Source organism: Myodes glareolus, chromosome 27 (assembly GCF_982192425.1).
Source record: "Myodes glareolus chromosome 27, mMyoGla1.1, whole genome shotgun sequence".
Classification (NCBI taxonomy): Eukaryota; Metazoa; Chordata; class Mammalia; order Rodentia; family Cricetidae; genus Myodes; species Myodes glareolus.
The window spans coordinates 34,984,218-35,125,581 of NC_142052.1; the positions used below are offsets into that span (position 1 = coordinate 34,984,218).

Genomic DNA, 141,364 nt, shown 5'->3' on the forward strand with positions numbered 1-141,364 from the left:
GTGATAGTTTATTTATATATGTTTGTATGCGGTTATGTCTTTGTGTTTGTGTGTTTTTGTATGTTCTGTGTATTAGTTACTGTGTTGGTTTTTCTGTATTGTGTCTTTGTGTTTGAGTATTCCTGTGTGTCTGTGTGTATTGGTGTTTGTGTGTGTGCATGGTTGCGTTTTTGTGTATCCATATGTGCGTCTGTCTTTATGTGTGTATGTAAATGGAGACTGCTCATTTGTTTCCCAGCCGCCCAGAACTGAAATAATCACATAAAAACTATATTAGTTACAACACTGCTTGGCCAATGGCTCAAGCGTATTTCTAACTAGCTCTTATATCTTAAATTAACCCATTTCTATTCATCTGTGTATTGCCACAGTGCTGTGACTTACTGGATAAAGTTCTGGGCATCTGTCCCCTCTGGCAACATGGCATCTCCTTGACTCTGCTCTCTCTCTCTCTCTCTCTCTCTCTCTCTCTCTCTCTCTCTCTCTCTCTTCTGATTTTCTACCTGGCTTTACTCTGCTAAGCCATTGACTAAAACAGCTTTATTAACCAATGGTAATAAAACATATTCGCAGCATATACAGGGGAATCCCACATCATGTGTGTTTGTGCTGGTCTATGTATTTGTGTGTTTGCATTCATGAGTATGTTTTTGCATGTATGTTTGCATTTGTATGTTTCTGTGTTTCTAATTTTGTGTTTCTGAATTGGTGTGAGTTTGTATGTATATGTTGTTTGCGTTTGGAACTGAATTCATGCTTATGTGTTTTGTGTGTCTGCTTGTATGACTTTACATGTTTTTGTCTCTATATTGGTATGTTAATGTGTGTGCTTATGTGTTGATGTGTGATTGTGTGTGTTTCTTTATGTGTTTTGTGTGTAGTGTGTTTTTATATGTGACTGTGTTTGTGTGCTTCTGTTTGTGTGAATTTTGGTGTGTTTTGTGTGTGGACTTATACATATTTTTATTTATATGTTTATGTATGTACTTTTCTATATGTTTGTATGTGTTTCTGTATGAGTGTCATGCATTTTTCTGTGTCTATACATTTATGTTACATGTTGTATCTTTCTATGTTGTGTTTATGTATGTTGTCTGTGTTGTAGTTTGTATGTGTCTGTATATGTTTCATGGTTGTGTTTGTAGTGTCTATGTGTTTGTGTGTATGCTTGTTTGTTTGTTTTGTGAAAGGTTTTACCTGGGATTTTGTGTGTGTGTTTGTATTCATGTATGTGTGGATTTGCCTGTGTGACTGTGTGATTGTATTTCTGTATTTTCTGTGTTTGTATTTTATTTATATTTCCATGTAGCTATTGCCAATGTGTGTGTTTGTGGTTTCTCAGGTGCGTTTGCATTTGTGTTTCTGCATGTCTCCTTGTATACTGTATTGGCATTCACGTGTGTTTCATTGTGTTTGTGGGTTTGTGTGTATGAGCATTTGTGTGTGTTTATTTCTTTACATGATTGTATATATTTTGATATATTTGGTAAATGTGTGTTCTTGTATGTATGTGGTCATTTTGTGTGTGCTTATGTCTTTGTGTTTATGTTTTGTATTTCTGTGTGCCTGTATGTCTGTATTATATGCTAGTGCATTTGTATACATGTTTGTCTGTCTGTGTTGGATATTTGTTGTTTTGTGTGTGTGTTTATGTGTCTGTATCTATGCATGTGTGATTGTGTATTTTGGTGTGTTTTATATATTGGTGTAATGATGTGTGTTTTTCTGTGTTGGGATGTATGTGTTAGTTTTTATGTGTATATACATTTGGCTTTGTGTGTTTTATGTTTATATAGACTAGCTTTATGTGTTAATAGAAATGTTTGTGTGTACTTGTCTTTTTATATGTGTTTCTGTGTATTGTGCATTTGTTCTTTATATATTTGTGTTTGTGTGTGTGTGTTTCTGTGATCCTTTGATTATATTACTATGTGTGTGCATGTTCGGTTGTATTTATGTTATTCATGTCTTTCTGCTCACAGAGAGCAATCCACACTGACTAAAGGAAATTCTACCTACTTTAGCTCATATGCAAAGACCGAAACAGTGCTTTCTAAAGATTTTTGTTTTGAGTTACAAAATAGACTCTTTTGCAATAGGCTATTAGAAACACAAGTTTGAGCTTGGTGGACTTGGTCTATTTGTTTTTGTTTGGTTGGTTAGTTTTTTGAGAACTAAAGGGCTGTGGGAGTTGAAAGGAAAGACCTTAGGGAAGCAAGCATCGAGTCTATGTCCTAAGGACAACAGGAAAGAGGACTGGGCTGACACTGCCCATTGCCAGGAAGAGAGAAGGCAAGGCAAGTGGAGCCTAGACTGGTGCACTCAGCAGGATGAGAAGATGGCATAGCCGATAGCGCGGGGACAGAGAGCCGAGGACCTTGCTCCCCTTGGCTAGAAGCAACCCCTAGCGCCCAGCCTGTCTTGCAGGCATGGACAATGAGCACACACTCTGTGCCAGGAACCACAGTGAGTTGGATGTTGTTGCATCGCTACCTTGGGGCCCTTCCATCAACGTAGCACTTTGGTGTCCCAGACTCAGGAGTCTGTGCCCTTATAGACCATCAGCACTTCCAAGAGGGCAAGACGCTGCCAATGCTGACCCCAAAACACAGCTCTCGCAACGAAGGAAAATAATGACAGTCTATTCCAGAGCCAAATATGAGTGACCCTGGGTTCAGGACACAAATTCTGACCTGCCCAAATGCTATGTTTCAGTGATATGCTATTTCATGAGGGGTTTAAAGTATCAACAAAGAAAGTCGTAAATCAACACACTTTTCAAGAACATTGGTGAAACTGGAATTCAAAGCCAAATAAGTCCTTTCTCCACGACGTTTCTTGTTACTACAGTACCTATTGTAACAGCAGGATTGAAACTGAAACACCTGGTTAGAAGTCCGCCGCAATCCAAACAAATGGGGCCAGTGCATGGAGAGGCTGACCTAATTTAGGGGCTGGGAAAATTAAAAGAAGCTGTTTCACGCCATGACGGCAAACTAATAAACCAGTTCACATGGAACCTTACACACACTTTAAAGATTTGTTTTTTTTTTAATTAGTTGTGTATATGTGTGTCTGTGTGTGGGTTGCCGGAAAGGCTAGAGGTGTCATATACCACTGGAACTAGAGGTACGGGAGGTTGTAAGCCACCCAACACGGGTGCTGGAAACTAAAATTCAGGTCCTGTTGAAGAGCAATCTGCAAGCCCCAGTCCTTCACATGGTTTTTAATTCACAGGAGCAAATCATTATATATCTTAGCTTTCCGACCTACAGAATCGAATCCCTTGCTAACTGTTTTTATCATCTTTGGCACCATGCTTCTGGTGCCCCAGTTTCTTTATCTGAATTCTAAAGACACTTCTAGAAGTAGCTGTGGTGGTTCTCATCACTCTGAAGATTCCATGGTTCTCTTTGTGTCACCGTATCTGTACACAGTGGAGGAGCTAAAAATACAGCACTCTGGCATATTGACGATTTTGAATTAAAAAACACTTAAGAAGCAGCAGGTGTGAAAAGATCGCTCTGACCTATTTTCTGTTTCTTAAATGCAGGAGAAATTCCCGTATGAAAAGCACCCTCCTGCAGCTGGAGGAAAGCCAACAGTCCCCTCAAGCAGAGAGGATAGTATGCAGACCTTGAAGATGCCTTGTGGAATTGGTTGTCTCTTCGAAACATATTCCTTGTGAAATTGTGCCTATAGACTTTAGGTCGCTGACTTTAATGGATCCTTTTGTTCTTTGTTTCTTTGTGCCACAAGAGGCAGCCGTTAGACGAGTCTGTATGCTTTTCTCCGGTTGGTCTGTCTTTTATCAGTTCGGTTCTCAGGCTCAGATGCAAAGAAACTTTCCAACAGTTGGCGTTCAAAAGATTCAAAATCTCCCAAGGTAACCGGCACTAGCTACTCCTTCAAACACCATCTCACCACCGCACAGGGCCTCGCCACCCCAGACTCCCTCACCATCCCTCCACACGTTCTGACCTGAGAGGTAAATGCTTCAACCGTTTAGGGTTAACATTTCTGTCCATTTGGGGAAGCAGACATTTTGTAGGATAAGTGGGCTGAGGGAGAAGAAAAATGGGAAGGGCAGATTGAAGTTTCTGCTCCAGGTTTGGGCTACAATAAGTCTTGAGTACGGGGAGAACTGGCTCAGGGATCCGTATGCCTGGGAACACGGCCAGAATACCCCAAAGACTGGCACCTGAGATAAACCCCTGAGGTCTCACAAGCTGGTGGACACAGTGAGCCTTCTCCCAGCCAGCGGCCTCGTGAGTAGCAGGTGAATGGGATGGAGCTGTGTAAAGGAATCAAAAGAAAGACTGGCATACAGCCGAGAAGTTCTGGTGTACTTTGGGGGGGGACTTTTAGACCTGACTTGCCCAAGATGTCAAGGTTCTACTGTCATTCAAATGAGAGCTAAAGGTCATTAAATTCTTAAGTACCAAAGACTTTTCAGATCCCGTGGGCTGAATTATGTCCTTCCTCAAAATTCATTTAAAAAAAATCCATTCTTCCAGTACCTCAGAATGTGACTCACGGAAGTTCTCCATTATCTACAGTTTTTATTCATCATCCCTGTCCCTAACATAAATTCTGTCATTGGTATACATCCCTGGGGCGGGGATTAGTATATACATGGAAGATTTGTAATTTCCCTGATTTCAGGCATCCACTAGGGCTCTTGAACTATATTCCCCATGACAACTTCGATTTTCAGAAAGGTTTGTTTGGGCTGATGGCTTCAGAGGGTATACAGCCCATCATGGTGGAGCCCCCAACCCCACGTGATGATGTCACTCATGTTCTTCAGGGTGGGTCTTGTCTCTTCAGTGAATCCTCTTTTATTTCATAGCCACACCCAGATGTTTCTCTTCTGCCTTAATGAGCTGAATTCTCTATAACTAGTATCCAATATCCACACTCTTCCTAGCTGAATTCTCTATAACTAGTATCCAATATCCACACTCTTCCTAGCAAATCACAACTGTTACTCAATGAATCTTTAGTCCCTGGTCCTGGGAAATCACAAAGTAAAGAAGTCCAGAAAGCTCCTTTGGAAAGCAGCATTTTAGTAGATCAACATGCTACGGCACCTGCAACGAGCCACCATGGATTGTGTGGTTTAAACGACAGACATTTGCTTGCTCATGGTTCAAGAGGCTAATGATGGGAGATTAGCGTGCCTGCTGTCAGCAGTCTCTCTGAGGACTGTGAGGAGGGCCTTACTCCTCAGTTTGTAGACCAGCACCTTCTCCCTCATCCTTCCCTCCAGCTTCTCTGTATACATATACAAGTCACCCCTTGGGTAAGGCACTTAGTCATTCCGGATTAAGGTCCCAGTCTTCAGACATGGCAGGTCTTCCTGATGCATTGACCGTGAACTTGACTGGTTTTGGAATCACCTGGGAGGCACCCCTTTTTACTATCTGTTCATGCTTGTGTTTCTTGTTCATAAATCCTCTTATCGTTTTTGATTGACACATTAAAAACAGGTCAAATAAGGCGAGAGGATTTCAGATGAACTCAGTCCAAAGAAATCATAAAAGGTTAAGGTGATGGAGCTGCTAATGTATGTGTGAAAGTGAACAAAACCCTGACGAAGAGGCAAAAGAACACACACAGAAGCAAGTTCTACACAAAAGGAAGATATTTGTCCAATTTTCCCACTCGACTTTGGGATCCCTTTTGAAGACAAGAAAATTTACATGTTTAAATTGGCAAACAGTGATGGTATGTTTATAGGAAGATACATCGCTTTTGCTAATAAAGTAAAGTTTGTCCCCACTAACTGTATATGGAACAACAGTAAATGACCATTGGTTGAAAGGATCACATATCTTCATTGAGTTCTGCCTAAGACTGTTTCCCCTATCTTGTTCGATGAATTTCATAATTAGAGAATGGTTCATTCTTTCTCTTTCATGGCTTAGATTATCTGGTCCCAACAGCTTTATCTTATCAACTTCCATAAATGAGATGTTCCCACCAAAATATACTCAGAGAAAATTTGAAAGGGGGAAATGTTTGAAAAGTCAATGTCTACTCCAGCTTTAGCTACTTTTCTCATTTTTATATCCAGATATCTGACAAATAATGAAAGGGAGAAATGGCTCTACCTGGCTTAGAGTCTGAGGGGGGATGGCTCCATCTCAGTGGGGAAGGCATAACAGTGGGATGGGAGGCATCTGGCAGGAGCAATGCAGAGAGAGAGAGAGAAGGAGAGAGAGAGAGAGAGAGAGAGAGAGAGAGAGAGAGAGAGAGAGAGAGAGAAGGAAGATGAGGCTATAAAACCCCCAAACTAGAAGTGACTTCCATGAATGTTGGAGGAGGCCGCTTGTTCATTTTCGGCTGCTTGGCAGCTCAGAGTCGAAATAACCACACAGAAACTGTATTATTTAAATCACTGCTTGGCCCATTGGCTCTAGCTTCTTATTTGCTAACTCTTACATCTTAGTTTAACCCATGTCCATTAATCTGTGCATCACCACGAAGTCGTGACCTACCAGCAAAGTTTTAGCATGTCTGTCTCCAGTAGCTGCTCCATGGCTTCTCCTTCTCTCCTCCTTCTTTCTCCCAGCATTCAGTTTAGTTTTTCCCACCTCCCTCTATCCCCTGCACAGGCCCAAGACAGTTTCTTTATTAACCAATGGTATTTACAGCATACAGAGGGGACTCCCCCATCACATGAAGCTCCACCTCCTATAAGTTCCACAACGTTCATACACAGCCAGGGACCAAGTGTTCAAACCTACAAGCCTATGAGGAACATTTCACGTTCCCCAACTCTCAACTCACGACAACATTTTTTTTCTTCAGCTAGACTTGAAACACGTTATCTTTAAAACCTGAGTCTCTGTACTATTCATATTTAGTTAGACACCAGTGTCTCCAGATATTTTCATTTTTCTCCATCCTTCTCCTACCCTCTCTAACACACACACACACACACACACACGCACACACACACACACACACGTGTGCACGCACACACACACACCACACTTCTTCTAGTCCTATAGCCACCTTTTAGAACAGTCCCTCCTAGCACATGAAATCTTGACCTCTCTCTGCCTTACAACATGTAAGGTTTATTGTTTCAGTAAGGCCTTCCTTGACACAACTTTTCTCTGAAAGAGTGAGAAAAATGCGGCATAACAACTGATTCCCATGAGTCTTTATTGTTAACAGAATATAATCTCCAAACAAGCATTTTTTTTTCAGGCTGAGTCATCACCGTGAGAAGAGCTTTCTCTGTCCTGAGAGCAGAGCTGGTTTCACCCAGCAGATCCAAACGTGTGCTTTGACTCAGAAGCCTGCACCCTGCCTAGCCTCTTCAGATCAATGGTTGGGCACCTGCGTGGCTCAGGACTGAGCTTCTAAGACCTGTTTTGGATTCAACTTCTCATTGTACAGTCAGGGATATTGTCTGACAGTCCTGACTCGCCCCGATGGAGAAAGATGAAGATGGCCCTTACAAGCTGCCCTTTAAAGGTGTCTTTAATATAACTGTTTAATAAACCTCTCCTTATGTAAATTGTTTACTTCAGCACAGAGTCTACCTACAGTATGCCAAGTCTACTTTCCTAGGCTCACCTCCGTCTCTGGAAGTCATAGATAGGCAGAGGGCAATTTGTCTTATCACAACCCCTTCACTCAGCAACAGAGAACAATAGAGTCACTCTTATTTGATTCTCGGGTTGGTTTTTGCTAATATGTGGACACAGCCAGGCAATCCAGTGTGACTGTCTTTAGCTCCATTATGTTCTCTGCTTCAGTGAATACCAAGTCCATCACGGACATTACTAGGTAATCCATTTGAGGCCCATGTCCCATCCTGCACTGTACCTGCCTGACTCCCCAGCCCATCAATCTCCACTTGACTGAACAGATATTGAAGCTATGAGAAGTATGTTTGCTTCCCACGCGAGAGTCGGAACTCAGGGTGTTGGCATCATGAAAGAGATACCAGTTGATTCAAATGTAGAAGAATGGGCCAGGGGTGTAGTCTGGCTCCTTTTCATCTCAGCATTAAACTCATGTAGCAACTGGGTCATTTCCCTCTCATAATTTATATATGGGAGATATGGGTGGATTGTATAATTCAGATTCAGACAAATAGAACTATCTAAGCCGTAAAGTACATAGCAAATGGAACGAAAATGTCAGCAATTCATCATGGTAAGCAAAATGAAGGAAGTAGTACCTCAGCGGGCTTTAAATGCCGGGAATGATTTTTTTTTTATTAAAAAGCATTACTTTTGATCAGAAAAGATGACTTGAAGCTATCATTATAAATTCTTGAATAATATTTTCATCTGAGATCGGTGGGAATGGGGTCCAGCGCCTAGAATGTTGGGGAAAATGGAATTGTCATGGGATCACTATGGGCAATCAATCAAGATTAGGGTTTCTAACTATATTCTGAATCAAGCAAAAATAAATGTATTTCAGCCCTTAAGAATTACCTTCATTTAATGGCTTTTGGTAGCGAAAAGCAGCTCTAGTGTAGGGACTGGATTGTGAGGCTGTGCTTACCAAATGCTTCAGAATAGGTTAGTGAGCATTTCTTGGGCACATAATGCTTCCGCAAGGTCATTTGCAGCTCGTGGAAACTCATTCCTGTCATCCCTCATGCCATGGGGATCCTTGTCTTCTTCATCAATGTATTAACCACTCTCAATTAGTCTTAGAAATCCATACGGTGTGTGGAAATTCCCCTTTGTGTTATATTATGTAAGCAGTTACTCTTGAAAGCACATAACATAACACAGGGCTTCTAGACTAATTGAGAAACCAATAAAGCAAATGTAGGGTGTGCTGATACCACTTTAATATTTAGCTTTATTATTCACGGTGGTTTCTCATCTATGTTTGAAGATCTATAAAATTGATTTTTTTTTCCACCCACTGGGGAATAAATGGGCTATTCAAAACTATCGGCACACAAACAAATCCCCCGAGGCGCCTGAGAACACAGCTCCCCAGATAACCGCCCACAATTAGAGCCGACTCTCTCAGAGACATAAATTAAAGCAAAAAAAAAAAAAAATGAGATAAGCTATACATAGCTCCGCTTGCCCGCACTGAAGGAACTGAGCTCTACACTACAAATCCTTCCCGAAATAACTGTGTTCTGGGGTTGCAGGCACCGATAAGAATACGTTATGGCGTCACCAGATGGGTGAAACCCCACTTCCTGCAAACCCATTCTTCTAGGCCAGATTAGGCTGAGTCTCCCAGAAAAAGGACCTGTCTTTGTCTGATCGCCGATGGCAGACAGATCAGACTGAAGAGAACGGAGGAGCCTGTGGGTATCCCTCAAAGATGGTACCTACTTGGTGCCTGAGCTCGCCACTCTCCGTCAGGGTCACACAACCCCTGAACAAAGCACTTCCTGGGGAAGCGCATGGTTTCAGAGGTTTTAGTCCAGGGCTCCATACTGGGTGTGTTGAGACAGAGGCCCTCGAGGCCGGACTCGAGAACTTTGTCTTGAAGAACCTTCTCAGACGCTAAATTCAAAATCCATATGGCTGTGCAGGCCCAGGGCAAACTGAGGGCCAAATGTGGTCACCATGAGGCCTGTCACCATCAGAAGCTCCGAAGGGCTTAGGAAGAAGGTCATTATGATGGGTTTTATCACCACCCACAAAGGTTAAGTATATATAGTTTTTCCTCAGAACAATTTGGGGGGGTATAGAGTTTATTTAATGGGTTATGGAGGGGGAGGGATAGGGGAGAAGTGGGGAGAAGAGAGAGAGAGAGGGAGAGAGAGGGAGAGAGGGAGGGAGAGAGAGGGAGGTGGAAGCTGCCTCTCCAGAAGAAGGATTGTCAGAGAAAGAGCCAAAGGCAGAGGAGGCAGAAGAATGGGAGTGGGTGAGGCTTGTCTCTTAAAGGGACAGGGTACCCAGGTGACAGACCAGGCCAGCAGATTACAACATTCCCATATTTTTCTTTTAATAAAAAGGCAGGAGTTAGGCATAGCAGGTTGAGCGAATTTGGACGGCGAGTTCTCAAGACTGCTTCCTGCTTATTTGTGGACATTTCTTTCTTTGGGGGCCTGAGAAAGCTGGGTGCTGGTTACATCCTGGGGTAGCTGGTCGCTTTACCCCTGTCCAGGATTTGTGGTGTGGAACTGTCTGGTGTCTTTTGAACATTTACACATAGGTTTTTTTTTTTTTTTTTTACAGGAATCTCCTGAAAGACAATTGGCAATTAGGAGACATGGTTTATGCAACACAGATTTCTTTTTGATTTTAACATTATAATCAAGAAGCAATATCAAATAAGGAAGATGGGGAAAATACTTAACAGAGATAGCTGTTCATTAATGGCTTTGGGAGGTTTGTGTTAGGCCAATTTTGTGTTGGGTTTATAATATCAATAATATGGTTAGAATTGTGTATGAGACTCGCCAAGTTGTGACTCATTGCCTTCACAAGCAATTGTGTTTAAAGTTTGATTAAGTGAGCTGTGTTGCCTGCTAATGCCCTATGGTAGACTGGTCATTTTACTTTAAATTTAACACTGTTGTTCCAAAAATCTGGAAAATACCAAAAAGTGAATCTGGAGAAATGCATGCTTAAGTCATTCACAATCCAGGTCTCTAGGTGCTAGTCAGTTGTCTTTGCTCCACGAATTTATACTTTTTTAAAAATTTTCAACCTGCAGTCTTATGCCTGCTAGCAAGCCCTCTCCCACCGCACTGCGTCCCTAGCTGTCTTTTCCCTTTTTATTTTGATTCGTGTTCTCACCAAGTTGCCAGAACTGGCTTTGAATCCACTCCACAGCCTCTGCTAGCTGCCAGCTGTGTCCTTCTGCCTTTCACCCTGAGCAGCTTATGCCCCTGGGCCCAGCTGAAGGAGCTAATTTTAGAGAAATCGTGCCTTAGAACTGTCAGGTCTTAAGGGTGAAAGCGAGCTCACAAATCGCCTGACATCCTCTCCTGCATCTTTAGAGCATCAGAGAAGAAACCGGGTGTGCACTGTGAGAAGCCACCCCACTGTGGAGACAATGCTGAGACAGACAATGCAGCAGGAATCGCTGATTGGTATAGATTGGAGTGAGGCAAAGGCAGGATCAGAATGAAGAAGGGTCTTCCTGATTTGACAAAGGCCGTCTTTACCACTCCAGTGAGTTAAGGGTTTGATGTTATGACTCTCGGCGGGCGGGGGGGGGGGGAGTAGGTTCTCACAACCCCATGTGTCAAGGCCATTTCCTTCAATGGAATGTTTTTGCTACGTAGGTCGCCACACACACCTTTGAGAAATGCAGCAATTTAATTCGGATAGGTGATGAAATGCAGCATTCAGTTATGTGCATTCAGTTCTGCACAATATACATTGTTGAAACAGCTTTCTGTCACAGACTGTTGTAGAAAATTCGAAGAATATTAAATCTTGATCTTGGAATCACCACTGCAGTGAGCTATATGTTCAGAAGGCTTGTATATTTCCAGAAAAGATAGTGGTGCTTTTATATGCACTTATTGCATGGTCTTACAAGGTACCGTGGGAGCAGCTGGACATGGGTTAAGGAAAGATTTAGCTAGCTCAAACTTGATGTAGAGTCCAATAAAAGCTGTAGAGACATAGTTGCTCTTTCAATGTGTATACTCCTCTTAAGAATAAAGCCTGTTGTCTTTTAAAAAAAATATTTTTGGTGGAGTCTTCAGAAGCCTCAAGAAGAAGTATGACAAGCGGATCTGGTCACTCCATTTTCCATATACTTTGGGAGGCTGGTCTCAGCATTAGCCAGAGAGAATTCTATATAACACATATAGAACATTTATAAATAAATAACTTAGACCTTTTTATTCTAACTTTTTTAAATTTCATCATGTTGACATCTCAAAATATGGATCATCGTTTTTCATAACACAATAGACACGTGGAATGTTCCTAAAAACATAGGACGTAGAGACCCGAACCACACTCTCATCAGCTAACAAACCAACCACTGCAAACTCATGTGGCTTTCACATTTCTCATCATGTGTTACATATGTGTGTGTCTATATGCATGTGTATGATTTTAGTTTATGTGCACAAGTATTTGCTTGTGTGTATGGATGTGCACCACATGCTTCCAGGATGCCCTGGGAGGTCAGAAGTCAGATGCCCTAGAACTGAACTTACAGGTGGCTCTGAGCTACTGTGTAGATGCTGGAAACTGAACTCCAATGCTCTACCAGAGCAGCAAGTGTTCTTAACCACTCTGCCATCTCTCCATTATGTATGTACAAGGCTAAAATGGAAAACAAATAAGAGGGACTAATAAAATCCAGTTACAGCTAACCCTTAATTTTTAAGAAATTTACCCTAGAGTTGCACAGCGGATGCTGGGGGCCATGGTGATAGAAGTGAAGCAGTGGATGCTGGGGATCACGGTGGTGGAGGTGAAGCCGCAGATACTGGGGACCACGGTGGTGGAGGTGAAGCCGCAGATACTGGGGACCACGGTGGTTGGCAGTGAAGGAAGTGAGGTTGCAGAGCAGATGCTGGTCATGGTGTTGTGGGAAGAGACCAAGAAGCTGAACTTCACCTACATAGATTATCTCTAGTCAGCAAGTCATTCCGGAAAGGGCAGATAACAAATAAAGAATCTGGGAAATTCTCCAACATTGTTTTCAACTGGTTGCCCGCCGGTCTCCATCCTGGACTAAACAAAAAGCTTTTTAAAGGGAAAACTGTTAGCAGTCAAGGCAAGGGCAGTTTCTTGTCCAAATGGCTAACTTTGCCACAATGAAAGCAAACTCCATATGGAGGTTCTTTGATACCTATCATTTTTTTATGAAGTACATTGGTACTGCCAGGAATAGACATGTCTCATTGTCATGAAAAGCCTCAGGTTATTAAATACCTTAAATGCCATATTCTGTAGGCCTTTGAAGTGTTTGAAGATCACCTATCTATCAAAAATATATCAGTTTAGCCTTAAAAACATATCTAATAGTCTACAAGTTTGATTATTATAGATGACTAAGTAACCTGCATTTTTATTATATATTACATTTTTAAATGGACTGCATAAGCACAATACCCCAAACAAAAGTAGAAACACACATTCAGTATAGCAAAAATAATTTGTATCAATATACCAAGGTCCATACCAATGTAAAATATTTTAAGTTAATAGCTGTCTTTTCATCCTATATTTCTGTGCTCCTCCCTAAACAATCACAAACATTCATAACCCACTGATTAACCAGAACCCACCCACCCCACCTCTTGGGAATGTGGGTATTGTGTTCTCTAGACTTCCTCCTGCTCTCTGTGGGAGACAGCATCTTTAGGGAAGCTGAGAAAATTGAGCTAATGGTCAAGTCCTGGGGATACGAACCATAACATTTGTTCTGTAGTCTCTATGCAATGGGAAACTGAAAGGCTTATCTGTAGTCCTAGCTGGAGTAGTCTGTGAAGCTAGACCATCTCAGCCAGCAGCCTTGAAGCTCTTCCGGATGCAGAACTCAGAGGAAACTGTGACAGAAGCACCCGGAGAGGCTGGATCACCTAGGCCACCCATTTTCATTGGTGTCTGGTCCCCTTGCTCTGAAAACACACAAACTTTCAAAGGTAAAATACATATCTGCATTAACAGAAGTATAGACTGGTCAAAGATGATTTTTATTTCGTGTTTGAGCAGGTGAGATATATATATATATATATATATATATATATATCACATGTCTTGTAGTCTTTTCAGATTTCTTTCTTTATGTCTGCAGACAGGATTGTCAGGAGGTTTGCTCCATCAGATCTGGTCTCTATTAACCTTGAAGGAATTCACTGCCTTTCATTTCCTGTGGAAACAAAAGCATAACCTTTTCTCCAACACAGTATATATATTACTTTCAAGGCATTTTAAAGGCATTCCTAAAGTATCTAAAGTATCTAGGCTGGTTTAATTCAGCAGTCCCTCTTACCATGTCTCTTAGCAATTGTCCTTTACTTATCAGCATTCAAAACACTCAAAGACAACACACCACCACACAGGATCCAGACTTCCTCCTCTGTATTTTCTTTACATGGCTTTTCCTTTTTATATTACCTTACCTTTTCTTTGAAGACTTTATTATTTCAAAACAATTTTTTTCTATACTGTCGTCTATACCCATTTTCTTTTCTTTAAGTCTATGCACATATTTTAACACACTATAACCTGTTTAGAGGCTTTTCCATCTGAACCTGCTCTAAGTGCACACAGCTGTGCACTTGCAACTTTCTCTGATGCGTGAAGCAAACTTTAAATCGCTCAGTGGCCGGCAGTTAGGTCTTCTGCTGGGGGCTCTGGGGTTGGCTCTGCCCCTAAGCCAGTGCCCCAGTCTGGAACTGCATTTGACCAGGAAGTGAATTCAACTGCTCCACCTCAAGAAGTTACATTTTTACTTAGCTTTTTGTTGGTACTTAGCAGGCCAGCTACTTAAGGGTTCACTGTATGGCAGAGCATCTTAAAGGAGCAGTAATTCTTTTCTTTTCTTTTCTTTTCTTTTCTTTTCTTTTCTTTTCTTTTTTCAGAACCTATGCGGAAACTGAGGCCCCACAAGGAACACCAGATGTAGTAGGCTTGCTTTTGGGCCACTAACTAGATCTCAAATTATGACACAAACTTTTTACTAGTTATGAATGCTCAGCCTTATCTTAGCTCTTATTTTAATCTGTTTTTTTCTTTACCTACATTCTGTCTCTGGGCTTTTTACCTGTCTTTATTTCTGTATATCTCACTTTTCTGCCATCTCTATGTCTGACTGGCAGCTGCTTGGCTTCTAGACCCAGACAAGTCCCTCTCTTTCTCCCTTATTCTCTTCATTCTTCTTCTCCCAAGCCTAGAATTCTTCTCCTATTTATTCTCTCTGCCTGCCAGCCCTGCCTAGCCCTCTCCTGCCTAGCTATTGACGGTTCAACTTTTTATTAGAGCAATCGGTTGCCTTGGGCAGGCAGGCAAGGTGAAACAAACGCAGCACCTCTTTACACTGTTAACAAGGGCAGCAGAAACAAACGCAGCACATCTTTACATAGTTAAAGTGATATTCCACAACATAAGCAAAGATAACACATCTTTGCCTAGTTAAAACAAAATTCCATAACAACTGTGAGATCTCAAGTTTCAACTCATCGTTGCAAAAACTTTCCATGAGAGCTATTCTACAAAAGTAGAAGGGCTTTATACTGCAGCGCACTAGGTCTAAGTCATCGACCTAGCCTTATTAACTGCTTCATCTGAAGAAATCTAAGTAAACTCTCTGAGTCACTATTCCTTTACCAATAAAATAAAGGTAATAGAATAATTTCCAGTACTTGGTAAGATCTTATTCTATTGCTGCAAAGAGACACCATGACCATGTCAACTCTTACAGAAGAAAACCTTTAACTGGGGCTGGCTCACTGTTTCAAAGGTTGAATCCATTCTCAATGTGACCGGAAGCATGGCGGTATGCAGGCAAACACAGGGCCAGAGAAGTCGCTGAGAGTTCTGCCTCTGTTATCTCTAGGCAGCAGGAAGAGAGAGCCACTGGGCCTGGATTGGGCTCTTGAAACCTCAACTCTCATCCCCAGTGACACACTTCCTCCAGCAAGGCCACACCTCCTAATCTTTTCAAATAGCCTCACTGTCTAGGGACCAAGCATTCGAGTCTCTAACCCTGTGGGGACCATTGTTATTCAGACCACAATGTTCACAGGTGCTTTTCTACTGTGGAATTTTTCACTGTAATATAAAGTTAAAAATGAAGACGTGTCGTAAAAATCAAATAATAAACGCATAGGGGACTGAGGGTAGAACTCAGTGGGAGATGTTTGCCTCGCATTCTTGTGACTCTGGGTCTAATCCGTAGTAGAACAAAAACAAATAAGTTGATAAACAAATTAATTACAACATAAATAAATAAATGCAAGGGCAGAAAGATGGCTCAGCAGCTAAAGGTGCTAACCACCAAGCACAACTGGGGTCCCATGCCCAGTATCCCACACAGCAGAAGAAAAGAACCCACTCCTAAAAGTGGTCCTCTGCCCTCCACACATGTCCTGTGGCATACATGAACTGGTACTCACATTCTCTCACACACCAACTGAATAATAAGTAAATATGTAAGTAAGTAAACAAATACAGGCATGGGCTGATTAACAACAGAAAAAAAATATGTCATTGGTGATTTTGTCACTCAAACCTAGATGGTAGTATAACCTGTATAGTATTATGTATTATTCCTTGGACCAGGTAGACAAAACAGTATGAGATGGGATGAGACTGCTTGCTTATTATTATTATTATTATTATTATTATTATTATTATTTTGCCTTTTCGAGACGGGGTTTCTCTGTAGTTTTTTTTGGAGCCTGTCCTGGAACTAGCTCTTGTAGACCAGGCTGGCCTCGAACTCACAGAGATCTGCCTGCCTCTGCCTCCTGACTGCTAGGATTAAAGGCATGCACATCGCCTGACAACATGATATTAAACCAAGCACAAGAGAAAATGATGCAAGCAATAGACATAGTAAGCAGATGTGCAGGACACATGAGATCGCTCCCAATCTAACACACCACAGTGTTTACAGTAATGTGTTTGTAAGTAGAACTATTTCATGAAATGATAGAAAGTAGACCAGGGCTTCCACAAGCCGGCAGCAGCTGTTTGTGGCTGTCGGGTATTAGGAATTCTATAGGACGGTACCTACTGCTATGGCTTAGTGTTCAACTATGTCCATAGCAGCATTGCTTGTCATAGCAAGAACATGGAAATAACCTAAATGCCCCTCGACCGAAGAATGGATAAGGAAAATATGGTACATTTACACAATGGAGTACTACACAGCAGAAAAAAAAATGACATCTTGAAATTTGCAGGCAAATGAATGGAGCTAGAAAACATCATTTTCACTGAGGTAACCCAGACTCAGAAAGACAAATATCATATGTAGTAATGATAAGTAGTTTTTAAACATAAAGCAAAGAAAACCAACCCACAAATCACAATCCCAGAGAACCTAGACAGCAATGAGGACCCTAAAAGAGACTTACATAGATCTAATCTACATGGGAAGCAGAAAAAGACAAGATCTCCTGAGTCAATTGGGAGCATGGGGACCATGGGAGAGGGTAGAAGGGGAGGGGAAGGAAGGGAGGGGAGCAGAGACAAATGTAGAGCTCAATAAAACCAACAACAAAAAAGCACTGTACATACTGGACTTTTGTGCCCACATGTGAGGGGCAGTGTGGGTGGCATATGTGCAGGCACGGGCACTTGTGTCTGTGTGCAGAGCCCAAGGACAGACAGCATCAGGGGTCCTGCTCTATCGCCCTCTCTTTTCCTTTGAGACAGGGCCACTCACTCAACCTTGATCTAGACTGGTGGCCAGCAATCCCCATAGACCCTCCTGTGTCTGCCCCCACAGTAAACGTACAGCGTGTACCCTTGCTCCCTGAGCCATCTCCCCAGGCCCCCGTACTGTACTTTTATGTGACTAGCAGAGGCTGGAGAGATGGCTCAGCTGGTAAAGCGAGGCTCACTACTGAAACCATATGGCTAGCAGGGTAGTAGCTTTGCTAGCATCAGCATCTTTACCAATATACAAGTGCCCTGTGATATTGCAACAGCTATGGCATCACTAGAGGGTAGGGATTTTCAACCCCATTAGAATCTTATGGGAACCTTCACCAAAACCTTGCTATGTATGATACAGCTGTGTTAAAGCAACAGGGACTACTGTCTCCTCGAGAGCTTCTTGAGAATTGGCTGAACTTGTTCTGCTTCTCCAACCTTTGTTTAGTTCTGCCTGGCTCTGTTCTGCCTAAGCAAATGGGGGCTGAGAAGGGACAGTTCTGGGATGTCTTCTCCATCCTTGGGTACCGCACAGTGATGAGATGTTTTCCTGTTCCCCACGGCCTGGTCACATGTCAAATCTGGCAGGTAAAAAAGAGAATCTGAAGAAAAGGCAAATCAGAGAGGGAGGGTGGAGGGCCGCCTATGTCTAATGGTTAGCATCTGGTCATAGATGAGACCTTACCATGGTCAAGAGGCGCAATGGAAGGCAGCCAGCTCTGAGGTTGTCTCAACAGAATGCCACCTAGAGATGTCACTGCAGGAAAGTGGACCCTCGTGGCAAACACCAGTCAACTGACAAGAGTTGAAGCAGATGGCGGCACCTGTAAAATAGGAGATCCCCAGTGGGACTTTAGAAACGTTCACATAGGCGCGAATAAGAAAGTCAGTGTTTGGATATCTGCCATAGGGAAGGCCCAACAGCCAGAGAGTAATAGCCAGAGAGGCCACTTTCCCTCCAGATGGTAAGAAAGGCCTCTGTCCCATCTCTTCCTCTCCCCTCCCTGTCTCTTGTCCTTCGTCCCAATCTCCAAGGAGAGTAGGGGTACAGGAAACAGAGGAACATGTTCCAGGAAGCAATCCACACTCTGGGGCTGGAGAGCGTGGCCATTTGCATTGGAGCAGGAAGTTTGAAAGTGAACTAGACAGGATAGGGCTTTTGATTCTGTGAGAGTAGTTAGAAACCTGGATGTCTATCAGAGCTGCTGTCAGGGGACACAGGAGTTCGGTTATACACACACGGCAGAACTGAAGACCACCAGTGTTTGTAGAAAGATGAACTCTTGTTCCTTTTGTACTTCCTCAGGGAAGAGTTGCTCAACGAGCCAGATGTGGTAGCTACTAAGTCATTAACAATAAGGCGACAACAGGCAAGTCTGAACACGGATCTCTGGGGAGCCACTGTGGTAATGAGTCACCGCAAGTCTAGTGGGTGGAGCTTCCCTGACAGCCATCCTCGGCAGAGGTCAGTACAGGGACAGGAAATCATGACTGGAGCGGGAGTCTTCTTGACCGAATTGCCCAGAAAGGGAGACTCTTAGGGACCCAGGGCACTTCCTACTGGAGAGAGCTGGACCCGGGGTCACCACTTGAAGATTTTCTGTCTTACTCTCTCCTTTCACACTTCCTCATCTTTCCGGAGATTTGATCAACACTTCAGATATTTTTATCCCCCCAGGGTCTTGACGAGAATGAAGAGGGAGAGGGTATCAGCTGTGGATACCATCTGCAAAGAGTCTTGCCTAGCAGTGATGGTCTCGATCTCATATCAGCTCACTACGCCAACAGGGACCAGTTCTTGAGAGCACATACGAGGCAACCCTAAGACAGTCCCAAGATTCTTAAGCCTAACAAAGGATACTGGGATTACAGGGGTGACCGAGTGGGAGACCGCAGTTTATGTCAATAGAAGCAGTGTGTGTCAAGCTATTGTTGCTTTAATTACAGTTTAATTAATCACCCGATAATGGAGCAAGCTCCTTGTCACAGTGGTTGTAAAAGGATAAACAATTTCCTTATAGGGATTATTTCAAGGGTATCCTTTTGTTGTTATCTTAACTGTATTATTTTGGGATTATAATACAATTGCATCATTTCTCTTCTTCCTTTCCTCCCTCAAAATCCTGCCATCTCCTTGCTGTCTTTCAAAAATTCATGATGTCACCTTCACATCCGTGATCTATGCTGTCTGTCACCAAAAACTTTGCTCTTTGTTGCTACAGGAAGCAACACTGACGGCTATGGTCCATGGCCAGAGGCCGTGTTGATTTCCATGATCCAAGCTGCAACTGGAGGTCATGGTGATGCCCACTATCTATGCTGCCTTGGAAAACCATGAGGATGTGATATGCATGATCCAGGCTGCCACTGGCTGCTGCCGGTAGGGAGGCTTCTTTTGCAAGGGTATCGATAGCTGTAGACTCATACCTGAGAATGAGAGACATCGAAGGGTTCTATGCCCACCCCCCCACACACACACACAAAGGAAACAGTCCAGACATGAAGCTATTGAAGAGAGTCCTTTAAAATCATGATAAAGATGCTGAAGTGTAGCTCTTCAGGGTTGATGATTCCAACTTGGTTAGCTGAATTGGTCCACCTTCTAGCCAGAACTTCAAATAAGAACCTCAGGAAAACCCGACCAACTACTCAGAGACTATCTGCAATTGCCCCAGACAGTAATCTTGAGACTTCACCATCATTTTTAGCTTTCACAGGATTCCGTAGAAATAATATTGCGCCCATGACAGCTGGAAGTCATGCCAAAAAACAATGTCTTCTCTCCCATCAAAGTTTGTTCTCAAAGTTAGGGACAATTGTCATCTGTTAGGGGTTGGTTATAAGTTGTATAAGTTTGGGGATGGAAATGAAGTAGGCTTAGGGATCTCTTTTGGGAAAGAAAATAGGGCGAATGGAAGAAATAATAGGTGGATTTGTGTATCTACAAAATTGTGAACTATTAGTTATAGGCAATTTACATTGGTATAGATTCTTGCATATTGATAGAGATGTAAAATTATCTTTGCATTCCTAGGATAATTTGTATATTGATACAAGTTCAAATTATATTGTTATATTGCATATGCTTCTATTTCTGTTTACAATATTTGTGCAACTATGCAAAGTTATTTTGTCATGCTGTTCGCATGCATGTTCTGCCTCTGCTTAAGTAAGGTACCTCTACCTTTGCATATTGATTCAATTTTAGGATGTATTTATCATATTGCACCATACATTTCTACCTCTGATCACGATGCTTATATATATTGTTTACATTTTGAGGTCATTGTCCTTGTTTGCTGCACATCTGTTAAAGGTTTTTTTAATCTTATCATGTGAAGCCTTAGTCTTTAAGCTCTATAAGTATTAAAAATTGTAAGTCAGTAGTCATCCATGTTTGTCATACTTATAGTTAGGCTAGGCAGGTTCCCTAGATGTATGGAGATTATACTCCGCATAGATAGGTAATCTTCTAACATTTTGAAGAACTGTAAAATACAGCATTTAAATGACTCAGGATTCTGTTGACTTGAGACCATTGCTCCTGGCAGCACTGATCTATTCCCGAGAGAATGTTGGACACCAAAGACACTCCACTTGGAGCTTCTTTCTTCTTGGCAAAACTTGTCTTTGGGCCAAGAATTGCCTTTGCTTCGACAACTGACAAAATGCATGCTGTCCAAACTGGACAAGCAGGATACAAACAAAACTGACTGCCAAACCTTGCCAATACAGGGTAGGACAGTGTTTTGAATTTTTCTGCCTCAGACCATGCCCTAATAGACCAAAACCCAAAAGTTTATAAGCTGAATGAATTCCCACAACAACCTAGTACCACATCTATTCAATCACAAATAAACACACAGAGGCTTATAGCAATTATAAACTATTTGACCTATTGTTCAGGCTTATTACTCACTACCTCTTATAACTTAAAATTAGCTCATAATTTTTACCTATGTCTAGTTATGTGGCTTGGTACCTTTTCTCAGTAAGGCATTCTCATCTTGTTTCCTCTGCTTCTGGGTGATGACTGTGTCTCTGCTTTTCCTTTTCCCAGAATTCTCCTAGTCTGGTTGTCCCACCTAAACTTCCTGCCTGGCTACTGGCCAATCAGCATTTTATTAAACCCAAACAAGTGACAAATCTTTATAGAGTAGAAGAGCATTCTCCCACAGCACACCAGCACCTCAAAAGAGGATGTTTTATACCTGCTGTCAGTCAAGGGCATTCTTGTAAGAGGAATTATTGCATATCAAACTTTGTGCAAAGTATTTTACATAAAACCTCAAGGAAAAATAGCTACCATTCACTGAGGAAACCCTACTTACAAGCTTAAGTTGCCCAAGGTATTACTTTTAGAAGTAGCAGAGACTCAGAAAGTGAGTACAAACAGTCCCCGACCTTTGGTGCTCAGACTTGTCATGTTCTCACTCAGTGATGGTGCTTCAGGGACCATATCTGTACCCCTGTTCTGCTTCTACTTCAGTACAGGAGTCAATGAGCTGCACAATGTACCCAGTACTCCACTATAAATTAGGCTTTGATAGGTCATTTTCCCCAGCTGCTTGCTAATGTTGAGTGTTCCGAGTATGTCTAGACCCAACTGCATGCTAACATTGAGTATTCCGAGCTTGTCTAAGATAGAGTAGACTAAGCTGCGATGCCCTGTAGGTTAGGAGTCTTCAATGCATGTTTGACTTGCATTATTCTTAGCTTGTGATGGAAGTCAAGTGAGGCAGCATGACACAGAAATGGTGCATTGGATGCAGGTGAGTATGACATGTGAGGGCCCCGTGACTTGCTGTCACGATGTCAGGAGAATGGAGGGAATAGTCAAGGAGAGTTTTCTAGAGGCTGTGCATGAAGACGAAGTTACAATGTGTAGAGGCAAAGGCACATTGTGCTGGTGGGGCTGGAGACACGGGAGCCAGAGCCAGGGGCAGCAACAGCAGCTGTGGGGCAGTAGGACTGGTTGCAGGATGTTTTACTGAAAACAGCTCTCAGGATCCAGATGTCTGGACTGTCGCACTGCAAGGCGTTGAGTAGATGCCTTGACGGTCAGGCTCTGACGTTAAGAACAGGTGATGAGGTCCTTTGGCATCAGCAGAGAATCCCAGTATTGATAGGCCAAGGGTCCTTCGACTTCAAGAATCTGTAATTCCACTGATCACCAGGCTTTCCTGGTGAAATGAATGCGTTGTAAAATGCTCTAATATCATTACCCAAAATCCGTTGTCTCACCAAAAGTTGTTATTTTACTTGGCTCTTTATAAACACATTTCCAGGGTGTTACTATCAAAGCCTGCGATTTTTGTAATAGTACAAATTAAGCATCTCATATTTGTTATGTTCGAACAGAATGTTTCTACCGCCCCGTAACCTGGTGCAATAAAAACATAAGAGGCCAGTTCCTGGCTCTGCTTGCAGTTAATCAAGCTCAGATGCACACAGCCCTAAGAAACAAGGCCCACTGAGGCTTAAGGACCCAGCTAAGCTGCTCAGCAAGGAGCTCTGGACTCACAATCAGCCACCCGAGATATCATCTCTGACATTTTTCGAAATCTTGAGACGATTCCACCAGTTTATCGCATGCTCTCTTTAGACACCTTCCTGGTGAATAAGGCGTAGATGATGCCAATTGAAAAAAAAAAAAAGATGTATCAGAACAAAGTGACATTAAACAGTACATACGTAAGCATATTAGTATTTTCCCCTGACCAGCTGCAGTGTGTAAGTCAAGACGTCTAACCCATGACCCTGATATCGTCCGCTATTCTTTTGTTCACAATGAAAAATAAAAGATTCTATCAATGACAATCTTACTTTTATTTAACTGCAAAACTTAAGCATTATAGTTTTGCCTTTGCCTTCTTCTCGTAATACTGAGTTGAACTGAAAAGACTGATTTTGATCATTAGCAAAGGCGTTCATCAGACATTGTGGATGCTCTTTGACAGCAAACGGTGTCTATTTTAAACAAACTACTTACTATTTCAGTGCCACTTCACGAGCACGGGGAAAGAAATTGTCCGGGGGTGCCAAGCCATTCCCAGTTCTGGATATAGGGGTCTCATTGCGTTCGATGTCTCGCAGCTGATCTGCTTTCTTTTCACTTGCTTGGAAAGGCTGGTTGATCTCAGCTCCATCATACGAGGAGTTGAAATGTTCAGTCTTTAAAAAGAAAATATACGCTTCAAGTTTCAACTTGTGATTTTTTTATGGTTGGATTGCACGGGGCTGAGAAGCATAGATGGTCTGTGGGAGGGCCAGGGCATGGTGCTGACCACCCCTGCCTCTCTCGTGCTGACAAGCATCCCCTCTCCCACAATTTCCCAATGCACCCATGAATCTGCTCTTCTGAGCTTCTCGGGGCACTGGCTTCGCTGGACACTAACATCCAGGTAAGATGCCCTTACCAGAGTTTTAAAAACTAGGTCTCTGCCGGGAAGTGGTGGTACACACCTTTAATCCCAGCACTCAGGAGGCAGAGACAGGTGGAGCTCTGTGAGTTCGAGGCCAGCCTGCTCTACAAGAGCTAGTTCCAGGACAGGCTCCAAAGCTACAGAGAAACCCTGTCTCAGAAACAAAACAAAACAAAACAAAAAAGATAAGAAAAAAACAGGTCTCCAAGCTGTGATTTCCATAACTGACCATCACGACCACTCGGGAGGAACATCACATCTGGCAGGACTCAGCTTTTCCCAAGGACAGTTGCTGAACAGTGATGAGAGAGATGATCCAGGCTGTCAACCCGAGGCCTCTGAGCATGTCCTGGTGTTCTCAAAGGTCCTCTGTCCTTAGACAACATTTCCTGGGAACTTGGAATGAAAAGCTTCCATTATTTGTTCTGTCGGGAAGTGATTAATGATCTCTCCAAAACCAACAGAACCTCTCAGCAGCAGAATATTTAAATTCCCAAGGCAGTCATTGCCGACCTCCGCAATCTTGTTCATTGCGTTTATGAGTTAGTGGTTCCTTTGCTAGGGATTCTGGAATTCCGGCCCCCACGAAAACAATGTGGAGGCTTTTAAACTCTCTCGTATTTTAATTAAAATATGTTTTCCATCTCCTTAAAGCATACCTGAGGCCCAGGGTCTATCTTCTGGGGGAAGGGACTTAGTGGTGCAGAGATGTGTAAGTGATGAAAAGGAAATAGAACAGATTCCCTAGCGCTCAGCCCACCCAGCCTCAGCCCGGCGGCAGCCGGAACCTGAGTCCTGCCTGGCAGAAAGCTGAAAGTTCATTTTATGTTTATTTTACATGTGGATGTTTTGCCGGCATGCATATCTGTGTGCTGTGTGTGTCCAGTGCCCATGGGAACCAGAAGAGGGCACTGGATACCCCAGAACTGGAAATATCGACCGTTGTGAGCTGCCGTGGGTGCTGGGAATCAAGCCGGAGTCCTCTGGAGGAGCAGCCCATGCTCTTAACTGCCGAGCCATCTCTCAAGCCCCGACCCAACACTTATTAAAGATCTATGAAAGGAGATGTCCAGCAAAATGACGCTGGAGAATCATTGTGCTTAACTGCTCAGAAACTAGCCACTTCTAGTCTCCTCCAAAAAGCAGGGCTGCTTCTCTGGCACCGAATGAAGCCGTCAATCCAAGGAAGAGTCTCCTTGGTGTCTGGTGAGCATGGTCAGGATTCAGGCAGCTGTCTGTGGTTAGTGAAATTTCTCATCTAATCTGGAAAAGAATCGTGGCTACTGTACTCCGGGTTCCTCAACACCAAGGTCCTTCAAAAATACTATGCCCTGTGTGCTTCGTGTTTGTATTTAGAGCCCATGGAACTTAATTTCTTCTACCAAGATTTCAGTCTCCAAAGGAATTGGCTTGCATTGGGAAAGAAGTAATGGTAAGAGGGCAATTCATACAGCTAATGACACTCTTCAATATACTCTCTGTGGGAGACCAGGCCATGATGACCACACGGTTAAAAAACTCAGTGGCCCAGCTTCTGGAAGGTCCTTGAGTTCCTTCTGTCACCCCTGGGGGTGGTCATAGAAGCTACTTCCTACAGGCCTGTGTTAAGGATAGGTAGGCCTAAACACCTGACCTCAAATTAGGACATCTTTGACGGCCACCCAACACCATCTAGGATTCCCTGGGGTCTTTGTTGTAACTGGTTCAGTGACATCCTTCTCCTTCTGCCCAGTTCTGTTCCTTCCTTCCATATCAGGGAATGTTCAGAGGAACACATTCAAGAGAAGACCGTTCAACAGCCCGAGACTGCTATCCCATGAAATGTTTGCTCAGGAGTCCAGCCCTTGGCTGATGTCTGGAACTTGGATTTTCGCGGAGTTTGTGCTATTCCCAGAAATGATAAGAGCAGTGTGCTAGGCTAGACTGTTTGCAAAGCAATGTGTTTGATGTCAAACACCCGCTGTCTCTCGGGGAGCCGGCGAATGGTACACGATAGGCCAGGGATTCTTATATGACCCACGTCCACCGAAAACCCTGCACACTGTGATGCTAATAACTTCCCTTTAAGATAGCATTTCCCATGTGTTGTTACATGCCCTGTGTGACCCATGAATAGAAAACTCTTGGATATCGATGCTAAAGTCCCTTGGATTTTATCATAGACCCCTTCCCTCTGGAGGTTTTGCTTGATAGCCCTCCAATTGTAATGTATAACCTGGGTACTCTTCGGTGCCAAGTACTCCTGAAACATCAAACTCAGTGAGTTTCCAACATGCAAATCTCTATGATCTCAGATCGCCTGGCCTGTGCCGTATGGTTCTCACCTCTCACCCAAGGCCTCTCTCTCTCTCTCTCTGAAGCTTGATTTCAATTATAGTATTATCTCTTGTCTAACAGCCTGCTAGCCCTAGACCCTCAGGTTCAAAGGCCTGCCTTCCTGACTCAGTTCTTCCAAGTCTGTGCTGGCCCCAAATGTCACCTCGGAATCCTCACCCTCGGGACCTCATGGAAGCCATCATACTTTCCATGCTGGTGACAGAATCGCTTTCCTCATTGTTCTCTCCTTAGTCACACTGACAAGACTGCCAAGTTCACCTCCCAACGTAAACTCTGGAAAAAGTGAGAAAAAGTGAGCTTCCTGCTGAAAACCAAAACAACTTCAATATTCTTCTCACAATCTCAGAAGAGTGTTAAACGTCTTTGAGCACCAAAGGTATGCGCTGGCTTCAGCCCCTCTGCCTGTCTTGTCCCGCCTGCCCGGGCGTTGTCTCTTCCGCCATTCGGATTCCCACGCTGGTTACCCAAGAAGCCTTGCGCTTCTCCTTTGCGTGCACAGTTTCTCCGTGTTCCAAAGATCGCTCCTTGTTAAGATTCTCTCGTGGCTTTCAATGCCGGTCTTCCTTCTTCTGACTCTCAGCCTGCCACCCCAAGGCAGAATTAAAGTTTTATACTCTATTCTTTCCACAGTAAAAATAGATCCGGTACCTCCCATGCCCTTTTTATGTATGTATGTGAACCTAATGTCAAGGCTCTTTTCAGGGCATTGGAGAGAGACCCAGCTAAACAGGAGTTAGAGGAAACTCTTGACAAGTGGTTTGATTCTTGTGAGAACTGTCATACATAGTCCATAAGCTGTATGTCCCAGGACAGAGGTTGCCAGTGTCCTGGATCTGGTTGCCCTAAATAAATGGCCAAATTCTTGTTTGACTGAGAAGATCCTAGAATCTGCCTGTGAGTGAAGCAGCTGAAGACCTAGGTAAGAACAGAGAGGAAATTGTAACAGCTTCATCCCATGCCCCAGTAAGTTGTCCTGCACGGATACATACACACTCCATCTGGAAATATCTCTACCCACTCCTGGCACTCAGGGTGCTTGGTCTTCCCCCTGAGAGCTCTTGGCCTCAAGCCAGAAACTTCTCTTAGTTTTCTAGAAGCCAAGGTAGGAAATAACGATTTCTCTGTTTATGTCCAGAGTGCAAAGGGCCATCTCTCTCAGAACGGTGAGTTTCAAAGCATGGTGAAGTCCCTGGCTCAGCTTCTTCTCTACAGACAGGTACTGTGTGTGTGTGTGTGTGTGTGTGTGTGTGTGTGTGTGTGTGTATGTGTGTGTGTGTGAGAGAGAGAGAGAGAGAGAGAGATGTATGTGCACATATATGTGTGGTATATATGCACATGTGTGTGTATGGTGTAGGTGTACTAACTTGTGTGTGTGTGTAAGGTATATAGGCACTTATGTGTGTACATGGTGTATGTGTACTTGTGTGTGTGTATGGTGTATGTGCATGTGTGTGTGTGATGTATGCGCACATATGTGTAAGGTATATATGCACATGTGTGTATGGTGTAGGTGTACTTGTGTGTGTGTGTGGTATATGTACGCTTATGTATGTATATGGTGTATGTGTACTTATGTGTGTATGGTGTATGTGCACTTGTATATTTGTATGGTGTATGTGCACTTGTATATGTGTGTGGTGTATATGTGCATGTGTATGTATGGTGTGTGTGCACATGTATGGTGTATATACACTTGTATATGTGTATGGTGTATGTGTACTTGTGTATGTGTATGGTGTATGGGCACTGTATGTGTGTATGGTGTATGTGAACTTGTGTGTGTATATGGGGTATGTGCACGTATGTGTGTATGGTGTATGTGCACGTGTGTGTATGGTATACGTGCACTTCTTGTATATGTGGATCGTGTATGTGTACTTGTGTGTGTGTATGGTGTATGTGCCTTGTGTGTGTATATGGTGTATGTGCACTTGCGTGTGTACATGGGGTATGTGCACTTGTGTGTGTACGGTGTATGTGCACTTGCGTGTGTGAATGGTGTATGTGCACATGTGTGTGTACAGGTTTATACACAGGGGCCAGAGGAAGACACCAAGTGTTTTACTCTAACAGTCTTTGCCTTTCTCCCCTCTAACTTGGCCTCGAGCTTTGGACCTGGAGCTAGGTCGGTAGCTATTTAAGCCCCAGCGACTGTCCTACATTTACACAGTCACATCCAACTCTCTTACATGGATGCTGAGGGCTCAAACTCATGCCATGACAGTATATGAAGCCTTCTCACCCACGGAACCATCTCTCCAGCCCTCTGGGGTTTTATTTTTATGAAAGAACGCAGCATAGCCCGGTAGACCCCAAGACTTTGGTGGATGGTTTTGTGTTTAAGGCATGTTCTCCAAAATGGCCCATCGTTGGGAAGACTGTTGTCAGTCAGCTTGGACTGTAAGGAGGTTGAAGCATCGCATTCTCCCCCTGCAGTGACGTCCAGCCCAGTAGTGCAGAGGCGGAGGCAGCAATGACCATATCAAATGTGAAGCTCTCGGTGTTCCTCCACCATCCGAACAGGCGTGGAGCAAACTGAGCAGAGAAACACACACACAGATATCTGTAAGAGGGACCCTGTGAGGAGAACCATAGAAAACTTTAGGGGAGTGTGATCAAATGTTTATTAGCATAAAGGCTAACCCTGGGATTCTGGGACAGCATACGGCAAATGAACATTGAAAGATTTTGGATGAGAGTTTTCTCTTTGACTTTTCGAGGAAAGGAAGGTCATGATAAAATTGCTGAATTGGTTAGCATCCTGGAGCCCTCTCCCCCATTAGCTGTGCTGTGGTTACATTAACTCTATGGAAATCTGGGTGTTTACAAACCTCTCTGTCTACCACGGCAACCCAGTTTATCAAGCAAGCGTTAGTGGAAACCACGACACCCAAAGCTGCTACGAAAGTATCGATTCCGAAATGGCTGGAAAAACAAGCTGAGTGTCCTTGTCACCATTTTACATCCTGCCACACGCCCACAAGGAAGATGCATGTGCAGCTCCGAGTTGCATGTTTCCAGCCAGTCACGGGCCCAATACTAGGAAAAGACTTTGGAGGGTTTAAAAACAAATGCACCTGATTTTAAGAGAAATTTCGTTTCAAAGAGGCTGTAAACAATTGGGGCAGAAAGGATAAGTCATTCCTTTAACCTCCCCTAGGGATGCTGCCGAAGTCTATGCCTGGTCGGATCTCTAGATACAAGCTCGTGCCTCGTCTACAGCGCCATCTTCACACGTCTCTAGGTGAGGTGAAAGCGGAGAAGTTGAGAAAGGCCTGTCATGCTCTGTAACAATCATTCTAGCCATGGTGAAGTATGTATAGTTCCGAGAAGACGGCATGGAATTTCTGTGGTGAGGACCGCACCGCAGAGCAGTACACAGAAACCAATGCCCACTATGGCTGCTAAGTATTCGGTAGAGATGTGCTTTTATTTTTTCCCCCACAACGAATTTAAATATGACATAGAGATGCAGGTTATTGGAGCCGGTCACTGACTTTTCTAGAAGTGCCATGGATATCTTGAAACATACATAAATAATGCAGAGTAGGAGAGAGGTGTTCATGACTCTCCAGAGATGTATGTGGAATAACTTCATATCAAATGTTCTGTTGATCTTCTATTAAATACGGGATGAAAAAAGTACTTTATGAACTCAATCGCCATTAAGTCAAGAGAAGAGACACACTTAGTTTTTGGTTTGGGTTTTTTTTTTTTTCATTCTAGTTATAGAGATCTCAGGACTGTAATTCAGTTAAGCATCTTGATAAATATATTAAACATGACGTTTGAGATCAACCACAAGACATATCCCTAGGAATCTTTCCTGAAAGGATTAACTGAAGGGAGGAGACACCCTCAGAGAGGGTCACTCCGATTTAAAGAAGACTGAGGGAAACACAGAATGAAGGTTGCTTTTGGTCTGCCCACCACTGTCTGCTGCTGGCGAGTTTATCTACCTTGTGGCTGCCTCTGCTGCCCTCCTCAATGATATCAGAACCAGTGTGGATCATAGGATTTCCAGGAATCCCCAGGCCTTCATCCCCAGAGCCCAACTGCTGAGTCTCCAGCCTCATAGACCAAGGAGCTACTGGGTTTTCAGCCTTTCTGGTGTGTTGTGTCCACAGACACAAATTATTGGGCTGTCTGGTGCGCAATATGTATAATATATGTAATATATGACATATATATATGTCAATCTAATAAATCCCTTTTGTAATAAATATTCATTCTTTTGGTTCTGTTCCTTTAGAGAACACCGACTAATAAAATCCTCTTCTGGATAATCAAGAGTTGCTAGTGGTTCTGAAGGGTCCCCTCAGTGGATCTATATAAGCTCCTTGCTACCACCACGTTTTTTTTCTCTCAGCCACTGCTCATGCGCAGGGTCCCCTCTCTCGGCTCCACTGAGCTTAGTAGGAAATGGGGGACACCTGTTGACATGCTCTCGTGGGTCATGGCTGCTTGAACTCAGCTTGCCCCCTCCCCCTTCTTTCCTAGGAAGTGCTAGTCTTTGAGGTAGAAAAAAAAATAACGCCTCTTCAACTAGCTGGTATAGTACCGGAAATTAGACAATCAAAGCAGAAAAGGCAGCAGGTCATTCTGACAGTCACTACGCGGTGCAGGGAGCTGTTTACAAAGGTGTTTGTTGGAAGACAGGCAGCAAAAGGAACAAGGCGTGGGAATAAAGAAGGCAAAGCTGGGGCTTCTAGGCTGCCATTCCTCAGTCTACTTCTGTCACTTGGGAAGCGATGGCCGGGGACGCCGGAATTGTCAAGTGTCCCTTCTAGGTTTGTCTCTAACCACCTAGTAGGTCCCGCCACCGCCTGGGCTGCTGGAGTCTCCAGGGCACCGTGTGTTGCCCTGGCTGCGGTTGAACTTGGAAGGAGGAAGTTCCTGACTCCTTTCAACCTTTTGGTCTTTCCCAATGCCTGTGATTGGCAGGCACCAACAGGAAGCCACTGGCCCAAAGCCTGGCGGATGTGATTATAGACTTCCAGCCCTGAGCAGATCATAGGCTTATGTGCTTAACTGGGAAACAGCAGAGATAACATGGCGAGACAGGTTGCCCTGGCAGAGCTCCCTAAACTTCTTCCTAGGCTTGGATTGAAGTTGGGCTAACTGAAGGGGGACTGGGGATCCCTATGTGGGAGCTAGTAGAAACACATATTATATTTCATTGAGAGTACAATTATGATGTACAAAATAAAGTGTAAGCAGGATGTGATTTACTGGATTCGTCTGACCTTTCCAAATACCATGCTTAAAACTGTAATGATAAACCCACAGGCTCTAATATGCTTGTCATGGCCACAGGTACGCACATCGTTCCCTGAGAGCTTTCTCAGCCCTAAAAATCCCAAGTGAGTAAAAATCTATTTACGAATGGGTGGTAGAAATTTTGAAAACTTAAAAAAAAATAATCAGAAAGTCACTGCTATTGAGATATGGTTAGGCACTAAAGGTTCTTCCTTTCTAATAGAAAAACAGAATGTAGACATTTCCTGTGCCAGTGGGATGGTTTATTATATACAAAATTGTCTATCAAAGTTCCTGGCATGCAGACATTGCTGGGTGTGCTGGTGCAAGCCTGGAATCCCAGATCCATGTTCTTTCTTATTCCAGGACTCAGATTTTGCCTGATTAGCAATGTTCCTAGCTTTAAAGGAAAAAAAAAAAAGAAAGAAGAAGGAGGAGGAGGAGGAGGGGGAGGAAGAAAAAGAAGGAGGAGGAGGAGGAGGAGGAGGAGGAGGAGAAGTCGATCTCCCCTCCTTGACTTCCCAGGTAGGCACAAAGGCTGTGATGCCACTCCAGTAAGCGTGTGTGGGGGAAGGAGCATCCTTTTGGGGTCCAGTCAGCAGGTGGCTGTCCTTCTCTTGCACCTTGCCGTTTGTTCTTGGCTGAAATGAATGCAGACATAAGGGATCAGGCACAGCAGCTGTCTCGAGCATGTGAGATGAGACTCTCACTAGAAGAACGGTGGGAAAACTAGACAGAAGGCTTATAAGCAGGTCTCAGACAATGTCTTAAGTCTTGAACCATCTTTTATGTGCTCGAATAATAAATAAACTCTTAGTTTGTTTAAGACTGTCTGGGTTTTTATTATTTGTGGCCAAGCATGATTTCTTTTTTTTTTATTTTTGACATTGTTTTTAAATTACATTTCCCCATCCACTTCCTTTCCTCCAAGCCCTCGCAGGTGTTCCTCTCCACTTTCCTTCAAAGTCATGATCTTTTCTTCAGCAATCGCTATTGCATGCATTATTACATTTGTGTAGACACATACTTTGTATTTATGTTTTCTAAATATACACTGCTGAATCCCTAGACTGTCACTTGTGTGTCTGTTTTCCGGGCTGGCACCGCAATGAACAACCAATCCTTGTGCTCTTCCCTGGAGAGGGCCCCCTCCCCTAATCCCAGCTCTGCCCAGTTGCCTGTGGTTCCTCCCATAGCATTGAGGTCTAGTTTCCCCTGCCCAGTCTGATGTGCCCACAGCACTCGTCTTGGCTCAGCTCACCTTTGAGCAGTCATGCGGGGGAGCTTTGCAGGTGTTACTTCTGGCGTTGCTAGGAGACACAACCTCACAGCAAACTTCCCGATCCTCGGCTCTTACAGTCTTTCTTCCCCTCTTCTGAAAGGCTCCCCGGGTGTGGGATTGTGGGAGTGTTTTGTAGATGTGTCCGTTGGGACTTGGCTCCACAACTTCACCTACAGATTGACTGTGGTTTTTATTTGCTTGCTTGCTTGCTTACTTGTATTTGTAGTGGTCTTTCTCTAAACACTAATTCTTGACTAAGTATCTAAGATAACGATGCGATTGTGTCTGCACAAGGCAGCTGTTTTGATGTGTTTCTCTCAAGTTCACACTGCTAGACACTATTGGTGTGTGTGTGTGTGTGTGTGTGTGTGTGCGTGCGTGCGTGTACTTGTGTGTTGCTCGGGATCAAATCCAAGGCCTTGCATTTACTTATTTGCCTTCTACTCTGGCCTTTTCACTATTCTTAGATGCGTGCATAAGCCCATGTTGTGTAACTTCTGTTTTGCCAGGTTTCCATGTGGAGCATAAGATGCAGGGGATCGGGTGCAGATGGTTCCACGGCAAAGCAGAGAGCTGCCTATCAAAGGGAATTAATGGGCAAACTGGAAAGACCAGAAGTCACCGGACACATTAATAGAAAATAAATGGATTTCTCCTTGCAGGGCCTATCAGAGTGAACTCTAACAGTGGAGAGCTGGCATAAAAATGAGTCACACAGATTTAGAAATGCTGAACCGTGTTGCCTTGTCCGACTTATTCTTATTTTTAATTGCATTCTTGTGTTCTACGTATTATTTGTGACATTTCCTATTTGCTGGGGATCGTTTCTAAAATTAATAGATAAGAGCAAATAGGGTTCAGCTATCTTTGAATTCTCTAAATATAGAGCACAATCTGGTTTCCATCACACTTTGGAAGGGGGCCATGGTTGTGTTTGTCTGAGAACCAGCTGAAGTGGCACACAGCCACCAAGGCAGGGGAATGTGTACTGAAGCACTACCCATGCCCAGGTTAGCTCATCTTTGCCCACACTGTCGCTGGGAACCAAACTCCCCTGACACACCCCACAATGCTAGCAAGCGTGAGGACCTAAAGGGGAGCCTCTGGTGATCAAATGCTTCACAATCCTGTCACCATACCCTCCTTAGGTTGTGACTCCAATAAACACTGTCTTCCTTAAGTTATTTGTCTCAAGCATCTTGGATCTACAATCTGTCCTGCCTGTAAGATAGGCTAGGGCAATGGTGGCACAAACCTTGTGGGAGTAACCAACCAATAACTGCTCTGACTTTACAACCACTCCATGAAATAGAGTCCGTACTCAATGCTGCTTGGCTGGCAAGAATCCGAAATGAGACAAGCCAGGGACCTAGTGGAGAACAAAGTTCTGCCGTTCTGCTACAGGAGTGCAGAACCCAAATGATTCTTCACAACATTCTGCCATAATCACAGATTCACACCTTGCTCGGTCGTCATCAGAGAAGCTTACAGCAGATGGGAACAGATGTAGAAGGAGCGGCGGGCTGCGTCCCGCTACCCGGCTCCCGGCTATCTTTATCCGAAATAATTACATGGAAACTGTATTCATTTAAAACACTGCTTGGCCCATTAGTTTCAGCCTCTTATTGGCTAACTCTCACATCTTGATTAACCCATTTCTAATAAGTTGTATAGCACCACGAGGTGGTGGCTTACTGGGAAGAATCTTAACCTACGTCCATCTTGGAGAGGAGAGCTATATCGTCTGCCTCATTGCCCTCTTCCTCCCAGCATTCTGTTTTGTCTTCCCCGCCCACCTAGTTCTGACTTATCAGGCCAAGCAGTCTCTTTATTAACCAATGAAAGTAACATATAGAAAGACACACCTACAAACAGATACAGAGACCCACAGGCACTGTGCAGTGTGAGAGACCTTGGGACACTCAACACTAAACAGGATGTCTCCATCAAATTTCTCCCCTCAGTGCTCAGGGAATTCTGAGGAAGAAGAGATGTAAGAGTCAGAGAGGGGATGGAGGACACTGAGGAATCAAGGCCTTGCAGACACTGCAGGGTTGGTGCACATAGACCCCGCTTTGGTTTTTCCGTGTGCACATTATAGCTACTAACCCTTAGAGATGCTATCATCGTGGCCTGAAGATGCTGTAAGTTCTGCCTCTCCCTGCATTTGACCCGAGGGATCTCTTAGGTTGTTTTCTCTGATTTCCTCAACAACCTACCTATCTTTAAAGAAAGCCATGCTCAGTTACCATAGATGTGTGCACTCTCTATCATTTTTCTTGCCTTGATGTCAGTTTTATTGCACCATCACCTGGCGAGACAGACAAAGTTGGTCGCGGCTTTTGTGCATTTGGTATGACTTGGTGGGTTTAGTCTGTTCCAGAGGATATTCCACGGACTGCTGAGAAGAAGGTGATTTCTGTATTTGTTGGATAAAATAGTCCCATTGTATCTATGAAGACATGCGCTCTATGTGTGGCTTTACCCTGAGGTTTCCTTGTTCAGCTTTACATTGTATAAATAAGAGAGTGTTGAAACCACCCGCTATTATTGTATTGGGTCCTGACTGTATTGTACTGGGTCTCTATCCACTAGCAGTTTGGTTTTCCCGTCAGTGGGAAATAAGGCATAGGAAGCTGTGTGAGAGTGCCTTCCACGGATCCATCAACTGTCCTCTGTGTTGTCCAGCCCCAGGGTTTTGTCCCTTCCTACAGATTAGAAAAACATATTCTGCCTCGGGGGCCATCTTTGGACCACAGCAGAAGTGGGAGGAATTCCTCCAGGAAGGACAACTGCGGATCTGTTCCCTCTGTGACCCTTCTAGCTTGGCTCTGTCTCTCAGGAGACTGCCGTGGAGAGAGAGGCCCTTTCTCTTCTTATCTTGTCCCACCTGGACTCGGCCTTGAGACCACCACAGAGCACACACAAGCAATGCAGCAGCTTGTATGGGGTCGGGTATGCTGAGGGGGTGGCACTGAGTGTGACGACTGAGAAAGATACCTGGAGGAGCCACTGCTGCGGAGCTATGAGCAGGTCGCGTCTTCCTGGAAGTCAGTCCTAGGCTTCCGGAAGCTCCATCACGGTCTCATGGGAGAAGCGTCTCACTGAGCTGGAGGATGACAGGGAGCAGGGGGAATCTAACGGGCAGGAAGGAAGTAGCTTGGAAAAGTAGTAAACACAGGGAAAGGCCCTTTTCTTTTGGGGGGGGGGGTTCGAGACAGGGTTTCTCTGTGACTTTGGAGCCTGTGCTGGCTGGTCTCGAACTCACAAAGATCTGCCTGTCTCTGCCTCCTGAGTGCTGATATTAAAGGAGTGCGCCACCAAGCTACCTCTGCACCGTCAGTGATCAGGATCCAGGCATCCCCATTAGTGTCTGCTTCTTTGTTTGCTTCATTTATTTTAATATATAAAATTGAAAGTCGCAGCTTTGATACATATACATTTGTAATTATATCTTCTTGATAAACTGTTGCCTTTCTGAATATATAGCAGCCTTGTCTTTTGTTACTAAGTTTTGCTCATTTCTTTTATCCAATGTCAGGACAGATACGGCATCCTGTTTGGGGCTGCTTTTGTTCCTTTGAGAGATTGTCTTCCACTCTCTGTCTTTCAGTGTGCAAATGTTCTCTAAGGGTGAGGTGTGTTTCCCGGGGACAGCAAGGAGCTGTGGCTAGCTCTTATTCAGCCACCTGCACTTCCTTAGCAGTACTTTGAAGCCACGGACACGGGGTTACAATTGAGACATGCTACTGGTTCCTGACCTCATCGCTTGCTTGGATTCTTTTCTTTCTCCACTGTTACCACTGGGTTTTCTACTTTCTATGCCAAGCACGATGGTTCCTTCCCAGCTCTCCTTTATTCACCTAGTCCTCTCATGAAATTTACCCCTTTTTGTGCCTTTGTGGTTAACACTGTCCTCCTACCCCGTGTGTAGTATTTCTTCAAGTATCTTCCAGTGCTGGCTTGGTGATCGAAACCTGCTGAAGTTTGTGCTTTTCTTGAAATGTCCTTATTTCTGGATCAATTTAAAAACCAAGTTTGCTGGATATAACAATCCAATAGGGCAAAAATCACATCCTTCTGTGGTTCCCTGGAACTGGAGACCGCCAGTGACAATTCTGAGGCTATTCTTGTGTTTCTGACTTTGTATATGTGCCTTCGGTTTTGTTTGTTGGCTTTGTCTGTTTGATATCTTAACGATAATATGCCACAGAGAGGTTTTTCTCTGCTTGGGGTCTGAAGCACCCCTTGTGTTGGATGATCTAGAGGCCTGGGGATTTTATTTCATTGTCACATTGTTGGCAAATTACAAAACAAGTTTCTTTAATGCCCATCAACCTCTCTGAAGTAACTGGTGCTGCCAGAAGTAGACATGTGTCACTGTCAAGAAAAGTCTAAGTTCTTAAAACATTTTAAATGCCATATTCTGTATATCTTTGAAAAATTTGAAGAATACCTGTCCATCTGAAATATATCTCTGTAATCTAGCAAGCCTAACTAACATGGCGGCAAGTTTGACTACTATAAATGGCTATCTATTACTACGTATTTCTTAACTATACATTACATTTTTAAATGAGTTACACAAACACAATATCTTAAACAAGAGAAAAAATACATATAACAAAGTTGACCTTAAATTTGTATCATATACCAAGATCCATACCAATGCAAAGTATTCATCTCTATATCATTCATCTGTCTGAATTTATCCTATTGTGTATCAGAAATCCTTTTTCTGACAAAGAGCATTTTTAAATGGTAAACAATATGGTTGCAGCAGCCCTGAATGTTGGCTCCACCCCTTTTAGCCTTTTAAGATGGCAGAGGTTTGTTTAACACCAGTTCTGGGACCAACTACTGGGTGGGAACCGCGCTTACCATCTTAACTCTGGTAAGCGATTGGCTCATTCTGCCACCAAGTAACTTGCTTGGTGCCACAAACCTCTGCCCACAAACCCCATTCAAGTGCTTGGCCTCCTGAAAGAGCCAGAGTTGTTCCTACAACTAGCATGAGCCAGGAAGCCTTCTCAAAGGAGCCATACAGTTGTTGTTGCTACCGCTAAGCCAGGAAGCCTTCTCTTAAAGGAATCATGCCTTTGCTTGCTTCAAGCAGAGCCCACCCAAGAAAGTGCTGCTACCATGAAGCCATGTTTAACTCTGTGTGTGTGTGTGTGTGTGTGTGTGTGTGTGTGTGTGTGTAATTCCTTTTCAAGCTCTCTCAGGTTTTATGTGGATGTAGCTGCCCCACATTGGGTGCCATTTTGATAATAAAACATAATCACAGTATATAGAGGAAAATTCCACATCGGGGGGGGGGGGCACAGGTAGACATGCAGGTAGATGTGATGCTGTCTACACCTTGGTTTGGGGGAACAGGAAGTTGACTGAGACACTGGGCGGTATCCTGAGCATAAGAAACCTCAAAGCTCACTCCAACGATGACACACTTCCTCCAACAAGGCCATACCTACTCCAACAAAGCCACCCCTCCTAATAGCGCCACTTCCTATGAGATTATGAGGGCCAATCACATTCAAACTACAACAGTTATCCTTATATGTCTTTTTAGATTTTCTTTGGAAAAGAGTCCATTTTTCTTTATCCTTTTACCCCTTGGGGTGTATATGCGTGTGTGTGTGTGTGTGTGTGTGTGTGTGTGTGTGTGTGTGTGTGTGTATGTGCGTGTATGGTGCGGTATGTGTGATGTGTATGTATATGTGATGTGTGTACGTGCAGTATAGTGTATATATGTAGTGTGTACATGTGTGATGTGGTGTGTATAGTATATGTGATGAGTGTGTTTATGTGTGTGGTATTATGTGTGGTATATGTGATGTGTGTATGTGTGTGATGTGTGTGTGGTATATGTGATGTGTGTGGTGTGACTTGTGATACATGTGTATACGTGTGTGGTATATGTGATGGGCATGTGATATATGTGATGTCTGTGTGTATAATGTGTGTGTGCATGCATACATATGTAGGATGTGCACATGTCTGCAGATGGACTTGCCTATTCATGGACGTGTAGAAACAAGAGGTCAGCATCAGGCATCTTTCTCAATTACCTCTCCTTCTTATTTTTAAAGACAGGGTCTCTAGCTGAGCTCAGAGCTCACTGTTCTGGCTGGCCTGGCTGGCCAGTGCGCCTCTATTTTTCCTTATTCTGACTCTTTCCTTCACCGGCTCTCCCAGAGGCAGGCTCTCACCGGCAATCTCCTCCATCTTCCCTTTATAACTTTTTTCATGACAATGGCCTGAGTTTGAACTTACTAAAAACTATTTTTTGATTATATTATCTTTTGTTGTTTGGGAGGACTGAGAAGTTTCAAAATCCTCTGCTTAGCTTTGCCCTCCACTGCTCTCCCGCCTTCCACATGAAAGAACCTGGTGGCATCCTGAAAACATTGTTTGGAATGCATTTTGGAAATGCTGCTGCTTTCATTAATCTTGAGAAGGAGAAGGAGCTCACCCTCCTCTGTCTGAAGACATCAAAGACACTTCAGCCTCATTGGCTAAGGCCCACAGAGCCCTATGCTTATTCTTCCAGGAGACCAGACATGGTCTTGCTAGCTCTGGGTCCAGGCATCTTATTCCTTGGAAAGAAAGAAGGATGGACATTAGGTGGTGACCTGCCGCCACTGCCACAGTACCTCTGTCTGTCCTGGTGTCCTGTCCTCCTTCCCTGCAGTTCACCCTTCCAGGTCCAGCTCAGATGAAGCACTTATGGTGTGCAGGAGGTTCGTAAGCACCTCTCTTTGCCCCTTTGTTACTGTGTGGCAACAACACTGTTTTGGGAATGGAAGGTTTAGAAATACACAAACATGAGTGTTGTGCCGCCTTATTCTGTAGCCTCTGCATTTCCAAGACTCCCAAGCTGAGAAAACATGACGACTGTCATGGATGATTTCAGGCATCCTGGGTCCTCATGAAATGCGAAACTTCTTCTACAAGATTAAGAATAATAACAGAGTAAGGGTCTCCTTCCGAGGCAACGCTGGACTTTCTCCTCCCTGTCCCCGGCACTTATGGGGCATTCATATACAACTGGAAAAGAAACTCATCGCACGATGTAAGTCCCATATGCCCGTGGATCAGCCAGCACGGCAAATGGACCTGGAGATGCCTGTGAAGAATGGGGCGTCAAGGCCCCTGTCAAGCTCAAAGAGGTTTGACCCAAGGCCCCCAAGTGTCAACTGTAGCTCAGGACTTGCTACCCCGTGCTGGGAAAGCTTCGTACCCATGCTGCCAAGGTGTTGGCACAAAGACAGATGCTCAATTGAAGGCCTGGATGCCAGCACAGTTCAGGCTCCCGAGGGCACTCTGGCTCCCTGAAGGCCCCATATAGTGAAGGCCTCTGTCTGCCGGGGTTCAGACAGAACCATGTGACCCTGGAAGGCTGTTGTGAGGAGCTAGTCTCACGTACTTTTCTACAAATAAACCTGAGGCAGAAAAAATAACCCTCCAAGGAACATCACACCCTCCCTGCTGTTTGTAATTTGTAAATCAGTCTCTTGAGAAGACCTCGGAGATGACGTCATCAAAGGAGCGACCTACATTTGCTGGAGAAGGCAGCCTCTTAGGTGACTAGCAGTTTGCACAGAATGCTGTGCCAGGCTGGTATCAGGGCCGGGAGGAGCACTCATCAGTCCTTAGACTGCACCGCAGGTCCTTTGCAAATCAAGCGGTGACAGAAATGTTTCCACTGTTTTTGTGAAACCCATCTTTCCAAAATGTATGTCATCGAAAGTCAAATTAGTGACAACAAGCTGTTTCAACAGTAGGGGCCCTGTGGGTGTCTGCACACAAGGTAGTGTTGAGGGCAGTTCCTAGTTCCAATATGTGAGAAAAGATGTAAATGATGTTAATATAGACATAATGAAAAATGGTAACAGTTATAAAATGTCAAGTTACATTTTCAAGATGACCGCTGACATTTCCCCCGTAAGGCCTATGTAACCCTTCTTAAAAATGTAGGGATCCTTCTGCTCTGTGCTAATTTGAGATTTATAATAGTACAAACACACACACACACACACACACACACACACACACACACACCACCGAAAACCACAGCTTTCACTGAAAACTGGTATAAAGAAAGAAAGGCATTCTGCACAGTTCTGAGCAGCCTGCGCTCTGACACACATCTTTGCTCTTTGGACCTCTGCTCCCACACACCAGCAGATGCTAAAACACACACCCCCGCATTCACACCTCCACACTCAGCCCTCACACAGAGCCCTGACACATCTGTTCTCTCAAGGGAGGTAGCGTGAAGGAGAAATGAAGGTTAAGAATGGAGGAGAAGGATGTGTGCCTGTGTGTGTGTGTGCCTGTGTGTGTAGGTACATGTGTGCATGTGTGTGCATGTACGTATGTGTGCATGTGCGCATGTGTATGTGCCTGTGTGTGTGTGCGTGTGTGTGCGTATGTGTATGCCTGTGTGTGTACGTGCATGTGTGTGCATGTACGTATGTGTGCATGTGCGCATGTGTATGTGCCTGTGTGTGTGTGCGTGTGTGTGCGTATGTGTATGCCTGTGTGTGTACGTGCATGTGTATGCATGTACGTATGTGTGCATTTGCGCATGTGTATGTACCTGTGTGTGTGTGCGTGTGTGCATTGTGCCTGTGTGTACGTGTGTGTGCATTGTGCCTGTGTGTGTACGTGTGTGTGCATATGTGTGCCTGTGTGTGTGCACGCATGCATGTGTGTGTGTTATCCAAAGTCTTCAGTAAAATAGAGAGAATTTGTTTCAGAAAAATAATGACTTTTACTAAAACTGACTTTTAAAAATACTCTAAGCAAATCCACGTGTTTAGAAGTGACTTTCAAAGCTCAGGGTTTAAATCAGTCCGGTTTTGATCACCATATATCTGTGTAAATACAATAAGCCAATATTTTCCTGAGAAAGAGGTAAGGCAATAGAATTAAATTAGCTCTAATAATGCAGAAAAGAAGAAAATATAGGTGATTTTTTCCCCCAATGATATAGGAATATTAAATCTACCGGTTAGGAGTTCTGCCCTGGAGCTCAAAATCTTTCTGACTGTGTCCTTTATTTAGATTTAGGAGTACACAACTAGATTTGGAATCAGACATTTGAAAGAACACAAGAAAAACCATCAATGCTACTGATAAAAACGCACAAGACAAGAGCTGGGTGGACCCCAATTACCAAGCGAGATGTGACAGTCTCTTTGAAAGCAGCAGGAGGGCTGTGCACTGACGGGGCTGGAAAACATCTTGTGTTTTCCATGATAATTTTTTTTTTTAACCAGGAATATTGGAGACTCTGTCGAGCAATAAAACTCTGAAAAACAGGGTAGAAAGATTCACTTCTCCTCTCATAAGTGAAAAAAAAAAACTTCACCAACTCATCGTTAATGCAGACTCCGACCCTAGGGAACGAATGCGATTTGGGTCACACGGGCCAGAAACCCCGACCAAATCTGTCACACAGGGAAATGAACTTCTTGGCTGGTGTGACTGAGACGCCTTGCTGTAGAGATGCTGACTTCAAGAACAGCAGGATTCTTACGAGCTTCATGGCAGAGGGGTCACAGCTCTTCTTCCGATTCTGTCTTCTGCACGGTTTTAGGCACCCTTGTCCTTCCACACTCGGGTTAAACCGAACAAGCCAGAATAAATGGCCTTCTGGGGTGGTCGTGAACCTTGGGTGCAACCCTGAGGTGGTAGCCGTGACTGGAGGCGTGTGTGTGAGCCGGTTGAGGCTTAAGGTATATTTGTCTTCCGGGAGAGGCCAGAAGCGTCGTCTTATTTAACCAAACGAGCGTGGGTAGCGCGGGAGCGGAAAAGGCTACAACTCAACGTGAGACGTGAGACGGTGAACGGTGCTGGAAAATGGGAAATACGTGCGTGGGTTTTGTTTTCGGTGGTCACAACAGAACGTGACGACTCAGTTTCTGTAGTTTGAAGTCCCCTAGGCTAGGATGCCTTGTTACAGGGCCACCGACCACGGCAAGGGTGAAAGCAGGACTGGTGGTGCTAATGACCCTCCCATTCCCTTTCTTTCAAAATTGGGAGTTCTTCCGAATAGGAAGCATGCCGAATTCAGGTTTTTATGTCAAGATAGAACCCAGAACAGTACATTAATAGTTATATAATAGGCCCTTAATGTGTAACGAATGGATGTTAGATTTATTGGGCTATAGGACACACTATTCTAATGGGCCCCAAAATATCGAGCAAGGAGGGTGTTTACTTTGTCTCTGGCAGCGATCTGGAACTACTGGACAGTTTTTGTTCCTGGAGACACAGGCTTCTTTCTGCCAGGCTAGTGTGTCGTGTCCCCGTGTCCCCCCCCCCCTCCCCTCTCCTCCCGCCATTTGCTGGCTGAGGTTTGCTGACCACCCCTGACTGCCGACTGCCGGCACTGCCTCCAGAGGGGAGAAGAAAGAGGAAGTGATTGACAGGCAGCTCCCATTTAGGGATGTGAGGCAAGTGCCCCAGGCCTCTTCTGCTCGCTTCCCCTTGGGCAAAACTTAGTCAGCCGTCTACACTGCGTGACAAGGACTGATGGGGACTCTACCCTCCAGGAAGCAGCTGCCTGACAGTCAAGACTCGGGAGCCCAGAGAAGACAGAAACACTATAAAAGCAGAGGTGGGGCAGGGGAGAGGCAGCATGGAAGGGAGGGAAAAACGCTGTCCTTAAACAAGATGCTCCAATGAGCAAGGAAGTCAGGACCATGAGGGGTGCGTCCACCCACTGAGATGGTGGGACTGATCTAATGGGAGCTCACCAAGACCTGCTGGACTGGGAGTGATGAAACATGTGATCAAATCGGACTCTCTGAACGTGGCTGGCAATGAGGGCTGACTGAGAAGCCAAGGACAATGGCTCTGGGTTTTGATTCCACTGCATAGACTGACTTTGTGAGAACCTGGTTTGTTTGGATGCTCACCTTCCTAGACCTGGATGGAGTGGGGAGGACCTTGGACTTCCCGCGGGACAGGGAACCCTGACTGCTCTTAGGACTAGCAAGGGAGGGGGAGGTGTGGAGGGGAGGGAAGACGGAGGCAGGGAGGTGGAAATTTTTAATAAATAAATAAATAAACAAACAAACAAAATGTTCCACACTGAAGCTGGGTACATAGACATTACCTGCTGGTTAGCAGACAGGGGTGGTCTATTCTCAGTCCATTTAGTGGAGATAGATTCTTCCTCCTATGCTTCCTCTCCCTCTGTTCCTCCCCTCCCATGTACTCCCTTTCTGACTCTCATTTAAAAAAAAAGGAGGGGGGGCTTCTGAGATAGTAATAAAATACAACAAAATAAAATATAGTAAGATTGTTGTGGAGTTCAAGGCCACCAGAAAAAAAACCACCAGATTCTATTTAGATGATCATTAGCCAAATCTATTAAAACAGATAGTAGGACATTAGTCTCTAACTCCATTCAGAGATGTGTCACCCAGGAGCGGGTGAAGAAAAGGCTTTTAAAGGTGGAAACCACAATTCCTTCATTTCTTTGGAATTTACAGCTACGTGAAAACCTCCTTACTCCCCCAGCACACAATGATAAGCATGTTTACTGAAGTCGGAGCAGGCAGTTAATCATTTCCCAGCAAATACCCAATTCTGGGGAGGGCAGGAGAATTCAGAGTTGCCTGGAACTTATCTTTTAGGAATTTTGAATGGGAGCCTTGCACAAAATGGAGCTGGAGAGATGGTTCAGGGTTCAGAGGTCCTGAGTTCAATTCCCAGCAGCCACATGGTGGCTCGCAAGCATCTATAATGAGATCTGGTGCCCTCTTGTGACCTGCAGGCAGGCATGCAGGCAGAACACTGTATACAATAAATAAATCTTTAGAAAGAAAAATCACATTGCAGTTGGACCAGACAAACCAACAGGGGGGAAAGAGCCCAAGAGAAGGCCCAATAATCAGAGACCCGCTTGTTCACACACTCAGGAGTCTTATAAAATGCTAAAACGGAAGCTATAATAAAAGCACAGAGAGCTTGTTGCAGCCCTGAGCAGGCCCTGTGCATGCTGTCTCAGTCTCTGTGAGTTCGTGTGAGCATTGCTCAGGTTGATTTAGAAGGCCTTGCTGTCTGGGTGACCTCCACTCACTCTAGATCTTACATTCTCTCTGCTTCATCTCCAAAGGATTCCCTGAGTTCTGAGGGGAGGATTTCATGGAGACATTTATTTCATTTAGGGCTGAATGGCCCCAGGTTCCTCACTCTTGGCTTGCCTGGCTGTGGGCCTCAGTATTTGTCCCCAAATACTGCAGGAAGAAGCTTCTCTGATGATGGCTGAACAAGGGACTGACGTGTGAGGATCCCAGAAAATCATTAGGGATCATTTAATCGCTCCCTTTTTCTGGGACCAGTAGTAGTATTCGGTTTGACTCTAGATCTCTGGACTACCTAATCTCTGTTTCTTGGTCACCTGAACAGTCCCAGGTTGGATTCCATCTCATGGAGCAGGCCTTAAGTCGAATCAGACATTGGTTGGTTATTCCCACAAGCTTTGGGCCACCATTCCCCTAGCGTATCTTGCAGGCAGGATAGCATTGTAGATCCAAAGTGATCGTCACTGGCTTGGTATTTACACTTCCCTTGTGATGGCATGCAGCGGACCTTCCTGTACCAAAGACCCTGTGACACAGGGGTGAAGGCTCTATGTGGGCACCAGCTCAATTTCTCCATGTTCAAGGGGTGTGTGGGTATTGTTTTCATCAACAGAGTTTTGCTGTCCTTTGTGGAGAGCAACGTATTGTCCTGACAACAGTCTGGGTTGTTCGGGGATTCCCATCAGACTCTTTTGGCCAACAACTTAGTTAGATGCAACCCAATATCAGTACTGGAAGTTCCATTTGATGACACCAGATGTCTACTTTGGGTTCTGTCTCCCCCCATGGTTTGGCGATTTCACTTAGATTGCCTTCATGCAAGCATATATTTTAGGAAGTTTCTACTGTATTAGGTTTCTTTATTACCCTTCAAATGCCTCTTAATTTTAGCTTTCTCTCCCCATATTTCTTCCCTCAACCCCCTCTACCTTCCACACTTGACCCTCCTGTTCCAGCCCTCCAGCCCACCTATAATTATCTATTCTATGTCCCTTTCCTGATGAGATCAATCTGTATCCATTAATCCCTTACTCTATACTTACCCACCAGCAGTGGAGGGGTGTTCCCCTTGCTCCACATCCTCGCCACCATGAGCTGCTCGGTGTTTTCCATTTTGTATTTCCCTGATGACTAAGGATGCTGATCATTTCCTTTAAGTTTTTCCTCAGCCATTTGAGTTTCTTCTATTGAGAATCCTCTGTTTAGATCGGTACCTCATGTTCTAATTTGAGTATTTTGTTTTTTGATGTCTGGTTTCTTGGGTTCTTTCTATATTTTGGATATTAGTCTTTTACTGGATGTAGGATTGGTGAAGAGCTCTCATTCTGTAACCTGCCATTTTGTCCGAATGATAGTGTTTTTTGCCTTGCAGAAGCGCCTCGGTTTCATGAGGTCTTATTTATTAATTATTGATCTTAGTGTCTGTGCTAATGGTGTTCTGTTCAGGAAGCCTTCTCCTGTGCCAAGGAGTTCAAGGCTGTTCCCCACTTCCTCATCTATCAGGTTCAGTGTGTCTTGTCTTATGTTTTGGTCTTTGTTTCACCTGGAGTTGAGTGTTGTGTAGGGTGTGCCACGTATGGATCTATCTATTTGGATTCTTCTACATGAAGTCGTCAGTTTGACCAGCACCTTTGTTGAAAATGTCACCATCTTTCCCCCTTCATTGCGTCTTTCTGACTTTTTTTTTTTTATCAAAAATCAGGTGTGCATAGGTGTGGTATGTAGATTTATGTCTAGGTCTTCAGTTCAGTTCCATTGATCAATGTTTTTATGCCAATACCGTTCAGATTTTATTACTATAGCTCTGTAATACAACTTGAAATCAGGACGTGAAGCAATCATGTTGTTCTCTTGTTAAGCAAAACTTGGGAGTCAGATATTGGGGAAAAAACCTGATAGATCTAAAGAGCAACAGAGGAATGATCAGCTGACCCCGCCTCTCTCTCCACCAGCCCGGAGAATCTTCTTAATCTCCTCCCTAGTCCTTCCTAACGTGGGTCCACCAAAAACTCTGCAGTTGATTCTGGCCAGCTGAACGTGGACTCTGCCCTCTGATTTAAGGTTTAACTTTACTGTCGGTCTCGGATTGACTGCTTCTGCCTGACCAGCTTGATTGTGTTTCTCCGAGAGAGCTCCTCACAACTGACCCGCTTGGGATCCCGATGGTTTCAAACTTGAGAAGCTCCATTTTCTTTTCTCTCTCTCTCTCTCTCTCTCTCTCTCTCTCTCTCTCTCCCTCCCTCCTTCTCCTCCCTCTTCTCTTGAAGCATGCACCTTTTGAAGGAAAGCAGTAAACAAAGACGGTTTGTTTGCCTCCTTGGCAGACCCTTTCAGCAACCTGACACATTAACCTGCCCATCACTCGGTGCCCTAAGCTTCCTGGCCAAAGTCTTCTTGCTTTTAAGATTTATTAGTTTATTGTTGTACAGCGTTCTGCCTGCATATATACCTGAATGCCAAAAGAGGGCACCAGATCTAATTATAGATGGTTGTGAGTCACCATGTGGTGGCTGGGACTTGAACTCAGGACCAGACAGTACCTTTTGTTCTTAGTTTTTTGTTGGTGCCTTTTAAGACAGAGTTTCTTGGTGTAACAGGTCTGGCTGTCCTGGAACTCGCTCTGTAGACCAGGCTGGCCTTGAACTCACAGAAACCACCTGCCTTTGCCTTCCAAGGGCATGCTCCGCCACCACCTGACACCAGCCAGTGCTCTTAACCTCTGAGCCCTCTCTGCGGCCCTCCCTGGCCGTGTTTTTATGAGTGACACTGGGAACAACATCTCTAAACATGGCCTTTGACCCTCAACACCATGTCATCACTGGGGTGGGGCTTTTCCCTTTCTATCTTTAATAGCTTAACTGAGGTAGAATTGTGTGTATTTGCCTCAATTTGGTGAGTTAGCGAGCATACTCCCAAGGGATTGTTTATGCCTGGCCCCCTTGTTCTTCCTTCTTTCTCTCCTGCCTCCTGTCACCAAGGAGCCAAAGCTCTGCTTCCTGTCACTGTAGGTTAATTTTTCAATTTCTGGAATTGTAAATAAATAAGATCATATGGTATGTACTGGTTTGTCTGAGTGCTTTCACTCAACATGTCTAATATTCAAATACAATATGGTATAACCCTAGAGTTCCTCTCATCTCAATGTTTACCTACATATGATGGCATTAGCATCCATAGACAATTTATTTATCTACTGACAGACATCTGAATCGGTACTACTTTAGGGTTATTAGAAGAAGAACATAGATAAACATTCATAAACAAGTCTTTGCATATGCATTCCCTTCTCTCAGGGAAATAATAGAATGGCTAGATGATATAGCAGGGACATTTTAAACTTTTGTTTTTGTGGTTTCTTTGTTTGCACAATACAAAGTCGCCCTATCTATCCCTGGAACTCTGTGGAACAGGTTCACCTCAAACTTTCAGTGATCCTCCTGCCTCTGCCTCTCAAGTATTAAGGAGGGCATCACAATGTCTAACTATATATTTAACTTTTAAAGAAACTAAAAATTATTCTCCACAGTAGTTATAGCATTTAACGTGATTCCCAACTTTATAAAAATATAAATGACCACTTATACATAATATATATTCAATATATCGTATATAATAGTACATATTCAACATATAATATATTCTATAACATTATATATGATACATGATTTATTACATAATATGCAATTATATATTGTATACTGAACGTATAATATATATTCGAAAATTATATGTATAGCATAAATAACATGTATCATATCTATTCAAAGAGTACAATGTGATGGTTTGAATACAATGTGAAACAATTGCTACAAACAGTTCAACACACCAACACCTTTCATGGTTATATTGTGTGTGTGTGTGTGTGTGTGTGTGTGTGTGTGTGTGTGTGTAGAACACTTCAGATCTACTCTCCAGTAACTTTAAATACACAACTTGCACCATTAAACTTTAAGCCGTCATGTGTATATTAGATCCCCGAATTCATTATCTTATGACTAACTTTCTTTTCTGCTTAACAGACTTGGTCAGTGTGTGAAATCTCTGGTTTTCTCTAGACTCTCGTCACACTTCATGTCCTCGGCTGTCCTAAAATGGCTCCACAGAGGTTGTCATGATGGGGTTTCTTTGCATTCCTTCAACAAAAGATGCCGTCAGACATTTTTCATGAGGTGTAGACTTCCTGCCATTCATTTCTCTTCTTGGATGACGAGTCTATTCAAATCTTTCACCCAAGTGTGAGTCAGGTCCCTTGTTACCTTATAATTCAGATGTGACAGGATACGTAAATATGTACATACACATGTGTACATGCACGAGTGTGTACATGTACACACACATAACACATGTAGAGGAGTGTGAGGAGGTACTTTAGTGGACCGCTGGATGCCAAACCGATTCTTCCCCGTACCTGAGGATCCAGGTCAATTTTCACGGCACAACGAGGATTCCTTCTTTGACGACTGGCCTTTTGACACCAGGATTTCATGAGCCCAGGCTTCAGGTTCGGTGTGAAGCTGGATAGAGCAGCCCCAGCCTCAGAACCAGGAATTCTAGACCCTGGCACCAGTTGTTGCAGAGTAGGAAGCCCAGATTTTCATAAATGGACGGCCCCTCAGTTAAGAGAGCAGGGCCATTCCTCCTTTCATGAGCTGGTCCTATGCATTCCACACAGAGGACACCTAGTTCCTTACAATAATGGCTTACTGAGAGCTTTACTATATTCTGAGTATATTATTTCCATTCTGATATGCCACTGTGCCATTGTTCTACCAATCCGTCCACGAGCAGGCCTTTTTTTTTTTTTTTTTTGCAATGGGACTGTGAATTCCTCAGTTATCTATCTACTAACCTCCTTCGCTTTAAAACAACAAAAATACAACAAAAATGTAACCCATATTCAGATACAGTGTTATATGCATGCCAATGGGTGAAATGTGGGCTGGAGAGATGGCTCAGAGGTTAAGGGCCCCGGCTGCTCTTGCAGAGGCCCTGAGTTCAATTCCAGCAACAACATGGTGGCTCAAAGCCACCTACAGTTGGATCTAATGCCCTCTTCTGGCCTGCAGGTGTACACGCACATAGAGCCCTCAAATACATAAAACAAATAAATTCATGGAACGCCTTGCGTGATCCAGGTAGTAGTGCTTGCTAAAAAGCCTTTTCCCCTTTAATTTCGTGTATGAGTGTATTTGTGGGAATCTATGCCCTGTGTGTTCCGGGGCTCACAAAAGCCAGAATCGGTCCCCTGAACCAATTACAGGAGCTGGAATTACAGGCAGTTGTGAGCTGCCCTGTGTGGGTGCTAAGAGCTAAACTCGGGTCTTCTGAAAGGGCAGCCTGTGTTGGAAACCACTGAGCTATCTTCCAGTCACTACACTGCAGCTTCAGTGGCAGGAAAACAGATTCCCAGATGTGACAGGATTGAGTCACAGCGTGTTGCTGCTCCTGCTAGGGTGGAAGGTAACTCGCCACTGCAACTGACTTAAATTCTAGTTGAGAGAAAGGCCTCAGTACCCCTGAGGTTAAAAAAAAAAAAGAAAAGAAAAGAAAAAGAAAAAAAAAAACATGGTGCCATTTACTCAGGAAGTTCTCTGCCCCATCAGGACCAATCTTAGATACTTAATTTTCACCACCCTTTGGTCTTTTTCATTTTTTCTTTTCTCACATAACCTTGTGGCAGAGTGGGCATGAAGAATTCACCTTTGTAATATGTCTTTCCATCTGCTTATTGTGAATAGTCAGTTAATATCAAGATCAGGATCTCTCTCTCTCTCTCTCCTCTCTCTCCTCTCTCTCTCCCTCTCTCTCCTCTCTCCTCCCTCTCTCTCCCCTCACTCATCCTTCTCTCTCATTTCTCTCTCTTTCTCTCTCTCTCTTCCCTTTCTCTCCTCTCTCTCTTCCCTCTCTCTCCCGTTTCTCTTTCCTCTCTCTCTCCCCTCTCTCTTTCCTCTCTCTCTCTCCCCCTTCTCTCGCCTCTCTCTCCCGTCTCTCTCTCTTTCCTCTCTCTCCTCTCTCTCCTCTCTCTTTCCCCTCTCTCTCCTCTCTCTCCCATCTCTCTCTCTTTCCTCTCTCTCTTCTCTCTCCTCTCTCTCTCCCCTCTCTCTCCTCTCTCTCTCATCTCTCTTTCTTTCCTCTCTCTCCTCTTTCTCTCCTTTCTCTCCCCCCTCTCTTCTCTCTCCGTCTCTCTGTCTCTCTCTCTGTCTCTCTCTCTCTGTGTCTCTCTCACACACACAACTATTGTACACTGTCTTAGAGATTGCATGTCTATAGTGTTTTCTTAGAAACAAGCCACTAGGTCCAGCCCACACTTCGTGAAAGGAGAAGCGGGCTCTGCTTCTGGAATGCAGGCGTATCAAAATGTTTCGGGCTCCACTGAAAACCATCACACATGACATCATCAGTAAGGTGCCTGGTCATGGTGATATGGAGTGTCCAGACATCCCAGGTCCCTTTAGATTACCCATGGCAACAAGCCAAAGAATTAGCCCCGGTTGAAACTGTAAACGTCTGCACCATTTCTGTTCTCTTTCTTAGAGGAAGTGGAAATGGACACAGAGCCAACAACACGGGGCATTTGCTGCGAAGGTGTCACGGCCACCGCAGCAAATGCAAGAGGAATAACTGTTTGGTTGGGTTTATTAGCCTCGAGGACACGGTCGCTTTTTTGGAAGAGCCAGCCTGGTAAGTTGAGGGGGATAAACGAAGGCTGCTGCTTTGTGCCCTTTAGGTCTTGAAGCGTCCCGTCAGACTGCCATGCCCAGGGACTCAGCACGACTCTTTGTGACCATCTTAGTAAGAGGACCAACACATTGCCAATACGACCCATACTCTCCCCTATTATTGGAGCTCCAGTCTCACCTGTCAAGGGATCAATGCCGAAGTTCTACAACTGGCAGGTCCATTCATTGCAAATGCACGCTAGAGAACCAAAAATGGAGATTCCTACTTTATCTCTGCTCTCCAAAGTAGCACACGCTACACTATTAATTTCATCTGTTTTCTGTCTCCTCGGTGGACAGTCTCCACAAGGGAGGCAGCTTTGTCTTTTTAAGGTGATTTGTTCCCAGTGACCACAAGATACCAAGCACACCGTAGCCACTTTATAGTGAGTGGGTTTATGGACAGCAAGTACGTGCCTGGTAACTGAAAAAGGCTGTCCCTGACTTTATTAGTTATGTGTTTGTTACTACGATAAATCACATGATCCTAACAACTTAGAGAAGAAAAATGGCTATTTTTGGGTTTGCAATTCCAGATGGATAGGATCCATCCTGGTGGAGAAGACGCGGTAGCCACCAAGAACAGCATGACAGAGAACCAGGAAGCTAAACTGTCTCGGTCACTGTTCTATTGCTAAAGAGATACCATGACCACAACTCTTATCAAAGAAAACATTGAATTGGGGCTGGCTTACAGTTTGAGAGAGGCCAGTCCACTGTCATGATGGCAGGAAGCATGGTCTCACATAGGCTGGCATGGGACCGAGAGCTTACATTCTGATCTGTAGACAGACAGTAAAAAGAGACACAGGACATTTTGTGGACTCTTGAAACCTTAAAGCCCACCCCAGCAACACGCCTCCTCCAACAAGGCCTCCCAAATAGCCCCACTAGGAATCGAACATTCGAACATGTGAACCTATGGGAGCCGTTCTAATTCAATACCACACTGGCGAATCACATTTTCAACCATACACAGGAAGCAGAGAGAAAGCAGAAGTCACCTGAAGCTCTAAAACCTCAAAGCCCACCCCTAGAGATGTCCTTCCTTCTGTAAGGCTCCACCTCCCAAAGGCTCCGTAACCTTCTCAAATAGCCCCGCCAACTGAGGACCAAATGTTTGAACACGTGACCCGATGGGGTCATTTCCTATCCAAACTGCCGCAACTGGCTCTCAACGTATATTAATTATTGCTCTTCTTATAATTGTCCTTAAGGTGTTTCTACCCCTTCCAGAAACTGTAGCTCCAAGGATGAGCCATACTGGAACACATAAGAGGAAGGTTTCCACAAGAGGCCCGTCGACGGCAGAGCCTCGTGTTGCTGGCTGAGAGGGGCGCCCCTCAGATCTCATCACCTCTTATGTTTCTCTTCTTCCCAGTGTGGGTTCACATACTCAATATAGTCCTACTTTCCCCAGGAATCGCCTGGTATTTGAGGATTGCAAACAATGTGTGTGTGAATTCTCACATGTGTGTGGACATGCACACACATGTGCACAGAGACAGAGAGAGACAGACACACACACACACACACACACACACACAGAGAGAGAGAGAGAGAGAGAGAGAGAGAGAGAGAGAGAGAGAGAGAGACTTCCCAAAGACTCTACAATCTTAACCACGGGTCACCACTTTCGGGCTCCTGAGGCATGCATGCGTGTTCTCTCACGCTTGCTCTCACGGGAGTGTGTGCCACTATATGCGTGTGGATGTCAACTTGCAGAACTCAGTCCTCTATTTTCATCATCTGGGTCCCGGGAATCAACTCAGCTTATTGGGCTAGTGTAACAACTGCCTTTTATTAGCTCCTAAATTGCTCATTATTGAAACACTTGAATTGGTTGTACGAGGCATACATACCTTCAGTCTTCTCTTGAAACGTGTAAAGAGCTAGCTAATACCATTTTTACTGAGTCACAGAAAAGGGTGTTCATTTAGATAGGCCAGGAGCTTTATGTTTTCTTTGGCTCAGCATTTGTAGTGGCGTTTCAGTTGTGTTTTAATAAATAAGGCTTGCCTGAAATCCGAGAGTAAAACAGCCTCACTGGTCAGCCTTACAGACCAGGTTATGATAACACACACCTTTAATCCAAGTATCCATGATGATACACACCTTTAATCCTAGTAGCCACACTAGTTGCTGTAGAAACCTGGCGGTGCATGCCTTTAATCCCAGCCAAAGAGGTTTATAAAGCAGGAGGAAACAGCTCTCAACGCGCACCTGGTGCTTTGTAGGCCCCTCGTTTCCTTGGGAAGAACACCGTAACTCTCGCTTTCCTGCAAAGCCTTTTTCTGTGTGTTGACTTCATCTCAACACACGCAGGGACCTGCTCACGTCCCATATCGTGCCTCTGAGGAGTGGAAAGACAGAGAGCTGCCTTGCTAGGTCACACACCTCGTTACTGTTTGTACCTATTCACAGAAAGAAGTTCTGTGTCTCTGGTTTAGGAACGGTTTAACCACAATCAGAGCAAAAAGCCCTCATTTTCTCCAGTCTCAACCGAGAAGAGGGAAAAGCTAATTAACTTTGCAAGTGTCCTTCAGTTGATGGTTTTTGGATCCAATAAGTTAAATATAACAGTAATAGTAAAAGTTCATGTTAGTAACTTGAATTCTTGGGCATTCTTAGGTAGAAAACGCACAGAATAATTATAAAAAGTGTACATTAATATATAAGTATATATTACTATAATTGTATATTATATAGTGTATAATATATTACAATATAATATTAACATAGATATTATATTATCTAGTAGCCAAAGCAATCCAAAACAGTGTCTTAAATAACAGTTGAAGTATGGCTGCATGGCTGCCAAGCTCTCCCAGAGACACAAAGGTGGCCTCAGGCTTCCACACCTTCCTTCTCCAGCACCTTTTCCATCTTCATTTGAGTCCCGTCATAAACGAAACTATGTCGCTGCGTTATGGGCCCCGTACTCACTGAGAGTCAGGCAGGGAGTTTTTGGGTGAGAACCAGATTAGGGATGACTCATTAGAAGCCAAATGTGTGTATGGAAAAAAAGCTCCCCTAAAATGGCTCAAAAGCAAATATTTATAAACATGCTTTTAAAAGCACTGTGGCATGCCTGGGAGGAGGGTTAAACACCCTCTCTCTTCCCTGATGATGCCATTTTGGTCAAATAGCCTTGCTGTCCCTGGCGCTGACCTTGCTCTGAGTCTGTCAGAAATAGGGTTGCTATATTTGGTAGCGCGACCCTGGTTCTCTGTGCTTGCTGTTTTGAATATCGCTCTGTTTGGATGACCTCAACCCATCTCTCTTCTGAATGCCCGGAAAATTTATGTGCTTCTTGTGAAAATCTTGTTTCCTATAGATGTTTCTTTTGATTGAAACCTGCCCAGAGAGCGGAAGAGTGATTAAAAGTAGAAATGTGTTTCTTGCTGAGCAAGTGTTTGCCCGAGTATATCAGCCTATACTTGAATTCTGCACCACTACTTTGCCTATTGTTTGAAATGGCTCTCTTTATTCCTCGGTGAATTTAAAAAGCAGCTGCTTCAATTTGGATAGGTATTTTGGGTACCCAGCAGTTCTGGTTGATAAATTGGGCTTTTGTTTATTGCCTAGAGTCCTTGATTGGACTGATTTTCAGCTCCTACTATAGGAGGTAGCCATGCTGGTGTCGGAAGGCTCATGTGTTTCCATCTGATTCCCTCTGGAAACAGCAGCAGGGCCTGGGAGGTAATGGGCAAGGGGGCTAGCCCTCCCACTAGGCCAAGCCTCTGCCCCTTTTCTGTGGCTCTTTCTAGAAAGCTTAAATTTGTTGGTATCTTTTTTAAGGACATTGAGTGACATAGACTTGTATGAGTAAGAAACGTCCTCTTTCAGAGATGTGTTTCCTATTCAAGAGACCAACTCAGTCTTAAGTCTGTGTGGAGAGAAGATGGCGAGCTCCATGGGGCTCCCACTTTGCAGCCAGTGATACCTGTTTCTGCAGTACGTGCATTCTGGGACATCTATCTTGTAGGAACCCTGGCTACAGACACATCTGCCTCCCTTGGAGAAATGCCTGATAATGTGGCTTCTCTGTAGAGCACAGTCTCCCAAATTTCTGGAGTTTCCTTTACTGAGTATAAAAATATTAGCCACAGAAAAGGGAGAACTTCTGTGGTCTGTGACTGAGGGAGGCAGGTGGGAAAACTGGAACTTCGACTTCTTCCTTTCTGCCTCTGTAAAAGACGGCTTTTAGGTAACTGAGGTGTGTTACTTTTGTACCTGTTGTTGGCGTTTGTTTTGGTTTTGGTTGGGTTCTTTTTATTTTTTTTTTCCTGTAGTCCTGGCTGTCCTGTGATTCACTGTGCTGTAGACCAGGCTGGCCTCGAACTCACAGATCCGCCTGCCTCTGCCTCCCGAGTGCTGGGATTAAAGGGAAGTACCACCACATAACACATTTGTGGTTTTTAAAACCTTACTTGAAACCAAAAATGGTAAACAGTCTAGATGTCCATCGTCTGATGAATAGATAATAAAAATATGGTCCATTCACACTGTAGAATGTCAAGAAACAAGCAAAAACCAAGAGAGTTGCCACTACATGGATGAAGCTAGAAAGAACCACCCTGGGTGAGGTGACCCAGACCAGAAATGGAAACCAGTGTGTTTTCTCTTATATGTGCATGTTAGCTATTAGCTTTAACCATGTGTTCTTTATTCAGAATATCCAGAGCAGCTCCAAGGAAAGGGAAATATAGTGTAGCTATAAAGCCACAAAGAGGAAACCAGACCATGAGGATTAAGTGGGGAGGGTGGGAGGGGCTATGGGGAGCAATGAGCGCCATTCTTTGTAAACAAGGGCACTGCACCCTCTTAGCTCCCCATCAGGAGCAAACTCGACCTTCGTGTGATGTTTCATTCTCGTCATTTCAAGACTTGGTCCCTCCCTGCGACACAAAGTGAAGACACCTTTGCGTCACCTCTGGGGAGCCTTGAACGCCTTCTCCCTACACTAGGCCTCTTGACATACCTTAACCTTCTGTTATCTGGGGTTGTCCGCTTTCTTATTTGTTTACGGGATTTGTCCTGGCTTTCAGCAGCCTCCCTTCGGAATTTGCAGCTTTAGCTTGATGCCCATAATTATCTGCCTGATTAGGAAGTCACATGAAGCATTCGTCCAACGTTATCCAACAACATCCAACAACAGTAAATAATATCCAGTGGGCATAGGGTGAAGACACACGGGCCAGCCCTTGGAATCGGGCAAAGCACTTTCTGGCTTTTACCTGGAGGATTTCCTCACGTCATTCCTTTGGGATCTTGGCTGTGTTTTAGGTACTAGAGACACTGTGTGGAAGAATCACAGGAAAAAAAAAATGGCAACCCCAGAATCATTTAACGAGTTAAATCATTTCTTCTCTCCCTTTGGAAACTGTTCAGTGCTGGACCAGAAAAGGGGTGCGTGACTTTGAATTGAGTCATTCCAGGACATACTGACAGTTTTAGGATAATAGCTTAAATGAAAAGTCATGGCCAGGATTTGGGTGGCCAGGGGTTTGTTTGTAGTAAATACCCCCTAGTTTTTGCAATTCCCTTGTGCTTCAACGTGTATCAGTTTTTGCTAAGTTCATTTGAAAACAAGCATACGTGCCCGTTCTGGTCTACTAGGGAGAACAGAGGACACTCAGTGATTTACGAATGTATGGAAATAGATCAGACAGTTCGGCATGTGTTTGAAAGGAAGACAGTTAGACTGAGGGGGGCTGTTTGTTATTTTTTGACAATGGTTCTGAAGATGAGTCAGAGCGTAGGTGTGTGTGGGTAGATGGGTGGGTGGATACGTCTGTGGGTGTCAAAAAGAGACAGCCAGAGATAAATAGTGCAGACCTACACCTAGTAAATGACTATAATAGTAAAATCAATTTAAAGACACAGAGCCCTTTAGAATAGTGCTGGACAAACAGCGGCCACATACAGGAATATGTTAGGTGCCAATTGCTTCCCACAAAGAACTTAAACTGACTCTCCCTTCATAATACTAGTCCATTTTCATTTACTGTGTACTTGGTAACTGTGGGATATGAAACTCTGTATTTTGTTTCTGATAGTCAAAACCTTCTAAACATGGAAAGATTCAGATGAATTGGCTGTATTTCTTTTCCTAAAACATGGCCTTCACCTATTCATAAACCAACAGATGACAGCAGACAGCCTGGGAAGGCAGAAAAGACCCAGGGGGGATGAGAGGAGGGGAAGGACTTTTCTTCACAGCTACAGCCTGATGGTTTCCAAAATACCTCCCTTCAGATAGCAATGAAACAATTAAACATCATAAAAAAGAATTGGCTATACAGCTGCTTATCTGGGAGACTAATGTGGAGAGTCATGTAGAGAAATTCTATTTTAAAAATTCCCAAATTCTCACTATTCTGGCCACTCCCCCATTGTATTCCTGATTCCGGCAAGTTCCCAAGAGCTGGGAAATGGCTCAGGGGATAACCTGCTGTCTGTGATACCAGGGAGAGTTTGGGTCTCAAATGCCCATGTGAAAACACATGCATCAGTGTTGGGGTGGGGGTGGGCATCGTCAAATCCCAGGGAATCCCTGGCCTGCCAGTCTAGCAAAAACGGCAGTCTCACAAATCAGTGAGAGATCATTGCTGAAAAAAAAGCAATGTAAGAGGACATTGGGCACCAATCTCTGGCCTTGGCTGTGCGTGTACACAGATGCGTACACCCACACGCATGCAAACATGTACACGTGCCACATACAAAAAGATAGAGACATCACAAAGGCCACACAGAGTATCAGTGCAATCTTTGACACTCTAATAGTCTCACGTGACAGGCATGATCGATAAACATGCCCAGGGAGCATCTTTCAATTACAAAATTCTTTAAAATGTTTCATTACATTTACTTTTTCTATATTTATTTATTTATTATGTTCTGTCTGTGTGTATGCCTGAAGGCCAGAAGGGAGCACCAGATTCCATTGCAGATGGTTGTGAGCCACCATGTGGTTGCTGGGAATTGAACTCAGGACCTTTGGAAGAGCAGGCAATGCTCTTAACCTCTGAGCCATCTCTCCAGCCCTGCATTTACCTTTTTATATGCTACATTTACTTCTTATATACCACTAGTGTGTAGGTCAAAGGCTAACCTGTGAAAGTCAGGTCCCTTTGTCCAGCCAGGTGACTCCAGGGTCTGAGGTTGAGCAGCCCACACCTTTACCTGATGAGCCCCCTGGATATCCTGGAAACATTGACTTATGACACCCCCCCCCCGCTGTGTCTCTCTGCTGTGCTTTCTTCTGGACTTACAGCCTTGAACCTGATCTGGAGGAGTTCAACCTTTGGATTAAAGTTAAGTATGCTGGGGGGCTGGAGAGGTGACTCAGAGGTTAAGAGCACTGGCTGCTCTTCCAGAGATCCTGAGTTCAATTCCCAGCAACTATATGGTGGCTCACAACTATCGGTAATTTGATCTGGTTCCCTCTTCTGGCATGCAGACAGAACACTGTATACATAATAAATAAATTAACTTTAAAAAAAGTTAAGTATGCTGACACGCAATACTAGGATAACTGCTTTTTCAAATAGAATTTCCAAATTACAAAAGTAGTACATGCTGATTCTCAAAACTTTAGATAATATGGGAAGGCATTATTCACTGATTTAAGGGAAATTCATTTGAAAATACTATAACTACTTTAACTCAGTTTGCTGTTAACATAGGCTACTTACATAGTAAAGGGACATTTATTTAGTTTCAGTCTGGAGGTCCAGAGTCTGAAATGGGAGACGCGTGGTTTGGTCCCTGCTGGTGACTGTGAATGGTACCACATGGACATAAAGGAGCAAACCATCACATGCAAACCCTAAGGCAGGGTGGGGACAAGAGCCCTGCAAATATCCCGAGAGAACACACCTCAATGGCCTTCCACTAGACTGTAGTCCTAAGAGGTCCAGGGCGCCTCTCCTTATAGACACCCGTCACCCTAAGCACCCAACATTTACCCATGAACCTTTGAGAGACACTCAACAACCACGTTGTAACAGACACCAAAGGAGCAACAGTCTGGGCTCCGCTTTGTGCTCCACCGATACCAACTTCTCACTAACGCACAGGACTCTCTGGGAGAACGGGTGATACAAAGCCTTGGACCAGCAGCTCAGAAGACTCTCTGGTTGGTGGTCCAGCCACTATTGCAGTCTGGGGGACCACTCAGGACTGCACCCAGGGTTGTAGAGAGAATGGCTTCAGAATAGAGGGACTTAGGAAAAATGCCTGTCTATCTGAGGGTCTTTAGGAAAGAAACACACGCTTTCTGATGGCAACCTTCTCTTTCACTTCACCGTGAAAATCTCTCTACACAGTTACGTCTCTGATCCCTTACATTTCTTCACATATAGCCACATCTCTCTTATACATCATTTGCTCATTTACTCACTCATTCACTTATTCATACACTCACACACTTACACACTCACACACATACTCACACACTCATCCACTCACCCACATACACACTCATACACTCGCTCACACACTTACCCACATACACACTCACCCACATATTCATACACTCATACACTCGTCCACTTACTCACACACTCACTCACTCACTCACCCACAAACTCACACATTCACCCACATACACACTCATACACTGGTCCACTTACTCACATACTCACCATACTCACACACTCACCCACACATTCACACATTCACCCACATACTCACATACTCATACACTAATCCACTTACTCACACATTCACCTACACACTCATACACTTACACACTTACCCACATACTTACACACTCACCCACACACTCACACGCATACTCACACTCACCCACATACTCACACTCATACACTTGTCCACTTACTCACACACTCATACATACACAATCATACACTCACACTCATTCACATACTTACACACTCACCCACACACTCACACGCATACTCACACACACAATCATACATTCACACACACACTCAAATACTCGTCCACCTACTCACACACATATTCAAATACATACTCACACACTCACTCACACACTCACCTACACACTCACACACCTCTCTCAACCACCGGGCTCTGGACAATTATGAGTTACATACATAGGGTCCGACCCACTCCAATAACAATGAGAAGCACACAGTTTCTCTCAGGCTGGGGAGGTCGCTCTGGTTGGGCACGGTGGGTAAAGCAGGCACGTAGCTCTAAGTGGCCAGGGTTCCCAGACAGAGAGTAACACGGAAATTCAGGACTTAAACAATAAACAGTTAGTTGGCTGGACCTTGAGTCCAGCATCACAAGCCAAGGCCAGGAGTACGTGCAGAAAGTCAATTGCTGAAGAGAGTTCTGTCTTAATGTTATCAGCCTGACTTTGGTTCAAAACACAGACACCTGGGAACTTGGCCACCTGCATATTTTGCAGAGGCAACTGGTCGATTGTGAATCTACTCTAACGTCTAAGATCAGCTAAATGTGTAAAAAGCCGGCTTTGTAACTGAGAATATTACTATTTTTCTATGTCAGTCTGAGCTATGAAATCCTAGTATTATTTTTATTCATCAAAATTATGCATATTAAGCAGAAATCATCTTCCTGACCATCCACAGCTGGTATGTGTGGCTATGTATGTGTGTGTATACATGTACACACATATACATACATGTATGTATATGTGTGACCATATATACATATATGCATACATACAAGATAGACACATAAGCAGTGGGGAAATACCCATAACTATTTCTAGGAAAGGAATGTAGTGGCCCAAGAGAAAAATTACAGACAGAAGCAACCCCTTTTCAGAGTCTGTGGTCCTATAAGCCTTGCTTAGCGAGCGAGGCTTTCCCATCAGGGAGTCGTTCATCTGGTGGTCGACCCTGAGCTATCAGCTGTCATCTGCTCTGCTCCACGTTCTCCGTGGTCTCTGGCAAACTGCAATGTACCTGTGGCCCCTGCTAAAGCTTCTTACTTAGTGTAAGCCCAGTAAGAACCATGTCCCAGGCTGTTTGAGCTCAGAAAAAGGCAAGCAGCTTGGGCTGAAGATCGCCCCTGTTCTCATAAGGACACTCTATCTAAAGGCTTAACTTTTTTTTTTATTCACGGTTTCTATGTAGCTTTGGAGCCTCTCCTGGAACTAGCTCTTGTAGATTAGGCTGGCCTCGAACTCACAGAGATCCTCTGCCTCCCGAGGGCTGGGATTAAAGCCATGCACCACCACTACCCGGCAAGGCTTGCTTTTTTTTAACCTCACATGTGCCATGGTTGCTAAGATGTCAAATACCCATTAGCCAGTTTATAGATGATTAATGAGCTTCAAGCCTTCTCTTTCGAAACTCTGGTATAGAGTTCTTGGTGTTGAAGATTACAAGATACAGACGGTGTGGTGTGCGAGACAGCAGGCTAGCCTCAGGGTACAGTTTTCCGATTATTCTGTCATTCCAAAGTCTTTACAAGGAAGATTTATTCCTTGCTCAGACAGGGCCAGAGAGGGGAGCTTCACTCAGGGACCAGGACAGTGGCTCTAGTATTTTGTGGCTGCATCAGCTCCCTGCCGCTGGATTATAACAGGGCTGTTTCCACTCAGTTGTCATTGACCAGATAGCCACATGGTCTTCCTAACTTAAGTGAGTTCATGAAAAAAAAAAAAAGCTAAAGATGTGGTTAGCACTACCATCTTTCCCTTATACCAAACGTTTATTACTGACACCACACTTGGAACTATTTTTGTTACGTTTACTTATGGATTTATTATTTATTTACTTCGTGTGTGTGTGTGTGTGTGTGTGTGTGTGTGTTTACGTGCAGGTGCACACGCATGGAGGAGGCGCGAGAACCACTTCCAAACTTACATGCGTCAGTTCTTTCCTTCCCCATGTATGTCTCAGAGCAAAGTCAGGTCCTCAGGCTTGGCAGCAAGCTGAGCCGTTTTTTGGGCCCTTGACGTAAAACTTAATACCATCCAAAATAAAAGCGAAAATGATCCAAATTTCTTAATTATACCCATTCTCCACTCCTTCCACGCGCGTATTTGTGTGTGTGGCTGTATTTTGGAAAACTACGCCTTACTCATAAATACAGGTTGCAGCTTCATATTTTCCACAACATGTATTCAGGGAGAGAAATTACCCTGAAAGAGGGAAAATAATAGCAAACCCCCTTTTCTTTTCACGACTCGTTCCAATAGGGGTTACTCTGAACAAACAGTATGCCTAAGACTTGACAGTGCGTGCTCATTTCTGTCAAATCAGCTGTCTCTGGTTTCTGGAAGCCTGCGGGGTTTATTTCTTTTTCTTTATCTGGCTTGCCTAGGCTTTTACAGTTTCAGTGGTTTAGACAGCAAAATTCCCTGTTTGCATAGGTAACACTGTGCATTTGTTGTTGGTTTGCATGACGTGTTCAGAAACCTGCCAAACAACAACAAAATCCTTGAGAGAACTGGAGGAAACAATTCTAGCTGTAGAATTTCATCTTGGGGAAATCAACCAACTGGTCTAAAGAGATGTGTGTATGAGTTTGTCAGGTATACTATAATCATTATTTTCATGACAGAAATGGTCATCATTTGGAGACACAGTAATGATGTGACATCTAACAACATAACACGCAGCCATGAACAATGATGTTGAGTTAGTAATACTGAATGACGTTTCTCACAGGCTCTATGGCAGCAATATGTCTTTGTAATTTTTCTTTGTTGCTTCTTTGGATTTTCTTGAGACAGGATCTCACATAGCCCAGGCAGGTCTGAACTCACTATGTAACCAAGGGGGACCTTAGATTTCTGACCCCTCTTCCCTCCACTTCCAGAGTGTGGGAATCATACCTCACCCGGCTTTCCTTTGGGTTTTTCAGAAACTAATTATACGTGAATGTACACTATTGTAAATATAAAATATGTTTGCATTATTTAGTGTCCAACTTTTTCTAGGCATTCTAAATCTAACTGAATATTTTTCTCCATTGCATGTCTGTGTGGTCTATATAAAGAAACGATATCTATCTAAAGATAAGACTTTTTCTTTTATAAAATGTAACCTCATATTTAAAACATAATGGGTTTTAACCCTTCGATATAGCAAAGAAAAGAAAAATCATAAATACTACCTGATTACTTGCCTTTGCCTGGACAACAAGCAACAAACATCTTCCTGGTCATTGCCTGTACCTCTAATGGAGTCCTAAGTGTGCTGGGGTTGGGGAAATACACTGCTCCCGGGTAGGCTCCTGCCTCTGCTTCAAGTTTACAGCATTTGGAAAGACCACAGCTCACTCCTCACCCTCCCTCTGACGATGGTCAGCCCTTGTTCCTCTGAGACCACAAGTGTGCCTATTCTGTGTTGGCACGCAGGTTATAGGCAGACCTCATGGGAAACCTCTCAAAATCCTTTGTTCGATTCTCCAAGCCAAGATTATTTCCTTAAATTCGTGTTATACCTGAAAGGGGGCATGAGCGTCTTACTTTTCTTTGTCTTAATTTTCTTCCAGAAAAAGTCAGCACGCTGTCAGGAGAGTTGTCAGCTTCTAAGGTCGCTATTCTACTGGGAGTCATCCATGCGTGATGCTCACAGAAGCTAAATTATTTTCAAAGACAGAATACTTTTTTTTTTAACCATGGTTGAGCTCAAAGTGCAGTGAAGAACATAGCAATTTCCTCTAAGGACATTACGTTAGAGTTTGGATAACCTGCAGTAGATTTATGATGGTTGGAAGATGGAAAAGATGTCAATCACTTTCAGTAGCATAGAGACCTCAAGAACTGCACAAGTCACCTGGTAAAGCCATACATCTACCTCATCAGTGCATATGTAAACATCTCCCCAAATTTATCAGTCTCCGTTGAGCGTAGCTATTCCCACCTCTAACTTAATTGAAAGTCATGCAGTCTTTCAAAGACGAGGCTTACAGTCAAAAGAAGAAGAAAAAAAAATCCAAAATCAATCTTGGTTTTCTAGTGAAAAGCCAAACTGTATACTTTCCAGAAAATTATTATGAAATTCAGAGAAACACAGACTATTACTAGGGTGTCACGTATTTACCAAATTGTTGCGCCCAGACTTGCTTTGGCTGCTCTTGGTTTTCTGAGGCGGCTGAAAACAGGAAGGCTGATAGCCATCTACAGCTCACCCTCCTCCTGTCGACTGAGAGAAAATTCAGAGCTTTCTTTCCTAGCAGAAGACATGACATCAACCCTCATCATCAGTTGGGATTTTAATCGGGGGTGGGGAAAATCAGTCCCTGAGGGAAATAAAGTCAATACCCAGAGGTTACAGGTGAAGGAGAGAGGCTGGGACCCGATCCTTGCAAGGCCTCATGTTTCCTGGCAGCCTCTGGCTGGGTATTCTGATAAACAACCACATTGCTGAGGTACAGCCTCTGTCTTCATTTGTGACCCCTCCAGGGTCAGTGCTGAGAGTCTCCTAAAATGGCCTTTGGGTTCACACCTCAGCGCTATTTCTCTGCTTCCTTCCTGAAGTGGCCTGGGTCGTTTGCTCCTGAGTCACCACCATTCCCAGCCTGCCACGTCTGCCACTTTAGCCTTGGTAGAGGACCTTGGGCTATTCTGAGATATCCACTCTCGTCACGACCCAGGCTGGCTGCCAGCACGGTGCTTTCCCACAGCTGTAGGCAGGACACACATGAGTTAGGGTCACAGTAGCCAGAAGAAAGCGTTTAGAAAGAGAAGCGCACCATCATCCGAGAACTACCTGGGATCAGGGGGCGGGGCTAGCGTAGCTATGAAGGACCGGGTATAGCATTGCTGTCTGACAGCCACCATGGAGAGAGTGGAAAGGTTTGGATCTGATAAAGAAGCTGTAATGAAATGCGGAATACGTTCTTAAGCATCAGCTCAGGCTGTTCACCCTTCCACTGGCCTTCCCAGGCCGGCTTCTCCACACAACGCTCAGCCTCCAGCACGTTCACCAACATGAATCTCTATCTGAGGTTCCCACACACCGATCAGTGGGTCCATTTTCATGCCTTTGAACACTGGCACCGTTAAACTATACATCACGTTATTTATGGGATGTCTCGCGAGTGTTCAGGCCTTTGCTTCCTTTTTGTTTTTAGACTATGCTTTTCTAGAGATGGGCAGTTTCTTTGGCTAACCTAAATAACTATATTGTTATATGCTGTATAACCTGTGGATGGTTGGCCCTGATTCTAGCTTAACTAGTAAATCTATATATGAATTACTTGACTGCATTTATCAAAATGTACATAACTCTCGGTGCGTCTTTGTTTAGGTACCTGAATTATATGTGTATGCATGTCTCATGACTCAGCCGATAGCTTTTTCTAAAGTATGGCCATCTGCCTTCAAAGTTCCCCATTATCAACAACAGCAGTTTTATCTTTGATTCTGCTTTATCGTTATTATTGTTGCTGCTGACAGCCAACTTTTAGCTAAAAAACAGTGCATGCAAAAAGTACTGACCCCTGGTCCTGGATGACTGCTTGGTCACACACCACTGAGACTGCTCCCCCTTCTGACACTGGCTAACCTGTCTCTCCATCAATGCTATATATAATAGACTCACTAAGAATCTGGCCGCTGGGGAGTCTCCACCCAAGTGCCCAGCTCACCGGATCCCAGCCTTATTTTAAGTGAGTCTGACTTTCTTCATCTCACCTTGCTCCCAGTCAGGATTCCGGGGATCAGCTTCACGGGCCATGGTCCCTGGTAACCTGTAACTGACTGCATGTCACTATGAATCGACCTATCTGAGCTATTTCATGTAAGGGGAATCATGCAACATTTATCTTTTTGCGTTAATTTCATTCAAGTTTTGTCTATACTGTAGCATACATCAAAACTTCCCCCTAATGGCTAAATAAGAGTCTATTGCATCTATATGCAGATGGTCCTTGATTTGCAACGGAGCCGGAGCCCAATAAAAGCAGGATCTATTGAAAATACTGCAAGTCAAACCAGACATGGTAGCACTCATCTATAATTCCATCACTTGTCAGGGCACAGGCAGGGGGACTAAGAGAGAGTCCAAGGCCAGCTTCTACTACATAGCATAGCTGGAGAGGAGCCTAGGTGACAAAGATCCCCTCCTCCCATCTTAAAAAGAAAGTAGTTTACGTCAAGACAGTATTTTAATACACCTGTCTTGGTTAGGGTTTCTATAGGTGTGAGGAAACACCATGGTCAAAGCATCTTGGGGAGGAAAGGGTTTATCTGACTTCCATTTTCATATCACTGTTCGGCATCAAAGGAAGTCAGGACAGGAAACCAAGTGGGCAGGACCTGGAGGCAGGAGCTGATGCAGAGGCCATGGAGGGGTGCTGCTTACTGACTTGCTCTCCACGGCTTGCCCAGCCTGCTTTCTTACAGCACCCAGGACCACCAGCTCAGAGACAGCACCACCCACTATAGGCAGGGCCCTCCCACATCAATCATGAATTAAGAACATGCCCTAGAGATTTACGTACAGCTCGATCTTAGGGAGTTATTTTATTAACTTCATTCCCTCCTCTCGGATGAAGACATAAAATAACAGTACGATTGACCCCTTGTCAACGTGACATACAAACATCACATTAAGTCACAGCCTTTCCTTTCTTGTTCATCTCCCATATTACATGTTCATATCAATACCACAATGTCAGGCATTTTACAAACTTACAAATTCCCACAGTCTTTACAAATTCAGACACTTTAAAATTCAATCTGTTTAAAAATCCAAAGTCTCTTTTGAAACCAAAAATCTCTAAAAAAAAAAATTCATCTCTCAACTGGGATTTTGTAAAACAAAAAAAAAAAATAAGTTAAATACTTTCTCATTTCAAGAGGGAGGAAGCAGGGCACAGTCACAATCTAAGCAAAGCAAAACTAAGCTCCAACTGTAAATAACACAATGTCCAACATCTGGGAATCACTCAGGGATCTTCTGGGCTCCTCCAACGGACTTGGTCATTTCTCCAGCTCCATCCTCTGGAGCATATACAGCTTGGCTTTTAGACTCCCACTAATCCAGTCTACTGTTGCTACTGTTCCTGGTAGTCATCCATGGTAACTGGCATCCACTGCAGCTGGGCACCAGTACCCTCTCCTGGGCTCTTTTTAGGGACCCCAGCCCTGCCACACAGCGCAAAGTACCAGCCACCCTCCATGATGTCTTCATACCTTCAGAATCAGTACCGCCTGGAAGACTCTTACACCACCAAGTCTGGCTGCCAACAGGAGGTGCGACCTTGGCCACTTCTGGAACACAGCTTCTGTGTCCTTGCTGGCCCTGAGAAAACCCTTCACAGAAGCCTTCACCTCAGTGATGCTGGCCCCTTAATCTCAGCCGATTCTTCAGCCCCAGATGACCAGTATCTATGATCTCAGCAGAGCAAAGCATTCACTTCAGTGGTTTAATTAATCACACCGGATTCTTCAGTCTTGGCTAATCCGATTCTTAGCTCAGATGGCCTGGTAGAACCTTCACTTCCCTCTGAAGCCTCACAAGCCATGTGCACCTTCAGCATTCCTGTCTCCCAAGCTCCCACAGAGCAGCTCACTGAACTCTCAACACTCAGTAGCTTCTTTGCCCAAAGTCCTTCCACAATCCTCCTTGAAACATGGTCAAATCTGTCGCGGCAACCCTCCCTAATTCCGCTACCAATTTGTCTTAGTTAGAGTTTCTATTGCTGTGATGAAACACCATGACCAAGGCAACTTGGTTGGAGAGTTTATTTGACTTATATTTTCCTATCATCATTGAACACCTAACCTAGTGAACACTGTAGCTTAGCCTCCCTGGCTTTCATGTGCTCAAAACATGCACCTTGGCCTCTAGATAGGCCCTGAGAGAATCACATTGCAGGTCACTAAACTGGGAAAGATCCATAATGCGTTTGCTACTGAGTGCATATCATTCTTCAGTTGGGGTCTGCATGGTTCCCCAACCTTCCATTCCTTCACGTGTTGGTAGACAAGAGCTGTTTCTGTCTCGAGGAATAAATCACCGCTATAAATGGTGTGGCTAACAGCAGCGCCCATGTAGCTAAGTCCTTGATGTAAACTCTTTGGCCTGAGAGTAGAATACCAAAGTGGTTTGTGTTTAAGACCCAAAATAGTGTTTATGTTTCAGCAAATGGTAGGATCTCAAGGGCCACACAGCCAAGTTATTGCTTCTCTAGCTACAAATATCCGTGAGGAACAAAGGCAGAAGCCTCCAGACTCATGCATGTGACTTTGGTATGCAGTGATGGTGGGTAAGATGGCTGAGTCTCTTTTTTGGAAATATCTAAACTAGGGGATTCCTTAATGCGCTGCTTCTGAAGAGTGTTTGTTCTATTAGATTCTCTCCCAAGACACGGGCTAGTCATATTGGGCCAGGGTTAATGCTGGCTTGCCTCTGGCCCCTTTCCCGATAGCTGATGATGATCTTTTCTCTTACCTCGTGAGTAGCTCGAAAGTTAGGCCTGAAATCATTGGCCTGGGTGTGTCTCCCAGTCAGTGCCGTGTCTCGGGACTGTTAGTTCCTGCAGCTGGGAAGTAGACAGGAGTTGCTGTTTGCCTGTTCTGGTTCCTTCCTCTTTTCCTCACTGATGGCTCTCCCATTTGGGGAAGAGTAACATGCTTAGGAAAAGAAGACTTTAATTCCCACTGTCCTCTACAGACAGAACTCTGAATCCCGCTCTAGTCAGGTAAGCTAATGTTTTGGATTGGGAGGGAGGGGCGGGGGGGGGGTAGGTTCAGTAAAGAGCTTCAAAATAGAGTTGACAGTTGAAAATGCCTTTCGTCCTTCACTGTTTGACGTTTCTTCTGACCCCTGGTGCAACGCTGGAGACAGAGCTGCTGCATAATGACAGACAACAAAGGGGGAAATTACGATGCCACAGAGAATTCAGCCTCAGCAGATCTGGGCTGCTGGTCACTACCTCCTCCTGACGGGTGTCCCCCTCCAGACTAATGCCAGATATAAAGAACTCTTTCAGGCTATTTTTGTCTGAGGATTCTTGACAGATATATATTCTGTGAGAAAATCAGATTCAGAGTCAGCATTACAGAGAAATTCTGGACAGTGGTACAATCTGAGTTTCCCAACATATATCCTTTCAAACAATAAAGTATAAGAAAACTAAATGAAACCCTAGAAAGTCTCCCCTCCCCCCCCCGAGTTCCTGTAAACAGAAGACAGAGTTTCCAAAGTCAAACTCACCGAAAATAGGAAAATAAACAGGGGACCCCAGCAAGCTGCCTCCCACCCTCCCGATGGGAGTTCATGGGTAGCTGTGGAAAATCAAGACGATCTAAGACCACACCTGGGAGAGGAAGTTTGGTAACGCTAAGGGGTACTTACCACTGGCCCTTTGTGAAGGACCATCATGGAAGAGCAAGGCATCCCATGAAAAGAGTGGAGAGGAAATCAGATGACCTTTGGGGGCATCACAGTGATTGAAGAAATGTCCCTCGAAATCAGAAGAAAACCAAAGATAAAATCTCTTTTGAAATAACTCCTTCATCTGGCGAAGGACAGCGATACAGACGGAGACCCACATTGGAGCACCGGACTGAGCCCCCCAAGGTCCAAATGAGGAGCAGAAGGAGGAAGAACATGAAAAACGAAATCAGGACTGCGAGGGATGCTTTCACCCACTGATACAAGGGAACGGATCTAATGAGAGTTTACCAAGGCCAGTTGGACTGGGACTGAACGAGGACGTGATCTAACCAGGTTCTCGGAATTTGGCCGGATTCTCTGAATGTGGCTGGCCCGAAGTCTTTCTGAAAAGCCATTGACTATGATACTGGGACCTGTTTCCTCTGCATATACTGGATTTTGGGGATCCAGTCTGTTTGGATACTCACCTTCCTGGACCTGGAGGGAGGGGGGAGGAACTTGAACTTCCCACAGGGCAGGAAACCCTGACTGCCCTAAGGGACGAAGAGGGAGGAGGAGAGGGAGTGGGGGGAGTGGGAGGGTGTTGGGAAGAGGGGCGAAAATGGAAACTTTTATAAATTAATAAAATTTACTTTCAAAAAAAAAAAGAAAAAGAAATAACTCGTTCTTTTCTACACCGACGAAAGGGGGCGCTCTTGAGCTAGGAATTCTGAAAGCTCCCCAAACCTCCAGCTCTGCTGGGAGATGTGGAAATCAGTCCTCATGTGAAAAGGAACCCTAAAAAAAAACCTGAGAGAATGCAAACCGTTCAACCTGGGGGTAGGGGGAGATTCTCTCCCCTGAATAAGGGCAGCGTGAAAGACAGCAACAACAGCCCAAAGTGAGTTACTCGTTCTCATCATTGTGGTTAGCAACGTAAAAAAAAAAAAAAAAAAAAAAATCCTCAAATTCAGAAACTAGCTGTTAAAACGACCACAAACTGAGGAGAAATGAAATGACGATCGGCTGAACCCAGAAGTTAAGTAGAAAGGGGAAAAGGAAAGACCCATTAAACTGCGTTAAAAGATTTTAGGGAAAATGTATTGAGGGTTCTATTTTTATACAAACATAAAGATGGGGGAGTGATGGAGAGGAGATCCATTCAAGTGATTCTTCTCAGCGCAACTTTTGGTCATATATGGCCTTTAGGCCGTTCAGAAAGCCGTGTCTGGTACTGTTGGCAGTCACTGGCTGAGAGGAGCATACTAGGAAGAGGGACCCACAGGTCAGCCTAGAACGAAAAGAGACCTGTGGTAGCCATGGGCAAATGGCTTCCTGCTGTGGGGAGAGAGGAGCTGCTGGAGAGAGCTAGCTCCGGTCGGTTCCCCTAAACCAAGTGAGCAGTGAGGAGACAAGGCAGGGCAGCCCCTAAAGACTTCCCCACTCCTCTCCCCTTTCCCTTTTCAGAGGCTAGAAGGTCTTCTAGAAATCCACTTTCTAGCATATTCAAGACCCTAACACTTCCCCCTATGCAGAATATTCCCTTTGGTTCTCATTCTTCCTCTCTCTCTCCTCACCTATTCTCCCAAACGGAAGCCGTCACCCTGGGTCCAACATTTCAACAAAGCAAGCCACCTGCCCTCGATTCGGGTCTCTGATTCTCCTCTTGTCGTCTGGTTTCTGAGGGAGCCTTACACCAGCTGTCGGCTCCTTTTCTGGACTCGCTCCTGGAAGCCGCGCAGTCTGTTTCACACATCCCCTCCTGAAAGCTGTGTGCTCAGGAGCTGCGGGCTACCGTGGGAACAGGCGCTTCCAGACAGCTTTCGCCAGAAAGACCGACTCCCCGCAGAAAGCAGGCTGGCGTCTGGCGTCTCTACCTGCATTGTGCGTGAGTCTCCTGCACATGTAGGCATTTGAGACTCACTCAAGCAGTAGCTGAAAGCCGGCCATCCTTAACCTAGTGCATTTATCCCGGGAGGCTAAGGCACGAAGGAAATGGGAACCGAGACATCTTTACTGCCATCCGTTTATAAGGTCCAGTCCCTGTCCCAAAAGGCACCCAATGTCTTCTGTCGGATTCCGGGAACAGGAGAGACTTGCAAAACAGATGGCCTCTTGACAAGGGCAATTATCCACCACGGTGAGGCCGCACCCTGGTGTATAAGTGATCTTCTCCTAAGAACCAGATTGGTCCTTCCGGTTACGAAGACTTATTGGGTCTGCTCGCTGACCCAGAGCTGAGACAATCTCAACCGGACCACACCTCGACCAGGGCTTGCCCTTTGCTGCAGTTCTCGTTCTGTGTAAACCCCCAGCTCCTGTAGTACCTGGAACATGATCCCTGGATCCCTGGATCTGCCCCTCCTCCTCTGGATGTGACAATTACATTCCCTTGCTCCGTTTTTTCATCATTATCGCCTTAATCGTCACATTGGGGGGAGTGACAGGCCAGCTCTACTGAGACAGCCAGAGTTGTGGGTTTTGACCTAAAAACTCCAGCGACATGATCTCTCAGGAACTCGCATCCCTTGTTTTGCTAGAGCCACGGATTTTATCGTCACCTGCCCAGATGTGCATGTCCAAGTTCGGGCTTCCTCTCCTTCCTCTGAAATGAAGGTGTCCCCAAAGCTCTTTGCCGCCTGTCCTTCCTGTGTTCGTAGCTGCAAACTGAACATATGGCCATGTAGCACACAGAGATGGGGATACTTTCTAGATACGCCATCGCTTGGTTTACTGTGTCATTAAGCAAACACCCTGGCATATACTTAAACAAACCTACATGGCGTAGGCCAGTCATGCCACATGGCCTCCACGCAGTTGAGAGACTTGGTAAACAGGGCACCATAAGGCTGATGGCGTAAGACAACACCGTGTTTTACATTAAATGTCTTTTTATAGTGGAAGTTATGTGCTAAGATAATGCTAAAATAAATAAATAAGTGTGGAACAGTAAACGCCTAAGCCAGTAACACCATGGTCGTTATTACTGAGTGCTGTGCGCCGTGTGTGGTTGCACGGGCCCCACTGTTAGATGGCTCACAGCAAAGTGGGTTTGTTTACACTAGTGTGTCCGTAAATGTAATGAATTGCACTGACATTTCAACAGCTACCAATGCCACCAACAAAAGGGACTTTTCAGCTTCAATTCTAATGTTCAGGTAGCAGAATCACGCAAGCAGTCTACCGCTGACCAAAATGTCACTGTTGGTATATTGACGGTGTTCCTCTTCCAGGCCTGCCTCATGTGCCTCATTCATGCGACCCAGTGATTTTATCCCTAGATTCGGGAGTTGTCTGGAACATAGTATGTCTGGAACTGGATTCTGCATCTCCTTTTCTGGTCCACATCTCCTCTTTCTCCTCTCCACCTCCCACTCAGCCTCCGATGGTACCTCCTTGGTGCCATTCTTTCCTTTCTCTCCTGCACTAGCTTGCTCACAAATTCAACCCCAAACATGTCCTGGATGCCTCCTGTGTGCACGTCATGGGACCAGAGATGTCCAGGTATGTGCAGGTATTGAGACAGCTCGCCACAGCTGAACTATAGAGCAGGAGAAAACCATGGCCCATCCATCAGTGCACGTGATTTCCCTTCCATTCACTGGCCTCCTTTATCACAGCTGTCACCCCTCTGTGCAAGCCAGTGCCTCTGTTTCCTATCCCTTGAGAGATTTCTCAGACCTGGTGTGGTGGTGCACACCTTTAATGCCAGCACTCAGGAGGCAGAGGCAGGTAGAGCCCTGGGAGTTCTAGGCCAGCCTGGTCTACGTTGTGAGTTCCAGGGCCAGCCAGGGCTACACAGGACCACAGGACAATGAAAAGGGTGAGGGTCTGGATTCCGGATAGCTGAATCAAATGGAGCCTCCTTTATTATTACCTTTGCGCCTCTCTCCCCTCCTTACCTGGAATCCCCTCCTGTCTCCCTAGGCTGCTTCCCGTTTGTCCCCTGAGGCCCACCTCAAGTTCCGGCTCTGTCTGGCCCTCGGCTGCCTTCTTGTGTGTTTTGAACTCACGGCTTCGCTAGGCAGTTCTTTCGCCCACACAGGACACAGCATGAGTTGCGATTCGACCCTACAGACCAGAGTTCTGTGCTAGAAAAATGATTAGTGGTCAACCCCAGGAGAGAGAGCTGGTCAGTAATCTGTGTGCGCTACCTTTTAACCTGGATGTTAGATAAACTTCTAGGGAAATAGGGCATGCTGGGCTTGCTAAGCGTGTGTGTGCGTGCATGCATGCGTGCATGCGTGCGTGTGTATGTGTGTGTGTGTGTGTGTGTGTGTGTACGAGCTCGCTCATAAAGTGCATATGTGGGCTGTGCTTGTCTCTATAGTGACCTTGAATATTATTCTCCAGGTACCAGCCACCTTTCTCCTTTTCAGTGATGATTTTATTTTATTTTTAATTATGTGTATACTTAATTAATGTGTATACTTAATTAATATAATTAATTAATATGTGTATACACAATTGGTAAGTGGCGGGGGGGATATGTGATCATGAGTGCAGTGTCCTCATAGGTCAGAAAAAGACACTGGATCCCCTGGTGCTGGAGTTGTAGGTGGCTTTGAGCTGCCTAGCACAGGTGCCGGGGACTGAGCTCAGCTCCTGCGGAGCAGTAGCAAGGGCTGGTAAGTAGGAGCCATCTCTCTAGCCCAATCTTTCTTTCTTGGGGGCACAGGGTTTCTCACTGGCCTGGAATTCACCAAGCAGGCCAGTCTGGCTCCCCAGTAAGCCCCCCAAATCTAACACTGGGATTAATACATTCTATCATCCCTCCATAAGGGATTACTAATTTCTGTTTGATGCTGAAAGAATAAATAATATATGGCTTTGAGAACTTCCTGTGGGCTCTCTAGACTTTAGCCAATTATCTGGAAAACAGAGCTATGGTATGAAATGGTATTTGCATGTTCGTCCTCATCCAACACTCTAGAACAACTGTTCTCAACATGTGGACTTCACCCCCTTTGGGTGTCAAATGACCCTTTCATATCTAAGACCATCAGAAAACACAGATACTTACATTACAATTCATAACAGTAGCAGAATTACAGTTATGAAGTAGCAATAAAGATAATTTTATGGTTGAGGGTCATCACAACATGAGGAACTGTATTAAAGGGTCGTAGCATTAGGAAGGTTGAGAATCACGTTCTAGGAGGAAGGGATGTAGAAAATTTGGATCTCTGGCATGATCTGTCATACATTAATCCAACCTCATTCTTGGCTTCTCTCCTCATCTTCTCCACAGAAGACAGGGACTATAAATATCTTCTTTACCAACCTTCTTTGCACTGGTGATGGTCATGTGACATAGCCTCAGCCAATGAGGCTAAAACTCTTACGGAATTCTTCTAAAAAGAGCTCTATAAGAATTCTAGGTAGGTTACTTTCCAGATGGCAGAGACAGACCAGCTACTATTGCATCTGTGGTCCACAGAGGGCTAAGAGAACCACCCCACGTGTGTGCACCCTGTGCCCTCTTCAGTGCTGTGGGTAAGAAGATTATCACTCATGACCTGTCAATCAGAAGGGCCTGACAGAGGCCCTTCCTGAAAGAAAGCCAGCTTCCTGTTGGCCTCCGAGAGAAATCCAGAAAACACTCTGCCAACAGGCTCCAAGTGACTTCTGCACACTGAAGGCCTAGACCAAAGAACTGAATTATGCCGATCAGTAACCAGTGAGCCTGAGAGAAGCCCCAGGCCTCAGATGACCCAGCTGAGACAGCCTGGTGACTTCCCAAGCAGGGGATTCACTCAGTTAACCAGAGATCAGACCGTGATCCCAGGAATCGTAATTGTCCTTTCCCAGAGTCTTTGCTTGTGGGAATTTGTTACCCAGCAGGAACAGTGGTACAGCTCCTTTCTGCCTGACCTTGACCATGGCACGTTCATGGTCACCTTGAGCTCCTGGGGCGATACCAATGAATTTCAAATCCTAACCCTAACCCTAACCCTAACCCTAATAGCCACGACTATTTCCTCCTCTCGGCAGCTACTATTCTCCATACCAAACAAACAACCAAACAAAAGCCTACCAGGATAAGTCAAGCCGCACCAGCAAGCTACGCTTGTACTTGCGGTTGAGATGATTTCCAACAGACCAAGCAGACTTGCAAAATCAGAGTGAGCAAGTTCTTCAGACATCGACACCTATTTCTAAGAAATAGATGATGTTTCAGATGGGGGAAAACATCTACCAGAGAAAAATGTAGTCTTTGGCCTCTACAGGCTTAGAGTCCTAGTTGCCTTGGGGAATGGGGAATTGTGGGAGGTGGGGCAGAAAAAAAAATCAAGACATAGTTGAAACACAGAGGTTAGGCCAGGATGGTTGTTAGGGGGCTCAGAAAAGGGGGGACATCTCCTAGCACAGCCCACCCTCAAAGAGTGGGAGGAAGAGGAAATCTCATTGGAGATTTAGGTTGTGCAGCCGGGCTATAGGGGAGGAGAATAGACTACATGGAATAAATAAAGACAGGAGATTTAGGCACAGAGAGAAGGATCCATCAATCAAATCACCAACAACTGTAGCGTACTTGGTGCGAGGCCTGGGACTATGCTGGATGCTTTAGCAGGGCTGGGGTGGGGTGACTACGGAACTTGCTATCTGCCGCAGGTTTTTAGGAGCATCCTGCTGAGGCTGCTGCCTAGGCTTGCTCCCCATCAAGGGACAGAGTAAGCGTTTGTTCTTGTCAACTAGGGAAAAAAATCAAAGGCACACCCCAGTCACTGTCCTGCCTCACTCCCCAGGTTACTGCCTTTAGCAGCAGCCTCAGATCCAACCACATCCAGAGAGCCGCTGTGCAGCGGGAGAATCTAGGTCAAGGTCCTTCAAGAATGCACTCCACACAGCAAATCCAAGCAAAGAGAAATGGAGATGACAAGGAAGGGAGCCCCTTCAGCCTCTGATATGGAATTTTGGAAGCTTTCACGCCAGGCCAGATTTTGGTCCTTATAGGCCAGGAATTCACTTGGAAATTAGAGAAAACCTTGGCACACTACTCTCCTTTAAAAGAACATGTACTTTGAGGTACTGAGATGTGAGTTCAGATCTAGGATGGAGAGGAAAACAATACTGCAGAAAGTGGAGAGATGAGATCAGCCTGGTTTCCTCTGCAGACACGCTCCATCCTGTTTGAGGTGCACGGCTAGAAAAAAAACAAAACAAAACAAAAAATAGCGTTACTCAGGGGCAAGCATCCTCTGCTCACATCAGAGGGAAATGTCTCCCAAGTTACTAGATGCTAAAACAGCCACTGCAGCCACAGTAGTTACTGAGCTTGCTAAGGTTAGGGACTTGGATGTTCATGTTTTAAAAATGTCAGATTTGCTGAGATTTCATACACACACAGTGACTTCGCACTTTCTCCGTGGAGGGTCTGGAGAAGATTGACCAGCTGTGCAGGAAGAGAGATCATCCCTATGGTGAAGACAAGTTCTTCGAGCCTCCCCAAGCCTCTCTCCTTCCTCTTTGGTCTTATCTCTTGTGGCTACCGTTTTAATTTCTGTCCCTCGGCTACGGGACATCACAAACAGAACAGAAGAGGACAAAGCCCTTTGTGTCTGACTTCTTGGCTGTGGCGCGGTGTGAAGCCAGTCTCCGAACGCTTCCCTTTTCATCTTCGCTGACAAAGCCATCTTTCCTGCTAAGCTAAGACTAAGAGACGAGCAATGACATCCTGACTCATCTTTACAAGTTCGCTGAAGTGTGGCAGCGGTCCCCAAATGGAACCTGAAGAGCAACGAGCAATTTCTTCAGGGATCTATTTTGATGGGTTAGCTCGGACAATTTTGCACAGCATAAATAATGAAAGTAGTATTGATGGCACACATAGTCATATATATGAATGCTATCCTATAGATCCGCATTTAGAAATACAAAGTTCATTTGAATAAATAAAGATTATTTTTAGACCTGAATTATTGGTCTTAAGGAACATGAAAGCAATAATTTAAAAGACAGCGTGTGGTGGGTATATACACACCGTACGCACAGACTTGAGAGGCTGGGATAAAGGGTTCAAAAGTTCAAGGCTGGCCTGGCCTATAGAACTAGACTTTGCCTCAAAAAACAAGGGTTTCAGATGTTCTCAGTAGATAACTTGTATAGCATGGGCAAGGTCTGAGTTCGATCCTTATCACCACAAAAAAACGAACAGCCTCGGATTAAATTATAGAATGTGAGAGCTGGAAAGGGGCTTAATGTTCTGCCTAACACTGTAGAATTTCACCCACAACGCTGGGTGTTAAGACTATCCAGCCTTTTTGTCATCTTCCACAATCATTTCCCCTTGGGTGTCATCCTGTAAAGCAAACAGACAGATTCTTCTAGAACTATATAAAGCTAGCCAGGGATGGCAATGGAACCTGAGACACCCTGGAGAGGGGACAGTGCTGCCCTTCCATGGCCATTCGTGTTGAACAGACAAGGGCCAAGAAAGTTGTGTCTGGGGACTTGACTCAGTCCTGAGTCATTATAACAAGATGCCTTCCTAAGTTCCTAGGCCCTCCGTCTACCGATTCCACGGCACCCCTGCCTTCCAGCAGCCCGTGCAGCTTCCCTTTGCTGTGTGCTTTCTAAACCTCTCAGCCCTTGCTTCTGGGGCACTCCTGTTGGACGAGCAGAAGTGGCAGGAGTTAAAGAGGCTCTCAGATGGGAATTTGCATGATGGGCCATGGTGGCTTTCTGTAATAGTCTCTATTTGTAGCAGAGATGCTTCTTCGGTTTGGGGTAAGAGTTACACTTCCCTGTGCACACGAATCTAAGCATTTAGAATGCAGTGAGGCGTTATGCTGGCTTAGTAAAGCAGCAGTTAGAGGCTCTCCCTAAGATACATGTCCTCACTAACCACGAGTTCCTAGGACCAGGCATGGTGCCCCTCCTGTTGAGCTGACCTTACGCCAAATTAGACAGCTATTGCTTACTGGCCCGGTGTGTGAGCCACTGTTGGGCCTTTAGGGATACCGCGCAGCAATGGCGGCGGTTGTAGCTCATAAGCATCACAAGCAGAAATCACGGCAGACTGTTTTCCTCACGTGGCAGCACTGACAGTACCTTCTGGTCCTTTGAAAGCTAGGCCACGGGAAGGATGCTTTCAGGCCAGATCCAGCTCAAGTGTCGTAAACCCTGCGTTTGAGCTGTCTGGCCTCTTCAGCAGCCGGGGGGCTTATCCACAAACCTGGACGAGGCCACCAAGAGCCACAGCGGTAGCTTATACAGGTTTGGAAGTCACTTGGACTACTCCGATCAAATAGGATCGAAGTTTCTTATACCTGGTACTGAGCTTTTGTTAGATAGTATATGGCTCTTAGGGGTGTGTTGCCAGTCCAAGTAGCAGAATTTCATATGTTTGTGTATGTGTGTGTGTGTATGCACATATAATATGCATATATATAATGTAGGTAAATATAAAATAATATGATTCTAAGAGGTTTTATCAGGCATTCTTAGTGTTATTTGCCCTCTTCCCTTCCTCCCTTTCTCTGTTGATTTCCCCCTCCTCCTCCTTCCCCAGGAAAACCTCCCTGGAAATTTCACATCTCCCCCTTCAGACTACTGATATTCTGCTAGCCCCACCCAATGGCCCCTTTTTACTCTCCTGGTTTCTCTGGTTATGGCATGTTGTGTATTCACATCTGAAGATTCGGAGCTGGGAAGCACAGCCAAGAGAGGACATACAGTGTTTATCTTTCTGAGTGCCAGACCTGGTTTTAGTCAAATTTTTAGGGAGGCCACAATCTTGAAGGCTTTATTGCATGAGATTGTTTGTTTGTTTGCTTGATTGATTGATTGTTTGGGGTCTTTTCCATATATAGTTCATGCATGAGTGTGTGTTAGGTCTTGACTTCTCATGAAACGAGGGTTCTTGAAAGACGTGCTGGCTTCCTTCTAGCCAGTCAGTTTTAGATTCCCTGGCTTCTCAGTGAAGTCCAAGAGTTAGTTGCCTGCATGTGCATCAGGGCACTTGGTGTGGGGGTGAGCAGGTACAGTACCAATTTCTTAGGCTGGAGGGAGGACAATAAAGTCACAGTTTTTCTTCCAAGAGGCATTCTTTGGGCCTCTTTCAGAGGCAAGGAAGGTTCCAGAGTATGAGTGGTATTATGACGGTATTCCCTTTGTACCCTTCCGCATAAAGAAAGAAAGGGGCTTTCCAAGCAAACAGAGCTAGGTGGAAATGGGATATAAAATATGTGAGCAAGAGGACTTCGGGGCCCCGGGGACCTGTTTTCTGTCATTGTGTTTCAAGTGATGTACTTGACGGACAGGTAAAAGCACTTGTTCCGCAGTTTGAGCGTCGTCTTAGGGTATCCTTGCTCGTGGTTTCACAAGCTATTTCTGAGGCACGGCGAAAGGACTTCATGTCTTTTCTTACACAAAGCCCCTCTGTAAATACAAATTCCTGGAGTATTTGCGACTGGTTTCAAGATGATTGTTTGTGAAGGAATGATAAACAAGCGATTACCGAATCCAAAGCGTCTCCCGTCCCTCCTACTTCTTCTGCATCCGATGTAATTACAGTAAGTCTGGGTTACGCACATGTGAGCATCTTCGGCTGTTGATTGTCAGGCAATCAAACAGCATCTCTCGCCCCCGCTCAGACCCATAATTTAGACGTTTTTCTGCCGTGACACTTGACGTAGCTTAATTATAATGTTCCTCACTCTGAGAAGCTATTTCAAGGGGCCCGAAGCTTGGCATGTTCAGTCCTAGCTCTCCTGAATGACGGAAAAATTCACACATGTGCCTGATAACCCCCCCATAACCTGCGTGACTTTTAACGGCACTGCTTTGTACTGTAGGCAATGGCTGATAGTTTTAAATATACATTTCTTTACACGAAAGTATGGCCCAGCACGGCTTTCCTGTTGCAAGACTTCTTTCTCCCATCCCATCAGAAAGAAAGCAGGGTGTCAGATCTCACAGCTCACATCCAGGGACACTCTGTTTTCAGAACTTCTTCTTTTTTTTTTTTTTTTTTGAAACGGAATTCTCAAATCCAAATGGGTAGGTGTTTGAATTCAGTCCTGAAATAAAGAAATGCTTTTTCTGGGCACATTCTCTCCCCTTGGCTGGCAGTTACTGGTAACTTGCTCCTAATTATCTCCATTCAATGCTAGTCATAACCGCCCGCTCGCTTCACGCCCAGACAGCCCCGCCCCCGCGCTCACCCCAGCCCCCTCGGGCTGAATCATCTGCTCCGCCCTGTCCTTCCCCTCCTTCCATTGTGTTTCCTTTGTCACTGCAGTGCCCTTTTCAAAGGGACACTCTTACACTGCCAAAGCTCCCCCTCCCCATTCTCTGTCCTAAGTTTGCTTGAAACCCTGGAAACCCACAATTCTTAGGGAATTCTCTTCCCATCGTTAAAGACAGCTTGTGCTTCTAACTTACTAGCATCCATGTTTGTTAGCTGTCCATTGGCGCTCGGGTTCGGAGAACTGGAAACCCATCCTTTTCGCTCAAGCACGCAAAGACGTAAAGGAGTCACCTTAGGGAGCTCGCACGTAGGGCTGACAGCAGGCCCCAGTCTGTGCAATGCCACAGCCAACTTAGGGCACACTCCCTGCTTTTTCAGCAATGGTTTTGAAGTGTTGGGACTAAGTCCTGATTGACCTCCACACTCTGCTTCCTTAGGCCTAAGTGCTGACCAAAGGCTCCTAGCGAGAAGAAGAGCAAGGGAGACTTGAAGCTCTGACCCGTGAGAGCTGTGCTTCCCCCCCCCCAGCTCAGCTCAACCTGCAGGGGTGTACGCTACCAGATGGGCACGGGGACACTGTGCAGCAATTTTCCTCTGGGCTTCCTGACTTTATCTAATGTCTTTGGGAGGTGTGTGTGTGTAGGTAAGTTTCTTCCCGTGTTGAGGACAAATCCCTCCTCATCATTTCCCAGAGGTCCTGTGCAGTAGATTAGGTTTCCCAGTGATGCTCAACAACAGGAAGAGACAGCTCAGGTTACCTGGGGTGCATCACTGAAGGTACGCTCAAGGAGGTGTTCCCTGAAAGCTCATCGCCAAGGATAGACGGTGGCTTCCTGGAGAACCAGGGTCTCCTCCTTCCCTTCTACCACTCGGCTAAAGCCTCCTAACAATACCCGCAACCCTCTCCGTTGGACAAATAGGGAAACTGAGGTTCACAAAGGGAGTCTTCCTAAATTCGAATCATGGAAACGGACAAAGCTATGCTGTGGGAGCACATTCCAGTTTTTCAGCCAATAGCCTTTAAGATGCCAGCCCACCTGGGCGTGGTCTCTGATACTCTAAAAGCTGTTACAAAGCCTGCGCCCGCTCCCCTGCATCCAGCTCCCACTTCCGGCTGCTAGACTCTGTTCCTGTTCGTGCAGAGGACTGTTATCTAGGACAGTGATCTGCAAGTTTTTCCCTTGAATAAATAACCCCTATATTATTCATAATTCTGAACTGGTGTGGGATTGTTTTGTGACTTCCAACTTCAAAGCTATAAGATTTGGGGCATTAGTATAGTGGGATTGTGGCCTGAGAAGAAGAGCAAATATCTGAGCTGGGGCACACAGGACCTGTGGTCCTGTCCTTCCTTGTAAAGAGTCCCCGGCCAGCAAGATTGGGATGTCAGCCAGATGACACGCTTCTCAACCCTGAGAACCGGTAAACCAAGTAAACGCCTTTTCATTGAAAATTTCCAGCAGGCATGGGGCGGATATGATTCACAGTACACATTGTGTGTGTCTCTAACATTCTCAGATAATGAATAAAAATACCCCTTAAAAACTTAATCTATGGTATCCGGTTCCAGGAACGGAAAACACGCTAAAGAAAAGTTTCTTCCGATCTTAAACTCTATGGATTTCTAGCTGCATTCAATCAACAAAAATATACTGAGCACCTATTCAGTATCAAGTACTGGACACGAGATGGGGAAGGGCTGTGATGGGCTGGGAGATGAGATTAACACAGCAAAACGAACGCAGGCAACAGGGATGGAGTGGTTAGTTCTAGTCGGGTGGTTGGTTAAGGAAACACCAACTGAACTTGTGCTGGACTGGAGGGATGAACTTCGGCTCGTCTCCAAACCCAGCCAAGAAACACAGAGCTCCTTAGCTGGAAGGATCACCGCATCTGGATGGGCAGAGAGAGCCTGGGGGGAAGTGGCGGCAGCGCGGAAGGGCTCACGCATCCTTTGGCCGTCTTATATCTGCTCTGTTAGTCAGTAAGGACCAGCACAACAGTGAGAGGTTAGCCAGTCCCTCCATTTCGGAAGCCAGAAGCTCGGGATGAAGGGAGATCATGCTGTCTCTAGCTTGGAGATGGCCTTCCTCTGCTCTGCGTGTGTCCTGGCTGTCTGCTCTGCGCACCGCATCAGCCTTGTTGGGTTCGCTCCCCCGCTTATGATCTCATAACTTAATCTCAGCTACCTCCGTAGACGCCGTTTCTCATAAAGTGACACCGTTGCGGGGTAGGCCTTCCATGTGTGCATCGGTGGAAACACAGCTTCGGAGCTGCCGGAAGAGGCAAGCCAGAATGGCTGCCACAACTCTGGTGTCCTTGGCTCAATGGCCTTACTCATGAGACAGTCGCCAGGCTCCACTCAAATGACTTGGGATTCAGATTGATTCTCTAGGATTGACTATGGATTCTTGATTTGTTCTGTGGGATTGATCTTGGTGCCTAGACCATGTTTATCTCCCACCGCTGCAGATCAGGGTCTTCAGCCTTTGTCAACAAGTTAATTTGTTTGTACTGATATTTTATTTTGCTTGTGTTGTATTTGGGTTTTTTTTATTTTAATGTTTTCTTGTTTGCTTTGGAGACAGTCTTGTGTAGCCCAGGCTAGCCTTGAACTTGTGTAGCTGATAATGACCTTGAATTCTCATCCTCCTGCCTGCCTCCACCACATCCAGTTTGGGCAGTACTGGAGTGAAGCACAATTAATAAAAAAAAAAAAACTCAGAGACTGAGATTGGGGCTCAACCTGAAGATTCGAAAAGCAAAGCGGCCAGCCATTGGTTCTTACCTCGACCTCAGTCCGAAATGATGATCCTGCTTTCAGGAATCTCAGAATGAGACTGTGACTGAGAGCTGCCTCCTCCCGTTTTATAATCCTCTCCAGGGCTGGGATTAAGGGCATGCACCATCTGGATTCTATGACAACTAGTGTGGCTATTGGGACTGAAGGTGTGTGTTACCACTGCCTGGTTGTAAGACTGACTAGTGTGACTGTTTTACTTTTTGATCCCCAGCCAAGCTTTATTTATTAAAATACAGTAGAAATGCCACTACACTGGAGGATGAGCCCACTGTTGAGCATCATCCTGAGCACTGTGGCCCACTGTGTGTTGATCCAGTCGTACCCCAGGACTGTTAAGAAGGTCTTAGCATTTGGCTCACAGAACACAGTATGAAACTTTTTAGAAAACACGGCTAAGAATGACTATGCTTGGATACTTTGACGGAATAAAAGATTTTCATCATCAGAAGATCTAAACACAAATATTCTCTTTCTTCATAATGCTAGATACACGAGGCACCGCGACCATTTTAATTTAGTTATCATATTTATTGTTTTGTATTGCTCGCAATAAGAACTTCTAGAAAATATGCAGGAGATTTCTAGGCTATATACATGCTTTAACTTTTTTCCCAAGGCCTTGAGATGGCCCAGCAGGTAAAAGTGTTTGCTGCCAAGCCCAACCACGTGAGGTCCAACCCCAGGCCTCAGTTAGTGGAAGAGAACCTGCTACCCAGTTGGTCCCCTGAGCTCCACAGTGTGCCATGCCAACCACACCCACGTGCACACACTCATGTGCACACAAAATCACTAACGTGTGCCTTGTTTAATTAAAACTGTTTTTCCAAAGGGGAATTTGAAGAGGTCTGACGGCACCTTGAGCAGATTTCTAGCCTGTGGGCATGTTTCTTCACCAAAGGAACACTCTGACCATAGACACGCTAGCTCAAACTTTTCTTGAGACCAGGACCCACACCCGGTTGCTCGTTTGCATATGCTCCATGTCATCCGGTTCGGCTAAGTAAACTGAACTGAAACCAGATTTTTTAACTGACTTATTCTTAGCCTTAAAATTCCTCCCCAGAATACTTAGAAAATCAACAAAGACCTTAAGTGATCATTATCTTCAAGTAATACAAAAAAAAGCCATGTAAAACACCGCCCACTTCTAAAATGAATATAGTTATGCATTATAATAAACACACCACGTGACGCGTTTTCTAATTTTGTTTCCATGCAATTTGATGCTATTAAAGTGATTTATTTCTAAGAGAAGCTCAATTATAGTTTAGGTCAGGGCTATGACTGAAGGAGGAAGGGAGGAAGGGACGGAGGGGGAGGGAGGTGGAGGGAGGGAGGAAAGAGTATCTGTGCTGGATTTGAAAGGCAAGATTTACTAACATAAATGGGATTTATAGCCAAGTGTTCGGCTTCTTATAATCTTATCATAAACATCACTTGGTCAAAGCAGACGGGACAGGGGTGGATGAGCCTAATAAAGGCAAAGCCTGCTCCCGCCCTGGGGAGCCTTCATCCTCAGGCCCTTGCATCTTTGGCTTGGACCCGCACACCCACCACTAACATACACCCAGAAGGGCAGCCAGCCTCCTCCCTTCCACACCTGTGAACGAGTTCCTGGGTTTTATGTTCTGCTACTTGACTCAAAAGCATTTCCACTTTGAGAATAAATTATTAATTGGAATTTTAAAAGAACGTGTGTGTGTGTGTGTGTGTGTGTGTGTTTTACCTACATGTGTCTGTGCACCAAGCATGGCCCTTGTGCCCATAGAGGCTAGAAGAGGGCATCCGAAGACCCCCTGGAACTGGAGGTACAGATTGGGTGCTGGGAATTGAACTGGGGTCCTTTGAAAAAGCAGCTTGTGTGTTTAAGCACTGAGACATCTCTCCAGCTTCTATTGCCTGGAATCTTACTCTTTGCTAAGAGTACAACCGTGTCATTGCAGTTGAGAACTTAATTATATAAAATATACGATGCTACTCTCCGAAACTTACAGCCTGCAAGAAAGACAGGCTGAGACAACCCTGTTTTCGGCAACTCTGGCTACAGAAGTCAGGAACAACTAGTCTGAAATCTGAGAGGTCCAGAGCTCTCTTGAGTATGAACTTGGACTATGGTTTTGTTGAAAACAACCAACCCTCTGAATCTGCAAAATAACCTCATTTCTGGAACATACACAGTTCCATAAAAGTACCTATCTCGTATTATTCTTAAGTTCTAGGGATGGGTCCTGTTGCTACTCTTATTTCTGACTAAAGCAAGGGAATTTGGAGAAGTGGCTCACCCCAGACCAGGCAGCTGGAACTCAGCAGGCCAAGACAGCGTCTACATCTATACAGTTACAGCGCTTCCGGCAGTCAAAGAGCAAATCTCTGCTGAGCATGGACTCTACTTTATGGATAAGAAATGGATTTTCCTACTTCCCTATCACAGCATTCTTGAGAGAGAAGGAAAGGTTAAGAGGGAGACAGACAGAGGCAAAGATGACAGATAGACAGACAGACTAGAGAGATGGTTCAACAGTTAAGAGCACTGGCTGTTCTTCCAGAGGACCCAGGTTCAATTCCTAGCACCCACGTGGCAACTCCAGCTCCAGGAGATCCAATGCCCCTTTCTGGCCTCAATGGGCACTGCACGGGACAGACCGACAGGCACAACACCCATACACATAAATTAAATGGAAAATAAAGAAAAACGTGAAACAGAAAACCATCTTTAAAGAGCTAAGAGTATTTTAAACCAAAGTTTTCCTAGGGTCATGAAGATGTCGATATTTCTTGTCTTCGCAATATTTCACTCTAGTATTTAGAACCCGTGTTCTGGTTTCCCTCTATCCCCAAGAAGCAAGCATAGCAGAAGGCTTAATTTGTAACTCAGAATTTATCTGCCTTCCTCCATACAGCAGAGCCGTGGTTGTCTAGCAGCCTTTCTTCTTAATTGCTCATTAATTATATATTTCAAATTGTTTGTAATATGTCTCATTAGAAGAATGGAGCGCTTTATTGGTAGGCTACCATTATAAGATTATACAGCTCCTACCGCCGCGTTAAGAATAATTAATGAGCGTTCAAGTCTCAAAATCACAATAACCCTTGTTCCAAAGACGTTGATTTGTAGCTCATTGGTGATATCAAGGATTCCGTCAAACATTTTTGAATTTTCTTACAGAAGAACATAGAGAACACAATGGATGAGCAATGGTACACCAGCAGCGTGATGGTTTACATCTCTTCCTGCCTTGGTGGGAGCAGGGACCTCTCTGTAGTTTAGCTACAAACAATGAAAATGCAACCTTTATCCTTTTGAGACTAGGATTATAGCTTTTTTGATGAGTTTATCATCATCCCCGTTTTCAAATGAATGGACAAGTATCCAACAGCTCACTGTCGGAGGAACTTAGGGTCCTAAATACAATCAAATGAAATGATAGGCTCCGGAAGGTATGGAAATTACTGCATGAAATAATATACCGAGATTGCCTCTGACCGCAGTCGGAGTCATGATGTGGATATTTGTGCTATCAGAAGTGAGACATTTTACTTGGTGAACTTTGCCAAATTCCTCCACAGATTCCCCAAAGGCACTCATATGCTCGCTCATTCATTTCCCCACCAGTATTGATGGAATACTTAGTGTATAGTAAACAGTATTAGATGTGTAGAAAGAAAGAAGCCTTTGGAACGAGCTTTAGGAGATAAAATGCTTTATGTCCATTTTGATGTAATCTGTAAGTATTGTTTTATGCGGTGTACAATTCACTAACCTAAGTCTAACCATTGCCTCCCTGTTGCCAGTACCATTTTGACGGAGAATAGGATAGAAACAGAGAGCGTCCGTTGTACAAAATATTTAGAATTTTCAAATTTGAAAGTTTAATCATTTGGGGAGTAGGGGTTCCATGAAATAGGTGCATGCGTTAAAACTACTCAACCAAAACGTCACCTCTTCTTCAAGTGGCCTTCCTCTGGGGCTTTTGGGGTGCACATCATCTGTGGCCCTCCCTATCTTGTCTGACCGCTCCCATCCCAGGCTTCCCTAACTTCCCTCTCACCTAACCTAGCCCAGTCTGGAAAGATGGCCGGTCTGTTCATCCCGGTACTACCCAGTTCTCACTGTCTGAGTTGGGTTTTATCAACTTGACACAAAACTAGACATCCATGGAAAGGAAATCTCATTTGAGGGACTGTTGCCTCCATACCTGCAGGTATTTTCGCGATTGCTGATTGATGTGGGATTGATGTGGGAGGGCCCAGCCCCTGTGGGTGGGAGGGCCCAGCCTCTGTGCGTGGGAGGGCCCATTCCACTGTGGAGAGTTCCGTCCTAAACAGTGGGCCTGAACTGTGTAAGAAACGTAGCTAAGGCAACCGGGGTAAGCAAACCAGTAAGCAGCATCCCTCCGTGGATTCCGCTTCAGTTCCTGCCTCCAGGTTCCTGCCTGGAATTGCTGCCTTGGCTTCTCTTGATGATGGCCTAACTTGTAAGCCAAATAAATCCTCTCCTCCTCCATGGCTTTTGGTCGTGATTTTATTGCAGCAACAGGGAAGCAAACGAACACGCACAGCTATAGCAAAGGGCCAGATGAAGCCAAGTTTGCTTTCGCACGTCCTGTGAAACATACTGACGGGGAAACTGGTTTACATTTATGGTGACATAATGGCTATTCTTGACTGTCACCGGGCTCTGTAATTGACTAAGACAGTCTCTGGCACCTTCCAGCAATGGTAACCCAGATACAAGGAGGTATGAGAAAAATTCAGTGCTACTTCTACACCTCCCTTTGCTGCTTGGTAATGAGGGAACTAGCCGACAGCTTCATTGCTGGGAGTGTCCTTGCCTACAGCTGCATTGCTGGGAGTGCTCCAGCCTACTGCTGCATTGTTGGGAGTGCTCCAGCCTACTGCTGCCATTGCTGGGATTGTTCCAGCCTACAGCTGCATTGCTGGGAGTATCCTAGCCTACAGCTGCCATGGGTGGTGAGTGATCCAGCCTACACCTGCCATGGGTGGTGAGTGCTCCAGCCTACTGTTGCCAGGGGTGGTGAGTGCTCCAGCCTACCGCTGCCATTGGTGGTAAGTGCTCCAGCCTACTGCTGCCATTGGTGGTGAGTGCTCCAGCCTACTGTTGCCAGGGGTGGTGAGCACTCCAGCCTACCGCTGCCATTGGTGGTAAGTGCTCCAGCCTACTGCTGCCAGGGGTGGTGAGTGCTCCAACCTACCGCTGCCATGGGTGGTGAGTGCTCCAGCCTACTGCTGCTTTTGCTGCAACTGTCATCCTCTGCGGACACGAGAACCCAGCATAGTCTTGCAACATGAAGTGATGAAGCATGGCCTTCCAAGAGTCTTCTGAGCCCCAGCACCGGACTGAAACTGTTGGGTATTCTGTTTGGGGGGACTAGCAGCTACCAGGTTCTTAGTCTCTGGTGTTGAATTACCCAGCTCCATCATGTAAGCTAACTTAATAAGTTCCTTTTTAAGATATGTTTATTCTGTAGGTTCTATTTGGAAAATGACAATACTTTTATAAGCCTAATAATGACCTAGAATTCCTGGTGTGTTTTATGTCACTCCTAACGTGGTAGTGTATTATAATAAATTATAATTAATTTTATTTCTTTTGCCTTTTGTAGAAAGAGGTCCCTGAGAAGCTGTTGTTGTTGCTGTTTTTATTTTAATTTCAAATATAGATTTACTTTTGTCCTCCTGATGTGGGATTTCCCCTCTGTCTACTGTGAATATGCTTTATTGTCATTGTTTAATAAAGAATCTGCTTTGGTCTATGGCAGGGCAGAATATAAGTAGATGGGAAATTTAAACTGAATGCAAGGAGAGAGTACGCAGAGTCAGGAAGACACCATGTAGCCCTCCAAGAAGCAAGAAGTAACAAACTACAAGAAATTGGTTAATTTAAGATGTAAGAGTTAGTTAATAAGAAGCCTGAATTAATAGGCTAAAGAGTATGTAATCAATATTAAGCCTTGGAGTGGTTATTTCATAGGCAACTGCAGGAGCTAGAAAACGGGACCCAGTGGGTGGAAAGAAACCAGTCCAGAAGAACCAGCAGAATGGAGAATATCGGTAGCTACATCCTCCCCTTCCCCTGGGCATATATAATTTTGTCTTTCGGACTGTGAGTCTAGCCTTTACTACTGAGCCATCTCTCCACCCTCAACTTTGTATGCAAGACTTTCCTCTTGTCCTGGTTTAGAATATCTTTGGGGAGCTAGGTCTGTTCTGGTTTTTGTTTTGTTTCTTTTTTCCTTTTTCTTTTCTTACTGTTATGCTGTGGATCTGGAATGGTCTGGGAACAACTTTGCCCTGACGTCACTCTTAGCAACTCAGACGTGTGTGTGTGTGTGTGTGTGTGTGTGTGTGTGTGCGCACGCACGCACATACGTGCACACATGTATATGTATGCATGCATGTACCTGTGTGTACATATGTGCATGCGTGTATTTTAACTGAATTACTCAGAGTTTGAAATATGTTCTTTAAACTATGGTTGTGTCCTGGCTGTGCCCTGAGACTGAAGAGGACCTGCTGGTTGGAAGTGAAGGGTTGAGTGTGGGAGAATAGAACTGGGAGGTGAACAGAGAGGGAGAATTTGACTTCTCCTGGATATCACTAAAGTAAAGTGTAAGAATGCCACCAGGCTGTCAGGACATGCCTGCCACAGTAGACAGTCTCCTACCTGCAATCAGTGATCCGTACTCACTAAATAGATATGTCTATAAATATCTGCTTACATTTAACACCAAAAGGAAAGTCAAGAAGACCAAGGCATTTTTAGCGGCTGAGTTATGAACTGCCCGGATGGCAGTCTTCCCATAGTCTGCCATCCTGATGTTGGATGCTGCGGTTCAGGCCTCCCAGGTCACTTCTTGACATCCGGCACACACTTCTTCCATGCTGCTGCTGGGGCTTTCTGCTTCACGCCACATGTGTGCAGAGAATCCCCCCCACCGCCCCAGAGCACAGCCAGGGACCATCGTATAACATTCTAAAACCCTATAAACGCTTAGCTGTAGGTTTAGGGGTAGCTCCAGTACAATGTAGGTGAGAGCTTGGAAGGTCCCTTAGAGGGTTACAGACATTATTTACGAAATAAATTTAGTAACAGAACAGACTTCTCATGGTACTTCCCCGCAGGCTGATGCTATTGTTAGCGAGAGTTGATAAGAAGGCGGGCACCTTTTAGAGCCTCCCGGAACTTGGATTGCAGCTTCAGATCCACTTTGTCTCTCCTGCCAAGCCACCTTGGGAACAGGACTGTGTCTTCCTGGCCTTTGCACCGCTGTCACTGACTCTGCCAGTCCTGGGGACGTAGGTTTTCTCCATGCTGAGTCAACCGTGCACACAAATCTTTTGCAATACTATATCTAACCTGAGGAGTGGGCTTAAGCAAGCCAGCAGCCATGTTTTAAGTAGGCTAATAAGAAGGCACCAGAATAGAGCCAGTGAAGTTCCTTCCTTCCCTTTATTATAAGGTGGGGTCTATAAAGCCAAAATTGGAAAATACATTTTAGCACATATTAAAAGAAAAAACATGAAAATCATGGATTTCACAAGAATTGGGGACCAGAGAGTCCCTAGCCCAGGCAGCTCCTTCGCTTTCCACACAAGGAAACTCAAAACCAGAGTCCCGAATAGCCTGCTCAGGACCCCAGCACCAATGGGGAGCCAGGTCTGCTGTGTCTCATGAGTGCTGTAGATCAGCCTGACCGCTTTCAATTCTCAAGTCCGGGTGACAGGGCTCAGCCCAGGCCAGCGGTGCACAGCCGTTGGTACATTCTCTCAAGGGGGAAGTCCAGCACAGACCTGTATCTGGGTCCAATTACAGTGAAAATGGGAAAATGCGGGGTTCGATTGTGTTATTTTTGAAGTGTTTTTTCATGTCATTCCGTGTTATCCATTTCCCAGTTCTGTGTGCGCACCCCCGCTTCTCTCCCACCCCGTTTTACGGTTAACTAGAGGTCACAAAGGATCATGATTCCTCGTTTAGGTTTTTTCCGGTGACCAAGGGGAACCTCTAGAAACAGTGAGGTTCAGGACCAAAGGCATTTTGTTTCCATTAAACGGAAAAGACAGCCCCCACCTGCTGGAGACAGAGCAGAATTGTGTTATTTTACAGACAGCGTCCCTAGACTCCCACCACTGTCCAGAAGTACTTCATCCATACCGCTGCGGCCAGAGGAGTCTGTGCCTGTGGGTACATGTTCCCTTTCTGCAAAATTGACCAGAAGTGTTCCAGACTCTTTTATTACCGTAGCCACATTGGACAGAATGGCCTCTTGCTCAGCTACTTTAAGCCGCGCCCGGTGGGACTGGGGACCTAGGAGTAGGGTGCGCGCTCAGTTACCTTTTGTTTTGCTGGAGAGAGTCACAGTCTGGCCTTGTTTTCTTGGAGCTAATAATCCATATTAACCTGTCATCATGACCTATATTTTATAACCATTTGTACTTTTCATTCCCCTTCTCCGAACACTAGACCCCTGAATAGTGGAAGAGGTGTTTGCCGTTGCTTTAACATGCCAAAGACAAAAGAAGCCACGCTCCTGAGTGGGGACTTCATTTTTTAAAGGCTTGTTACATTCCCAAGCAAGTACTTTCCTCTTGCCCCTCGATTTAGGTTTGAGACATAAAATGTAGCCCCTGGGTCATAAATTATAATTGCTTTGCCTTTCATCCAAAAGCAGAATGCAAGCATAAAGCTTTCCAATCCGGGCAATTTTTGTAATTCTATGCTTAGAATTAATAAGACCCTTCGTATAATTCATACGTACAGATGGCGTCCACAATACCATCAGCACAAGCGTCTCTCAGAATGAATCGTCCCCGAAGCATCAACCCAGATAGCAGAATTGATGATTAACTCTTCAGGCCGCCTTTACATTCCCTTTATGTCGTGTTTTGCACACGCATAGCAATATTGTGCCATTTTTTACCAGCGAGCTAAGGTTTCTTTGTATAAACAGTAACTGAATATATTCTTGTCAAAGATAATCATTCCTTTAAAAGGTTTCTTTGTCAGGCACTCATTAAAGTGGGTTTCCCGTCAAAATGATCGTCACGAATATAGGGCAAACATCTCCCCCATTTGGCATGTTTAAAATTTTTATTAATTTCGTGAGCGTGATATCAGATCTTCAGTCCTGGCCCAGGAATGGCACAGAGGTCCACTTTACGGATGCTCGCCGTGTGCAGCCGCACAGTGAAATGACCACCGTAGAAACAGTGTTCATGGGTACTTCTGAAATTAAGGTTCGGAAACACCTATCTCCACTTCTTTATAAATCCCATTTTCTGAATTCTGACCGTCATAAATTCCTTAGTGAGTTAAATGCAGGGTCCCCCGGCTGATTTCACCAGTCCAGGCTGCAGGAGGGACTGGCGTTTTGGTTCAAGACTGGAGGCAAGGTAGTAAATATAGCTCCCGCCACATTTTCCCCCCATCAGATGCGTGGATTCTGGGAGCACTGAAATGGACCGCGTGGGTGGCAGAATATCGCAAACGCGCCTGCGCAAAGAGCTGCCCTTCAGAAGGCAAGGCACGCACCATTTTGCCTCATTGCAAAGCCGTTCACCACCTTCTCCGGTTCTTCAGGGGAAGCCTCTCCACTCTCCACTTTTCACCTGAATCTGGTGCATCCCGTGAATTTTTTAGAGAGGTGATTTGATTCGTAGACAGTGGGCGGGGAAAATAGCCCAGGCAGGAATTGAGGCCACAGCCGTAACCATTTCTAAGTTTTCTGTGGGAATAAAGTGAGGATAGATAGATTTTTCCGGGTACTCATATAGACACTGAAGGTCATTAGATTAACACGGTATGGAAACAGTTGTGTCTGCTGTGGGGCTTGGTAGTGAGGGGCGAAGGGCGAAGGGAAGCCAGTCATCTCAAATGTCTTGCTGTGTGAGGAACCGGTCACACCCTGCTGTCTCGGGTCAGAGCCGACCTACTGAGGTTGGCAGGTCACCTGCAATCATGTGTCACACGGGGCTTACCTGAGTATATGTGACCTTGGCCTTTGTCTTTGTTTCATTTTCTTTTGTTAGCAAGCCAAAGCATGTAGCTGAAGTGAGACTTGACTTTTAAAATTGTAACAGCGTTTGGCAAATTTAGGGTCACTTCTCGCAAGAGTACGGGGTCCACCTTACCTCTAGCCTATGCAGCATGTTGCTTTCTATACCTAAAAACTACCGATCTCTATCCACTGAGGATGCTATTATCTTCTTCTATGCATCCTTACTCTGCTTTATATGCATAACATCAAAATCACCATTTGATCTAGATAACAGAGTATAAGTTAGCAGAACCCAAGCATCACCATGATCTAATTCTGTAACATTTTTATCACCCCAAAGAAAATCCCATATTTACCCAGCAGAGCCTGTAGAAAACTCTCTTCCCTGATACCTGCAAAAGAATCACTGCTTTGAGTCCTGCCCCTCTCTCTTTGCCTCTTGTTGGTGTTTCGCATAAAGGGAATAATACAGCATGGTGTGGGAAGTCCTTCTGTATATGTGTTGTTTTTATTGGTTAATGATAAAGAAGCTGCTTTTGGCCAATGGCTTAACAGTATATAGCCAGGCTGGAAAAGATATATAGAGAGAGTAGGCAGAGTCAGAGAGATGCCATGTAGCCACCACCGGGAACAGATGAGCCGGAACCTTTCCCGTAAGCCACAGCCACGTGGCGATACACAGATTAATAGAAATGGGCTAAATTAAGATGTAAGAGCTAGCCAATGAGAAGCTAGAGCTAATGGGCCAACAGTGATTTAATTAATACAGTTTCTGTGAGGTTATTTCGTTCTGGAAATAACAAACAACTTCTTACTACAACAATATGTATTCTTTGGGTCAGATTCTTTCAATTAGTGTAATGTTTTTTTGAGGGCCATATATACTGTATCTGTATTTATTTTAAAACAATAGAAAGTCATTCCCATTGAACTGGAGCTCAGTCTGATCAATAAGCTGAATATATACTGTTTTAAAACATTCAATATTAATTTAAAAATCATTAATGAGCTGATGCAGCGGCAGACACCTTTAGTGCCAGCACTTAGGAGGCAGAGGCAGGGCAATCTCTGTGAGTTCAAGGCCAGCCTGGTCTACATAATGAGACCCTATTTCAAAATTTTTTTTAAGTATTAATGAAGAACTAGAGAGATGGCTTGGTGATTAACACTGTCCAGTGTTCTTCCAGAGGACCCGAGTTGGGTGCCCAGTACCCATATCAGCTCCAGGGACCCAACATCCTCTTCTGGCTCCCTCTGATACCTACACATGCATGGCATGCATCTGGACAAATAAAATAAATAAATAAAAAGAAGTCTCAAAGAATCATTAGTGAAAAGTAAAGAATCATTAGTGAAAAGTAAAGAGATTCACTTTCCTACAGGCCCCTCATGGAAAGGCCCACAGCTCAGTATCCGCTACACCAGAGCTGAATTTTGCAGGGTGGGAGAGGTTTCCACACTCCAGAGGCCACACTGAAATGAGACATAATGGCCGCACTGTGGCGTTGGGAGTCTCTGGCGTGGCTGCAGTCAGGCATTGAAAGTTGGTTTTTGTGGCTTCTCTTGCACTGCCTCTCCTCTTTAGTTGTTCATTCCAGGAAAAATGATCTTTTAAAACTCATTCTAAATTTTAGAACATAAGATATTTTGCATTTAGAGGACTTAAAAAACTAATGGAGACACCCTGGCTTGACTGTATAAAATTAACTGACTTTTGGTTAAAGAGCTGAGAGAAATAGGAAAGATCATTTTGTCCCCTCAAATCATACTGAGTGGAAATATGGATCTGAAATTTCTAAATGTCTGAGACTGCCTATAGTGTTTGTAAAAATAAAATAAAACGAAAATAAAGTCTTCTAGACACTAGAGACTCTGACCCATCCAGGAACGTTGCTGGAAATGTGGACTTAAAAAAACGTTGCTAAAAAATGAAGCCGGGCAGTGGTGGCGCATGCCTTTAATCCCAGCACTCAGAACGTAGAGGAAGGCAAATCTCTGTGAGTTTGAGGCCAGCCTGGTCTACAAGCGCTAGTTCCAGGGCAGGCAACAAAGCCACACAGCGAAACCCTGTCTTGAAAAAAAAATAGTTATTGAATTTATTTTGGCAATTTCATGTGTGTATAAATGGCATCTGATCTAATCTCTCTTACACTCCTGTCAGCTCCTCCTACCCTGCAGGTCCTCTTCCCACATTCATTTGGGGTTGTCTCATTCGCTTTGTTGTTTGTCTTGGGTGCCACTGAGTGTAAGGAGGGTCACTGTGTGCCCATGGATTTGTAAGAATTCCCTAGAACCTGGTGAATGCCTCACAACTAAAGACAGTGACTGAGCCTCCTCTAAAACCCGTCAGAATCCGGTAGTTCACAAGGAGAAGTGGGACCCCGTGACAACCTCCTCAGTCTGTGATTGACTGGTCGTGACCCAGACTCCTGTAAGCCAACTACAAGCAGTCACGGCTGTTGTAAGGCCACGGCTTGGTCGGCTGTCTGTTTCCAGAGAACCGCACATCACCCCTACCTTCCAGTTCTTCCATTCTTTCTGCCCTCTCTTCTGAGATTCATTCTCTCACTTCTCTGCAATGAATGGCAATGTACAAATGTTCAAAGTGCTAAGAAGAAATGATGGCATCCCCTCCGCCCAAGGCTCAGGCAGCATCAAGGAGCAGGGGATGAAAAGATCCTAAGAGCCAGAAGCCGGAATAACTCTAGGGAAGTCGTGTTTTCTGAACACAGGGAAGTTGCATACGTGAACTGGCAGAAGGTATGACATGTGACCGCTTGCACAAGACCTTTACATGATCAAGTCAGACAAAACCCAAGCATGGAGAAGGGTGCCCTGCTCCTGGCTGAGGGGTTCTTGGCAGGTGTGTGGCTGCTGGGTGTGGAGATGCTGTGCGGGAGATGCTCCAATAGATGGCGCTCCATCCATTCACACGCTGTCAATACTATGTGGCGCTAGGGGAGGAATTATAGAAGGAAAATGGGAGATGAACTTTATAAACAAGACATTATATATATGCATGATCCTCCGGCAGTAAAAGGGAAATAGAGTGTGGGTTGGGACCTTAGCCCTAAATAGGACAATTGCACTGTTAATAACTGTTCACAGTCAGTCGCCTCAAACTACTAGCTCTGCCTGATTCAGCCTGAGGATTTGTTAAAACAAGCTGCTATGCTCAGTTCTCAGAGGTTTCTGATTTTCCTGGTCTACTAGTCTAGGAGGAGTCTCAGAATTTACCTAACAATATCCCTGGTGATGTGGATGCTGCTGGCTGGAGCCCACACTTCATTGATTCTGAAATAGCTGTCCCTGGACCGTATTTAAAGACTTTGTGATAAACAGTTCACATTTCTGTCCTTCACTGTGGAGTCTTCAGTAACTTTCACAACTTTAATGGAATAATATTTTAATCTAAAAGTGTATTTTAAAAAATGGGTATGGCGGGCCAAGCCTTAAGCCCAGAAACTGAGAGGCAGACGTAGGAAGATTCACCATAATTTTCAGACCTGCCTGGGCAACGTAACAAGTTCAAGGTCAGCCAGGGCTGCATAATGAGACTGTGCCTCAAAATGTAAAGAGTAAATGTAGAAACTAAGGGGCTGGAGAGATGGCTGGGTGGCTAAGACCACTGGCTGCTCTTCCGGAGGGCCCGGGCTGCTCTTCCGGAGGACGCGGGCTCCATTCCCAGCCCCAATGTGACAGCTGACAGTAACTTTAGTTCCAGGGGACTTAATGCCCTCCCAGTCCACCACAGGCACTGACCATACGTGGTGCAGACATCCATGCAGGAAACACCTTCACACATAAAATAAAATGGTTTCAAACAGAAAGAAAAAGTGAATGTTAAGGGCCCAAAACCAACGGGTTAGAACATACCTTTTTAAAAATTATTAGTTATTGTCATTTCTTCTTATTTATTACTATAAAATCTTATCAAAATCTATGGTTAGATTATAGAGAATAAACATATTTAATCTTGTCTGTATTATTTTAAAACTTAAAATCATAACTTAGTCATAAAAATGTTGCACTGTATATTCTTACCTCGCGTTTCTTTTGGCTTTCTGTTGTACATGTCTGGAAGTCTATTGTTTAAACAGTGTAAAAACAACAATCGAAGCACTTGACAAATTATTGTTTAGTGGCTTGGAGTTTCAGTTTAAAAACCTGATTCACACGGGTCGGGGAGAGACGCCCGCACATAGGCCTGCATCCCCAACCTCCTACCCCTTACCCTCCACCCACCCCGGCCCATCAAGGCCTGAGGCAGGTGTGAGAGCTGGCTCTGAGGTCTTCAGAGCCAGAGAGCTGTTCCTGACCCCCACCAGCTGCAGCGCTTGGGAGAGCGCGCCCTGTACCTTGTCTGGGCAGCACCGTAGCAGTGACCCTGGCAGACGTGGGTGAGCCGGCCCCAGTGTTGTGAGCATGGGGGAACCGCCCTGAAGGTGTCAGTGTGGGAGGACCAACCTGGAGTCGGCTTGGTGATGGAAAAGCTGGGGAACTGGCCCCACCCCCTGTTCATGCTGCAAGGGGTGAACTAGCCAGGGCAATGCAGGAGAACTCACCCTGGTGGCAAAGATGCAAGGGAACGGGCTGCATGACCAACCCAGCAACTACCCAGTCCCAGAACCAGTGTTCTGTGTTGGCCCGACCGGTTCAGCATCCAACCCATCTATGATCTGCTGGACCATGGGGTGGGGGTGGGGGGTCAGTCTTGTGGACCCAGGACTCCTGGATCTCCACAACCCAGGGCAGCAACCGGATGTCCAGGAAATGAGAAGTCTCAGGGACGGCCTAGTGTTGATGGTGCCCCAGAACGCAGAAGCCTTGAACCGGACTCGTGGTTCTTCTCATAAATTTCTGCATGGAAAATATAGATAAAGAGGTTTGCTGCGTGCCTCACTGTGTCGCTCTGCCGCTTCCATGACTACATAGTACCCTTCTTCCTTTTCTTTCTTTCTTTTTTTCCCCCCTCTTTTTCTCTTAAATTTTACTTTTGTTTTATTTTGAGATGGGGTAGAAGATGGGTTGGATCGAGAGGCATGTTGTGAAAGACACAGAGAATGGAAAAGCCATGTTATTGAATAAAGGATTTTTTTTTTCATGAAAAGCAAAAGAACAAAAACCCTGATTTAGGGTGCAGCCTGCTGGGTGTCCCCGGCATTGCAAAGGGGAAAGTCGAACAGTAATCGCACAAAAGAATTTTCTGGAAAATTCTTCACTGGTTGTTAGAACATCCTGAGCAGGTTTGTCCAGAAGGAACATCAACAACTCTGGGGCGTTCAAGGTTTTCCTAGCTTTATAGCTTTCCTTGTCTTGAGGTTTGAACAACTTTTGATTCGAAAATGTTTTGAATTTTTATTTTATTGTTGCTATGTATGCTCACGCCTACCATGGCACGCGTGTAGAAATCAGAAGACAAGGAAATTTGTGAAGCTGGTTCTCTCCTTCTGCCTTCTTCGCAGGTTCCAGTCTTTGGACTTAGCTCAACACTCTAGAGCAAGCGCCTTTACCCCCTCAGCTATCTCAGTGACCCTTGAGCAGAAAAACTGTGAGAGAAATGTTAAGGAAAGAATAGTGTTCTGTGCCCTGAAATTATGCTGACCCGTGTGGTTCTCAAACCTCCATGTGTCTAACATTCAGTGATATTTGTAATAATACAGTTTCCTTGACTCAGAGATTCTAAAGTCCTGGGGAGCTACTCAAACTTCAGGTTCTTGCTCTGTGTAATGGGCCAGCGTCATAATTACCACCCAGAATTTAGAACATCACTTAAATTCCCAGTGCTTGGCTCATTGTAAGACCCTCCAGATTTGTGTGTGTATGTGCACGTGTGTGTGTGTATGTGTGTGTCTTTGTATGCGTGATCTGTGTATGTGCATGCATTTGCTTGCATACTTACAAACAGCACGAACATCCTTTTTTAATCTTCCGATATCACTTGTCTTAATGATTCTCCTTTGAAGAACAATTTATCAGGACATGCACGGACTTCATGTTAACGCTTCTCTGCATTTTTGTCTTTTGAGAACTCTGTGCTCCCGTGAATTAAGAAGAGGGCACCAGAAGATTTAATTAATTTAATTTAATAGGCATTAAATACTGAACATGAAGTAAAGTATCCTACCTGAATAACTAACTGTACTAATCTTTACTTGTGTTAAAACAGGAACGGAGATCACATTGAACTCTGATGCCTCCCCAAACTCTGATGCCACTGGACACCAGTTAGGCTTAGAAACACATATCTGGAGTCCCTTCCCCGCCCCAATTCTCTTGTGATCTGTGCATTGTCCAGTGGTTTCACGTGTATGTGGGAACAGGTTCCCCTGTTGTCTGGTCTAGCCTCCCAATCAATCAGTCCAGACCCGGGATTCGGTGATCCACATCGGTGACCAGGACTTAAAACAAACATTCCAATGAAAGACAATGGTTGATCTGTAGGGGAAAAAAATGGCTCCTTGTGAAGGATAGAAAAGGATCAAGTAGAATGGCCAATAGTTGATGGATGGAAATGCTCACAGAATATTGGTTATGATTGGTGGAGATGGGGCACTGTGTTTCAAGTTAAGAGTATCCTGGGCATTCTACTGCTGCAGACTACAATGACATGAGATGTTAGCAATAGAAGACAATTATTGAAAGATGAAGTATTCAATTTCTTCAACAGTAATAGTGTTTGACTGTTGGAGCCAGCACAGGAGAATAAAGAAGAAACACAAACACACACACACACACATACACACACACACACAAACACATACACACACACATACACACACACATACACACACACACACACACCACTCACACACAAGCACATCTGCACACACACACATATATACACACACACACAAACACATACACACACACACATACACACACACACACAAACACATACACACACACACATACACACACACATACACACACACACACACCACTCACACACAAGCACATCCGCACACACACACATATATACACACACACACAAACACATACACACACACACATACACACACACACACACACACCACTCACACACAAGCACATCCGCACACACACACATATATACACACACACACAAACACATACACACACACACACACATGCACACATTCCTGGGAATGCGTGCGGGAAGAATGCTGCTCTAGAACAGGCAGCGAGTGAAAAGGGTTGATTGGAAATGATTTTAATTTGCTTAAAATATTCTGAGGAACGTCCATCCTTTTCTCTTGCTATGGATTTTAAGCATAGGTACTTCAAAACTAAACTCTGCTAAGGAGCAAGTGTAAAGCAGAGACGCGATGTACAGGGCAGGGTCTCAGCAATAGAAGCATCTTCCTCGGCGAGAGCCAGGGGTGCGTCGTGTTCTTCCAATGCCATCTAGTGGAGGACGCAAGTGGTTTTTATCTGAGTCTGTGAGGATAATCGGTCACCTCTCTTTCCAACTTTTAGTTCACAAAACATCATACTTAGTTAATGGTGCACATCGAGTCACGGATGGAAACAAACGAAAACGAAGAAGGCAAAACTCAAGCCATGCTGGCTGTCAAAGACGACGTCACGGCAGGGTAGGCTCATTTCCAGCTCACGTCACTCAGGATGCAGCAGAACACAAGGCCATCTCACCAGCAGCACCAAGCCGTTCTATTAGGGTGTGATGACGCTTCCTGGTTTACTCGAGAAAGAACATTTTAAGGACAGATTATAAACTATAATAACATCTTATAGGTGGACATCCATCTTTCCTGCCCTGACTCGTCCATCCCCTTCTCTACAGGACAGAAAGCCCCTTCCGGGTGTCTCCTGAGCGCCTCTGTGAGGCTGCCTCATCAGTCAGTGCTCAGACAGACAGCATTGGCTCCAGCAGGACTCACCGGTCCTTCTGTGCATCCCGAGCTCTTTGGCCTTACATCTGTTACTCCAGCATCCCTACCATGGCATCCGGAGACTGTCGGGCTGGGTTCAGGACTCGCTGAGACTCTTGGAGCAGCTTCATGTCCAGACTCCCCAGTAACTCCCAGGATGGCAGAATCCCATCAGAGAGCATCCTGCCTCATTGCTCTCTTCACCCTGGGTCTCCTGATTGGACCCTGAGGACACAGGCCGTATTTAATGCTGTTCTTAAGATCTCCTACGACAATAACACGTAGGTCTTGAGAGAGAGAGAGAGAGAGAGAACTCATGTGTGTATACATGCCTGCTCATGGTTGCATGTGTGCCTCTCTGTGGAGGTCAGAGGTCAACCTCTGCAGTTATTTTTCAGAAGCTGTGATTTGCGGGTGGGGAGCAAGGTGTCTCACTGTCCTGGGAATCTCCAAGGTTAGTTGAGCAGGCCTGTGAACCCCAGGGATCTCCCTGACTCTGCCTCTCCTATGCTGGGATTATAGACACTTGCCGCCACACCCAGCTTTTCACAGGTGGGGGAGGGCTAGGGATTGAACTTGGGTCTTACACAGTAAGCGCCTGGCCATCTGAGCTGTCTCCCTGGCCTATGTGTAGGTCTTAAGGTTGAGCCCTAGTAAATAACACTGGTTACCTGGAGAAGAAATGCTCGCTGCCTTTCTGTTATTTAGCATCTCTCTCCTGTCTGTCCACTCCTGTAGATGACTTCCTCTTTCCATCACGCCGTACCTGGTTTCGTAGAGCTCTGTGTTCTTCAGTCCTCATGACGCAGCTTCCCTTGAGTCACCGTGGAAAGTAAAGTTCAAAGCAGGATAGGGTGAGCAAACAGAATCTTGCTGGGGAGAGAAACTGAAACTGAGTGTGTTTCACACACTCACACAGGGAGGAGCATGGGAGGGGTGGGGAGGTCGGGGAACAGGTAATAACTGAGCTTCTGGAGTCACAAGGTTAGTGCATCCACACAGGGAGGAGCACAGGGAGGAGCATAGGGAGGAGGGGGGGCTCAGGGAACAGGTCATATCCGAGGTGATGGAGTCACAGGGTTGGTGCATCTACACAGGGAGGAGTGCAGGGCGGGCGGGGGGGGGGTGTCAGGGAACAGGTCATAATCAAGCTTCTGGAGTCACAAGATTGGTGTATCCACACAGGTAGGAGCACGGGATAGGGTGGGGAGGTCGGGAAACAGGTCATATCTGAGGTGCTGGAGTCACAGGGTTGGTGCATCCACGCAGGGAGGAGCACGGGAAGGGTGGGGAGGTCGGGAAACAGGTCATTTCTGAGGTGCTGGAGTCACAAGGTTAGTGCATCCACACTGCGAGGCACATAGGGCGGGGAATAAAGGATCAGGTCACCTCCGAGCCGCTGGGGACAGAAGATGTGTCACGGTCATACTCTAACTCAAGGTGATCCTACAACCCACAGCATCCTCAGGATTGGCATCTTCGCCTGTGTTTCCCAGCCTCAGACAGACGAGACACAGTCCTTGCCATCTGCCCCCTGCCTGGCAAACTGGAAGAAGAACAGTGCCACCGGAGGTTACATTTGCCATCTTGTCATGGTCGTGGGTTTCGTTTTGTCAGGCTGTCCATTGTTCAGGCTAAGAGAGTACAGGGCGGTGCGTGACGCGCCCCTGAGGTCTGTAGAGTGTGGGTTAGGTCACAGCTGATGAGGGACGTGGCCTAAGGACCCCAGCTAAGACTTCTCTGGGAGAACCACAGCAAGGGAGGTGTGTCCAGTACTCTGGTGCTCTGTGTTTTCAGCGAGTCCGTGCCGAAAGCTCCCCAGTCTACTCTCACCGTCCAACATCCCATTGTCTATCCGTCTTGCTGGTTTGGGGGCGAATTTCTTTCAAGATATGGTTAGTAGCTTCCCTTCTCACCTATGGTTGCCACCAACCTAGCCCAAACCATTATCACTCAAATAAGAATGAGGACAACAGCCTTCGACCTGATCTTCCTGGTCAACCCCTCGCGTCCCTACCCTCTACCTTTCCACAGGAGTCAAAACGACCTTGGCAAAGCAGAAGTCCCGTATTGCTTAGAATCACAGCAGTTACATACTGCGGAGGTTCCCAACTTTGAGTAATATAGGTTGCATTTCTTGCTCACCCTATAGTCCCTTGTAGGGGTTCCTGGCCAATACCTGGTTGGGATAGGGGAAAGGCCAATCATTCTGATTGATAGCGCCAACAGGCAGCTTATAGAAAGCCGGTAAGTGAAGCAAGCCCATCTTCTCTTCTGATACTTCTGCCAAAAATGACCCAGGAATCCCTCCTACTCATGATCGCATGGGAAGAATCCCTCCAGAGCCTCTCTGGAGGCAAGGGGAGTGCCTGGGTGGGCAGCTATATGCTGCAAGCTCCCCACCACCACCACCACCATCACCACAGTTACAGCTCTCTGCCAGCAGCTGCTGTCTGGTAAAGGACACAGCAGGCCTGGGCGCTATCTGCTTATAATATCCACGAGCTTCCCACCCTGCTGAGGAACTCAGCCTCTGGCTCCGATGAACTCCCCACATTTCTTTTCCCGCTATTCTCCAACATCCCTGGCCATCTGTCTCCTCCTGGTTGTGTCCCTCCGTCCTTGTCTTTCTCTCTGCCTAGCATTCCTTCATGACGTCTCCATGTAACCAGAGGATACGGAGTGGGACCTAGGAAGTTGTAGCAGGCAGCCAGTGGCTCTGCCATGAGAGATCAATGGTCCATACTTGGAGTTGCCAGTGTGGCCTTTGGTAACAGGGGCACTGGGGTTCAAATGCTGCAGAGACATCAAGAAGTGCACCAACCTTGGGAAACGTTCTTGTGCTGAGGGCTGAATTTCCTCACGAAAGATAGATAAATGTAGCCATTTCATGTGGATACTGTAACTGAGTGAGGTCAAGCTACACACATCTCCTGGGTGGGGGTGGGGGAAGGCTGATACAGAATAAGTGAACAGAGGACCGCCATAGACGCATCCTGCAACTTTCAATAAAATAGAGTGGCGATGGCCAAAAGTAGATTCACACAAGTGGGTTTCCAACAGAGCAGTGGTGTATCGTCAACACGCGGCTTGGGTATACATCACAGGGGGTGAGAACGTCACCGCATGAGGCAAGGGAGTGTTGTGTCAGTTGGGTGCCTTGAGATTCATGCTAGGGCTATAGAAGGTGAGGTTAAAGCAGTGAGCCTCACTAAGAACCTGCCCCGGATCCCTAAGGAAAGAGGATCCGCTGAATAGAGGGAGCAAGCAGTGAAGAAAGCCACACTGCAAGGTGGCCGACCCAAAAGCAAAAAGAGAAGGGGCGTTTGGAGGAAAAGATGTATTAAACTACTCTAATGGGCCGCAGTTCTTAGATTCTGTTCAGGAGAGAAGTAGAAGAATTCCAATACACAGAAGACGGTCGTCAATAGAACTTCAGCCAATGTTCCTATTGGAGATGGAATTTGTCTTGGGGTCCCACATTTTTGGACCCCACATTGAGGTGACATTTCTCGGGGTCCAACCTGACTTGTTCATCCATACTTGGAGGGAGGGGTGAGGATTAAGAAAGAAATAGACAAGAGACAACAGATAGTCAGGAGGACATCCAGTGGACACTGGGCCCCCGGTTTATTACTCAAAGTTCTTATAAACTGCAATACAAAAAAGGCAGGAAGGCAAAAGACTTCCTTAGCACAAACAAAGAACAAAGAACTTACAAAGAATAAACAAGTCATTTCCTCCTCACATCTCAAAACGTTTGTCTAAACAAGACATCCTGTAGCCACACCTTAGGTCAAGCATCCTGTCCTATAACCTTGAAGGAGCAAGAATAGGTCTGACCTCTCTGACCTTGAGCCAAGATGGAAAGGACCCACTTCTGTGGGCCTCCACAATTTTGCCAGTATGGCTACATTCTGAAGACGTTCTTACAGTCACAGTTGAACAGAGAGCTCGGAGCATCAAGGGGAAGGTTACCAAGACAGGGTTCAGAATACCCTCGGAATTTTCCATGAAGTCTTCGGTAATCTAGTTCAGGGTGGCTGTTTCCAGTAGCACAGGGGTCCAAGGCGGGGAGCAAAGGTCTGAGGTAGATAAAAGTGGATGTGTCTGGTCAAGGATCACAGATGTGACCGAGAGAAATGAAGCAACCGGCAGAAGGCAGCCACGGGCGGGGCTGGGTTTCACCTTACAGACTGCTGTGAGCTAGCTGCTGTTTTTGTTCCCACGTGTACAAGGGCTTCTCTCACACATAAACCTCCAACATGCTTTGGTTTGTTCTTCATATCTTCCCATTGACTCCTGGCCTAGTTTGAATATAATTGATATTCCATCCAGACATAGCCGAGTATGGTTTTGTGGGGCCTAGACCTTGTACCGTTGGGCTGATCAGTTTTAGAAAAAGAATTTCAAACTATAAATCTAAAATTAGGCTCAAAGGGACTGTTTATGAAGGCTAAGAAATCGATCCAAGGTGTTCCAGAGCCTTGGACATCTGGAGCCTTTCTCTGACACGTCTTTAGGGAGCTTCCCAGAAATGCTTGCTTAGAGTGCAGCCTTATATACCCTGCCCGTTTAAAGCATTTCCTAGCTCCACTGAGGCTCACTGAAGAAGGGATTGACTGGAAGCCCTACCTTAGTACGCTGACCGCTTCACAAGGAGCATGCGCAGTCCTCTTCCCTGGCTCCCTGGTAAGGAAAGAAGAGAACCCTCCCCATACGTCCCCCCTTCTACAGGTTCACTATACACTCACCATGTCTGTTCTTTGAATGGGCTGGTGGCTGGGGAATAAAACAACTAAATACCAAGCTGCAGGGAAAGTTCTAGAGAAGGTAGTAATCCTAGACAACACCGGCCCGGGCTGGCTACCAGACGGTCACGTCCCAGAGCTGTTGTAAAACATCCTTCTTGCCCTGGTATTACCTAAGCGCAAATGGTGCCCCGGGGAAGGCTCTGTTCTCTGGGATTTCTTCCATTGCTCCGTAGACACTCAGCTCTGCCTTGTGCCCCAGGAGAATGGTTCAGATAGACGCATGCCAGCTGGCTCCCTCGCTGACCAGCCCGCGGTTGACTTCTGCCGCCGGGAGACGCCCGCAGAAGTCGGTCCTTCTGTGGGCTCTCTGGTGTTGGCTGTGACCTCTCATTTCAAACGGATCCCTTCCTTGATCTTTAAGCCTGGGATGCAGAGATGACCATCGCCCCCCCCACCTACAATCATCCTTCTGTCATAAGAGGTCAAGGAAGTCCGGGTACTTTCCTATGAAAGCACTTCTTCAAGTTGCCCAAAGAGATGTCCGCATGGATTCTAAGGCCCCGTGACTCCTTATGAATCTATCTTATCTGTATGCATTTTTTATCATTATGACTCTTTATCATTATGAACCTCATCTTATCCTTAAGAGGTACCCTTTATCGCTATTTTGTGTGTTCATGTGAGTGGTGGGTTGAGCATTCCACAGTCTGTCTGGGGAGGTCAGAGAACAACTTCCAGGTTTTGGTTCTCTCCTTCTACCTCGTGGGTCCTTAGATTGAACTTGAGTTCTCAGGCCTGGCAGCAAGCACCTTGACCACACTGGCCCGCAGCACAGGCCCTTGTACCTAATTTTATATTTATAATCTTATAATATAAAAAATACAAAAGGATCTTATAATATAAAAAAATTTAATTTTATATTTATAATCTTATAATATAAGATATATATATATATATATATATATTTCTAAGAGATGGGACTGTACTGTGTTTTGATGGTTTCTTTTAAGCATGGTTCACACTGGTAAAGTTATTTGTTTTATAAATTCGTTATTAAACCCTCCTCATGCTCTTCAGCTTAAATACCCATTCAGTCTCTGCTTCGGCGTTAACTGACTTTTAAGTGGGTATATGTGGGGACATGAGTGTGTCGGTGTTGAGGTCCACAGAGTCCAGCAGATGGTGTCAGATCCCCTGGAAATGAGGTATAGCCAGTTGCGAACTGCCCAGTATGGGTACTGGTAAAAGTGGGTCCTCTTCAAGAGCAGTAAGGGCTCCTAACCTCTGAGCCGTTGCTCTGGTCCTCAGAATCTTAACTTACGTCACTGAATAGTTAACAAGAAGGAAGACCTTCAGAGACTCTTCCTGGAGGTCCCAACATAAATAATAAGCAAAGAAAAGTCGAAACCCTGAGACAGTGTTGAACACGCCTGCCGATGTATTGTGACAAATTGGTGGTCACTACAAGCATGTCTGGTTGTGTTCCATCTCGGAAGGGAGTGTTAACTGGTGAGTGACCCTCAAGTAAAAGAGAGAGGATGCAGCGTCTATCATGCGTGTAAAGGCTCAATTTCACATCAACAAGTTACACGCTCCTCGAGTTGGGAAGAACTTTGTACAAAACAGTGTCTGCTTCTAGCAAGCTCAGTCATCGAGCGCTGCCTACTACAGTGTTGGCAGGGGATGGTTTACCGTAACTATTTTACTACCCGGCTAAACTGGTGAGCTCAGTCATCGAGCGTTACCTACTACACTGTTGGCAGGGTATGGTTTACCGTAACTATTTTGCTAGCAATATGCACCCCCTCTAACTTGCCTTGTCTGCTACCTGCCTTCTGAACGTATACTGGCAGGTTTGGGTTTTTTCTGCCTTACGGAGGACCTGCAGAGACCAAGTCACCCAACTTGATCTATCGGGGCACTGTTAGCAGGAACTTTTGTTCCTTTGCCGGGTGTCTTCAACGATCTGATTCATCCTGTGAGACCAGTGTCCAAAAGTGAACATCGCTCTCCCGCTGGGCTCCTGCTGGATGGGACCATGCAGTCTCAGCTGGTTTTGCCACATCATTCCTCCCTCACTCTTCAAGGAAAAAAAAAAAACAACTCTCTCTCTTGCTGCTGGGACACATTTAAAATTAATCTGCTCTCTCTCGACACCCACAGCTGCTACCTTCTGTAAGAAGGCTAAAATTACCCTCCCTGCCACATCACTTCCTGTTTCACGGGCCTCTTTTCTAAGCTCCCTGGGGTGTTTCTCATCAGATTCCAGGGTTTTGATCTATCTCACCTCGATCATTATTTTTACTGCTCCCTGATACTTTGCCCGCTTTTCTCTTCCACGGCTTCGGTCCCCGTCACCTCTGCTGAACCTACTACTGGGTTTCTCATGGAACCTTGTTTGAAACAGCCAACCATTTTTATCCTTCCCTCAATTAGAAGTCCCTCTTACATAACCACCTCGTGTTTCAAACGTATCAAGAAACACAGTGCAAATGATCTTTCCCCCGTCAGCGTCCTCGTTCAACGCCCAGCTATGGTGCTTTGAATGTATTTTGACAGTCATGCACGCCCCCGTTAGAGTACTTCAACCGCATTTTCCTTAAAAGCTTGTTTGAGGAACTTTCACGTGATTATCATATTTATATCATTTGGATGACATTTTCTTAGCTGAACATTGGCGTGACGAACAAGCTGTTAGAACCCAAACCATATCCGAGACTACACCGTGGACTGTGGAGACCTTCACATGAGTGACGGAGTACTTGGGAGTAGCCCAGAAATACCAAACTCATGCTGGCTGACTGTCATCCCAGTGAAAGGTGACTCATATCCGCCACTCAGATCAGCTATACACCCTCTTCTGGCCTGGGGGGCGGGGTCGGGCAGGGCTGTTGCACATGTATGGTACACAGAAACTTGAACACGGCTCAAGGCCTTCACCGTGACGAGAATGCCCCCATGTCTCCAGATGCTGAAGGATGGGACTGAGCTAAATATTTAGTTCTTGGCATTTGAGTCGATGCCTATATAGCTGTTGACATAAGCCAAGGGTTTTTTTTTTTTTAACATCCAAATAGAGATACAAAAATTGATACACAATGTCTGTCTACCAGAGCTCCTCAGGCATGGAAACACATTTTATTGAACGGTCTCAAAGTCCTCTGTAGATATCATCTCTATAATTCTCCTAACAGCTTCCTTGGGTATGAAGACGCCAGAGGGGACTGATTAACACTGCTTGCTTTTGAAGGGCTGGCTTCGAATGGTGGCAGCAGGCTCGTAACCCTAAGGTTATTTCTCTAGACAGGTGGACAGCCCGCCTGAAGTCAAGGTCGAGCATTAAGGGACAGGCATACTAAGAAAAGAATCCTAGCTTAATGATCCACCCGTGAGAGCTGGCTGCTGTCCACATGAACAAAGTCAGCCCCAGGACACTGAAGGGCCAGAATACAGTCGTCTGCACAGACTCAGAGTGTTCTATGGAAACTTTCTGGGGGTCGGGTCAGGCACAGAGAGGGCTATGAATGCCAACCATGCCCATACGGTGACGGACCCTCGAGCCCCACCATTCCTCTGTGTCACAAGAGAAGACTAGGTTGTCTGGCAAACCTTAGGGGATTTGTTCCCTGCCTCAGTCTGTCTCTCACTTCCTACTTGACGCCCTAGCTCCTTTCAAACATTCAAACAGGCAGCTACTCACATGGCCGCTCGCCTTCCCCTGGAAATAAAAAACAAAAGCGTTCGTGAGCTTGCACTAATAATCCTCTTTCGTTCCACAAAGCAATGGGGCGTGGAAACCTTGCTAGGCTGTAACCAGTGGAAACAGCCCTCCCAGCCTGCACAAACACACCGATGGAAACGCCTTCTGACAGACTATCCTGAGGAGATTTTTCTCCTCAGGGCCATTTAACTGACACTTTCCCCGTCTTCCATGTCTACCAATGTTATGATCGTCTCTGTCTCTTTCCCTTCCTCTCTCCTTCTGTTCCTTCTCCCTTATCCCCTTCCTTCTCTTTTTCCTCACATATCTTAGAAATACCCCCCCCCCTTGCTTGACTCTGTCCTCTCTGCTCCATAGCAGGGCTTCCCAATGAGAGCATTTCCACTCACAATCTCTTTTGGCTCAGTTTTTTTTTTTAACACAGTCTTGGTTATATACATATATAAAACTAGTACACAAATTAAACATCTACTGAACTTGAACTCACCTTAAAACAATTCACTGGGACACATATAATTTCACCATTTGTTAAAGATAAAATTTACATACTGGCGAGATGGGCGTACTCGTCTTAATAGTTGATAACCTACAAGAGTCAGAGCATCTTCAGTGTTGTCCAGGGTTGACCAATATTTTGATATTCAAATTCAGTAATGAATGCTATGTTACATAAATAAATACCACAGTGATAGAAGTATGTTTAGGGCCCCTGTAGAGATTATTGGAAATGCTGTTCTAATCCCCAACCAAAATTCACTTCATCACATTTTATAAAACTCAAGTCAATAAGTCAAGTACAGATTTTTAAAAATCAAACATTCTAACACAATGCCATCTGAATAGACGCTAATTTGCTGCAAGCTAAAGATTAACAGCCGGAAAATACTAAAAAGCGTTTGTGTTTTATCATTAACCCGCAATGGTATACAAAAACAGAAAGCTTTTGTACACACAACAAAAACCACTGTAATCTATAGAATACAAGAGGTTCTACTCTGAGCCAAGCTGTGTGAGGCAGAGTTCATCGATGTGGGCACGCACAGCGCAGTCAAACATCGGAGCTGGGGGAGCCTTGCAACCTGGGTGAACGCTACCAGACACCTGCGATTCCTCGTTTGAGTTCTTCTGCTTCTCCTTTTTCTTATCTTCTTCTTCTTCAGATTCTTCAGCCGACATTCTGCATTCCTGGCGTATCTAATATTGTGGAGTCCTGCTGCGTTTCTGTCTCCATTTTCGTATCTTCAGACATCATCCTGTCAGGTTCGGGCTGTAGGGCTTCCGGCCCTGATATGCATGTTGCCTGTCCTCTGAGGTTTTCCTTTGAAATCCGGGTGGGAGCCTCGGTGATCCCATGGCTCTTGTTCTCTGTATGCCCACAAAAGCAGTACCCATATGGATGACACCAAGAGCGGATGCTAGTGGGTGAAGCGGACTGGCTTGTTTGGACTGCGGCTGTATCTGGGAAGCTAACTATGGTGAAATGAACCCTGAGAAACACAAAGCACCCCCAAAGTGGACAGTGCTTGCAGGAAGGACGCCCTGAAGATGCTTTCTTCTCCAAGCTATCTTGCTGATTCCTAAGCTGTTCCTACCTCTGTTTCCTAGTTCAGGGTTAAGCGCTTGGCTTTCTTTTTAACTGTGTTCTCTCTCACATACCATGTCTTCCTTAACTCCAACTTTACATGGGTTTTTCTGAATAAACCACAAATGTCCAAGTCTTTTTGATTCTTTTTCCCTTCCAGTTCTCACTATAAAGTTGGGTAAAGACATCGGGCAATACCTTGAGACCCCGGGAGTGTTGGTTGCTTTGAAATTTCATATTAACTTACCCATCCATTTAAACTTGGCCTCGCAGGGTCTTGTTATGTTCTCTGCCAAAATGTTAGGAAGGCAATGAGTCCAATCTCCAACAGCTTCCTTATTCCAGCATAAGCCCTATAAATCAACCTGTACTGGCAGATTGGCACCCTGGTCTTCTGAACTGCACCAGAATTGCCCATCAAGCCTTATGTACAGCATGCTAGGCTTTCTCTGTCCAGCTCCTTCAAACATCCCCAACCTTCTCCTACCAGCCAGTTTTGGATGACACCGTTAGGCAAAGTCAGAGCAACGACCCTTCTGCCGACGAGTTTCTGGGTTTGCCCTCCCATCACCTGGCTGCGCGTCTAGTTCTGACAATGGACCAACCATCCTCCTAAGCCAGTGCTCTTGATCCCACAATGGGATGGGAGTCCATGTTTATCGTTGCTCAGGTTCACTGAAAAGGCAGAACGGGTTGGAGGCATAATATGAACTGGGTGAGTTCTGTATTCAAGTGCCGTGGTATCATTATGGACCTTCTTCTTCCATTCTTCCTTAGACTGTTGCATGAGACACACATGCACACCTATGTTATAATCCAAATTGTGATGCCCCCGCTCATGTCTCAGAGTCTTCCCCTGCTCACTCCTCACTCAGGATGAAGGTTCAGTTGGAGATAAACACTTAACAGAGATAACCAAGCTGACATCAGGACACCCACCGGCAGGGCAGTGGATCTGATACAACTGGTGTCTTTAGAAAAGAAACTGGAGCAGAAGACCGGACAGGGGATGTGAGAGGCTAGCTGTTTCCCAGCCGGGAAAGCCCTAAGCAGCAGAAGGTCAAAGAGAAGCCTAGAACCACTCCTACCCAGCTCCCTCAGAGGATACCTGCTCTCGCCACCTTGATTTGGGATTCTGACCTCCAAAGCTCGGAAACCAACTTTTGTCTGAAACTCCCTGTTTGTGGTCTTTTATTATGGAAGGTCCTAAAAAGCTAATACAATCACATGTGACTCTCTCTCCCTCTTTCCTTAGTCACCCAGGGACCTGTGGCCTCTGTGGCTCCCCTCCCCGACTCACCTCTATGGACAGTGTCTATGCAAATGTTCATCTCCAAGCACCTTTATCCCAAAGAGTTATCAGAGAACAGCGAAGATCTTAGGTATGCCAACACTCAGCCAAAGGGCAATGACTGACGCTGTCTGGATGTGTTGTAAGTCTTCTGGACACTAGATGCACGTTAGCTCACAGGCAGGACTCTCATTAACTCACAGGCAAGACTCCCTAAAGGGGGAAGCACCAGGAAGTTGAAGACATGGAAAGAAAAACAGTCTTGGGTGAAAGGACCGTCTCACTGTTTCTCCGATCCTATCCCTGGGTGCTTTATCATACTAGAACAGGGTCAGATCAGTGCACACAGTTCAATAGGCAAATGCTGGCCTCCTCCGGGGCACTATTTGGTATGCAATGGCATTCCAATCTATTAAACCATCCCCAAGCTTCAGGTAGGCGTAGCCGACCTCTTACCCCCTCTGCTTCTGTCACGCAGCGGCATTTCTGAGGTCGGAAGGGCACGTACGGAGATGATTTTCCGGTTCTGTTTGCGGATGGAGGAACAGTCAAGGACTGATCTTGTCTCGGTTTGTACAGAGGTGAAAAATGTCTGCCTAGAGACTCAGTCATGTGTCTCAGTTGGCCAAGGGAAGGCAAGTGCTGATGACATACACAAAAATCCAAAAGAGAAGAGCTTGCATAGCTAATTACTCTTTAATTTATGATGACTGGCATTCACTTTTAGAGAAAATACTTTTGTTGTTGTTGTTGGTGGTGGTGGTGATGATGATGATGATGATGATGTCTCCTGTCTCCTGGACTGGTCTCAAACCTCGTGATTAGCACTGGACTCCCAGTCCCCTTTCCTCCCACAGGGCTGAGATTATAGGAATGCCCCCCCCATACCCGGCCGCTGCTTCTACAGAGAGCAAGGGAAGAGCATCTTCCTCCCGCTACTGCTTCCAGAGAAGGGCGCTTGCCTTTTTGCTGTATGAAGGGGAAGGGTAACTCGTCCATCTGGGAAGCCAGATTGGGTTGGAATCCTGGATTTCGTGGCTGCTCGGGATGCCCGTGCGAACACAGTATGGTAGGGTGTTTATGCAGATAGGCTCCTCCTACACAGCCTGGGCAGCGTAAACACCACGTATGCCCCGGGTCAGGATTATACAAACTTGAATCCTTGCTCTTGGACACGGAAGGATGGCAGATGAAGCCGCTGGGGTCTGATTGGGACCTTTCTGTCCTGTGAACTCAAAGCCAGGAAGCTGTTTCCATGGAACAGGATCGTGAGCGTCTTTCCGTACTTCCTCTTAAGGCTTCTTGTAGGGTCCCGTTGAAAGTGCTGGGAACCTTGAGGCTCCAGTTTCTGTCCAGAGGGAACGGCTGCAGCCCCGACAGACCAGATCTGAAAACCTATATACCGTATCACACAGCTGATCTCAGGCAGCTCTCATCTGAAAGCTAGACGCGAAATCCATTAGTAAACACTCACGCGGTTTATGTGGAAGAACGGGCTCTTAGATTCTCCGCGGAACTCCGTGTGCCTGTCATGGAAAGAGAAGCAGAGGAATAGACATGAGACTTACTTTTAAATGAGGGAGCCCAGGACAGAGGTTTCAGTTAAGAGAAGAATTGGAGGGAGATAGCAAACATTGACAGAATCTCTACCTTACCTCCCTAGGCGCAGAAGGAAAGGCCTCTGGCTACTGGGGGTGGCGCCTTTGCACCTGATGGTGTTGATTGGCTTACATCTCTAGAATCACCAGTTCTGAGGTCAACATATTCAGGTGGGATTTGGGGAGTGGAACCTGTTTCTAGCATGGGCCCTACACTCCGTAACTGATTGGAAAGCTCCAATTGTTCCCCCTGCAAATGATTCATTTCTCAGAGTCATAAATAAGCCGCAAAAAAACATTGGCTGCAATGGCATCTGCATTCTCCCTGAGTGAAGCAAAACTTGTCAAGGAAGTTGAGGCTCAGACCCAGGTTCCCCAAAGACTCACATATGTGAATGCTTAGTCATCAGGGAATGGAGCTACATGAGGAGGGGGTGTGGCCTTGTTGGCGGAAGTGTTCCTTTGAGGTTTTATAAAGACCCCGCTATGCCCAGGGTCCCTCTCTTCCTGCTGCCTGTGGATCCAGATGTAGAACTTTCAGCGGCCTCTCTAGCGCCGTGTCTGCCTGCATGCTGCCGTTCTTCCTGCCGTGATAATCTAAAACTGTAAGCAATCCCAATCCAATAGTCTTTAGAAGAGCTGTTGTGATCACGGTGTCTCTTCACAGCAATAGAACACAGACTAAGACCACACGTAGCCAAATGAAAACACTGAAAATACTAAAAGATGGGCAGAATAAGATACCAAAGGGGGGGCAGTGAAAGATGAGAAGGAAGAAAGCAAAAGAGGTGGCATCTTACTTTTGGGGGAAAAGATGAACTGGTTTTCACTACATTATATTCCCAACAGCAATATGTAGGATTCCAGTTTTTTGTATCCCCGTCATAACTGATTTTTCATTAAAGAAAATTCATGTCCCAAGGCAGCAACCTCCACAGAAGCAAGTATAAGGGAGCGAGAAACCTCTGTGGGCCCAGACCCAAGGCAGGAACCTCTGAGGGAGCAGGCCCGAGACAGGGACATCTGTGGAAACAGGCCTGAGTCAGCAACCTCCGCCAGAGCAGGCTTGAGTCAGCTATCTCAGTCAAGGTAGCAACCTCCACTGGAGCAGGCCTGAGGCAATGACCCCCACAGGAACAGGTACAAGGGAGCAGCCTCTAAGGGTGCAGGCCCAAGACAGAGACCTCTGGTGAGGCATGAATCAACGACCTTCAAGGTAGCAGACCCAAGCCAGTGACCTCTGTTGGAGCAGGGCCAAGGCAGTGACCTCAGCAGGAGCAGCCCCAAGCAAGCAACCTCCTTGGGAGCAGGCCCAAATGACCCCCAGGATTGCAGAATGACTCCTAAGACTGCTGAGCAACCTCCTGGAACACCAAGTGACCCCTGGGATGACTGGAAACATGGCCATGACTGCACCACAAAGAGCAATCAGTTGAGTCTTGGACCCATTGGCACCTGGAAGACTGATCACCAGAGACATAGCCCCAGCTACACCAATCAGAAGAAAAGATGGGTAAACTAGGTAAGAACACACTCAAAACCACAAAGAGCAACACAGCACCAACAAAAACTAGTGGCCCTACAACAACAGCAAAATGTGAACAACCAAATATAGATGAAACAGAAAAAAATGACCTAAAAAATAACTTTAGGAGAATGTTTAAGACCCTTAAAGAGGAAAGGAAAAATTCCCTCAAAGAAATGCAGGAAGAGACAAACAAAAAATTGGATGAAATCAACAAATTCCTTAAAGAAAACCAAGAAAAAGCAATCAAACAGATGAAAGAAACAATTCAAGACTTGAAAACTGAAATAGAGACAAGAAAGAAAACACAAACTGAGGGAATTATAGAAACAGAAATTATGAGAAAATGGTCAGGAACCATAAATGCAGCATAAAAAGCAGAATACAAGAAATGGAAGAGAGAATCTCAAACGCTGAAGATACAAAAGAGGAAACAGACTCATCAGTCAAAGAAAACATTAAATCTAACAAAACCTTAACACAAAACATTCAGGAAATGTGAGACACCATGAAAAGACCAACACCTAAGAATAATAGGGATAGAAGAAGAAGTCCAACTCAAATTCACAGAAAATATATTTAACAAAATCATATAAGAAAGCTTTCCCAACCTAAAGAAAGATATGCCTATGAAGATACAGGAAGCTTACAGAACACCAAATAGACTGGATCCATAAAAAAGTCCCCTCACCGCATAATAATCAAAACACTAAGCATACAGAATAAAGAAAGAATATCAAGAGCAGCAAAGGAAAAAGGTCAAGTAACATATAAAGAAGACCTATCAGAATTACACCTCACTTCTCAATGGACACAGTGAAAGCCAGAAGGTCCTGGCCAAGTGTTATACAGACATTAAGAGAGCACGGATGCCAGCCCAGACTACTATACCCAGCAAAACTTTCAATAACCATAGCTGGACAAAATAAGATATTCCATGACAGAACCAGATTTCACCAATACCTAGCCACAAACCCAGCCCTACATAAAGTACTAGAAGGAAAACTCTAACCCAAGGGAGTTGGCTACATCAACAAAAACACAGACAATAGATATCTCACAGCTGTAAATCCCAAAGAAGGGAAAAACACAAAAGTAACGTCACGAACAATGAAAACTGAAATAACAGGAGCTGGCAATCACTGGTCATTAATATTCCTTAAAATAAATGGACTCAACTCACCTATAAAAAGAAACAGACTAACAGATTGGATTTACAAAAATAGAATCCAGCCTCGGTTGCATACAAGAAACTCACCTCAACCTCAAAGACAGACATTGCCTCAGAGTAAAGGGTTGGGGGAAATTTCCATTCAAATGGACCTAAGAAACAAGCTGGTGTAGCTATCCTGATATCTAACAAAATAGGCTTCAAACTATTGACTTTTTCAAGTCAATCAAAAAAGACAAAGAAGGACATTTCATATTAGTCACAGGAATAATCCATCAAGAGGAAATCTCAATAGTGAACATCTATGCCCTGAATACAAGGGCACCTCAAATGCAAAAGAAATTCTAACGCTTAAATCACAAATTAAAACCCACACACTAATAGTGGGAGACTTCAACACCCCACTCTCACCACTGGACAGGACTGTAAGACAGAAAATTAACAGAGAAATAAGGAAACTAACATATGTTATGACCCAAAAGGACTTAACAGACATCTATAGAACATTCCATCCAAACATAAAAGAATATACCTTCTTCTCAGCACCTCATGGAACCTTCTCAAAAAAATTGACCACATACTAAGTAACAAAGCAAACCTCAACAGATTAAAAAAAAAAGTGGAATAACCCCATGTATCTTTTTGGATCACTATGACTTAAAATTAGAATTCAGCAGCAACACCAATTTCAGAAAGCCCACAAACACATGGAAATTTAAAAATGCTCACCTGAATCATCAATGGGTAAAGGAAGAAATAAAGGGAGAAGTTAAAGACTGCCTAAAATTCAATGAAAATGACCATAGAACATACCCAAATTGATGGGACACAATGAAAACAGTGTTAAGAGGAAAGTTCATAGCACTAAATGCCTACATAAAGAAGCTGAAAAAAATCCCACACTAGTGAATTGACAGAACATTTGAAAATTTTAAACAAAAAGAAGCAAACCCACCCAGGAAAACTAGACGGCAGGAAATAATCAAATTGAGATCTGAAATCAGTAAAATAGAAACAAAGAAGACAATACAAAGAATCAATGATATAAGGAGTTAGTTCATTGAAAAAAATCAACAAAATAGACAAATCTTTATGAAAACTAACCAAAAGGCAGAGAGAGAATATCCAAGTTAACTAAATCAGAAGTGAAAAGGGGGACATAGCAACAGACATGGAGGAAATCCAGAGAATCATCAGGTCATATTTCAAAGACCTGTACTCTACAACAATGGAAAACTTAAAGGAAATAGACAGCTTTCTGAATAAACATCATTTACCAAAATGAAATCAAGACCAGATAAGCAAATTAAACAGACCTATAACTGCTGAAGAAATAGAAACAGTCTTCAAAAGTCTCCCAACCAAAAAAAGCCCAGGAACAGATGGTTTCAGCTCAGAATTCTACAAGACTTTCAAAGAAAAAAAGAATACCAATACTCCATAAATTGTTCCACACAATAGAAACAGAAGGTACATTGCCAAACTCTTCTTATGAGGCTACAATTACCCTGATACCCAAACCACATAAAGACATTACTAAGAAAGAAAATTACAAATCAATCTCACTCATGAACAGTGATGCAGAATTACTCAATAAAATATTGGCAAATCGAATCTAAAAACACATCAGAACTATCATCCACCATGATCAAGTCGGCTTCATCCTAAAGATGCAGGGATGGCTGAACATATGAAAATCTGTCGATGTAATCCAACATATAAAAAAAAACTGAAAGAAAAATCCCACATGATCATCTAATTAGATGCTGAAAAAGCTTTCAACAAAATACAACATCCCTTCATGACAAAGATCTTGGAGAGAGCAGGGATACAAGGAACATACCTAAACATAATAAAGGCATTATACAGCAATCCAACATCAAACTAAATGGAGAGAAACTCCCAGTGACCCCGCTGAAATCAGGAACAAGACAAAGTTGTCCACTATCTTCATATCTATTCAATATTGTTCTTGAGGTTCTAGTTAGAGCAATAAAACAAAAGGAGATCAAGGGGATACAAATCAAAAAAGAGGAAGTTAAACTCTCACTATTTGCTGATGATATGATAGTTTACACAAGCAAACCCAAAAAATTCTACCAAGGAACTTCTACAACTCATAAACACTTTCAGTAATGTAGCAGGATACAAGATTAAATCAAAAAAATCAGTAGCCCTTCTTTACAGATGATAAACAGGCTGAGAAGAAATCAGAAAAGCATCACCCTCCAAAATAGCCACAAATAGCATAAAATATCTTGGAGTTAACTCTAATCAAACAAGTGGAAGACTTGTATAACAAGAACTTTAAGTCTTTGAAGAAAGAAATTGAAAAAGATACCAGAAAGTGGAAAGATCTCCCATGCCCTTGGGTAAGTAGAATTAACATAGTAAAAATGGCAATCCTACCAAAAGCAATCTATAGATTCAACACCATCCCCAGCAAAATCCTAACACAATTGTTCATAGATTTTGAAAGAACAATAATCAACTTCATATGGAAAAATAAAAAACCTAAGGTAGCCAAAACAGTTCTGTACAATAAAGGAACTTCTGGAGGCATCCCATTCCCTGACTTCAAACTCTAATGCAGAGCTACAGTACTGAAAAGAGCCTGGTATTGCCATAAAAACAGGCAGGAGAACCAATGGAACCAAATTGAAGACCCAGATATCGATATCAATCCACATACCTACAAACACCTGATTTTTGACAAAGAAGCAAAAAATATCAAATGAAAAAAAGAAAGCATATTCGACAAATAGTGTTGGATATCAACATGTAGAAGAATGAAAATATTGCCATATACAAAATTCAAGTCCATATGGCTCAAAGACCTCAACATAAAGCCAACCACTGAGCCTCATAGAAGAGAAAGTGGGAAGTACACTTGAACACATTGGCACAGGGAACCACTTCCTAAATATAATCCCAGCAGCACAGACACTGAGAGAAACAATTAATAAATGGGATCTCCTGAAACTAAAAAGCTTCTGTAAAACAAAGGATATGGTCAACAAGACAACACGGCAGCCTACAGAATGGGAAAAGATCTTCACCAACATCACATCTGACAGAGATCTGATCTCCAAAATATACAAAGAACTCAAAAAAAATGGTCATCAAAAGAACAAATAATCTAATAAAAAGAATGGGGTACAGACCTGAACAGATGGTGTGGGAGAATTGTCTGTATTCTGTCAATCATATTTTAATAAAACGCTGATTGGCCAGGCAGGCAGTATAGGCGGGAAAGCCAGACAGGAAGTAGGGGTGGAGCAAAGAGACTGGGAGTATTCTGGGAAAACAGGAAGCTCCCTCCGCCATTCCTGTGCAGACCACCGAAGAGGCAACATGTAAGCTGTCACACTGAGAAAGGTACTGAGCCGTGTGGCTAACATAGATAATGATAATGGATTAATATAAGTTACAAGGACTAATAAGGAGCCTGACCTAATGGGCCAATCAGTTTATAATCTTATGGATATTTCTGTGTGTGTGATTTTCCTTGGGAGTTGCCGGTTGTGGGGTACCGGGCGGGACAGAAACCGCAACAAGCCGGCCCTCATGTTACAAACAGAGAACTCTCAACTTTCAACAGAGAAATCTAAAATGGCTGAAAGACACTTAATGAAATGCTCAACATCCTTAGCCGTCAGAGACATGCAAATTAAAACAACTCTGAGATTCCGTCTTATACCTGTAAGAATGGCCAAGATCAAAAACACTGATGACAACTTATGTTGGAGAAGATGCAGGGTAAATGGAACACTCCTGCATTGCTGGTGGGAGTGCAAACTTGTACAGCTGCTTTGGATATCAGTACGGTGATTTCTCAGAAAATTAGGAAACAACCTTCCTCAAGATCCAGCAATACCACTTTTGGGTATATATCCAAAGGATGCTCAATCGTGTCACAAGGACATGTGCTCAACTATGTTCATAGCAGCATTGTTTGTCATAGCCAGAACCCGGAAACAACCTAAATGCCCCTCAACCAAAGAATGGATAAGGAAATGTGGTACATTTACACAATGGAGTACTACACAACAGAAAAAAATGACATCTTGATATTTGTGAGCAAATGGATGGATCTAGAAAACATCATATTGAGTGAGGTAACTCAGATCCAGAAAGACGATTATCACATGTACTCACTCATAAGTGACTTTTAGACATAGAGCAAAAAACAAAAACAAAACAAAAAAGCAGCCTACAAACCACAATCCCAGAGAACCTAGACAACAATGAGGACCATAAGAGAGACTTACATAGATCTAATCTTTTTTAAAAAAAAAAAAAAAAGCCTAGATCTCCTGAGTAAATTGGGAGCATGGGGACCATGGGAGAGGATAGAAGGGGAGGGGAGAGATAGAGAGAGGAACACAGAAAAATATATAGCTCAATAAAAACACTGAAAAAGTTAGAATATGTAAAAAAAAATCTTAATGGGAAATATAAAACAGCCTCTCATTGTGATTTCGATTCACACTTCTCTAATAATGAATGTTAGCATCTTCTGCTGTGTTCCTATTGACCATTTCTCCATCGGAGAAATATGTACTCATAGTCCTTTGCCTACTTTAAGTTGTTTTGTTTTACTTAATCGATAGTGACCTTTCATTTCGAGAATGTTTTAATTCTATGACCTCTAATTTATCTTTGTTTTTCATTTCCTGGGAATGATATTTAAGAAACTGCTGCCTAAACCAAAGTCAAAAAGAGATTTATACCTTTTCCTTCTTTTAAGAATCTAAGGGCTTAGGATTTACTTTGAGTAGTTTTTTTTCTTGTTTGTTTTTAATAAATAAACAGTATGAGGAAGAGGTCTAGGCTCTCTCTTTTGCACGTGGGTATCCAGTTGTCCCAGCACCATTTGTTGAACATTGGGCTGTGATTGGACATATTTTGCCCAGACTTGAGTAGGATTCATCTTGGGTCCTATTAGAAGACACTGACATGGTGAGCCACCCTTAAGGACACTAAACCTTTCATTTTGTGCCATGACCACTGGTGCCCCCCCAGAAAGAGGGCAGCAATCCTTCGGTGAAAGAGTTTTGAGGGACTCTCTGGTCTTTGTCCGACATGTGTTGTCTTTGGTGTTATTTTGTTGTGGCTTCTCAAGACGCCAAGGTGATAACAGCCTCGGCCACAGAGTAGCAAGGCCGTGGCGCCGAACGTGTAACAAATCCTGCCTCTGGAGAGGGGGAAACAGGATGACTGAAACTCTTGGCAGAATTTTTCTGAAGCCTTGGGAATGGTTTAAGGGAGGAGGAGAGACAAAACAAGCTGCTTCTAAAAGTCTAGGTGACTTTGTCCTAGATGTAAGAAGAAAAATGCCTCTTCTTCTTTCCCATGAAGGGAATCAAGATTAATGGGTGAGGCCTGCTGCTAGCTAAAAACAGCTTATTGAGAGAGGACTGCAAAGAGAATAAAGAACTCTTAACATCTGACGGGGGGGGGGGGGAGTTAATGGGTAGAATTTTGGGCAATTTCCAGGTCAAGAGAAATGGTTCTTTCTAAAAATCTAAGGAGTCCAGACCAGAAGAGGCTACTGCTCCATTAGGCAAAGGGTGCCCACTTCTAGAAGGTCCCTGCAGAGGCTGGGGGGCCCTTTGGGGATGTGACACCCACACACTGCAGGAAGGCAGAGCAACACCTAGGGCTACTTCTTGCCTAGACGTCTGTCATCTAACACCCTCTTCACCTTCTTTCATAGCAGGCTCTGCCTTCCATGCTCTCCTGGCGTCCCTCATACTTAGCCATTCCAATGTTTAGCTTTCCTGCCCTGAAGCTAAAATCTGCAAATTCCCTACCTGACTTTCACACTCAAGGTCAGTGCCGTCCGTTTTCTCATTGTGAGTGCCGCTATTTGTTAACAACTGATTCAAAATCTCTTCCTACGGGAAGCAGTGTGTGTGTGTGTGTGTGTGTGTGTGTGTGTGTGTGTGTGTGTGTAGATCAGAAATCTTTGGCTTCTTCCACTAGACTTCAAACTACATTAATCAAAAGAGATGAAGAAGGGAATTTCATATTCAGTGAAGGAAAATTCCATCAAGGTGATGCCTCAGTTCTGAACATCGGTGCCCCAAAAAAGAGACGCTCCCGTATTTTTAAAAGAAAAATTACTAAAGCTTAAATCACACATCAAACCCCTCACATTAATAGTGGGAGACTTCAACTCCCTGCTCTCACCACTGGACAGGTCTGCCAGACAGAAACTTACCAGAGACACTAAGGAACTAGCAGATGTTATCACTCAAGTGGGCTTAACAGACATCTACAGAACATTCCACCCAAACACAGAAGGATATGCCTTCTTCTCGGCACCCCATGGAACCTTCTCTAAAACTGAACACATACTCGTTCACAAAGCACATCGCAACAGATACAAAAAAAAAAAAATGAAATAACACTTTTTATCTTATCAGATCATCATGGGTCACAGTTAAATTTTAACAACAACACAAACAACAGAAAGCCTACAGACTCATGGAAACTGAACAACTCTCAACTGAGAAAAGAAAGAAAGAGAGAGAGAGAGAGAGAGAGAGAGAGAGAGAGAGAGAGAAGTTAAAGACTTTCTAAAATTCAATGAAAATGAATGCACAAGATCCCCAAACCTATGGGACTCTACGAAAGCAGTGCTAAAAGGAAAGTTCATAGCACTAAGTGCCTACATAAAGAATTTGGAGAAATCCGACACTAGCGACCTAACAGCACACCTGAAAACTCTAGAACAAAATGAAGCGATCTCATCCCAGGAGGAGTAGATGCCAGGAAAGTATCAAACACAGGGCTGAAATCAATGAATCAGAAACAAGGAGAAAAATGCAGAGAATCAATGAAACAAAGAATTGGTTCTTTGAGAAAATCAACAAGGTAGACAATCCCTTATCCACACTAAACAAAAGGCAGAAAGAATATGCAAATTAACAAAATCAGAAATGAGAAGAGGGGCATAACAACAGACACTGAGGAAATCCAAAGAACCATCAGATCATATTTTGAAAATCTGTACTCCACAAAACTGAAAAATCTAAAAGAAATGGACAATTTTCTGAATAGGTACCACATACAAAAATTAAATCAAGACTAGATAAACAATTTAAATAAACCCCTAAGAAAATAGAAATAGTCATTAAACCTACCGATCAAAAAAAAAGTCCAGGACCAGATGGTTTCAGCACAGAATTCTATCAGAATTTTAAAGAAGAGCTAATATCAATACTCTTCTAATTGTTCCATATAATAGAAATAGAAGGAACATGGCCAAATTCTTTTTATGTGGTCACAGTTACCCTGATACCCAAACTACACAAAGATGCAACAAAAAAAGAGAAAAACAGACCAATCTCCCTCGTGAACATTGATATAAAAATACTCAATAAAATACTGGCAAACCAAACTGAAGAAGACAATAGAAACATCATCCACTATGATCTAGTAGGCTTTGTCCCAGAGATGCAGGGATGGTTCAACATACAAAAATCTGTCAATGTAATCCACCATATAAACAAACTGAAAGAAAAAAGAAAGCACATGATCATCCCACTAGATGCTGAAAAAGCATTCAATAAAATCCAACACCCCTATATGACAAAGGTTCTGGAGAGATCAGGGATACAAAAATATACCTAAATATAATAAAAACAATAAAGAGCAAGCCAGCAGTCAACATCCAATTAAATGGAGAGAAACTCAAAGTGATTTCCACTAAAATCAGAAGGAAGACAAGGCTGTCCACTCTCTCCTTATCTAGTCAATATAGTACTCTAACTTCTAGCTAAAGCAATAAGACAACAAAAAGGGATCAAGGGGATACAGATTGGAAAGGGAGACGTCAAACTTTTGCTATTTGCAAGATGATATGATAGCATACATAAGTGACCCCAAATAGTCTACCAGGGAACTCCTGCAACTGATAAACACCTTCAGTACTGTGGTTGGATACAAGACTAACTCAAGAAAGAAAGAAAGAAAGAAAGAAAGAAAGAAAGAAAGAAAGAAAGAAAGAAAGAAAGAGAGGGAGGGAGGGAGGGAGGGAGGGAGGGAGGGAGGGAGGGAGGGAGGGAGAGAGAGAGAGAGAGAGAGAGAAAGAAAGAAAGAAAGAAAGAAAGAAAGAAAGAAAGAATTCCCTCTATATACAAATGATAAATGAACTGAGAAAGAAATCAGAGAAACAACACCGTTTCTAATAACTACAAATATAAAGTATCTTGTGGTAACTCTAACCAAACAAGTGAAAGACCTAGCAAGGACTTTAAGTCTTTGAAGAAAGAAATTGAAGAAAATATCAGAAGATGAAAAGATCTCCCATGCTCATGGATCAGTAGGATTAACATAGTAAAAATGGCAGTCTTTCCAAAAGCAATCTACAGATTCAATGAAATTCCCATAAAAATTCCAACACAATTCTTCACAGACCTCAAAAAAACAATACTCAACTTCATAAGGGGAAAAAAATACCCAGGATATCCAAAACAATCCCGTATAACAAAGGAAATTCCAGAGGTATCACCATCCCTGACTTGAAGCTGTACTATAGAACTACAGTAAGAAAAACAGGATAGTATTGGCATAAAAACAGACGGGTGGATCAATGGAATCGAATCAAAGACCCTGACATAAGTTGACACACCTATGAACACCTGATTTTTGACAAAGAAATCAACATTGTACACTGGAAGAAAGAAACGATCTTCAACAAATGGTAATGGCATAACTGGATGTCAGCATGCAGAATAATGCAAATAGACCTCTTTCTATTGCTCCGCACGAAACTGAAGTCTGAGTGGATCAAAGACCTCAACATAAATCCAGTTACACTGAACCTGACAGAAGAGAAAGTGGGAAATAGCCTTGAACGCCCTGGCACAGGAGACCACTTTCTGAATGTCACAGCAGTCGCACAAACACTGAGAGCAATAATTAATAAATGGAACCTCCTCAAAATGAAAAGCTTCTATAGCACAAAGGACAATGTTAAGAAAGACAAAATGGTGACCCAGAGAATGGGAAAAGATCTACAAACAGCTCCACACCTGACAGAGGGCTGATCTCCAAAATATGTAACAAACTTAAAAAAACTAGACATCAAAATATCAAATAATCCAATTTAGAAAGGAGCTACATATTTAAACAGAGAATTCTCAACAGAAGAATCTCAAATGACCTAGATACATTTAAAGGCTTGGTCAATATCCTTAGTTATCAGGGAAATGTAAGTCAGACTGACTCTGAGATACCATCTTTCACCTGTCAGAATGGCTAGGACCAGAAACACTAAGGACAGCCTATGCTGGAAAGGATGCGGAGTAAGGTAAACACTCCTCCACTGCTGGTGGGATGCAAACTTGTATAGCCACTTTGGAAATCAGTATGGTGATTTCTCAGAAAATTGGGAAACAATCTACCTCAAGACCCAGCGATACCACTCTTGGGTATATATCCAAAGGATGCTCAATCATGCCACAAGGACACTTGCTCAGCTGTGTTCATAATAGCATTATTCATAATAGCCAGAAACTGGAAACAACCTAGATGCCTCTCAACTGAAGAATGGATAAAGAAAATGTGGTATATTTACACAATGGATTATTTCTCGGTGGTTAAAAAACAAACAATGGCACCATGAAATTTGTAGGCAAATGGATAGAACTAGAAAAAATTACCTTGAGTGAGATAACCCAGACCCATAAAAATAAACACGGTATGTACTCATAATTGCATATTAAATGTAAAGCAAAGGGTAACCAAGCTACAATCCACAGTCAGATAAGGTAGATGACAAAAAGGACCCTAAGAGGTACAAATGGATTTCCCTGGAAAGGAGAAATCGATGAGATCTTCTGGGTAAAGTTGGGGTGGCGTGTCAGGAGGATGGAAACATGAGGGATTGGATTGGTCAGGTTGGGGGAAGGATGGAGGGGGAGAGATAAAAGAGCTATTAGATAGAGGGGGCCATTTTGAGTGCCAGGGAAACTCCCAGGAATCCGCAAGGATGACCCCTAATTGTGAACCTCGAGCCCTCTTCCAGTATCTGATGGAACCAGATTCAGAGACCCACAGCCAAGCACTGGACCAGCTCCGGGAGTCCAGTTGCCGAGAAGGAGGAGGGTGTCAAGAAGCCAGGGGTGTCAAGATCCTGACGGGAAACGCACAAAGGCAGCTGACCTGACCTAACGGGAGCTCGTGGACTCCGGACCGACAGTTAGGGAGTCTGCACGGGACCGACCTAGGCCCTCTGCATGTGGATGACAGTTGTGTAGCTTTGTCTGTTTGTGGGGTCCCTAGCAGCGGGATCGGGACCTGCCCCTGGCGCATGAGCTGGCTTTTTGGAGCCTATTTCCCATGATGGGATGCCTGACCCAGACCTGTTGCAGGAGGAGGAGCCATGCTTTGTTGACTCCCACGGGAGGCCTGCCTCTTTCTGATTAGAGGAGGATTGGATGGGTGGGGGTGATGTGGGAGGTAGGGGGAGGGAATGGAAGAGGTGGGAAACTGGTTGGTGTGTAAAATACATTAAAAAAAAATAATAAATGGTGTGGTGATGAAAACCCATCCTTCTTTATATGAAATATTGTATTTCATATCTACGGCTAAGATTTAGATCCCCCCCCATCTTTCTGCCCAAGGGAATGAATCTCATCCGGGTGATTAAAAGGAAATGTTTACGACAGCCAGTACAGGAGATGGCACTGAAATGAGTTCTGGACTCTGACCTAAACTGAGGATTTCATCATTAATGAGGAAGGAGAAACATCAGGAGATGTGAAGGTAGTCCTTTGAGACGACCAGAGAAGCAGAGAACAACATGGTTAGCCCTGGTGTTGAAACCCTTGTGTGTTTCAGCGCCCTTTTGAGAGAGAACCTGGAGTCACTCATACAAGACGCTCCAAGTTCTCAGTCTGTGAGCAACAAGAGGGGACAAGGCGGGGTGCTGCTCTAGGCAGACAAAGAATAGCTGAGAGATTTGTTCTAAGGGGTATTCACCAGCCTGCTTGATGCCTCCTCCGCTTCCTGGCGTAAGCGGGATGCTGCCCAGGGCGCCTGTGCCAGCGGAGGCGATGTTTAGTTCCTAGCTGAGATCATCCACAGGAAAACTTGAAAAGCAGACAGACTTTACCACCAGCTCTTTTATAGCCTCCCTTCTCCTACAGCTCCAGACAGCATCTTCTGTCTTCTCTCATTTCCAATCTTCCCTTCCACCCACTTGTTTATTGGGTTCTCACTCCTCTCTGCGGCTCCCCAGCAGGGCACCCTGACATGCCGTTTCCTGGGACTTATTCCCTCCTAGTCCTCCCCTGGTGACCATGGCACCATGTTTTGTCTCTAGGAAATGTGTCTGACCAGTTTGAGCTGACAATAGAGCTGGTTCCCGGTGCGTCATCCCTTCCCACATGGATTTTCTGCCAGAAAGTTTCAATGGCCTAATCAGAACATAGAGCGAATATTAAATATTAAATAATAAAAGAAAACACTTGAAAAACTTATTCCTACTAAGATTTCCATTTAAAATGGATGCTTCATCTTTAAAAATATCGAGATTCTAAACAGATTGCACAGTATATGTATATATATGTACATACATACACACATACATACCAGTGGAATATGCAGAGCGCACAACACTTAAGATTTTGTTTTTACTTTAATGATTTTAACACCAGCATTTGCAATTTGAGGGGGAGTCATTTGTCAAAGAATCTCATCATCTTGATTTTCTTCTAAAACCTGAAAAAAATAATAATAATGAGAATTTGGAAATGTGCCCAGTGAGTCTGCCCAGTAAGTTTTTTGAGAGCTGAATGATGGTGGCTGGTGTATCTTTTCTGTGCCCTTTCTTGGCATTTCCTCACCAGGGCACACCCCGCCCAACCCGGGGTGAATCTGAGACAGATCATTGTGTCGTGTTCTAATGACACAGACATCCATTGTGTTCACAGCACGTGGGGAGGGAAGAAGGGAGGCTGTCATAAATTATTAACCGCAGCTCTTCTGAACCTCTGCAACAATGCAATGCTGGTGGCTTCCCGGGGTTCCAGGGGCTGCTTTCCTCTGTGAGAAGAGAAAGAAGACCAAGGGAAGTGGGGAGAAAAATGAAATAGAGGAAAGAAAGGATGGGAGAGAGAGAAAAAAGAAAAAAGGAGGAACAAGCTACCTCAGGCTCCTTACTGCCTTAGAGGTCAATGTCCTTGAAATGTCAACACAGGCGATGGAAGCGTCTTTTGAGTGTGTTTCCCCAGGATTTGTCCTGGTTGGGAGTGTGTTCACTGAGTTTCCCTTATTGAAAGCTGACCGTCCAAGCTCCAAGCAGTTGCATCTCCCACCCAGCCCCTCTGACTACGTGTCAGAATGCCTTAAATTTTAAGTCTTTGTCTTTTCTCTTTGTGAGGAGGGCTGCCTGTAGTTTTCTTTTTGCTCTTGCCTATTCTTATGACTTTGTAACCACACCCACAAAGAGAGAGAGAGGGAGAGAGGAGTAGAGAATCAGAGAGAGAAAGAAAGAGAGAGAAACACTGATCACAATCTCTGATGCAGATGAAGTGGGTATAGCAAAGCTCACGCTCCGAATACAGCTTGTCTTTAAAATAGTTTTATTGTCTTTAAAATAGCTTTATTGGAACACAGCGGTGCTTGTTCAGTGTACATCGTCCAGGGTGTGGGTGCTTCCACATATAATAAAATTAACATAGCCTATATGGCCCTCGAGGCATAAAAATTATTACTATTGAGCCCTTCACAGAAAATACATTTTCCGTTCCCATATCCATAAACTGCAACTGGCCTGTCGACTAGCATCAACATAGGACCCTGCACCAGAATATAATAAGCCAGCCGTGTCACCGTGCGCTCTGTCTGCTCCAGCCAATGCTCTTCTCTGCAGGAAGACCCTCTCGAGGAAGACGGGTCACGTGTAGCTTTGCCCCTCGTGGACCGGCGGCTCTTTCGGCAGCACTGACTTCAGCGAGTCTATAAAACTTTAACTTTCTTTGAGGAAAGGACTTTCTTTAGGCCCCTTCTGGGCCGTGTGACTCACGGAGATGTGCGGAACTGTGACTTCACTTCTGCTGTTTAATAAACTACTCCCAAACCTGGTGACCTAAAGCAAACCGTAGTTCAGCAATTCAGCCTGGGCTCAGCTTGGCGGTTCCGGCCAGGACTGGGCTCCACAGCTTTGCGCTTGGGTTTATTCACGCCTCTGTGGGCAGCTGGCAGACCAGCCGGGGCTGGGAGGTTACAACCAGTATAACTTTCTGCTCCACGGGGTCTCTCGGTCTCTCCGCAATCAGGCCTTGCTGAGGAGAAGCCTCTGCGTGGTCCCCACAAGGCTCACAAGCTGTCGCCTCTTTCACCTTCCCAGACCACGCAAATTACAGAAGCAGCCCACGTATCCTTGGGGTGGGAAAAGAGACCCCATGTCTTTGTGGTATCCCAATCGTTCTGTGCAATCAGCCGCGGAGAGGAAGGAGGATTATGGTTTTTCTTCATTGCTTCCTCCTTTTCAGACCTCGATCAACAGGGGGGAATTAGCTTGAGGGGTAGAGGCTCGTTTGCAGACTTCGGGTTTCCCTAATGCATTCTAGTGTGCCCTGGGGTTCTTACTGCACAGCTGATCTAATTTTGGAACCGCATGCGAACCTGGTGAGAGACTGACACCCAGACGCAAGCGTTTCGTGGAGAGAAACAGCGGTGGGAACAGAGGTCCAGTTGTGCCGTCAGAATCTGGACGTCATTGTAGGTGAAATCAGAGCATTACAGATCACCTGCTAAGCCTTTCTATGGTTGTATGCCCAAGAGCGGATTGACAAGGCTTGCTGACCCACACAGCCTCCAGCGCGGTCTCCACACAGGGAGGTAACAACAGATTCCAAAGAGATAAACAGAGGATTCTTAATCGTAGCTAACGCCACTATGATCCTGGCCTTGTCCTCTTCCATTTTTTTCCCACAATGACACATTAGTTTTCTTGAAAGCTTTATGTGGGAAGGGGGAAGGAACAGATGAGGGGTAACAGGTAAGGGGTGGAGACTGTGGAGCTCACCTTGTCGTACCTGGACATTTATTCTAAGCTCATGATTTGCTCAGGGAAATTGATCTCACCAACGATTTCTGTGAGATAGAGTCGTCTGTCCCCTTTTTACACTCGAAGTGATCAGAGATGCTGGGAAATTTCACTGTAACATTTCAAAATAGAGATAATTAATAGAAACAGTAGTTGATGCATGCCTATTAGTAAGAAGAACGTGTAAGTGCAATTAGACACCGACGTGTGTGTGTGTGTGTGTGTGAGTGTGAATTTGGAGACAGAATCCAGGAATTTATGCATTTTAAGAAAACCATGTGCACCACTGAGTTCCATACCAAGCCTAGACACAGAAATATCTCTCTGTCTCTCTGTCTCTCTCTGTCTCTGTGTGTGTGTGAGAGAGAGAGCGCGCACACACATGTGTGCGTGTGCATGTGTGTTCGTGTATGTATTCATATGTGTTCATATGTAAGCCAGAGTTCAACACTATTGTCTTTCTCAAAATCTTTTCTACATTGATTGTAGAGTCTCCCATTGAACCAGGAGTTCACCAATTCAGCTCCATTAGCAAATAAGACCCCAGGGAGTGCCTTGTCTCTGCATCCCAAATGTCTTGAAGTACAGGGACATTGCCTCTGCTCTCTTTTCCCTCACTGGTACTGTGGATCAAAGTCGGATTCTCAGCTTGTTCAGCCTTCTCTTTAGTACTAGCCCAGACACTGAGCTCCTTAGCCGGAGGCCGTGTTAGAAACTTTGTCTCTATCTTACGAGTCACGTCCGCCCTTCCTCAGAACTGACACACAAACTTTGTCTGAGGTGTTCTTTGAATCACTCAGGCAGAACAACCCAGAAGTCCCTGCCTTTTCCAGCCTGGTCACGCTTGGTCCTTTTTGTTTTGCGATAGTTGTCCCAAGCCTCTCTTTGGTCCTAGCTTTTACTGAGCTGTTTCCTAAGAATCCTCAATGATTCCCAGGTAGGAATTCTTTCCTCCTGAGCTGCCTCTCTGCCTGCCCCATCTCCCATGTGATGACGCCGCACTGCTGAGGGCTGCTATGCACTTCTTAGGGTAGAATGTTACCACTGTCACCTCTAAAACTTTGCCTTGTAACACTTCATTATGGAGGTCCCGGACCCTTCCTTAGATTCTGCCCCTGGCTCCTGACATCATGCTCCGGTCTTTAGCAGGCCTCTCTGGTTGTTTAGCAAGTAACACAGGGAACTTGTCTTGTTGCAAGAGGGAGCCGCGGGCTGCGTTCCGCCGGGATACTGGCTCCCTGCCTAGTTTACACCCGAAATAATTACACGGAAACTGCATTCATGAACTTACACCAGACATATCAGTTCTCAGAGTTCGCAGCTCAAGCCTTCTGCAGAAATCCTCAGGAGACAGCTTTCACTTTGGCCTCCAACCTGTTAACACGGTAAAGCCTGGTTCACATCCCCACGGAGAGTTCTCTCAGACATATTGGGCTTTCTCAGGGCTGAGGTCACACAGTAGTGATACCTCATTTGTATTTTAATAAATAAAGCTTGCCTGAAGATCAGCACACAAAACAGCCACACTGGTCAGCCATACAAGCCAAGCAGTGGTGGCACACACCTTTAATCCCAGCAGCCACCCTAGTTAGCCATAGAGGCCCAGGGGCTGACGGTGCACGCCTTTAATCCCAGACCTAGACAGGAATATAAGGTGGGATGAGACAGGATCTCACTCTCTTTCAGTCTGAAGATTTCATCGAGGTAAGAGCTCTCCAGTGGCTTGGCTGCTTTGCTTTTCTGATCTTCAGGTTGAACCCCAATATCTGTCTCTGGGTTTTTACTATCTGTGCCACACCAGATTGTAGTCAAGATAGAAGAACCTCTCTCCTGGTCCTAGTTCCTACCCAAGGAAGAATTTTCTCAGTACTATAACATCATGGGATAAACATAAGCTTAGAAGATCAGGGACCTTTCTGTTTGTCATTAACATATTCCAGTGCTTAGCACTACAGGACTTTGATGACTACTGAGGCATTGAATGGAATGGTTTGCTCTTTAAAATAATAATAATGACAGTAATAACCCAATGGCCCAGTTAGTCAAATGCTTGCTGCGCATTTACATTGACATTCTCTTGCTGGACTTGAGTTTGGATAATTGACATCCACATAAAAGCTGAGCATGGTGGTGAAGGTCTATAACCCCCAGCATGGTGGGGTAGGGAGACATGCAGATTCCCAGCTACCCACTGTAGCCAAATCGGTGCGCAAGGATTCTTGAGAGACCCATCTCAAGAATTAAGGTAGAGAAATGAAGGAAGACACCCAAACTTAACCTCTAACCTCTACGCGTACACACACATGGATGGGCACACAGTCAGACAGATGTCAGACTGACATTCACATCAACTGAGGTTTGATAAATCTATTTCCAGAGCTCAATTATTTATTTTAGGACAATAGCAAGAATATCTAGGCCAAGAAAAGCCCAGTCTGCTAGCCTTTAAAGCAGTGGTTCTCAACCTTCCTAATACTGCAGCGTTTGATACAACTCTTTGTGTTGTGGTCACCCTCAACCATGAAATTATTTTGTTGCTACTTTGTAACTGTGATTTTGCTGCTGCTATGAATTGCAATGTAATTTTTTTTTGAGATAGAAGTTTGCCAAGGGGGTCTTGACCCACAGGTTGAGAATCACTGTTTACAGTCTCTCCTCACTCAAATCTTTCCTGCAAAAGATGCAGCCATCCAAACTGCCCCTTTATGAGGACTCACGGGACCCGACACCAAATCACTATGTAATGCTAATTTTCAGACAGGCTGAAGTTTAACCCCACGTTGGAGAAGAGCCAGTCTCCCGGAAGATACAATCTATAGACACGGTTCCCATCCTCAATAAAAGCAGATTTTCACTGTTTTATAATTCACCCCTCAAAACCCTAATTCCAAATTTGGCTAAGGTTAGTTTTTCATAAAATAATAATGTAGTGATGATTTCTCAAAATAGATGTGACTTCCTCCAAAAGAAGTGCTAAACTCCCTATTTGGGCAAACAGCATCTTCTCACTTCAGATGGCCGGTTTCCTTCTGCACAGGCATCAGTGTGTCCAGGAGAGCACTGACCCTGGGACACTGGAAGATAAAGCAGACCTCGGTGTGTGGAAAATCCTCTGATTGGACTCAGCTCCTCCTGTCCCTAAGGAACTGTACAGCATGTGCATCCTGGTGCATGCCCACCTCACATGGAAGGACTCTGCAGTGTGTGCAGTCTGGCGCATGTCCACATCACATGGGAGGATTCTGCAGCATTGCAGCTTGATGCATGTCCACATCACGTGGGAGGACACTGCAGCCTGGTGCATGTCCACATCACGTGGGGGGACTCTGCAGCCTGTGCATCCTGGTGCACGTCCACATCACGTGGGAGGACTCTGCAGCATGTGCAGCCTGGTGCATGTCCACATCACGTGGGGGGACTCTGCAGCATGTGCAGCCTGGTGCATGTCCACATCACGTGGGGGGACTCTGCAGCATGTGCAGCCTGGTGCATGTCCACATCACGTGGGGGGACTCTGCAGCATGTGCAGCCTGGTGCATGTCCACATCACGTGGGGGGACTCTGCAGCGTGTGCAGCCTGGTGCATGTCCACATCACGTGGGAGGACTCTGCAGCGTGTGCAGCCTGGTGCATGTCCACATCACGTGGGAGGACTCTGCAGTGTGTGCAGTCTGGTGCATGTCCACATCATGTGGGAGGATTCTGCAGCATTGCAGCTTGATGCATGTCCACATCATGTGGGAGGAAACTGCAGCCTGGTGCATGTCCACATCACGTGGGAGGACTCTGCAGCATGTGCATCCTGGTGCACGTCCACATCACGTGGGAGGACTCTGCAGCATGTGCATCCTGGTGCACGTCCACATCACGTGGGAGGACTCTGCACCCTGGTGCATGTCCACATCATGTGGGAGGACTCTGCAGCATGTGCAGCCTGGTGCATGTCCACATCACGTGGGGGGACTCTGCAGCATTGCAGCCTGGTGCATGTCTACATCACGTGGGAGGCCCCACGCTGTTTCACCAGCCTTCAACCAGCAGAGCCCTGTCAGTGAACTGCTGCCAGGTCAACGACAGGGAAAGAGGGTGCAATTTGTTTCAAAGAAGATTGCTGTCTCTCCTGCTGTATATATAATCTGATCCTTTTCCTTCACGGGAAATTGTCATTCTTCCTCACCATCTCCACCTATTTCCTGTGTGTAGCTCTCAGGTCTCTGACTCTGGGCACCGCTGTGCAGTCTATCAGTGCATTTGATCTGAACACTCGCTGTCTGAGCTTCTTCTTGACGTCTACTGAACAATGCAGGTGGATTAAAGCAGATGCTCCGCAAAGCATGGGACTCCTCTGAAGGGAAAGACTTCAGGACTTTGCCAAACTCCATTATGGCTAAGCAGAGCCTAAACTGCTGACCAGTTGTCCTGATTAGCTTTCACTTGATACACCCTTGAACTATCTTGAAAGAATATTGCAGTTGAGGACGTTCCTATGTCACACTGATCTGTGGGGATGTCTACGGGGGGGATTGTCTTGAGTTTTAATTGATATAAGAGATTTCACCCCACTGTGGGTGATACCATTCTCTAAGTGGGTGATCCTGGACTATGTAAAGAAACTCAGTGTGCTGTGGGAGCTCCTCTTGCTCCTTCAGCCAACAGCCTTTAAGATACCAGCCCACTTGGGCATGGTCTCTTATACTATAACTGCAGCTGTAAAGCCTGCGCTTGCTCTCTTGCTTCCGGCTCTCACTTCCGGCTGCTAGACTCTGTTCCTGTTCCCCATCCGTGCAGAGGACTGTGACCCAGGACAGTGATCTGTAATTCTCCCTGAAATACATAACCCTTTATTATACGTAATTCGGAACTACCGTGGGATTATTTTGTAACTTCCACCATCGTCGGTGAGCATGGGCATGCCAGCCAGCGAGGAGCTTCCTCCACAGTTCCTACTGTGCTTCTTTGGATGTGAAGTGAGTTCTCCCTGGTAGAGGTTGTACCATGCAGAATAGCAAGCAGGTCCTGCCTTCCAGTTCCTGCCTGGACCCCTCTCAATGAGGACCCACCAGTGAGAGTGGGCAGAGGAGACGTATTCATTAGGGGACCAAAGCAAGGATAACCCCTGAAGGACCCTGGTCCCAGGCCTTGTGTATTCTCATTTTATCTTCTAAAACCACAAGTCGGGCGGCAAGCAAGCAAGATATTTTCAGAAGCCTCAATGTCAGTGAGCAGGTTGTTAAGGGCAGGGATTCAATGTAACAGCTGTTTCTCCAGGTCATTCTGTTTCAGTTGAAATCACGCCTGGCAATCAGGCAGTACAAATAGGCTTGACGCCAATCACTAAACAAATCAATAAATCAATACCTAATGATTGGTCTTTTCCATCTTTTTCTAGTTCACTAGTGCACCCTGGTATATAAGCCAGATAAGCCTTTGCCTCCCCTAAGCTGCTTTTGGTCAAGATGCATTTATCACAGCAACAGAAAGAAAACCAAAATACCATCTTTCCTCTTACTCTTATTTGCCTCTCACTCGTCCGGTGTTGAATGGCAAAACGTTCCCCAGGGAAACACAACACACGTGTCTACTCACCCCAGATGGGGCTCCCACAACGGACCAAAGTGCGCATACCACCAGGTCCAACTTGGTGACTCAGTGAGTTTTACTGGGGCTACTTACTTACAGGAGCAGACATGACTCAAAGACAGCTGCATTGCCAGGGTCCACCCCAGCGTGGGCAAAACCTGGAGCTCCCTGCACAACCTACAGCAGCTGGACAGGTTGGAGAGCGTCCTTCCCAGGTGCCTCAGTTGGTCTAAACCTCGTCCAGACAGCTCAGCTGGTTTCTGCTTCTTCCAGGCAACTGGTCTGGTCCCAGAGTCATCTTTGCGGCTTGGCTTCACTGAGAGGTGTTGTGGGATGTTTGTATACTGTGTGAAGACATATTTGCTATGATTGGTTTAATGAAGAGCTGAATGACCAATAGCTAGACAGGAAGTAGAGGTGGGACTTCCTGGCAGGGAGAGAGGAAGTGAGAGATGGCAAGAGAGAGACACGGAATGAGTCGGTTACGCAGAATGGGATAAAGGTAAAAGCCACGTGGGAGAACATAGATTAATAAAAATATGGGTTAATTTAAGTTATAAGGGTTAAAAGCAAGCCTCAGCTAAAGGCCAAGCTTTCATAATTAGTCTCTGTTTCATTATTTGGGAGCTGGCTGACAGGAAAGAGAAAGATTTGTTACAGAGAGAAACTCTCAACTTGTATTGCTTACTCTGGCATGGAGGGACCTACTGAATCTGGTCAGTTTCAGGGATTTCCTGAAGCTATTTGAGTTGTTGACCTTCCTGCTTATGGAGCTTTCCTGTTTCAATCACTCCAGCTCCAGAGGAAACTGTTAAACAAAACAGGCAATCTGACGTGAGTTTACAGTTTGGTCACTCCTGTGGCCTCTAGAATCTTAACGTTTTTATTTCTGTGTGTGTGTGTGTGTGTGTGTGTGTGTCAGTGTGTGGGTAAGTACACATTTGTGCTCACCCACAGGGGCAGAAAGAGGACATCAGATCCCCTGAGCTACAGTCATAAGTGGTTCAAGCTTCTTGACAGGGACACTGGACTCAAAGCTCTGAGCCTGTGAATGAGCAGCAAAGCCCTCTCAACCGCTGAACCATCTCTCCAGCGCCTGGGCTCCATCCACCAGTGCTGGTTCTCTTTTCTGTCCTCACGAGAATTGCTTTAACAAGTCTCTCGTCCAAATCTCAGGGAAACCAAATTATCACAAGTGATACTGAGAACAGACTGAGAAAATGGATAAAACTCAAGTTTGGGATTGACTCATGTGCCAGTCTGGCAGATGAGGCTTCTTCATCTGGGTTGGCTTGAACATGAGCCATGTTCATCTACCTGCATCTGGATCGTCATGAATGTGAAAAGTGTCTGTCTGCATCTGGGTTGGCATGGAAATGAACAATGTCTGTCTGCATCTGGGTTGGCATGGACGTGAACAGTGTCTGTCTGCATCTGGATCGTCATGAACGTGATCAGTGTCTGTCTGGTACAAGGTAATAGACATTCAGTTGCCAACAACTTCCCTCATAGTGACCTAGGGAAATATCTTAGGAAGATCAGTGCTGTGGGAACACAGTGACTTGAGGCAGATACTTGAGATCTGTGGGAATGGTAGTGTATGATGCCTATGGGTAATAAACATATTTAAGAAAACAGATTAAAAATGCAGGATTAACATGGATATCCAGATACCATCTTGCTCCCGATTAGTCTGAAGGTGGTGATGTTTAGCATGACTTGTTAGCATGACAGGATTTAAAATTACCCTGGAGGTGGGCCTCTGGGATGTCTATGCGGGATTGTCTTCATTAGATTGATTGAGAAAGCTTTTCTTAACAACGGTGGGACCCAACATCCACCCCATCAGTGATCTGTGAGGCAGTGAAGGGACCGGTCCTGCAGCATTTCCACCATACAGGGCCACAGCAGGTGCTCCAAGAGGAACCCCAGTGAGAGCCCATAGCGTAGCAGAAACCGGAGGCCTCGTGCCAAACCGATGACTCCCTGCAATGAACCCTTGCAAGCAAAGATATTTAGATAAAAGGGTTTACTGCGTGACTCACTGTGCCACACGGCAGCTTCAGGATGAGATTGGTTTTTTTCCTTCTCTCTCTTTTTTTCTTTTTCTCTTAAATTTTATTTGTGGGGGAAGGTTGCAAGAGCAGAGGATGGCTATGAAGGGATGGGGAAAGGAATGGGATGGAGATGCATGATGTGAAAGACACGAGGAGAAACAAACAGTGGTGGGGACATTCCCTGTGAGAACATGGGACTGCATACATGCAGATGGGACCATTCCCTGTGAGAACACGGGACTGCATACATGCAGACGGGACCATTCCCTGTGAGGACACAGGACTACATAACATGCAGATGGGACCATTCCCTGTGAGAACACGGCACTGCATACATGCAGACGGAACCATTCCCTGTGAGGACACAGGACTACATAACATGTAGATGGGACCATTCCCTTTGAGAACACGGGACTACATATCATGCAGACTGAACCATTCCCTGTGAGGACATGGGACTTATAACATGCAAACGGGACCATTCCCTGTGAGAACATGGGGAACATGGGACTGCATACATGCAGACTGAACCATTCCCTGTGAGAACATGGGACTGCATACATGCAGACTGAACCATTCCCTGTGAGAACATGGGACTACATAACATGCAGACTGGAAACTGAGTACTAGAACTCACAGCTTTCTGTTCCCAGCTGTGAATGTGACATCATGCATTGTCCCAAGCTCCCACTGCCTTGACTTTGCCTCCCTGACAGTCTTTACCCTTGAACTAGAAGCCAGAATAAGAATAAGCCCTTCCCCCTTTAAGCTGCTTTCATTATTATTATTATTATTATTATTATTATTATTATTATTATTAGCTATGCAGCTTTGGTGCCTGTCCTGGAACTACCCCTTGTAAACCAGGCTGGCCTCGAACTCACAGAGATCTGCCTGCCTCTGCCTCCCGAGTGCTGGGATTAAAAACGTACACCACCACCGCCTGGCTTTAAACTGCTTTCTTGTCCAGGTATTTTAGCACAGAAACAGGACCAGTGTCTAAGATGGAAGCCTACAAGGCCATGAAGCAAATGAATCAGCTAGCCTTTGACTAGAACTGGCCTGCCGGATTCAGGGATATACTCCACGATCCTTTTCCAGATCCTGGTAGTGTTTCTGGAGGTGGCACTTGGGCTAATCCCACCAAGGATCCCCCGGCTCTGGCGGGAAGCCATCACAGTAAGAAAGAGTAAACACACATCTCCAAATCAGTCTTCGGATGTCACCAAGATAACAACAAACCAGAACAAAACTGTATTCTACCCCAGGAGCACGCTGGGAATTACTGTCACCACTAAAGACCCGATTCAAAAGCGCAATCGCATTTATTTATGTAAATATATACATCTTATATGCAATATATTTTACAATACAGTTAAAACACGATAAACACAGTGTAATTAATTGCTGCTTGCTTTCGAGCAACCTTTTGACATAGGGAAATGTTACCATCTAAAGGTCACTCTCAAGGATCACGTGAATCAAGTTATAAAACCCAACTGCAGAGAACAAACTGACTTTGTGTTGAGCGACATTCATTGTTTATGGTCAGTTTGCACATTAAAACCACTGATACAATGGTTATAAGGCTCAGATCTTCTAAGATTAATTAGCCAACAGCTTATAAAATAATGATTTAGAGGTATTTCACCCAAATTTTATCACACTTATTAAAGGTCTTATCCAAGCCTGTCGCTAGTCTCTAGTGCCTCTGTAAGAATTCCAGAAAGGCTTCCCCTTGGGAATCTCATCTTCCAGTCTTCTCCACTCAACCCCAAAACACTCAGCTGATCGATCAACTTGCCATGATCTCAAAAACCAACGCTAAGAACTGGGCATGCCAACTCCTGCATTTTCCACCTCTGATTCACTTCTATTTCCTCTGTGCATGTTCCCTGGCTAAGACACTTTCTTTCCACGTCTGTTCCATTCTCCTGATACCCCACACACACTCCTCCTTCGTATTCCTCAGGGTCCAGATATGCAGGCTGGCAACTTTTGTTCTTAGCCTCCGAGAATATTCAAGTTGCCTTGATTGAGAAATGAACGCTTTCAGTCTACCCTCTAAACTTCAGAGTTTACAGCCAAACTTCTTGGGGAAATGTTGTGCACCCCTGTTTCTGCTGCTGTCCTCAGCACCCCGACCCTCTGCACAGCTGTGCTTCTTATTACTATTGCACCCCAAAGATGTCATCAAGGTCACTGTGGCCTTTCTGTGGCTGCCCCTGGAACTCGGACTCAACCATCTTTCCTTCAACTTTCTTCTCCATGGGCTTCTCAGAGATTTCTGCCTCTCTGGCTTCTCCTTCTGAGTTGACTGTCCTGGTTCTTATTTGGTTTTTATTTTTAAAAAGAGGAGGGAGGAGGTGCATGGACTCACTTCTTTC

General features: G+C 44.9%; 1 pseudogene; it reads left to right on the forward strand.

The window, feature by feature from the left end:
• Positions 1-12,345: 12,345 nt before the first annotated feature.
• LOC146889381 (uncharacterized) lies at positions 12,346-101,741 on the forward strand (annotated as a pseudogene).
• Positions 101,742-141,364: the final 39,623 nt, after the last annotated feature.